The sequence below is a fragment of the Manis pentadactyla genome, chromosome 5, assembly GCF_030020395.1.
Source record: "Manis pentadactyla isolate mManPen7 chromosome 5, mManPen7.hap1, whole genome shotgun sequence".
Lineage (NCBI taxonomy): Eukaryota > Metazoa > Chordata > Mammalia > Pholidota > Manidae > Manis > Manis pentadactyla.
The window spans coordinates 83,183,488-83,327,666 of record NC_080023.1 but is presented as its reverse complement, the minus strand read 5'-3'; the positions used below and the strand labels follow the sequence as shown (position 1 = coordinate 83,327,666).

The 144,179-nt window shown below is 36.6% G+C and overlaps 1 protein-coding gene across 2 annotated transcripts; it reads left to right on the top strand.

Annotated features, from left to right (window-relative positions):
* Positions 1-33,146: 33,146 nt before the first annotated feature.
* Positions 33,147-71,389, top strand: EIF4E (eukaryotic translation initiation factor 4E). Of its 2 annotated transcripts, XM_036914062.2 has the most exons (7): positions 33,147-33,284; positions 49,516-49,622; positions 62,877-62,972; positions 65,747-65,810; positions 66,482-66,595; positions 67,860-67,999; positions 70,135-71,225. In XM_036914062.2, exons 1-7 carry the CDS (start codon positions 33,267-33,269, stop codon positions 70,247-70,249), a joined length of 654 nt encoding a protein of 217 aa, XP_036769957.1. In that variant the 5' UTR covers positions 33,147-33,266; the 3' UTR covers positions 70,250-71,225. The 2 variants fall into 2 exon arrangements, with proteins under 2 accessions (XP_036769957.1, XP_036769958.1); XM_036914063.2 differs by lacking the exon at positions 62,877-62,972 and having other exon boundaries at positions 70,135-71,389.
* Positions 71,390-144,179: the final 72,790 nt, after the last annotated feature.

The window sequence follows — 144,179 nt, the reverse complement described above, 5'->3', positions numbered from 1 at the left end:
AAATAATCTTTCTAACTAACACTGTTAGTGATATTCAAAGATTGAAATGCAATCAGAAGCTTGGTGGAATATTCCTGACTTAACTGAAGAGTTGGATTACCTTTCTCACCTTGGAAAATAAAGGAACAGCTTCTAGTAGACAGGGATTTGATAGAATGCTAGCAGAGAGCTGTTGTCTGTGGAATTAGTAAAATAAAAAACATTTGTGTACACAACATTTAGAGATTGGCTCATGTACAAAGAATCCTGCCCACAATATGCAAGATTATACCTGTGATGATTTAGGAGATTTGAAGAAGCAGAATGTTGATTCTGAAGGAAAAAGGGCCTTTTGAGAGGTACTACTTTGTTAGGCTGCCGTAACAAAATACCACAGACTTGGTGGCTTAAACAACATAATATATTTTCTCACAGTTCTGGAAGCTAGAAGTCCAAGATCAATGTTCTTGTATGTGGCCACCTTCTTGTGTCCATACATGATCATCCCTTGGTCTGTGCTGTGTTCTAATCTGTTATTAGGACACTAGTCATGTTGGATTAGGGCCCATCCACATGATCATACTCTACCTTAATTATCCTCAAATACAAAAACATTCTGAGATATTAGGGGTTAAGATGTCAAAATATGAATCTGGGATGGATACAGTTCAGCCCATAACATTGGGAAATACGCTAGCCCAGATTTTTCAGAATCTAGATCCAGGAAATATGGAAGCTGGTCATAGTAGTTCCTGATGGGTGTTCTTGATTATTAGCATGATAATTCTAAGGTCCAGGGAAAGATGTTCCAGCATGTAGCAATATTTGTAGATGTGACCACACATGCAGAGAAGAAGAGTCAAGTACTGCTGTAATGTATCATCTTTAGTAAAGATCAGTAAAGAGTTATAACAATTTCTTCCCAGAGCCTTTGTCAAAAGTGCTGAGGTCCACCATCAATAGAACAAAAAGGCATCCTACAGTATGGGAGAATATATTCATAAATGACAGATCCGATAAAGGGTTGACATCCAAAATATATAAAGAGCTCATACACCTCAACAAACAAAAAGCAAATAATCCAATTAAAAAATGGACAGAGGAGCTGAACAGACAGTTCTCCAAAGAAGAAATTCAGATGGCCAACAGACACAGGAAAAGATGCTCCACATCACTTTTCATCAGAGAAATGCAAATTAAAACCACAATGAGATACCACCTCACACCAGTAAGGATCACCACCATCCAAAAGACAAACAACAACAAATGTTGGCAAGGTTGTGGAGAAAGGGGAACCTTCCTACACTGTTGGTGGGAATGTAAATTAGTTTAACCATTGTGGAAAGCAATATGGAGGTTCCTCAAAAAGCTCAAAATAGAAATACCACTTGACCCAGGAATTCCACTTCTAGGAATTTACCCTAAGAATGCAGCAGCCCAGTTTGAAAAAGACAGATGCACCCCTATGTTTATCGCAGCACTATTTACAATAGCCAAGATATGGAAGCAACCCAAGTGTCCATCAGTAGATGAATGGATAAAGAAGATGTGGTACATATACACAATGGAATATTATTCAGCCATAAGAAGAAAACAAATCCTACCACTTGCAACAACATGGATGGAGCTAGAGGGTATTATGCTCAGTGAAATAAGCCAGCTGGAGAAAGACAAGTACCAAATGATTTCACTCATAGGTGGAGTATAAGAACAAAGAAAAACTGAAGGAACAAAACAGCAGCAGAATCACAGAACCCAAGAATGGACTAACAGTTACCAAAGGGAAAGGGACTGAGGAGGATGGATGGGAAGGGAGGGATAAGGGCGGGGAAAAAGAAAGGGGGCATTATGATTAGCATGTATAATGTTGGGAGGTGGGGCATGGGGAGGGCTGGGCAACACTGAGAAGACAAGCAGTGATTCTACAGCATCTTACTACTCTGATGGACAATGACTGTAATGGGGTTTGTAGGGGGGACTTGGTGAAGGGGGGAGCCTAGTAAACATAATGTTCTTCATGTAATTGTAGACTAATGGTAGCAAAAAAAAAAAAAAAAGAGTTGAGGTCTTCTTACTTAATATCAGTGTCCAAAACATTTATATGGTTAGAACATTTCAACTACATATTTATCAACAAATTTACAAGTTTTATTCAAGAAATGAGAGTATATAAAAATTTTTTAAATGGGTGCTTATGTGGTGTATTTGTAAGAATAGACTAACTGCCATAACAAACAACCCCCAAATCTCAATATGTTAAAGTTTATATTTCCCTCATACTAAAATTGTAGATATTCCTCCTAGCCAGTACTTCTCCAAGTGGCCTCTCAGACAACCAGGCACTTTCCATTTTGTGCCACTACCGTCTTACGTAGGTGGGCTCCAGGGTTTCCATGGAAGCAGAACAGAGCATGGGGAAGACACACCAGGTACTTAGCTCCTTGACCTGAATGTGAAGCATGTCACTTCTGTTCACATTGGCTAGAAACAGTCATATGCTCCTACTAAGATACAAAGGGACTGGAAAACAGTCCTTGGCTGGGCAGCCGATTCCTAATAACTCTCTCTAATAATAGTTATTAATAGTTCAATAACTATGAACACAGGATTTGAATCTTTGGTAGTCAGCTAGCTCCCTCTGCTTTGCACAGCAACTTCAATGTGGCTTCCTTTAAATTCAGCTGAATTAAAATATCCTGACGGGCCATCTAGAAACCTGGCTCTGCTATGCTCTGCTGCTTACTGGTTGTGTGACCTTGGAAATATTGCTTAGCTCTAATGACCTTAGCTTCTTCATCTTAAAGTGGATATTTTATTCAGAGATTTGAGCAGATTAACTATAAAGCCCTTGGAACAATGTCTGGCCCATAGTTAGCACTCCGTAAATGTTAGATACTATTATTGTTATTCTCATAGAATCCATCTCTACCACACTTCTTTTAAGACAGGCTCAGAAAGGTTGAAGAACCATAGCCCTGGCTGTGGCAGAGAAGCCCTAAGTGTGGGAGTTCTGCCCCAAAAGGGGGCCATAACTGAATGACTGGACTAATAACCTCTCTTGCAAAGGTTGAGTACATAACACACAAAGTAAGGTAGCAGTTTATTTGGGGGGGGCAGAATTCAAAAAATGAAAAGAACAAAACCAGACAGACACCCAGAGAAAAAGGCAATGAGACAATAAAAGTCAACAGTAATCAGAAACTGTGAATGGCAAAAGCTAAGAAAGACAATGAAAAGAATAGAGTAGCAGGAATCGCAGTTACAAAGAGTAGCTGAGTCACCAGAATGGTATAGGACTGCAATAGGAATCCATGGCAGCCTGCGAACACCATGGCAGGAGCTGCTGATATCCCAAATGGCCTTCCAGATTTATTCCAGTGGGGAGGACGGGTCTGACTGTAAGACAGATATTTGTCTTTCTTACTTTAAAGACCCATCACTTAAGATTCCCTAGCATGATATTTTGTCTTGTGATTTGAAAGAGCATAGCTGTCATCATAGCCACTGTGATTCATTTGAAACTTAGAAATGATCTTGGTATTTTTCTCTCTTTTGATAATGCAAGTATAGTGACCGTGAATCTCAGTTCACAGATACAGTTGTACAAAAAATGTTCTACATCAAGGAATTTCCTGATCTTCAGCCTCTATCAGGCATGTGGAAATTTAACCTTACTCATTCTTGGAGCTTGACCCCAAACTACCTAGAGTTGTTCATGGTTCCAGAATCTTATGCAGTGCCAAGGCATCAGACAAGTGGAAGAAAAGCCCCCTGGTTACTGGTCATCTCTCACAGCCTTGACTATGCTCTGTTTGCATCGTCCCTTCAGGTCCAGCAGCTTTCAGCTGCTTCTGCACCAGGCTTGAAGCACAGATATTTTTATCAAGGTTGAGGATTCCATGCTTGGGGTCTCTTGCACCCTGCAGACATTCCTTTCTGGAGTCCGTCTTGCTCCCTCCCTAACAATACTACCCAAAAGTATGATCCAGGCACCCAAACCAAAGTCCAACCAGATTTCCCAAAGTGAAGTCTTCTGGGCCCCATTAAGCCTGTAGAATCTTCTTTTCTAAACTGAGAGTTCTTTTACTTCCGTTTTCTTCAAGCTATTTTTTCTTTACCTGCAATTTCTCTCATCTACTGATGCTTACTTAGCCTTTTGAAATAAAAGGCAGAAAGTTTCCCAGGCAACTTCAGTATCAACCCTTACTGCACACTTCCATCTTGATGAAGAAAAGCACAGACCTCCCCACCCATTTATGTGCAAGTAAGGGAGAAGGAAACCTAGAGATGGAAGCTAAATATTTCAAAGTATTTTGTGTTCCTTTTTTTTTCCTTTGGCCTTAGATACCTGGAAACTCAGGTTCAGATGTTATGTTCAGTGCATATAACAATTATAGACCCTTGGAATGAGGATATTTACTAGCTTATTTTTCTTAAGTTCTGATTTCAGATTGACATTCTTATTTATTAACTTTATTAGGTAACCTTTTAAACAAATACACTTTCCCACCTATTCAATACAGTATTTGTTTTTATAACTGATAAAATTCATTGCAGCAGGTATAGGTAGGGTGTAGGGAGGGTCTAGTAGGTTACAGGAAGAGAGATATATTCAAGCTACCAGGACTCAAGGAGGTGAAATATGGCTTGGGAACTGGAAGTCTGTCATGATATCCAGCAGGTCTAGTAACTCAGCTTCCAATGCCTTACATTGTATGATGAACCAAACTGTGACTCAATTGCTGTGTCTAATTGTCCTGCTCCAGATACCAATAATAAACTGACCATCTTATTTCTTTTTCTCAACGCAATGGCATCTGCTTATTTTAGCTTCTCCTGTGTATAGGCGTCTGCAGATAACTTTTTCTCAATCTTTGTCTTTCAGTTTTTGGCTTTGCTACCATTTGAACATCTCTCAAAGAAGGATGATATTCCCAATTGAGTTTTCATGACAGGTCGACTCTAGGTTATTGACTAAATGGTTATTTACCTTCCTTGGATCATATAGCTATCCTTGTTCATATCAATTGCAGCTAAGGTGATAGTCATTTTAAACAAGAAGAGGATTCTGTTTAGAAGTAAAACCGTAGAACTATAGAGAAGAAACTCTTAGAAGGGGCTGTGGGCAGTTATCCTAAAGTGTAGCTATTTAATATTACTGTTAGAGGTAGGATAAATAAGCCAAATATTGCTCTCAGAATATAAGTACATCCTTTCCCAATGGTGAGAAAAATCCTATCCTGACCCCACACAGACACGGTTTTGGCTCCATGACCTCTATGAGGCAATGACCAGAGTACATTTCCCAAAGTTTAATTTATTTAGTCTTAAATAAGACCTTATACAACATGTAGCCACTGACTACAAAATGCAATTACACTTTCTATTTTCTCTAAATTACTAGGACACAGGTCCCCAAGTTGTTCCTTCAAATATCCACAACAGCTCTGATGATGACTTCTGATCTCTAGAAATTCTTTTTACATATACATTTGCCCAGCTTCCGCTAGCTTGTAGATGCAAGTAAGTCCATGTTAAGAGAAATAACCATGCTAAAGGACTAATCAGCTCATGTCACTACCTGCATAATGCAAGACTTCAATCCCCTTTTGAAATCTCACTTTTTTGAGCTGTTTTAGGCATCTTCAGTGGGTGTCTCACATACGGTGACAACACACCCTGATTCAGTAACTGCCTACCAGGTATCACGTTCACTCACTGGAACCTGGAGCTCTTCCACAAGCACTGTATTTCCCCAGCAGGAGCTGGTCCTGATCTGCTGGCATGGTCATTTCTTCTGGGTTCTGCTTATGTTCAGGGAAGCCTCTGGATCACTTACTGGGTACTCAAGCACCAAAGCTCCTTGCAGACATTGCTCCTACTTCACAGGGCATCTCAGCTTCTGCTCTGCTCCAACAGGTATGGCAGTTCTTTCTGGTCTCAGCCACTGCTGAGCCAGCCAGTGTCTCTCACCAAGCAGTTACACAAAGGCACCAAAGGCAGATGTTTCTCCCCTCTCAGTTCAGACAGGCGGAATCCAAACAAGTGGTGTCAGGGGGTTACAGCCTTCAGTGAAACAGCACTTTAGATTTTGACTTACAGCCTTCTCTCTCCCTAGATCTCAGACACCCACTCCGGGAACTTGTAAATGAGAATGAGCTAAATAATAGCCATCAGGCTGCTCACAGAGAGGTACTCTCTTTCTACTAAGGCTCTCTTACAAACTCAAGTCCATTGTTCTGACTTGGTCTTTCTTCTAGGTGATTTTTCCCAAGGGGCAACTTTGTTCCCACACAAATGGTTCCTGGGGGTCCCCGCCCTACCAGCTTGCCAGACATCTATCATGCCTGAAATTTACCTAATTTCAAACTGGGACTTCCTGCTATGCTTCAGTACTGTTTGGTACATGGTCTTTCCCAGTTTTAGCTGCCAGATTAAAAGATCTTCACATATTGTGCAGAAACACATACGCTCTTTCCACCACTTAAACAGAACCAAGGCATCCCTCCAGACATTAGTAAGTGATAATAACATAGTGACAAAAAATACTAGAGATGAGAAAAACAAAACCAACTTTATGTCAGAGCCAGCTGCTTAGTCTAACGTGTAATTAATTTAGACTTGACAGGTTTCAGCAACTTTGCAGAAATTATTGCACAAATAATAAATCATTGAAATCCAGAATCTTAGAATAATTTATAAGGCTGTAATTCATAGGACTGAACCACAAAGAAAACGCTGACTCTATCATGATAACTCACAGAAAGTGACTAGATTTGCATAGAGCAAATTTTTAATCCAAATTAAACAGAATAAATAAATCAAATGAATTTTTCAGCTAGTTTTATTCAGAAATGTCAAAAACATTTATTAGGAATTCAAATACAATTTACCAAGAACTAGATTAAAAAAAACAACCCTGCAAATCTGATTATAATAAATCACTAATAGAGTTGATTAAACTGTTTTATCTCATACCGAGTTGACATCTTTCTTCGGTTTCTGCAGTACTTGTTGGTTATTTGTTTGTTTGCTTTTTAATGTCTGCACCATTCCCAGAAGGGCACTTTTTTTCATAGTATGCGCGCCATAGAGTATAAGTGAGGGAACAAATGAATGGTCAGCCTGTGTAAAGGAAGGAATATTTCCTTTAAATGTTTTGGCTTGCAATCTTGGGGCAGCAGAGTAAAGCATCTGGGAGCACAATTTAGAGCCAAATAGTCTGTTTCACACTCTGAGTCTGCACCTGTTAGCAGTATGAGCCTGTACCGATACACTTAGTATCTCTATGCCTCAGTTTCCTCATCAGAACATGGGGATAAGATAACAATACCGTCTATCTCATAGGGTTGTGGGGAGAGTTAGAGGAGACTGCACATGTAAAGACTGAACATTGCCCGACACATGGTAAAGCATAAGTGATTTCTTTTATTATTCCTTTAACTTATGTATGGATACTCTTCATCTTAAGCAAAAAATATAAAATTAAAGAATTTTGACCTTTCAATAATCTATAACTAATTTGTTTTACATAAGCTGAAAACTAAACCTTAAGAAGTTTTTAGGATAGAAATTGTCATGAATGCTAAAGAGAAAAAGATATCCAGAAAGTGTGACTATGAAATAAGAGAACTCTGAGTTTGGGGGAAATCCTGGTGGCAGGAAATAGTACTAATGGGCAAGGCAAAGTCATAGGTGAAAAAATCCCAACTCACAAAGAGATTTAAGAAAACCCAAACCAAATATTACCTCATGACACACCACAGGTCTGGTCACCCATGGACTTGATCTTAATACAAGATTTCAACTCAATGTTTTGGGGAATGTTTTCCCTAAGGAAAGATTTCTTCCATTTCATAAACGGACAGCATGAACAGACACTTACGGGGCCCCTTGTCACACCCCTGAAGCCTACCTCTCATTTGGAGCACAGATGTGGTTCACAATCACGTGGAAATGAAGACTCAGACTAACAGTCGCACCTCACGTTAACCTTGTGTGTGCGTTTCAGGGTTGTGCCTGCAGATGCAGCTACTTCCTCTGACTGGAAGCGCGCACTTGCTTTTGCCCTCTAGACGTTCCCTATGTTCGTTTGGCTCTCAATCGACATTTATTACTATGTTCTTCTCTCGGTAAAGTTCAGAGGAAAATGAAACTTTCTTATGTCCATGTGTTACATGTTTCTTGAAAAAAGGAGATAGACTTCTTTTTTAGGGAAAAAAGTACCTTATTATGCTCTGGCTGTGTCATGTGTTTATGCAACGTGCCTTGCAGGTATTTGAATTCCTGGGCTATACTCAGAAACTTCACTGAAGTGCAACTATGTAGAAAGTCATATCAACTATAATCTTGGTAAAGAGTTCAAAATGAATGAAAACGTCAAGGACTGCCTTCAAATGAAAGCCTGTAAGATTTCACTGTTAAAAATGACATTGGCAATTTGTTTCCGATAAGTAATTATTATCATAATGAAGGAGTAGGCTGCAATTCTAGTTTGAATCTTAGATGGGCACTGAATTTTTATTTAACATATTTTCAGTATTTATCTGTATGAATTTGTGAATTTTTTCCCTTTAACTGTGTAATGTTATTAATTTTATATGTAATACATACATGTGATAGGCTTTTAATAAATGCATTATTTTGCATTGCTGAAACAAATCTCACTTTATTGATCTTACTTTAAAATGATTCATTTTAAGACACCATTAGTATGTTTTTCTAATATTTTGTTTGGAATTCTTTTTGTTCAATTTTTTTATTACGGTATAATTGACATAACATTCTATTAGTTTCAGATATACACCATACTGGTTTGATATTTGTATATATTGCAAGATGATCACTGCCGGGAGCCACGCTACTCAAGCTGTGTAGCAAAGCTCAGACTGGAGGAAGATGCCCGCAAAGCAGGGGCCTTCGCAGCTGACTCTCCCTATTACCCACCTTGATTTTGTTTTTCTATTATACTATTGGCTTTGCTTTTACCTGTACTTTTTGCTGAGGGTTAACTAACCTTTGCTGAGCAGTGTGGAAAGGATGAAGACATAAGTTTCCCAGGAGCTTTTCAGGACAGTGCTCCTGAAGAATGGAACACGCAAGGGCCAAATGGCGATCTTGGCATAAAGTACCAAAACCTACTGTTAGTTAGTCAAACATTGACCACCCCATTTCCACTGAGATTACCCCCCTTTTTTATTATTACAATGCTAGTGAAACTAGTGATGGAAAGTTTTCTAGAAATAGAGTTATGAGAGAATGTTGAATGGAATAACCCTGTCTGACAATTAATCATCTCATGTTTTCTTCCCTCTGCTACTTCTATAGTTTTTTTCTTCTTTCCTAATTACAGCCATTTACTAAACTTTGTGCCTTATATGTGAGATTACCAAATACCATAGTTTTCCAGGAAGTAAAGATACCTCAAAACAAGTGCTGGGCATAGAAGCCACGGAGCATAAATCTGCAAAGAAGTGAAAAACTAACCTTTTCAAAGAATATTACTTCTCTCTCACTTACCAGCTTTACATCTCCCTGTAAGGCCCCAGAAGACAGCTGGTTAGCCAGAGACGGGTAAGATTCCTCAAGGGAGGAACAACCTCAGACAGGCAGTCACAGGGGGGCCATCAGGGGAGAAAGTGGGGGCCAACTGAGGTGAGACTTAGAACCTCACCCCCCCCAGTTTTGAGAGAAATTGTCTACACCCGTGGATGTTTTGTTGCCCGTGTTCGGCTTGGATTAATACCTAGTCTATAGGCACAGACCTGATCATCTACACTTGCCTTCTTACAGCACTAAATCATGCTTTCTATCTATATCTTGCATCTACCTAACACTTCAGCATTTTATTAGAAATGTAAAGGAGAAAATATGAGATTCATATATAAAGTATAAAAATCAAATGAATAATCATACATCATATTTAACTTGATTGTTTATAGTTTAAGGTTTGTAGTTAAAACAGAAACAGTTTCTATGATATGAATGCCCTTGCATTGTTCACCATGTAAGAACTTGTTTAGTCCCCGCAGTAGTGGAGTTATAGAGGCCTGTGTAGCGTATGTCAGGGAGATTTTGGTATCCACACAAATGAAAGAGAAATGTAGATAAGAAGGGGAAATGTAGTTTGCTGACTACTGTGCCCTGTAAAGGGGTCTGTAATGAAGATACAAGTTTATGATTTTAGATTGATTATAAATTTATTAAAGCTGCTAAGAATATTTTTGTGGGAAAGAATCCTAGCTAACTGTGGCACTAGGTGACCTGTTTTTCACCCTGAGCTGATAGACTCCATAGTCGCTGCTACATACTGCACGCTCCTACGGTCACATGCACTACTTAGAAACTGCATTGCATAGAAACCTAAAACACAATAGAGTCCATGTTGATAGGAAAAGTTCGGTCAAGGAACAGAAAAACAATCACCTGTCTAACACTTGACCAACCATGAATAGATTAGAAAGAAAAAGAAAAGAAAAAAGCTTGCCTGTACTTATTAATCAACTGCCTATACTGATTAATCATCAGAATAATAAAAAATAATCATATCCTTGTGCAAAATGGTATAAATAAAGCTGTCATCGGCACTTTGTCGAGAGACCACCTCCATCTGACTCTGTGCCTTGTCTCCATGCGCTGACTCCGTCTCATCCTTTTGGGCTTCACCCCCCCCACCCCCCCTGCTGGAGCTGGACTTTGGCAGATCACCACAATAAATCTAGGTAACATCCATGACCATACATAGTTATTATATTTTTTTTCTGGTGATGAGAACTTTAAAGATCTACTCTCTTAACAACTTTCAAATACGCAATACAGTATTATTAGCTAAAGTCATGAGTTATTTTATTTTATAAGTGCACTTATTTTTTTTATCCCTATTACTTATTTTATTTTACAAGTGGAGGTTTATACCTTTTGTCCTTTCCACTCTCCTTTTTCCTTTAATTTTAAGAGATCATTTCTATATATTTAATTTCAGTTTTTGTTCTTTGATTTTAATATCAGGATCATGTTAACCTCAACATAAATTAATAAGTTTTCCATCCTTTTATATTTGCTTCAAAATGTCTAATATCTGTTATCTGAAATCTGATGTAACTTATCAGTTAAATCATTTGGGTCTTTTGTTTTGGGGAGAGTCCAACTCTATGGAAACAGACTACTTCTCTCCACCCCTTGGAAACACCTATTGATATGGAGATGCACTAAGGCCAGGCGGGAGATTCTGGAAATACTACAATTTTACCCACACTCATGTAAGTTTTAAAAATTTCTTCCAGATTTTTGGTTACATTCCCTTTCTCATTTCTAACATGGCATGTTTGGTTTTCCTCTCTCTTTTATCATTTAATGCCATCAGACTGAAAGTGCAGGAGACACTCACCCACACAATAGAAACGGTCTTGTCCACGACACCTCTCCACTGGCCATGACTCTCCCTCTCTTGGACAGTGTTTGAATGGGTACTGCCTAAGTTTGTTTCTCTGGCTCTTCTCATTCAGCAGTTCAATGGTAGACCAGTCCCCTGCTCTCTGACACATTCACATTTTCTTTCTGTAGATATGTTAATATTTTCTATCTTTTACAAGCCAGTCAGATTTGTCTAGAAACTGTCCTATTTAAGGTGAATTTACCCATTATTGGTTTTTTGCTTTCAACATGAAAATAACATTATTTTCTGATTTGAAAAACAATACACAGATTATACAATATTTAAATATTCCAGAATACCATAAAGAATGAAAAATTGACCAGAGATCCACTATGCAGTTAAAGCCACTGTTAACATTTTGGCAAACATCCTTCCAAATCACCCTCAATTTTTAAAAAAGTATTATATGTGCCATTTTATAATCTACTTTAACTCAATAGTATACAGTAGACATTTTTCCATGTCAATAGCTACAGATGTATGTCATCATTTTAATAAATATGTTATTACATGTATGAATGTTCCATCATTTATTTGTGTTTAGTTGTAATGTTAAGTATCATAGTGAGACAGGGACCATAGATGTAGTCAGAGTAGGGTGAGGGCCTCTGGAGGGGGCAGGGAGGGATATTTGCAGTCAGAGCAATGGAACTACATGCAAGGAAACCCCCCTGCTAAAACTCTATGTTAAACATTGAGCTCTAGGATCATTCTTCAGTGAGATCAGTTAATGTTCCCCAGATAAAGAAGAGTAGCACATGTTTTATTATGCTAATCATTTGTAACCATGTGTAAGATTCACTTTAGCATACTAAAAGGCACAGGCCTATGTGCTGTCTTTCCTCCTTCATATCTGATGAGGTGATTTTGCAAACTGAGCAACTAACTTAGCATGCAGACCCAGCTGTAGACGGCATGGTAAAAGGCAGGAAGAATTCCATCTTAAAGATAAGATTGCATTTTAACACCCAGGAAGTTCAAGAGGCAAGATTCTTTAGCAAGTAGACAATACCTCAGCCCACCTTGGGAGCTGGGCAGGCAGCCTTTTGATATGCTCCCAGGCCAAGGCGCTGGTGTCCCAGAGAGAAATCAAGGCAGGAAATTCCTTACAGTTAAGTTAATTTTTAATATTCAGGAGCCACTTAACAAGTCCCCATCCCTAAGTTTCTTCATGTTCTCGAAAAATCCTCAACTGCCTATAAAACCCCCTAGACAACGCACCACTACGGACTCTCTTGTCCCCTCCTGGCGTGATCCGGGAGCTCTGTCCTTTCACTTTATCTCTAAATGAAAGCCTGTACCTCGCTCTCCTACCTTGACTGTGAAGCTCATTCTTCGGCTCCGCAAACAAGAACCCTGGCATCAATAGGAAAGTCTTATATCCTTTATTTCAAAATTCTTGGACATTATCTCACTGTAATCCCCTTGAGTAAATAGCCATTTTTGTTTACCTTATTTCATTCTTCTAATAAGGGCAGCAAGACCTCAGTAAAAACCAGAATCATAGATCTGATTTAGGTGACAGGGCACTGTGGATTTTCCACAAGAAGGTAATTTTTTTCCCACTTGTTTTCAAAGTACTCTTGAAGATATTGTTGACCTTTTTGGCTGAATCTTCACTTTCACTTCGACTAGCATTTATCGGGCTCTTACCAACACTGATTTGAGGCCCAGTTTCTTCACCTGTAAAATGTGATAGTTGGATTAGGTGCTTCTAGAACTTTTTTCAACTCTGAAATATTTTTTTCTAGGTAGAAGACACTGTGACAGGTGAGTCTGTGTGTTTTCGGGGAAGGGGAGAGACAAAAAGATTGTAAAATGTCCCTTAACATCAAAGAGTTTATGATATATCAGAGAAGACAATTAATAAGGAAAGCTCTTAATAAACTGTAAAATTTAAACCCTTAATGTGGAATTTTTTGGGAACACATTGGAGGAGAAATTGACTAAAGAAGTCAGAAAGGCTTCATGGAAAAGGTGTTAATTAAGCTGGGCTTGAAGGCTAGATAAACAGCAAAAATGCAAATCTACAGACAATGAAGATTTAATGTGTGACTTAAGAGGGAGAATAATGAAATGGAAGGTGTGCCAGACATCTCCCATTTGCGCCTTCGGCTCCCCTCCGCACTGTGCTGCCCTCTGCTTCATCATGCTCTGGGCTGTGGGAAGTTTACCTGCATTGGTAGGCTTGCTTTTCCTCTACTTCAGTCGGGTTCAGCTAACTTGGAGATAGAGGAGTGTGGGGGAAGAGTGAAATAGGGATATTTATTCCCTGGGCGCCTCCCTGCCATGTTTTCCTCACTTATTCCCTCTACTGAAGGCCGCAGGTCTTGTTTAGAATCCTACTCTATAATAATTTCGCTCTCTAAGTGCTGGTAATGGCCCTTCCCTCAACCCCTTCTGATCTAGGGGTTATAGTAGTCCCCATCATATCCCAGAGTGAGCCTCAATGATAATGCACCATTTTAAGCGTTGTTACAGGCTTGAGCTCATTTATTCCTCAAAATAGCCTCATTTTGTAAGGTAAGTAAGCCATAGAGACATAAGCAGCCCAAGGGCACACAGTTAGGAAGCAATAGACAGAACTCAACCTTCTGGCTCCAAAAGCTGGGTTCATATATTTTACTTTTCACAGTAAAGTATAGTGGTTGTCATAACAAAGAGAATGTACTCATCCCTAATATTAGGAGAAAGTTGAGCAGTTCCCAGGTAAAAAGGGAGTGATAAATCAAGGAAAATCTATCAACAATATTTTTGAGGCAAAAGACAGACTTGGATAGAACTGCTCATAGATGAAACTATTTAAAAAATTGCAATAGTGAATAAATATATAAACTAAAAAAAAGAAAAGAACATATGGTACAACTGGATAAATGTTTTAAAAAAATGAAGTTGGATTCTTTATATAACTGTGGGTAAAATTGCAGTATTTCCAGAATCCCTCGCCTGGCCTTAGTGCATCTCCCAATCAATAGGTGTTTCCAAGGGGTGAAGAGAAGTAGTCCATCTCCATGTCAATAGGTAATTACAGGGGCAAGGGAGGGCTTATCTGGACTGGAGAGGTTGGGTGGGGTCTCTTCTTCTATAGCGGAACATGAGAGATGCAGGACGACTGCTTGCAAGAAATAAATGGGATTCTCCCACTTGATTTCTCCGTTTGACTGATTTTGATTTTAAAGGTATTTTGCCCTGGGATTTTCCTCCAAGAGTTACAATAACACATTCCTCTAAAGAAAACTGTAAAGATTAAGACTTAAGATAAAAAAACATAAAACTACATAAAAGAGAGACTTAATAAAATACTCTTAGAGTAGTATAGAGCTTCTTAAGTATGAAACAAACCTGAAAGCCATAAAAGATAAGACTGATAACATAAGTCACATAAAAAAATTTTAATTATTGAATAGGAAAAGCCACAAGTTAAGAAAAATGACAAACTATAAACTGAGAAAAAAATTGCAATTCATATCACGAAAATTTCCTTAATACAGAAAGAGCTTCAGAAGTCAATAATAAAATGACCTAAAAACCCAACAGAAAAATGGGTAAAGATAAGACCAGGCATTTCATAAATTTTAAAATTACACATGGTTTTCAAATATAGGAAGAAACACTCAACTTCATTAGAAGAGACATAGAAAGTAAAATGACATTACAATAACATTTAATGAAATGACTGAAGCACAAGAAATTTGATAACTTTATTTATGAAGGTCTGAGGCAGTAAGCATTGTCTTATGTTGCTAATGAATATTAGGTAGTTATCATCTGTCCAGGACATCTTATAGTGTACATCAAATTCACATGTGCATGTACACTTTCACCTAACAACTCCTCTTCTGAATTCTATTCCATACACATACTCACATGTGAAATGCATGTATATGGAAATTTACTGAACCATTCTTTGCATTAGAAAAATGTGTTTAAAAAAACATGTAAGCTTCCAAGATACTGGTTAAATAAATTACGCTTCATCTCTGAAATAGAATAATTTGGAGTCAATGAAAAGAATGAAGTAGTTTTATATTATATACTCATATGGAGGCATCTCTTACAACTATTATGTGAAAAAACTGTTATATATATATATATTTATATAACTGTTTATATATATATATATATGTATATATATAGTATAGACTTACTCACTCAATATATATACACACCCGAACAGGAATATACTATTTTATACTGTTGTTTATTGCCTATATATATATATATATATATATATATCCTAAATGAGTACATGAGCATGCAAACACACACACACACACACATGCTCAAAAAATACCTGGTATTCCGAGATAAGAATGTTATAGGTGTTTTCAGGAAAATCAGTTAAGAATGCAAGTTTCTTGAATTTCTCTACATTCCTACATTTCTACATTTCTCCCTCCATATTGGCTTCGTTCTACAGCTTGTTCCTTCATAGTCATGAGATGGCTGCCGCAGTTTCAGTACTTAGGTGCAGACACAACTTCTGGCAGGAAAAAGTCTTTTTATCAGGTTCACTTTCCGTGGTGTGAAGCTATCTTCTGAGAAGCCCTCTAGTGGACAACTCCTTAATGCCACATTGGCCAGGTTCAGGAGACTCACCCAGTCGTAATACTATCACTGGGAAAAGCAATAGATTTACCATAGATAACATAGACCTGTGGTTCTCAACCGGGAGTGATTTTGCCTTTCCAGGGAGCATTTGGAAATACCTGGAGGTCACCACTTGGGGGAAGAGAGCTACTGGAATCTACTAGGTAGAAGCCAGGGATACTGCTACGCACCCTTGCAATGCATGGAACAGCCTCCACAACCAAGAGGTATCTGCCCCATGTGAACAGCGTGGAGACTTACTGACTTAGGCTGATCATCTGGGGAGGCACCAGTCTGGGGAGTCATCTACCATGGCCATGACTTGCAGAAGGTTAAGTTTCTGAGCACATACTTCAGATGCCTCCCCTTTTAACTTCCTACCTGGGTCATGTGCCTCTACTTGTGGCTGGAGTAAGGGGATCCATGAGAGGGACCCCAAAGGGTTGCATGGTTAGAGTGGGAGAGGAGTAGGTCACCCGAAGAAGAGAATTGCTATCACCAGAAAGAGAAAACTGAGCTATAGAGCTAAATATGTCCACTACATGAAGATAGTGAGAATGAGGAAAAGGAATATTTGAAAATATGAAAAGAATTGTTAATTTCTCATGACTTTGTAGATGTGGAGGATGAAAGAGTCATTGGAGAGATGATGACTAGACTGGGAGAAAAAACAGTGACTGGAAGATGGTTTTATCAATAACCAGCATAGAGAATTCAGGAAAAGAAACATGTTTGGTGAGGTGTAAGAGAGAGTAGTACTGTTTCAGACTCCACTTACCTTCATCAGTATTCATCCAGAAGGAAATTTTCAGGACTAGTTTTACGGGGCTGTCTCAGACTTTCATAACCTATGTAATAATGACAAGTATCACCAGCTTTTTAAATTCTGATATAGGAAGGTTCTTGGACCACAGGTGAACTACCATATTTGTATTCCAAGTCCCTGAATAGGCAGGCAACAAACACACAGCCAAATTTATCCTTCTGAACTTGGCTTTTAAACATGACAGGTAGACCACCACCAACCCCCTCTCCCTGAAGTACAATTGTTATTCAGACAGAAAATATTGCAACCCCTTTTAAGTTCCTTGGTTAAAATTACAATCCAGTTGTGCGTCCCTAAATTTACACTTAGATTATCTTTATTGAATTTTGGGAGTTTCATATTGGAGTAGTATGTTCTGCTTAGGCATTAACCTCTGAATTATTAAATAGCCTAGAAACTTACTCTGTCCGAGGAGGCCTGTTCTAATTCCAAACTGCTTAGCTTCCGAAGAGAAAATTAGAAAAGTAGACCAGTTCACTAACAGCCCTATTTGGGGTTATGATTTTGTCTACTAATATAATGATAGTCTTGCTCATCCAATTAGGGCACAGATCACTCTAGGTCTGGAGCCCCAAAGCTATAGCATTTTAACTTATATTTGGGAATACACTCTTTAAGACAAGTTAGATGTGAAACAGGAAGGGGAAAGCTTCCTTGTGAGGCACACGCTAAGCCACATAGGACTTTATCCCTACCCCCAGAGGCTCCCTTCCTTCCTGGTTAATTCCTAGTACCCTTGGTGTTCTTTACTGCCAGAGGGCATTATTTGTGACCATCTCAATGTACTAAGTAAATTGTAATAAATTAGAATATCAAAAGAGGTCAAGGTCTCTGTTCCTTTCCACCCAGGAGGCTACCTGTTCTCTATGAAAATTTGCATATCAAGAGGTATTAGGCAGGGCAACCTTTGTTAAGCCACAAAATAAAGGCTAAGGAGGTGCCTATCTTTTTACATTTATATAAGTAGAAGAAGCCACTCCAATGATGCTTTTCAGAAAAAAAGATCTGCTGTAAAGCGAAATACTGTCTCTGTTTAGAGTAGCAGCTGGTAATTTTTAAATTTGTTAAAACAAATGTCAAGTTCTGCCTAACCAGGCAACACACTACACTTCCCCACTCCCTTCTCACTGGGAAAGTGTACTCATCACTTTGTATCATACCTTGCATTTAGCTCCTTGAACTACTTAAATTTACCCACCACCCCATTTTTTGCTGTTATTTTTTAAATTACCGGTTAGAGGTCTATTTTAAGAACCTAGGCCATAGAAGTAGTTCAACAATGGCTAACCAGCTTTCCCTTGCCTCAGAATCCTCTAATAACTTAGTATTTGTTTTCTGTCTGGAGTTCAATGCACTTGGTGGCCTCATAGCAGTACTGTACCAGGCTCATCACTTGGAGGCTAATTTTGTTCTTCCAGAAGTAGAACAGCTACTCTCTCTCCATTTCAAACTAGCAGAATCAGTAATTATTACATTCTATAGGTTCTGGCATGTCTTTTTAATCACACATGGTACCTATAATAATTCGCAGTATATAATATTCCCCTATTACTGATGCTTAACTTGAATTGTAAGAAGTCTTGAGTCTTCTTTGTTTGCTATTTCATCACAAGCTTTGGGTTGCTACAAGTGTAGATATATCCATAAATATTTCAAACACTATAGTAGTGTAAAAAGTGGAAGTCTCCCCATGGCCCCTTCCCCCTGCATGTTCCCCAGAGGTAAGCATTGTAATACATCGATATGTATCCCTTTGTTCTTTAAAAATGTGCTTTATTTTTTACTCTGTTGTTGTTAGAGCTTATTCATTTTACAATGTCTAGGGTGGTAGATCTGGGTAAATACTCATCTGTGTATGATCTTAGCTCTTACCTTGGGTTTTCTTCTATACTAAACACTGCTTTCATGACAGCACATCACTCTTTCCCCCTTTCTGTAACCTGCTCTTCCCTTTTCTCCAACTCTCTGAATTACACAGAAGTTGATATGTTGTTGCAAATGCTACTTTGTCCCCAGGCAGAGTTGACTGGCCCAAGGAGTGTGTAACCCAAGTTAGACCCCAACCCTGCTGGACTTTGTTGACTGGTCCAAGTGTGGACACCTGACTTAGAACTCTTCCTTCCCTGGGATTACTTTAATATATGACCATCAGAGTCAGTACCATTATAGGTATAATGTGTCAGTGAAGTTTAGAGTTTTGCAGCCGTATTTCCTACAATTTAGAGAAAAACAAATGAGAGAGAATGAAGCAGACATGCAGAGCACAAATAAGAGACAGAAGTTTTGAAGTCATTCAAGTTCTTTGTTCCTGACACCTAGTTGCATTCTTGTTTTTTCCAAGTTCTTCCAATTAAAAGAGATTCATTTGTCATTCCCCTCTTTTTGTTTATGCGAGATCCCTGAATAACATATTTTATTTAGTTTAAGGAGGCTCCCATTTCATTTCTACCACTTCTGAAACACGACTTTTTTAGGTATGTCATTCAGGTTACATAGGCTGTTCTGAACTTCATTTTCACTAATGGGATAGTCACAAGTTGTAAATATAAGATTTTTAAATATAAATATTTCTTCAGGGAATATCCACATACTAGACTACCAATACTTTTTCTTTGTTACCAGTGCATGGATGACAACCCACAGTAAGCAGATACACAATCAAGATCATATCATATACTTTGGGCTAGAAATCACCAAGACTGATTTAAGTAAGAGTCATACAAGCACATTCCCTCTTCTTCTACAATCATAATTTTCATAGTTTAAAGCACATTTCATCAATTCCATTCACAATCTCTCGATGAATTGCACATCATATTAATTACTAGCATTCAAACTAGTAATTCCATTAGCAAGTTCTGACAAAGTATCATTAATTTCTTGAAAGTTTTCTTGGAGCTAGCAAACAGTAATAATTTTTTAGATTGAATTATCATTTATACACAATCTTATGTTGGTTTCAAATGTACAACACAGTGGCTCAACAGTTACCCACATTATCAAATTCTCACCCCCTCTAGTGTGGTTACTATCTATCAACATAGAAAGATGTTACAGAATCATTGACTATATTCTCCATGCCATACTACTGTCCCCATGACCAACTTATATTGTGATTGCAAATTATAGTGCCCCTATATCTCCCTCTCCCTCCCCTGCCAAGGACCCCAACTCCTCCCTCATGGTAACCACTAGTCCCTTCTCAGTCTCTATGAGTCTACTGCTATTTTGTTCCTTTTGTTTTGCTTTGTTTTTATATTCCATAAATAAGTGAAATCATATGGTATTTGTCTTTGTCCATTTGGCTTATTGCACTGAGAAGAACACCCTGTAGATCCATCCATGTTGTTGCAAATGGCAGGATTCCTTTTCTTTTTATGGCTGAATAATATTCTGTCATGTATATTTACCATATCTTTTTTATCCATTCATCTATTGATGGATACCATGGTTGCTTCCATATTTTGGCTATTGCCAATAGTGCATTGATAAACATAACGGTAACAGCAATCATTTTAAATCAGAAAAAATTACTAATCCTTGTAAGTTACATGTGGCCAGCAGTATATAAAAAGATTTTTAAAGATTCAGCATTTAGGAGGGATGCTTTAGAACTGTGGGGGAGGATTGGAAGGAAGCACAGACCTGGTAGACAAAAGGGTTTGTAAGAATGTCTGCAACACTTTAGTTTTTAAAAAATAAAATATCTGGTTAACACTGGAGGAGGCTTTGTGAATAACAGTCCAACACCTTAAGCTGGTAAATTCCAGATATAATTTTTAGATAGCTATTCTAATGTCACTGGGAAAGTTAATTTTATGTGTCAACTTGGTTGGACTAAGGGATGCCCAGATAGCTGGTAAAACATTATTTCTGCATGTGTCTGTGAGGGTGTTTCTGGAAGATATTAACATTTGACTGACAGATTGAGTAAGGTCACCCTCACCAATATGGGTGGGCATTATTCAAGGATCTAAATAGAACAAAAAGGCAGAGGAAGGGTGAATTTGCTCTCCGTTTGAGCTAGGACATCCATCCTAGCATGTCCTTGGGCATCAGTGCTTTTGGTTCTTCAGCCTTTGGACTAGGACTGGAACTTAAACCACCAGCTTCCCAATTCTTGAGACTTTGGACTTGGACTAAGACACCATTGGCTCCCCTGGTTATCAGGTCTTCACACTCAGACTGAATCACATCACGGGCTTTCCTGGTTCTCCAGCTTGCAGATAACAGACTGTGGATCTTTTGGGCCCCCATAAAATTGTGTGAGCAAATTCCTTTACATCATAAATATACCTTATTGGTTGTATAGGTCATGTTTCTTGGGGAACCCTCAATAGGACAGTCACATAATGTCACTTAGTGGGAAGATCTAGTCCTACCATCCGGGGGCTAGAATTTGGTGGTGGGCATTGGAGGTTACAGGGTCAGTTTGTCTGAATGCTGAATTTTTACCTGTTTTCAACCCAGGCAAAAATAGCAGGGATGTTATAAGTAATATAAAGCACAATTTCAGGATTTTAGCATTCCAAATATAGAAATGAATAAGCTTTCCATCTAAGTATAACAACATTCATCCACATTCTTGAACTGTATTATCCTAAAAAACAATAATAATCCTTTAGGTCAGGATATAAGAATTCTTTATAGCAAGTTAGAAAAATATAAAGAAATCACAGGTTAGATGTGTCATTCCACAACTTAGTATTTTTTGCTCTTTGATTTAAATATTCAGCTTCATATATATACTCAGGATTTTATGACAAATCGTGCCATTACATTTTTCCCAATTTATTCATAAATCATAATTTAATCACAAACTGCTTATGTTGGATCCCAGATGTACCACTTTCATGTCATAATAAATCATTGAATAACAATTCAAATGCTGGTGCATATATTTAAAAAATTTTTAATGCACTATATATCTGTGTTCTTCTACACCTATATATTAAATTATAACTATTAAAAAAGATTAACTATTATTTCTGTGTATTGATTGTTGCTGGTTGGGTTTCCTGGGAAGGAGACTCTGACGCAGAGTTGGGGTGACAAGCTGTGCATTAAAGGTGAATTCTGGCATCCAGCCATGGTGTTGACAGTTTACTGCTTGTGCTGCTCAGATTCACTTCTTCACATATATTCTGGAGTGCCTCGTCCAGGATCCCAATAGATTTGTTTTCCAGGGCAAATTTAGAAGTGGAAGAGGAGTGGGAGGACTTACAGCCATCACCACAGCAGCATCACACAGTCCTGAGACTGAGGCTGAGTTTCATCTCCCTCCTCCATTGTTCATTCCCTTAACCCTCAGAGGGCACCTTTGCTGGTCTCACTGTTTTGCCCATGGTTTGACCCATATCCTTATCCTAGGTGTCTGATTCCTAGGGTGCCATGCCCACCTTTGGCCAGAGTTTACATACTTGTTCATACTTGCCATCAAAATTGGGCAAGGAAGTACCAAAAGGCACCCAAGTGGACCTCCTGAGCACCAAGCATATTCTCCTTGCTCACAGCAATCCTGCTCTTTCTGAGCATCAGGGTCAATTACTTCTGACAGAATGATGACTTCTCTTTTGTCTGCTAAGTTGGAGTTTTTGCCAGTGGCATTATCTAAATCAGCCTTGGCGGGTAAGCTCATCTTTTGGGGCCCAACCCTAGCCCCTGTTGACTGCCACCGTACATATTGTTTGTGCACCCATTGTGTTAGCACTGAGGTAAGCTGATGACAGAGGCTGGCTAACATCAAGTGGTCAAGTCATTTTGTTTTCTTTGTTGTTTAGTGCCTCTGCCATGGTTCATGCTCTCCAGTGGACATTAACATGATACAAAGATCTTTACACCTGTGTTCATGCTCATATTTATCCACATGCTGTGCCCTACTTAACTCTAATCTTACAATATTTCTTCTTTCAAGTGCCTGTCCAGCTGGCCAAGTCATTCAGCACTAACATGAGTTTCTATATGTTCTAACTCTGGGCCACTTACCTTTCCACACAGTAGAATACCCAGTGCAAAGTGTACCCACTGGGAGGAATTTCACTCACCGGTGCTTTTCAAGGCCACACCCAAGTGAGGCTTTAGCGACCCTTTTATTTTCAGCTTGTGCCCAAATACTGAGTTGATCCAGCCATGATTCAAGCTTGAGCAATTCCTCCTCCATCAGCTGGTCATGAGGAATTCTCCGTATGACCACATTGCAAATTGAAGGGGAAGTTCTGATACACCCTGCTTGTGCCCTCTGCTCCTGCTTATGTTGGATCCCAGATGTATCACTTTCATGTCATAATAAATCATTGTTAGGCTGCTCAACCTTGTGACTTGGTGGAATAAGTCTGACAGAACCCAGCTCCTTATGGGTAGTTGCAGCCATGGGGTCACTTGGTGTCCCGTGGTCAAGTACTCCCTTCTACCAGGGTCTAGCACAAATTGTTTTTCAAAAGGAGTGAACTTCTCTGCTGAAAGTGGCATGGCCTTGCTTTAGAACCCCAGAGGCCTGCACTGTGATTATCCCACTAGGGTTTGCCAAGAATTCCACATGTCATCTTTTACCAACACCAATACCTCTAACAACTTAAGTCTTCCAGGTCATGTGGTCGAAGGGGTAGGGCTGTTTCAAATCCCATCCTGCTTCAAAGCCCTTTCTCCTGTGGGCTATACTCAAAGCTAGCAGCCTTTCTTATCCCTTGATCTCAGAAGTAGAATATGCTGCCTCCAGAATCTGAAGAGGCATATCTGATGTACTTCCTTTTGTGGGAAGTGTGAAACGAAATAACTGGTCTTTTAATTTGGATGGGATATCCTGGCATGCCCCTGACCATTGGACCCCTAAAACCTGTACTGATGTGGCAGGCACCTGAATCTTCATAGAGTTTATCTTACATCGTCTGGTGCACATATATGTCTGACCGAAGTCTCCAATGTGTTAGCTCATGTTTGTTCACCTAGGCTCATTAGAATGATGTCATTGGTATAGTGGGTCAATGTGATATTTTGTAGCATGTCCAGTTGTTTAAAACCTCACTGGATCATATTATGACAAAAGCATACAATATACTGTATTATATAACATAGCCCAAAGGCAAGATTATAATGTGTACTGCCCTATCCATATAAATGCAGTTTTTCTAATTTCCATTTTAGATAGGGATGGAAAAGAAATTTCACCAAATTAATGGATATATACCATGTACTGAAGCTATGTTAATTTCTATAACAAAGATACTGTGTCTGCTACAGCAATAGCAATTGGGGTTTCCACTTGGTTGAATTTTAATAGTCTAATGTCATTCTTAAGGGATCTATCCAGTTTTTGCATGGGCAAGACTTGCAGATTAAGTTAAGATATGATGGAAACCACCATCCCTGAATCCTTTTGAGTTTTTGGAGTGGTACTAATTATTAACATCCTACCCAGAGATATGGGAACAGTTTCAGAGGTTTTCACTTGACCTTCTCCACTATGATACACCTCCTTTCCCAAGGGCCAAGGTTCCAACTACCGGTTGTCTTCTGCAGTGATACATTTGCAGAATAGCACAATAAGCACCAGGTGGGTTTGTGGATATACTGCACCCACTGTGAGCTAGACCCTGACCAGGATTCCATTTATTACCTGAACCCCATAGACCCTCACTCTAGGAGGGGAGCCAGGAGGGTGCTTCAGGACTCTGGGTATCAATATAAAGTCAGCCTGAGTCCAACAATATTAGAAATATACAGTTATTCCTTTTCTAAAGTTCCCAAATAAATGGCCATAGGTCCATTTGGGGAAGGACTGGGAAAATCTTTTTCTCATTACTGGACTTGGTTCCTTTCTCCAAGGTACCCATCTCCTTCAGTTAATGGATTTTGGGTCTGAAAACTGGCTCAGGTGCAGGAGTTGAACAAAAGACTGTGAGGTTTTATTGGTAAAACTCCCTTTGGCCTTCTTGTCATCCATCACTGATTGTTCTGATGGTACAAATCAAATACTACCCTTCTTGGCTGCCCACATATTTTGCACCTGGAGATTCCATGTCTTAATAACCATTTCCATAATTCTGAGGGCCATGCCCCATTGGCTGCTATGCACTTTTCAAATAACAAATATTCTTATCAATCTTACTGATTCAAAGACTAAAAAGTAGAGAATCTAGATAAAGGGTTTACAGGTATTTATTGTACTATTTCAACATTTTGTAGATTAAAACATTTCCAAAATAAAAAGTAGGGATACAATTGTAAAGGCTATGAATAAATAAATATGGAAACCAGTGATAAATATCATTAGCAATATATTCTTTTAATACTTCTTAACACCCAATGCTGCTAAGTTTGTTGTGACCTGATGTTGTGACCTAAGTATGTTGACACAACATTTCTGAAGAGCAATGAGAATTTCAAAATGTGTAAGAAGTAAAAATTTTGTTTGTATCCTATAAAGCATTTAATTCCATTGCTTCAAAATTTATCCTGAAAGAGTCATCTAAAATATGAAATATGCATATATGCACTGGAGCATTATTCATATATATATGAGAAAACTGGAAGTAACCTGAGTATGTAATTGGGAGAATTGGGTAGGGGATTGTAATATATTTACTCAGTGGATGTTCTGGAGCCACTAGTGTTACCATTGTTGATCTGATACTCTAGGGAGGATCCCATATTACTTAGCAGTATTTCTGCCCAAAATGCCCAAATCCAGAAGTGTTATCATCAACATAACAAGGGCTCAATAATCTTGTCATCCAGTGTTAAACTGTCATAAGGAAACAATCAGAACAACCAAAAAAGAGATATTCTTCAGAACAATGCTCCTTAATTATCAGAGTGTCAGTGTTTCAAAAGACAAACTGAAGAACTGTTCCATTAAAGGAAACTGAAGAGACATGACAAATAATGCAATGAATGCATGATTGTGGATTGAAAAAAACAATCAGTAAAAGTGATTATTGAAACAGTTGGCTAAATTGGAATATCAGATGATTTATGTTTTAAATAAAAGTATGAATCAGTATTACATATTCTGATTTCATTAATTGTATTATGACTGTAAGAAAATGTCTTTGTACTTAGGGGGAACATGTTGAAGTATTTAGAGATCATTATGTCTGCAACTTGCTCTCAAATGGCTCAGAAATAATGAGACAAGGCAACATGTTAACAACTGGTGAATTTAGAAGGGTTTGTTGGAGTTTACATTGCAACTGTTCAATAATTTTTCAAAGTAAAATGTTTAAAATTGTTATCCAGTCTGTAACCAATGTCCAAAATATTTGCAATAAGATATTGTTTAAAAAAATGCGGAGTCCAAAATTGTATTGCTCTATAATTGTAAAAGTATAAAGTACTGGCATATGGATATATTAGGGTAATAGAAGAGATTTTCCTTTTATAAAAAAGCTTTTTCTCTAATGTTGTATTGTGTTTAAAATGAAACCACTGAATATGATTCAATACATTTAAAAAATTAAGGGAAAGAATAAAAAATAACAATAAAAGTACTAAAATAATTTCTTAAATTCCAAATTCTGCTCCAAGTTTCCTTAACCATTTTGAAAAACAAAAGTTTAGTTTGTAGATTCAAACCAATTTAGCTGTTTTTCCATCCCCAAAGTGAATAACAAAGTCTATCTCCAAGTTAAAAAGCAAACATAATAAAGCTAATTCACCTCTGGATTTGGGTGTGATTTTCTTTTAACAGAGCTAAGCACTAGGCTTTTAATCTTATCTTTTATCAGATATCTGATTTAATTTTCCAAACAACAATATAATTCCAAGTCTATCAGTATTTTAAATACTTTTACCCACTAGGCAATTTCAGAAAGTAGCAACTCCCTATATTTAACATTCCATTTTTTAGCTTAAAAACAAAACAAAACAGCTTTATGGTAGAACAGTTGACATACAATGTAACTAACATTCCTTTTTAAGACAAAAAATAAAATAAGCTAAAATATTTAAATGCTTTCAATATTTTTAGTCAAGTACTGTTGATTGCTCTGCCTTTCAAGCATTACATGTAGCTAATCGTTTTTGTAATTATAAAACAGTAATTTCCCCAAACACCAATAATTGGTTTTCAATTTTAATAATAATGCTGATATTTTCCTATATATTTCCAAATATCTCCTTCCAAATGTAAATATTAATCTCTCATACAGAGATAAGATCATATGTACTCATCTTGCCATCTTATTTCATTGTAAAATTTAACTCTCGTCTGAGTAAATTCTCATGCAGTGGTTGGGAAAGCAGATAAGGATATAAGGAAGAAATTTTAAGCATGATCAGATTATTTTTTTAAGGTGCCATTCCCATAAATTGCCTGGCAATTAAACTAACAAGTTTGTTCCATAAATCAGCCCAGCATGGTATTTTGTTGCTTCCCAGAAGTCAGTTTTTACAAGCTAAATACATCCAGTCTGCTAATACACACATCAGGACCAAACTGTTTCCCTTCTTAAAATTTGATAATCTCAGGTACTGATAATGATACATACTCTTATTTCCTAACTTTGCATTTCAGAGCTCTGAATGCTTTTGGTCACTTTGCAGTAAATGCATCCGTAGAACTGACAAAAGTTCCCCCACAAATAGAAAGCCTTTAAAAATAGTACCAGCTGTGCTAAAGGATGTATTGATTATCTTATCTGTGGTCATTGTTTTACAATCTTTGTGTAAGTATATATATATAATTCATATGTATATCTCTATATAAGTTGTACACATTAAACATGTATATTTTATTTGCCAATAAAAAGAAAAAAAATAGAAAGCCTTTACTAGTGATTTCTCATTTTTTTCAAGAGATATAAATGACTCTCTTGGATTATTATCACTATTATTTTTTACTTTTATAAACAATAATCATGTTTTCCTATTAGCTACTTGAAACAGAGTCATATCCGAGAATCTGCAATGCATCCCATGTTTTTAAGCAATGTTCTGAATAAGGATTGGTACCTCTCAAAACTCTGAAATTAGAATAATAGTTTGGAGGCAGGTGAATCAAAAATTCCTGATTCACAAGTGTTGAAGGATGCAGTTGGAGTAGAACGGCACATGGCCAAGCCCTGGGCAAGGCTGATTAGTCATCCAGACAGTTCCTATAGATGGGCATTTCCTCAGAGAATTGTCACAATCTGAGGACACAGAGAAAATCTAGGCCACAGGGGTAACTTTCCCTTAGGCAAGCTCATAGAGCATAATTATAACAAACTAAAATATTTGGTATCATTTAAAAAAAGGACTGTGAGCAATATCTCTATTGTGGTCTGGATATTTATGTTTCCATATCAGTCCTACATTCGTACAAACTAATCAGTATGGGAAGATATATTTATCTTATGGTTGTTTGGTGAACCTGGAATCAAAACAAGGCAAATTAGGTGAGTGGTAGATGTCCTCAAAAAACCATTTCCAATGAGGGTCAATGATCCATATTTTTGTGCCAGGGGACCCTGTCCCCAAAACAATGCTAGAGATAAACCATCAAATACTGTCATTCTAGATTCTTGTTTTATAGATGGCAAGCAGGCCAACTACCACCCATAGTTTTCTTTCCTTAGACAAATTTAGTGCAGACACTTATTTATGCATGTAGCAATGAAAATCCAGTCATGCTTCCCTGAAGTTCCACCCAAATATCTGAATTTTGGGTGTTTACAGTTTTGTGGGTTATTCTATATCTATTACTCTCATTCCACATATTTTTTCCTAATTTCAATTTTAAAAGGTAAATTAAGTTTATTTGGGGAAGTACCTTATTGTTGGCCCAACATACAACTTACATGAATATTTCATGTACTCTCTGCAGAATATTTTTCTCATTGATTTCATACTATGATCTTTCTTAGTAAGCCATCCAATTACAATCTAGTCAATAACTGTCAGTATAGTGTTAACAGCCCTGAAGACAGAACTGTATTTTTGTAAAGTTTTTTAACTTCAGTTTCCTTATCTATCTGAGAATGTTGTTTTGAAGATATAATTAGGTTATTATCAGTGTATGTAAACTGCTTAACATGGTGCCTGGCATATAGTAATTTTCCTAGTTGCTACATTATTATTCCTGAGGCTAGACTTTTGTGTAGTTCTTAAAATTAGATTTGGGTTTATCCTAAGTATTTATTAGTGATCTACCTTAAAAATCATCAAAAAAGCTGATATTTTATTAGTGAAGACAACCAATGCTTAATTAAACAATGTTTAATATAATATCATGTTTAGAGCTAGAGTCATGAAGTGGTCTGAGGAAGAATAAAGCAGGGTAAGGGAATAAAGAGTAATGGGCATGCTAATGTAGATAAGGTGGTTATGGCAGTCTTCTCTAAGGAGATGGCATTGGAACAGAGATCTGAATGAAATGAGGGAAGAAACTATGTGACTGCCTCATTCATTAGGTGAATGAAAGCTTGTTTTTGTGCTCGTTAGCAGTACCCTTTTGGTTCTTAGTCACACTTTATGGTATGGATACTGAAATATTTATATTCTATGACTTAGGATGCCTAGCAGGTTTTACAGTTCAGGAAGGAAGTGCCTAGCCTTCCCATGTCCTTTAAATATCTGTCAGTGATTATACATATCCCATTACTTACTAACTTAGTACTTCCTGAATGAATGAACTTAGTATTAGAAGTCCTTTGAAGAGAAACAGGCATTTGAGAGAAACTATCAGAGAAAAGTAGCTGTGGTGTGGAGGAAGAAATCTTGGAGTCAAGAGAACTGAGTTGAAATTCCAGGTCATCACTAGCTATGTGAACTTGCATGTGTACCATAACTTTACTGAGTCTGTTTCTTTATCTATAAAACGGGCATGATAACATTTAATCCACATAATTGTTGTAAAGGTCAAATGAAGTAATTGATATGAAAAATACTTGGTATGTTATAGGAATTAGTAAATATTAGTGGACTTTGGAAGCTTGGAATATCCTTAAAGATCATAGGCTGGGGTTTTTTCTCTGCATAAAAGAATTCTTAAGTATATTACACTATAGTAAAAAGTAAAAATAAGAAATTAATGTTAATATAATATTACATCATGGTAATTATAGCTTACTATGTAAAAATAAGAAATTTATGTTAATATAATATTACATCATGGTAATTATAGCTTACTATGTTCTAAGAACTATTCTAAGTATGTTACATGGATTGACTCATTTATTTCTCATACTAACCATATAAAATAAGGACTATTATTATGCCCATCTAATCATGACAAAAATGAGGCATGACAAATCTGCCTGTCCTCACACAGTAAGCAGGAGAATTGGGATTATGAACCTGGATAATTACACACCAGAGCTCATGCTCTTAAATACTTAACAATACAATTGTAATTCAAAAGATTATTTATCCTGTTAGAAGCCATCATTTTAGGTCTTTCCTAAACTAGTATCTCTGCAGAAAGTGACAACAATAATTTTTTAAAAAGGGAGTATAAAGTCTAACCAATTTTAAAAAGATCATAGATAAGATTACTTAAAAAGTTAGTGTTTTTAGAGGTTGGTTTGGATGATATCTAAAATGATACCCAACACTGCAATATTAAGGGTCATTTATTACCCAATTTCATATCTTCTTTCTCAGAACCTTACTCATTTGAAGCAAAATGGTTGCTTAATATTGATCAGAGACTAAGAAAGTCATCTAATATAAACAGAATGTTTAAAATTCCAAGGATTTCCCCCCCCCCCACAAGGTTTAAAAAAAATCCTAGACCATGCAGCAGTAATACTTTTGGGGGGTCGATCATAGCAGATGTGATCAGTTTGAACAGTAGCTGAACAATGCCCACCAGCACAATTACTTTGGTTATCTAGAAAACCTAAATAAAATTCCAATGGCAAAGAGTTACATACATGATAAAAACAACTGATATGTTCTATCAAATTATTTAAAGCCTTTTACTATGTGTTAAATCGATAAAGACATGTAGTAACATACCAGCTTGAGGAATACATTATATAGTGAAAAGCTCATACTATTTACAGAGTCTAAGTGATAATCAGTCATTCCAGGCTTATAAATAATCATTAATATGACACTATGCTGGGCCATTAGTTAGGTATTAACTAGGTGAGTTGATTAAGTAAAATAGTATTTCAATACCATATCCCATTTCATATGTCTTTTTACTACTTTCTTTTCTTGAAGTATAAGCATGAAAATGGTAGTAACAAATGTAATTTTCTCTAGATTAATAAAGAAAATAAAGTATAAAACTTCTCCTCTGTATATTTCAGATTGACAAAAACAAAGCCCACCACTTACATAAATAAAAACTTAATCACTAAATCTTTGACATGGTAGAATCTAATGGTGATACTAGGCAAAGGCATATCAATATGCCATAAAACACACACAACAAAGTATACAAAAATGCATATAAATTAAGCTATAAAGAATAGGAGCATATACGAATATTGTAGAAGTACTAGGATGATTGACAAAAGTTGGGAGTTTTTGATCAAGAAAAAGTTAATAGAAGCTATCATTTAAAAAAGTTTTAAGAACATCACTGGCCTTTAAGTTCCAAATAGGGACTGAAATCTCAATTCTTTGTTCCATTACTTATCAGCATCACAAAAAATAGTACATTTATGCTATCTCCTCAAAGTTGATAACCAGATACTAACTTGACCAACAGAAAATACCACTGAGATCGACTTAATTCCTTTGGATAATTTAAGTAACAGTTGACAGTCTCTCAAAGTAGAAATCCATTTATCCATTCTCTTTTTAAGAATTCCATCTTCTTTAAATCTAGTAGCGTAAGCTGACTGTACAAAAGCTGTACAAAAGCTTTTGTTAATCACCTCTGCCAGGTAAACCAAACCATATGAACAGGCAATGCTTTTGAATTCTTATACAGCCTCAATTATGTGTTAGTCAACTCAAGCAACCATTATGTACTCAGTAATAGGTCTGACACACCCCTGGACATCAGCAGCACTATATAAGCACACAGGCACAGGTAATCTGTTTATACCGATTTTTCCGGAATTTTTCTGAAAGTTAACATTCAGAAGTAGGGAAAATTGTAATGATATGTCTTTCTCCTTAGAGCCTTATAGTAGTAGCACTCTACTAGATTTCTTTAGTTCTATTTGTTGTATTAATAACCAGACTGCACAGAATATCACTGTAGAGAACTGAAAGTACAGTATCTTAGAAAGGAAATGTAGGATGTGTGGGGATAAATTTCTAATTGCCAGTGATTGTTGTATTTTCCTCAAAATTAAAACCTCTACCAAGGGTAGCTACAGTTATAAAGAAAAAGATTGTCTCGAAACTTTAAACTTTCATTGGTGTACATGATAATGTAACAAAATAAACAAAAACATCTAAAACATTGTTTAAAAAAAACAGCAGGAGAAGCAGCTGATCCTTAGGAAGGCACAAAGTTGCTTATTATAAAGAGTCCCATGCATTTTCAAAGCTGGTTACAATCACGACCACAGCACACCCTTGTGAGGTAGGTGTAGTATCTGTTGCTCATAAATGAAAAAGCTGAGGCACTGAATGTTTAAGTCACTCGCCTAAGGAGAATGAGTCAACGTTGAGTCATCGTTGACCCGGCCTAACGACTCCTGACGGTCAGTCCAGGGCTTAGTCAGCGGAGCCCGGAGTGGCTTCCCTGGCTGGCACCTGGACTTAGGCTACTTCCGTTTACATTAAAGCAGAATAGTGGACAGAACTTCCACGCCAGATTTAGCTAGCTCTGAGGTGTTAATCTCAGGATTTGGGATAGGAAAAGCTGAGGCGTGCGCTTCCCGTCCCCCAACCTGTGGCAGGTGGTTAGAAGTGCTGTGGGCGATTCGCCGCCTCTTCGCAGTGATGGCAAGGAGTGACCACCAGAGTTAGCGGAGCCGGGGCACGGGGGCGGGTCGATCGCTTAACCAACGACGCGCCATCGCCTCCCTTTTCTGAAACTAAGAAAATGGTGGGAAGTCAAAGGAAAATTAAATAAACATATTGGCAACTTGTCCTAGAAGCTCAACTAAGCAAATGAAGCCTTATTGTGCGTGCTGAGCCTGCAGTTCCCAACTTGCCAGCGAAGATGGGAGGACAGGGCGACAAGAGGCACAGCGAGCGTGCCTGGCAGTAAATGCGACAAGCAGCTATCCAGGCGGAAGAGTGGGGACTGAAAACCAACCTCCAGCACGCGACCGTCGGCGGCGCGAAAGGCCCACCCTGCCCGTCAACCACGTGACTATTTTTTTTTAAACTTCTTTGCACTTAAAAAAAAAAAAGACAGAGACAGACAGAAAGACTTCACTTCCCAGAAGCCTCTGGAAACTCACGCAGCCCTAGTTTTGCGCAGACGCCTCCAGGGCCAAACGGACAAGCTCATCACGTGGACGGTAGCCAGCCAATCCAGTTTGAACCTCATTTTTTTCCTCTCACCCCCCTTCAGGAGCGGTTGTGCGATCAGATCGATCTAAGATGGCGACTGTGGAACCGGTGAGTATTGCCTTTGGCCCCTACCCCCACCGGCCCCTGCGCTCCGTCTCCCTTCGGACACGGGCACCTCGCGGGACGGCGTTCCCAGCGCGCACGCTACCCCTCGCCGGCCCTCCCCCTCTTCTTGGGCCTGACTTCCCCGCGGGCAGCAGGGGGTGCCTGGCAGCCTGGCCGCCGCGGCGTGTAGCGCACACGTTCCGGTGGGGGCCGGGGAGCTGGGGGAGAGGCGCGGCGCCCGCGTAGCTGAGAGGTGGTCTGGGGTGGAGGGTGATCGGGGCCCTGGGCAAGGGGTTTGGGGCCTGGGTCTCGGAATAGGAGGGCGCGGGGCTGACTCCGAGCGGGCGCCACGCTCCGCAGGGAGGGTGGGCGGCGAGCCGGCCTGGAAGGAGATGCAAAGGGAGCCCCGGGGCAGCCTTTCCCTCGCTCCCTCCGGTGCTCCAGCCCAGGGGCTCGTGTGCGGGGCGCGCGCAGGCCTTCTTTAGCTCGGTAAGCGGGGGAGCCCGTGGGCGCGCGCTGCCGGAGGGTGGGCTGGCGGGAGGGGTGTCGCAGCACGCGCGGAGAAGCTGCGACCTCGCCGAGGGGAGCCGAGAGGGGCGAGCGCGTGGTGCTCCAGCGCGCCCGAGAGTTGCCGGGATTGGCGGCCGGGGAGGCGAGAAAGGTTTGCGTGGTGGAGGAGAACCCCAGGTTGCGCGGGGAAGCTCTTAGAGTAGGATGAAGGGTGGTCGTGGTGCGAAGGGGGATCACATTGTCCTCGCCCCTCCATGCTTGAGACTGGGCTGTCATGGAGGACCGAAGGGGGAGGAGCGAGGCCTACGGATCGCTGCTGCCCGTCTGGTTGCCGGCTGGACCTGCTGCATTTCACACGCGCCTGTCTTCCATTCATTCATCCGTTCCGCGCAGTGCGCACGCCTCTGAGAATGTGATTGGTCTTGATCCATCAATTCCAACGAGCCTTTATCGTCTGGAAGATTTATAAGACACAGTATTTTGGAAATAGGAACTTAACTTTTAAAATTAATTTTCCATTTGATTATTTTATCTTTATGCCTTCTACCGGTTTTCTTCTCAATTTAGGCACCATCTTAAACTTGGTTGAAGCAAGCCGATCCCAGAGCAGAAAGTTGGTAGTTACCGCCGCAAGAAGAGCGCAGGGTAACTGTCATATTTTGGGTTTGACGGCACTGGCTCACTGAAACTTCTAGGCCTGTGTTGCCGTTTTAGGAACGTCACATTTCTAAGTGATACTGTTTTAGAGGCATACTGGAGTATATAAAAAATCAGAAAACCTTTGACACTCTAGAACCAGTTCTAGACCGTGGTTGCTAGATATTTTTATGTATCTTTAATGGTAGTTTGTGATTTTGATAATCGCTCACCAATTTGCTTTGACTTTTTAAAGACTTTTCTAACGATCAAAAAGTAGTCATGGATGTATGTACAGCATACAGAAAGACTTACGTTTCACTACATTGGTGTAAACTATCCTTAGCTTGTTGCCAGAATTTAAGTCTGATTACTGTTCTTGTATTAATACCAGTTTCATTTATGTTCTTGGAAATTAGGTTGACAGCAGAACTCTTTTTTAAGTTGCTAATACAAGTAGAATACATGTCTAAAATTTTACCTTAAAATGCTTTTAACAGGTTCTGATGTTCACTTTTTGACTGTATCTGTTCTTCCCACTGTACCAGCATCATTAAAAACATTACAGCTGGTAATAGGGGCAAGGCTAAAACGTCTAAACAATAAAACAATCGTGTGTTCTGTGACGTTTCAGTAACATAGGTCCTTTGGATTTTGTGAAGCTATGCAGTTTTATTTCAGCAGCAAGGAACAAAACTAAAGTGTTGAAGGGCTATTTTTTTTGAGTAAATAATACGTTCCTGATATGTTTAGGATGTTGTGCCAGGTGTTCTTTAGAATACAAAATTATGTAAGATATAATTCCATACCTTGTTGGTTGTAAACTTAAGTAGCTTAATTCCCAGCGATGTGGTCAGTGATATGGTATATTCTTCATTCTAGTGCTGACCCGGGGAAATCTGGATACTGCATTTAAACTTGGGGAGGAGGGAAACCTAAAAACCTAAAGTTTATGAAAGTGGAAAGCCAGATTGAAAGAAACTATTGTAATTTGAGGATGTATGTAAAGTAGTACCAAAGTGTTCATTTTTAGTGAAAATGCAAATTTTTAGTACTTTCAGTGCTCCCTTGACCACAGGTTTGTCATTTAGAATTCTCTTTGACAGTTTCAAATAGTGGGATTTTTTTTCCAACAGCTGAATAGTATTGGGTGTAATTAAAGTATTCCTACTGAAGCCTACAAAAAGCAAATTTGTTCATTGCCATTTCAACTAGCTTGTGAGTTTCCTTATTGCTTTTTCTGCTGGGCATAGTAAGCATTTAAATAGCCATGAGTTTTTTTCTGCTTGTCCCACTTTTCATCGGCATTTGGGGAATTTTTATCTATGGAATTTATATAAAATATCAATCGTTTTCAATTTGATATGTGATTTTCCTCAAGTGTGTGTTTGTATGAGTTCAGTTACATTAAAATGTGACCTAACAAATACTGAATTGGTTGAGATCTTGATAAGGCAAATTAAAGAAAGCATTTTACCTCTTTATAGGTAATATGGCAAAATTTTGGGCATTGGGATAAACAGTACTTTCCTTTTGGCATTTGAATTGTAGCTAGATCAAAACTAGACCGTGTGGCTAGATTAAAATTAGACTTGATGTTGGTGAGTGATACAGATGGCAAGGCAGTTTTCCCAGGCCATCCTGCCTCTAGTGGGCCGTACAGCTTTATCTTCATTATGCATTTTTCGTTATTGGCGTGTTTTTTTTTTGACTTGTAGTTCTTTTCAAGGTAAGAAGTTTTGGTTTCTTTACACTAAAGGTGTATGATTTACTTGTTTTACATTGTATTTCTTGAGTTTTTAAAACTATACAGTAATTTCATAAGTGGAATCAACTTGGATGGTCAACTGATCCAATGTTTCCATTTTTATCCTTTAGAACATGCTTTGTATTGCAAAGTGTTTATAAAATTAAGGCTTAAATACATATTGACAAATAATGTTGTTACATAATTCAGTGGTTTTTATTAACCAAAGACTGTTGATTGACAAACAGAACTTGCAAATTAATACATGTTTTAACTTTAATGCTAGAACCCAGAACATATGTCGAAGTTCATTCGTAAACCAGATACATTTGGTTCTGGTGTTATATTCCAAATTTCACTTCATTTTATACTTTGTACTAGTATTATGCATAATTATTTGACTTAGAGAAATCCAGTTTAGAAACACAAAGTTTACACACTGAGGTTGCAGGGAATAAAATGTTAAATGAATTAATGTAAGCTTAATCCAATTTGGACAGAAAATTCGAGGTGAAATTAGAAAAAATTCTTGTTTAATTTTTATGACGTTAAGAATCTGTAGAAGTCCCAGCAGTTCTGGACATACAAGGAGCGTGTGAAATAATTGTGCAGCAGTGGTAATTTCTACTTTTCCTTCCCTGCTTCTACTGGAAATTTCCTTGCTCTTCTGATACCTGTGAGTTAATCTTTGTCATAGACTTTTTGAGAAGTGGAAAGCATGGATTATAGTCTAATTTTAATATCTCTGACTTTGAAGACTGAAATTTCTAAGTCTAGCTGAAAAGTGGGACTAAGATACCTTGCAGTGATTTTGATTTTCAAAGGCAGTATCTAAAGTGACAATTTGTCAGTTGCAAAGAGTTAGGTAAAGTTAATACTCCAGGAATTTGTTGCATGCAGGTGTACCCACGTGCATGTATACAGTTGACCCTTGAACAATTTAGGGGTTGGGGTGATGACCCCCCATGAAATAAAAATCTTCATGTAACTTCTGATTCCTCAAAAAACAACTACTGATAGCCTACTATTTACTGGAAGCCCAACAGATAACATAGTCAATTAACACATGTTTTGTATGTTATGTGTAATATATACTGTATTCTTAAAGTAAAATAGAGAAAAAATGTTTTTTCAAATTGTTGCAAATCTCTGAAAAAAATCTCCAATGTATCTATTGAAAAAAATCTGCATATGAGTGGACCTGCTTAGTTCAAACCTACATTGTTCAAGGATCAGCTGTACTCATCTCTTCCTGTCTTTGCTAGGAATTTCACACTGTGGGCTTTTGATGACCAATCCTTGGCTTTTAGCAAGAAATGCAAAGCTTATGATCTGCAACCCTCAGAATCTCTTCCTACTCCTATCCCTACCCTAAAAATCACTAGTGTTCCTTCAAAAGTCCTTTTTCCTGTCTGGAGAAAATAAAAGGGCATCACTTCTAGAACCTAACAGTGTGGTCAGAAAAATAAGGGTTTGTTTTGTTTTCCCAGTTGGAACTTTTCTCCTGTAGGAAGAGTGGGAAGCTGTAGTTTAGTCCACTGGGTTCAGTTACGTTTCTGTGGGATTATGACAAATCTAAACAGCATTGAATTTCCAAGTATATGCAGTTAGAGTTCTAAGCAACTGACTAAAAATAAAAATGACCTTTTAAACACAATCTCTAACACTGATAATAAATAATATGCAGGCAGATCTTTATTCCTTATCAACATAAAGCACTTATTATGTCAGGCACCACACTAAGTGCTTTACATGTATTATCGTTTAATCTTTACAGCAGCCCTGTGAGGTAGGTGTTATTTCTTAGATGAGGAAACCAAGGCACAGAAATTAAGTAACTGTGTGTGACTAACTAGCCCAAGATAACACAGCTAATAAGTGGTGGGGTGGAGTTCAAACTAAAGCAGCCAAGTTGCACAGTATGTGTTCTTCACCATGACAGTATTTTCAGTAGGCATGTAATGTGCTTTCCTTGTATGACTTGGAATGATTAATTTGTTAAACTTACTAGATATTTTGATACTGCTCTACAGAAAGTGTGTGGACATTTGTTTTTCGGCTTTGTTGTACTGCAGTGTTTGATAACCGATAACTAAAGCACAGAACCATAGGAAAAGAGCACCTTCCAGAGTGTATCTGAGGTCTGTGAATTTGATAACAAAACAAGTAGTTATATTTTAAACTGGTCCAGAAATTTGAGGTAGGATTCTGAAGAAAGTGAACGGCCATGTCCCTTCTCCCCTTTCTCATTTGATTTCTGGACTTTATCAATTTACCAGTTAAAATATTTTGCAAGTGAAACCAGTGTAGTAAGTCTTAAAAAATCTGAAAATTTGAATTTGCTTTTGGCTATCTTTGTACTTGTGCTAATTTTGGTGAAATGTCTATTAAAGAACTAAGCAGTTTTGAAAAAGTTTCAGTTGTAATATGTTGCTAGTATTAAAAGCTAAATTGTTTGCAGAAGGTAGTAATAAGACTGTAAGATTTCTCTAAAACTCATGGCTTTGCATGTAATTATCTTTAAGACTATACTGTACATTTGCATGTTTTGGTTGTATATTTTGAACTTAATATTACAAAATGCTGTATAGAAATTAATTTTTCCGTGCTCTGTTCATTACATTGACAGCCAATAAGATTTTAACATGTAAATTAATATTAATATTGCTATAAAAAATTCTTACAGAGTTTTATACGGTCATCTTAGGTCAGTATGTAATCACAGGTCTGATAACTTCAAGTATTAACTAAAGCAAGAAAATTTAATATTTTAATGGAAAGATAAAATCTAAGTCCTTTCTTTTTCTTTTTTTTCCCTGATCCTTTTAATATCTTCAGATAAAACATTTTATAGGTGAGAAATTCATATTTCAAGCATTCTGATTTCTTTTTTTCTATGAAGGTCGTATAGTTCCTGAAAGAACTAGAACTCAAACCCAGGTCCTGACCCCAAGCTTTGTTGCTATTCTGTTCAGAAAAGGAACTCAAATTCAGCCAAAACTAAAAAGCCCAACTCTTCATCTTCAGTAAAACTCCTGTCTTAAGGATAAAATTGATACATAGGTCATCATTATACACATCGATTACAAATTTTAAATTAATTATAAGTTAAATATAAAATCATTTCTCTGAAATGATGTACCAGATAGATAGTTTATGTGCAGTGGCATGGTGGGTGAGGAGTGATGTTTTTTTCTCCACCCCAATTTGGACATGTATACTTTATTTTTTGATATTTAGGATTGTAAAATCTCTTGGATTTTGATTTATAGATAATTTTTTATAGTTTTTTTCTTGAATTAGTAATAACATGTTCATGGTTCAAAATCAAATGGATACCTTTAGCAATCTCGTGAAGCTTTCAGCCCCATTCTCAGAATAATGTTTTTTAAATGCATTAAATAAAATATTTAGGATTATAGAGGAAACATTGAATTACAATATTCAATATATTATGTTGAAATACATTACATTATATTGAAGTACAGTTGGATTGAGTTAACATGAAACATTAAGAATGTTGCCTGGCACAAGCCAAACTCATTTTTTATTAGTGTGAAAAACGTACCTTTTCCCTGTATTCTCCAGCCACCTATTTCTGCTCTCCAAAGCATCCATTGTGAACCAGTTTTTTGAGGATTCTTCTAGAGGGCTGTCAAGAGAACTTTCTGTGACGATGGAGGTGTTCTATATATGTGCTGTCCAATGTGGTAGCCACGAGCCACACATGGCTATTGAACACTTGAAATGTAACTAATCCAGCCAAGGAAATGAATTTTAAACTTTAACTTCAATTAAGTGTATTTTTAATTACTTGAAATTTAATTTCATATGTAGCTAATGTCTACCACACTGGACAATACAGCTTTAGAATCCAGACATTCTGGTGTATACAAATATGCATCTTGCATTTGGCTCAACTTTGTAAGTTACCATTGGATGTGACCAGTTTATTTGGATAAATTATTTAATTTTATCCTAGAAAAACTACTCACTGTATTAAAAATTTTCAAAAACTATCATTTGTGTCGACAATCAAAATTGTCCTAAAATTACAATTGTTCGGTGGCCTTTATGTTGTTAAAAAAAAAATGTGTGAATAAACAGTACTTTGCATTGTGAGAGTATACAGTGAAGTCTCCTCAAGCTGATCCCATCCAGACAGATCACTATTAGAGGGTATTAGCACTGTCAGTTCATATTTTTCCATGCAGAGATGTGTGTGAATATATGATATATATATATATGTACATATGTATGCACAGGCAGATACATATATCGTTTTAAAAAAATTAATGGTAACCAACTACATATGCTATTCTGGCACATTATGTCTTTAATATGTCTTTTAGAGCACTGCAGGTCAACACATAAAGCTTTCACTTTTCTGATGGTATTTGTATTACATGGTTTGGTATTAAAGCAATTATTTCTATATTCATTGACATTTAGGTTATTTCCAACCACTTGCTATTTCAGTGCTATGGTCAATAACCTTTTACCAATATGATTTCATACATGAGGTAGTATATCTGTAAGGTAAATGTCTTGGTAATAAATTAAAATGTAAAAAACTCTACTAGTTAAATAATGTACTTCTGCTACTGTATTGGGTATCAGGCTACAATTTTTTTTAGAGCCTCCCCACCTTTCATCCATGTTTCTTAAGGGTCTCCCCTGTGCATTTCCAGACTTTGTTAATCATTCCCTTGGTTTTCACAGTCTCATTATTTTTAGAGGTTTCTTCAGTGTGTGTATCGTATCTTACAGCTTTGTATTTTAAGTCTGGAAAAGAAAATCTTAGGTGATGTGTAAGGAAATGACAATATTGCTACTGTTAGTTGAAGTTCCTAAGAGAAAATTTGCTGAACACCTTTGCTGGGTTATAGTTTGGCGTCAGCTTCCTGAAATTTCTACCACAGCCCCTTTTGGGGAAACTAGTGGGCAAAATCATGAATGTGTTCTGGGAGGAGGACTCTACAGTTGTTAACTGGTGCGGCTATGATGTGGGCCAGTCAAGGAATTTTCAGTTAGGAGACTGGTCTTTGGGAGTCAGCTGCACTCTATCTTGTTTTAAAAGTAGTTTTAAGCTGAACTTTTCTGGTGTGAATTTCTTAGCTATTCCATAGTAGGGCGCAAAGGAGAGAAAAGGAGCTTTGTTAACACATGATTAAGCTGAGTTTAAATATAGATAAAAGTCTGAGCCAGACACACGATGGTAATCAGTGTTCCCTTTTGTTTGTTTGTTTGTTTTTTTAAGGGCAGAATAATAAGCCTCTTGCATCATAATCAGCCATCAAATGAATGTACTCTGAATCACATTGCTCCAGTCTGGACTGTTGCTCTCTATATCTGGTGCACACCTGTCTTTCTTGGATCTCTGTTGACTGCGCCTGATTCCTTTCCGGCTCATCTGATTTCTGTATTGCACCCTTCTTTTGTGTCCCTTGTCTCCCTCTGGTTTTTTGTTTGATTTTAGATCACATCTCCAGTAGTTTTCTGAGAAAAGGTACATGAAGGTTAAAAATTTTTGAGACCTTGCAAACTAAACAATATCATATCTGTAGTTTGGCTGGAGGTAAAATTCTTTCAAGAATTTTGAAGTCATTGCTTCACAGCCATCATAAGCTGTTGACAGTCAGAAATTATTCTAATGGATAGTTTTTTTTTTTAACGTGACCAGTTCCTGTCCCACTCCCCGGGAATTTGTAGACTGTTTCCTTGTCCACACTTTACAATGACATGCTTTAGTATGGACGTTTTCATACATTGTACTGGGCACTCATTGGACTTTTTTTAAATATGGCAACTCATATCCTTCACTTCTGAGAAATTTATTCTTGATTTTTCTTGTTCTCATAATCTATTTTTGCTTTATTTTCTAGGAAATTTTATTTACTTTCCGCTTGTTTTTATCTCATAATTTTAATTACCAGAGGTTTTCTCTCTCTCTCTCTGGTCTTCTGAATGTTCACTTTTATAGCTTCCTATAATTCATGCAAACTCTAAACATCCTTTTGAGGATATATATATATATCCATACACATACATATACATACACACATACATACATACATTCATATTTTTAAAGGCATTTTCTTTTCCCTGCCTGTTTCCTCTAAGTTGCTTATTTTCCTTTTCTTTTTCTTTTTGAACTCAGTGTGGCAGTAATCTTAGTGACTTGAAATAGGGGGAAGGGATTGAGGGATCTAGTTACTTCCCAAATAGCTTTTAAAGAGTTCTTTTTTTTTAAAATTGAAGTGTCGTTGATATACAATTTTATATTGGTTTCATATATACAACACAGAGGTTTAGTGTAGTTACCCATATTATTAAATCCTTACCCCCAGTGGTGCAGTTACTATCTTACAGAATTCTCTTTAATTTACTTATTTTATTCACTCATATTTCTAAAGGTGCTGCCAGTTCCTGACACTGTAAGGATCTAGGTTTGTACATCATCTAGTTAACCACTTTTCCAGCTACATTCCAGCTCTTTTCTTTTTTGAGAAGGAACAAAATTAGAATCATTCATTTATTCAAACACTTGAGTACCTATCATGTGCCAGGAACACTTGAGTGCTCATCCAGCTTTTCCTTACCTTAAATTTACCAAATTTCTAAACAGAAAGAAAGAAGTAACACTTAACCATGAAAATTTAGAAACAACTTATTGTTGCATTCTGCTTGTAGAATACAGTGTTATAGCTTTTCTATAACTAAGCAAAAAGTGCCAGGAATAATAAGCCTAGTGATAATTTGCAGCATTTATGTACCAAAGTGCCAGTGCCTTCAAGTGCCCAGGAATGAATAGAACTAACAGCTAATTTACAGGATTCATAAATAAAAGCTGTACAACTCTACTGAGGAATATAGTTGAGGACTTAATAAATGAAGAACCATAATTTATTTTTGAAAAAGATTTAATACTGGACAGATGTTAATTTTTCCTGAATTTAATATCTTAATTCCATATAAACTGAGTCAAAGTGCCAAAATCTTTGCAGTGGAATAGGGAGCTGTCCTGTGTGCTGGGCCTTAGGCAGCTTTTGTGTGCTTGCTAGCTTAGAATACTCTTTATGCATCAAAGGGTTGTGAAACAAAGACTTAAGTGATGGAAAGATCACCAACCTAAAATATTTACTCTGACTCTATAGAAAAGTTTGTAAGCTTCTGCCTTATAAAATGATTGTGAAGTTTATTTGAAAGAGTAAACACATGAGAATTGGCAGACCATTTTTGAAAAGAGAAAAAGGGAATGGGGAGCTGGCCTTATCTATAACAAAAAAACATTGAACTTTCAAAAATGTGATATTGGAGTGAGCTGGTAGTGACAGATCACTGGAACAACTGATCAGCCAGATTGTAGACTCAGGTGTATGTTTGGGCTTCAATGTAGTTTTGCTATAATGAATTTGGAACATTTAGATCTGTTAGAAGAAAATAAAAATAAATCTGTAGTCTGAGCAACTAGGTGTTCTCTGGTAATATTTTGGTTTACTTGTTTGTGGATTCTTTTTTCTTATATCCCTCATTGTGCCTTTTCTTTTGTTTTTAAATCATTTTTTAAAAGCATTTTTAGGTTCACTACAAAACAGAAGAGAATTTATATATTTTAACTTCAATAAGTGGATATAACTACTCTATAAACCTGAGGACATTTGAAACTAACTATATCTGGTTCTTTAATTTTTAAGTGAAATATAAATTGATTTCTTTTGAAAGGTAGTTTAAATACTTGCAGTATAAAAGGACATACCTAATTTTCTTATTAAAACTTGACTTACATCAAAATTTTAGCCTTAAACTTTTAGTTTACAGAACTTTAAAAGACAGGATTTAGAAAGAATTCCATTAATTCCACTGTTTAACTGTGACATGTAAAGATTGATTTTTTTTAAACCAACATTTAATTAGTGTCATTAAATTTAGTTACACTTTTTGAAATTTTAAAAGGATACTTAAAAAGAAGTAGTAGTTAAATTATTTAAAATGTTTTCCTTTCAAATTATAATTATAAAGCTTTAAAGATAACTGAAATAGGAATTACCGTGTTAGTGGAACCAGTATAATTTTGTGTGGTGTAAATGCTTGTGCTGATGTCATTTTAGTGTTACTGATATATTTTGAAGCACTTTTTTCTATTACATAGTGTTTAACAATGTTTAGCCTATAAATCTTTTCATAGTTTTTAAAAAAATGAATCTTCTTGTGGCCTTTGTCTTTAAGTAGCATTGAAATTAAAATTTTATCATTAGCCTTGGTATTCTAGATCCCATGCTTATTTTGTATATCTCTATGATCATAATTTCCTTTCTGAATTTTCAGTCTTGTCCTGAGCTGCATAAGACATGCAGAGTAATTCAGTTGCTAAATATTAGTGCTACTTTAAGAAGTAGTTTATTTTAAATGTACAAGGTGCTTATGGGGCTTTCTAGTAGTTAAAAGTATGCATCTAAGTTATAAAATTTTACTCTATATATAATGAGAAATTCAAGTGTGGCCTGTAGGGATTTTTTTATATTAGCAAATTGTGGTTAAATACAACTTGCTGTCTATCCAGAAACATTAATTTTCAGTTGTTGCACAACAAATGTCAACTTTGTTCACTTAAGGGTTCAGTGCTGGTTGTTAATTTTGGTCAGGTAATTAGGTTATTTTTACTTAGATTGAACAGCTATTGAATTTTGCAGCATTAAAAAAATTTTTTTTATTAAGGTATCATTGTTACACACTCTTACGAAGGTTTCACAAGAAAAACAATGTGGATACTACATTCACCCTTACTGTTGAGTCCCCCCACCACACCCATTGCAGTCTCTGTCCTGCAGCATTTTTAGATACAATGTAATTTGTACAAATCATCACAGCTCTTCCCCTTTCTACTTCAGCTTCCGGTATTTGTTGTTGTTCAGGTGTCATTTTACATTAGTTGAAAAGAATATTAAAAAGTACATCTTTTGAACTAAAATTAGTATATGGGATCTCACAGGCTTTTACATGAAAAAAATTTCTCCATTCAACCAATGGTTTAAACTTAAAAGGTTTGTATTTTGTTAAATTTCTATGTTGTTTTTCTACTTCAACTTTTAGTTTAGGGCAGAAAGGACGCCATCCTGATCCTTTATTACAGGTGAGGAAGACCACAAAATTCACAATTGCACTTTCCTGATGAGTGATGTCAGATAAGCTAGTATTACTTTACCATAGGTATATATTTGAAAACTAACAGCCAAATCAATTGATTTAATTATTTGTAGTCATTTTCAGTGTTTATACCGTATTTTTCATTTCTTAAAAGGCAGATGGTGAGACTCTACTTGTTCTTATGTATTAATTATATAATTTATGTATGGGAAGTTACTGGGGGAACTGCCTAGCTTTCTAAAAAGAGCTGGGGACTGTGGATACTAAAAGGAGTAAAGTAATGAAGTCTGTTTACATATCTGACTTGTATTAAATACTTTTCTCCTTAAGAGTTAGTTATTTCTATCCATAAAAGGGAGGCTTTTATTTATATGTACCTTTATTTCTGAGGTTCTTCACCACACAGGCATTTAATATACTGTCTTGCATAATAATATAAACTCACTATTATTAATAGTTGGCATTTACTTGCCTTTTTTTCCTAGTGGGATTTTGTGTGCATTTTGAGGGTGGGTGAGGTGTTCCAATCATGCCTTTTTTTTTTAGTTTATTGGCAGTGATGTTCATTTGAAGCAAGGTGCTGAGCCCAAGCCTGTGGTGCAAAGCATAGTACATAATGTAGGATTATGCTGCCTGGAGAGAGTACCTTGGTAGTATTTATGACTTTTCCAACTGTGGGCACTTTTGAGAATGAACAAGAGTTCTAGTAGTAATTATTCTGAAACAACAAACAAGTAACAGTAGGACATAGAGTGTCCTTACCCATGAATCTTGACAGTCTCGGATTTAAAGGTAGAGTACAACAGTTAGGACATGGTAACTCCCCAGTGCTTGTATTTGACAAGGAGAGAGAATAGTGTTTCACAGTGCTGTGAAGATGGAAAATAGTGAGAAAATATATAACATACTGGGATTATGTATATAAAAATATGTATTACATTGCTTGATAGTAGCTGCTTTAGTAAATGTTACCTGTGGAGTAAAAACTCACAGTTTGGCTGAAAAGTAAGGGTTGCTGTTAACCACTTTAGAAATCATAAAGCACAGTGCTTTTGTGATCTTGCTTTGCTTACTTTTCTGCTTGTTATTTCATTTAATTGATGTATGCAGTGCCTTCAGTTTACAGAAATGTTGGGGTAGAAACTTGGACGGGTAATTGGAGCTGTCTTTGCCTTAATAGCATTTACATTTCTATTGAGGCCACAATTGGTCTTTGCAATTCAACTAAAAAAATAGTGAAGCAGGAAGGGGGAATACAAGGAAGTGCTACTGGAGATGGATTGTCAATAATATTGTTACCATTATTTGGTGCTGTGGTGTTGAACTTGTCCAGAATTACACAAATGTGAATGGTAGAGCTGGGGTTCCAACCTGGAACCAGAGTGTGTGATCCAAACCAGTGCAGCTCATACTCTGGTAGAAAACTATTTTGTTTTCATTTTGTTTTGTTTTTGAATAATTTCTAACCTAAATGTTTTTGTAAAATGATAAAATAGGATAGATTTCATATTTTGGCTATTATAAATAATGCTGCCATAAATACTATTGCTCCTTTAAGCTACCAGTAGTCTTTTACTTAGTTATCCATGAATTTGCCCTTTTCAGTGCTTTTCATTCTATTTTGCAATTCCGTCCTCCTATCTGGGATGTTTTTCTTCTAGCCTGAAGTCTTTCCTTTGGTGGTCTTCTTACTTTGGACCTCCTCCTGGTATGTGAGCATGTATTGTGTATCATGTCTGTCTGAGTTTGTCTTTACTTCTCCTATTCTGAAGGATATTTTTCGTAGGTACTGAATTTTAGGTTGATGTTTTCTTTCAGAACTGTCTGTTGTCTTACGACTTCCATAGTTTCTGTTAAAGTTAGCTGTTATTATTTTTCCTGAAAAGTGTCCTTTGTCTAGCTTCTTGACTGCTTTTAACATAATCTCTTCATCTTTAGTTTTTACTGGTTGAGTCACATGTATCCTGGTGTAGTTTTGTTTATTTTTATACTACTTGGAGTTCTCTGAGTTTTTGAATATATGACTCGAGTTTTTGTGAGATTAGTAAATTTTGGTCATTATATCTATATTGCTTCTATCTCATTCTCTCTTCTCTTGTCCTTGAACTTTTTAACCATCTTCCATGTGTATCTTACTATTTTTCCTTCTCTCTGTGATTGTCTGAATATTTTCTATTAACCCGTCTTTGAGTTCACCGGCCCTACAATTCTGCTGCATTCTGTATGTTGTAACTCATTCAGTGAGCTCTTAATTTCAGTCATTGTGGTTGGCAGTTTCATGTCTGAGTCTTAAAAATGGATTTCAGTTCCCTTTTCAAATACTCCCATTGTTTTAATTCCTTCCCCCATCTTCTGTTTTGCCATAGTAATTGTAGCTATTAAGTATTTGTTAACTCTATTATCTTGGTATGTCTGGATGTCTTTATGTGGACAAGTTAATCTCTTGATAATTCATTTTAAAAAAGTTCTTTGCATGTAATTCAAAGTAAGTTCTAGTAATGTTTGCTAGGTATTGTAAGTAATATTTAAAAAGGCTCAAAATTATGTTACCTATTCATGTAGTTTGGTTCTTGGAGGCAGTTGATTTATAGATCGATTACCTTTATCCTGTCATGGATTGTATTAGGATTTGTTAGGCAGATCTGGTTTTGCACCTAATTCCTAGGGCATGGCCTTTCTAGGATTTAATCTGAAAGCTGAGAATTTTCACCATCCGTTCTGACTGGTTCTGAATTCAGTCTTCCTGATCGTGTTCATCTGAAGACATGGCTCCACTAGCCACCCTGCCGAGTTGTACATTGAACATGTAGGGGTCATCTAAGGACCTCTGAAGGATTTTTAGAGAAGATTTTTGAGGCTCCGTCCTCTGCAGCCCACTTTTCTCTGGTTCTCTCTCCCCCAAAGCCCACCTGCTTTGTCAGTCCCTAACTGATCCTTACTTTCTCTATCCATTGTGACTCCCTCTGTCCAGAGACCATCATTAATTTTAACATAGTGGGGTAAGGAATATTAATTATCATCTAAACACTTAGATTGACTGTGCTGAGAATATGCCGGTAAAAATGGCGATTTTTAAGGTGTTGACTACTGTATATAAATTTAATGCCTTAACTACTTTGTGTAAATATTTAAATTGATTCAGTCAAGTCACCTAGCCACCAAGTTCCTATTTGATATACTACTGTGATCATTGGCATTATATGGTGAGCAAAGTCAAGACATAGTCCCTGCTATGAGTGATTTTGTAGGTGAGTAAAAAGTAGTTTCTGAACATGTAATTGTTAAGAAAAATGAGTACTTGCCACCTATTTGCTCTGATCTTTTGGATCATACATTTCTGATTTATATAATCTTGTTAACGCAGTCTCTTGTTTGGCTGGTTCAGTCTAAATCTGATACCCAAACAATTGTTGCAGTGCACTTTGTTTTCTTTTCCTTTTTTAAAAAAATTATTTGAACTTTTGTTTCAACTTAGGGTGCCTTTCCTTAGCATTCTGTTTTGTTGTCACCAGTTCATAATAGGGTGAAAAACTACGTGGAGTAGTAATGTGGAGAACACCTGTCATCCCCAGGATCGTTCGTTCTCTGACATTTTTAGATGACAGTGTTAATTATGTCTAACCTAGAAGAAGATTTAAGTTCAGGCCAATGTCCAGCTTTTTGCTTAGGCCAACTGAAAATGACAGAAGTTGCTGAACTTTTACGATATGTCATAACAGTATGACATGCAGGCAGGGATCAACCTATATAGTATTGGCTTGATAATTTTATAAAGCTTTTTTTGTCATTATAATATAGTTACTATACTCTGCAAACTTTAGTTGGAACTCCTCCCTCCCTAGTACCATACATAGTATTTAATAAAATGTTTAACACAGCTGATTTTCCCAACTTTATTGCACTGTCTAGTATTCTTTCTGTTATTAAAATGTGTAAGTAGAAGATAATTATATGTAGTATTATCATTACTTTATTTTTAAATTTGGGAAATTCTTATCTCTTAGTGAAGAGATGCTTAAATGGAAAGTCTGGTGCTTTTCTTAGAGGTTGGTCTATGGTCTGTTTTATGAGATGTGTCTGCTGTAATTCCTTCTTAAAAAGATAATATTGGCAATATTCAAGTTTATTTAGGGTATTGCTGTCATAGATGTGTTAAGAAATTTAAAGTAATGTTTTATTATTATTTTCCACTAGGAAACCACCCCTACTCCTAATCCCCCGTCTACAGAAGAAGAGAAAACAGAATCTAATCAGGAGGTTGCTAACCCACAACACTATATTAAACATCCTTTACAAAACAGGTAAGCTTTCTGACACTTAGATTTTTCTGACTTAGGCAATAAGGTAAATGGTGGTGAATAGGACAGGTTTGGAGGGAAATGTTAGATGAGACTAGTTTTAGATAAATTAGGTTGAGGATTCCATTTTCACTTGGATTACCCATGTCTAGCAGGTAGTTTAACTTACCTTAAGCTTACAAAGAAGTACCAGTTGAGAGATTGGTTTGAAATTCATTGGTAATTGGTGATTGGTGGTAATTGAAACCACAGTAGTAAATGAGTTCTCTTGAGAAGTGAACTTGACTAAAGACAGAGGTTTTATTTTTAAAAATGCAGCACATAGGGGATTTTTTTGAGGAAGAAGCGTAGGAAGAGCCTCGACATACAACTGTGTATAAACTAGGACAGAGTGGTGGTTATGGAAACCAAGAAAATTGTTTGTTTTAATTAAGGACAGATAGATCAATAGCATATGTGCCACAAAAAGGGCAAATACCCATTGTATTGAACAATAAAAATGTCTCAAATGACCATTGGATTGAACAATTTAAAAAAGTTCTTGCTAACATAGGAGAAAGTTTAGAGTATAGATGATAGAAAAGACTGGAGTAGTTGGAAGAGTGAATAGAAAGTATACAAATGTTAGAGCAAGAATAGGCAACTTGAAATTGAACTATGAAGTAGAAAAGAGTGAACTAGGGGATGTGGAGTCTGGAGGTTGGTTGGGTTATATTAAGTTAGAAGAGGAAAAGAGAGGTTAAGATGAATTAAGTTTTCACAGTTAACAATAGGGTAGTTAAGTAGTAGCTCATTACATGGCTTTTCTTCTTCCTAGTATGCTTATGTTTTTAATTGTCTTTCTGGTTCATGTCATGAAAATTAACATGAATTCCTTGAGAGCTGATGTTAGAAAGAAAATGTCAGGAGGAAAGTAATTGGAACTAATTTCTGGGAATATTTAAGAATTTCAGTTCCTGTAATTTCCTGTTCTGCCAAGACCTTTTTACTATTCACTTTATTTATTATAAAAATTTTTTTAAGGTATTATTGATATAGACTCTTATGAAGGTTTCACATTAAAAAAAACCAATGTGGTTACTACATGTACCCAGATTATCAAGTCCCCCTCCATACCCCAATGCAGTCACTGTCCATCAGCGTAGTAAGATGACACAGATTTACTATTTGCCTTCTCTGTGCTACACTGTTTACCCTCTGACCTTGGAGTCTGTGAGTCTGCTGCTGTTTTGTTCCTTCAGTTTTGCTTCGTTGTTATACTCCACAAATGGGGGAAATCATTTGGCACTTGTCTTTCTCTGCCTGGCTTATTTCACTGAGCGTAATATCCTCCAGATCCATCCATGTTGTTGCAAATGATAGGATTTGTTTCTTTCTTATGGCTGAATAGTATTCCATTGTGTAATGTACTACATCTTTATCCATTCATCTACTGATGGACACTTAGGTTGCTTCCATATTTTGGCTATTGTAAATAGTGCTGCAATAAACATAGGGGTGCATATGTCTTTTTGAATCTGAGAACTTGTATTTGGGTAAATTCCAAGGAGTGGGATTCCCGAGTCAAATTTTTTTCTATTTTGAGTTTTTGAGGAACCTCCATATTGCTTTCCACAGTGGTTGAACTAGCTAACATTCCCACCAGCAGTGTAGGAGGGTTCCCCTTTCTCTGCACCCTCGCCAGCATTTGTTGTTGTTAGTCTTTTCGATGCTGGCCATCCTTACTGGTTGAGGTGATATCTCATTGTGGTTTTAATTTGCATTTCCCTGGTAACTAGTGATGTGGAGCATCTTTTCATGTGTCTGTTGGCTATCTGAATTTTTTCTTTGGAGAAGTGTCTGTTCATATCCTCCACCCATTTTTTAATCGGATTCTTTGCTTTTTGGGTGTTGAGGCCTGTGATTTCTCTGTGTATTTTGAATGTTAACCCCTTGTCGGATGTGTCATTTACAAATATATTCTCCCATATTATAGGATGCCTTTTTGTTCTGTTGATGGTGTCCTTTGCCGTACAGAAGCCTTTTAGTTTGATGTAGTCCCATGTGTTCATTTTTGCTTTTGTTTCCCTTGCTCGAGAAGATGGGTTCAGGAAAAAGTTGCTCATGTTTATATTCAGGAGATTTTTACCTATGTTGTCTTAGAGTTTTATGGTTTCATGACTTACATTCAGGTCTTTGATCCATTTCGAGTTTACTTTTGTGTATGGGGTTAAAACAATAACCCAGTTTCATTCTCTTGCATGTAGCTGTCCAGTTTTGCCAATACCAGCTGTTGAAGAAACTGTAATTTCCCTGTTGTATGTCCGTGGCTCCTTTATTGTATATTAATTGACCATATATGCTTGGGTTTATATCTGGGCTCTCGAGTCTGTTCCATTAGTCTATGGTTCTGTTCATAATTCCAGTACCAAATTGTCTTGATTACTGTGGCTTTGTAGTAGAGTTTGAAGTCAGGGAGCATAATCCCCCCAGCTTTATTCTTCCTTCTCAGGATTACTTTGGCTATTCGGGCTCTTTTGTGGTTCCATATGAATTTTAGAATTATTTTTTCTAGTTCATTGAAGAATGCTGTTGATATTTTGATAAGGATTGCATTGAATCTGTAGATTGCTTTAGGCAGGATGGCCATTTTGACAATATTAATTCTTCCCATCCATGAGCATGGGATGTATTTCCATGTATTGGTATCTTCTTTAATTTCTCTCATAAGTGTCTTATAGTTTTCAGAGTATAGGTCTTTGACTTCCTTGGTTAGTTATTCCTAGGTATTTTATTATTTTTGATGCAGTTGTGATTGGAATTGTTTTCCTCATTTCTCTTTCTGCTAGTTCATTTGTGTATAGGAATGCAACTTTTATTAATTTTGTATCCTGCAACTTTGCTGAATTCAGATATTAGATCTAGTATATTTGGAGTGGATTCTTTAGGGTTTTTTAATTTACAATATCATGTCAGTCTGCAAACGGGTTCAGTTTAACTTCTTCCTTACCAATCTGGATGCCTTTTATTTCTTTGCGTTGTCCGATTGCCATGGCTAGGACCTCCAGTACTGTGTTGAATAAAAGTGGGGTGAGTGGGCATCCTTGTCTTGTTCCCTATCTTAGAGGAAAAGCTTTCAGCTTCTTGTTATATATAATGTTGGCTGTGAGTTTGTCATGTATGGCCTTTATTATGTTGAGGTACTTGCCCTCTATACCCATTTCGTTGAGAGAGTTTTTATCGTGAATGGATGTTGAATTTTGTCATGCTTTTTCAGCATCTGTGGAGATGATCATGTTTTTGTCCTTCTTTTTGTTGATGTGGTGGATGATGTTGATGGACTTTCAAATGTTGTACCATCCTTGCATCCCTGGAATAAATCCTACTTGATCATGATGGATGATCTTTTTGATGTATTTTTGAATTCTGTTTGCTAGTATTTTGTTGAGTATTTTTGCATCTATGTTCATCAGGGATATTGGTCTGAAATTTTCTTTTTTTTTGGTGTCTTTGCCTGGTTTTGGTAACTGTTTACTTTAGCGATCTCACCTATTTATGACCCATAGCATACCTCCTTTTGTTGTACTTTCCACACACTGTATTTTTTACAAATTGAAAGTTTGTGGCAATCCAGCAAGTTTAGTGGAGCCATTTTTCCAATAGCGTTTGCTCATTAGTGTTTTATGAGCAATGAACTAATTCATTTTGCTAATTCTCACAACATTTCAAACTTCTTTGATATTGTTATATGTTTACGGTTATCTGTGGTCAGTGATTGTTGATGATTTGGGGCACCACAAATCATGCCCATATAAGATGTTGAACTTGATAAATGTTGTGTGTGTTCTAACTGCTCTGCCGTCTGGCTGTTCTCCCATCTCTCTTCTTCTCCTTGGGCCTGCCTGTTTCCTGACACAACAATATTGAAATTAGGCCAAGTAATAACCCAAAATGGCTTCTAAGAATTCAAGTGGAAGGAAGAGTTGCACATCTCTCACTTTAAGTTAAAAGCTGAGATACACCTAAATCTAGGCCTCTTGTGCCAGTGAGCCAAGTTATGCATATAAAGAGAAAGTTCTTGAAGGAAATTAAAAGCGCTTCTCCTGTGAACACATGAATGATAAAATGAAACAGCCTTATGGTTGATGTGGTGGAAGTTTTAGTGGTCTGGATAGAGAGTCAAAGCAGCCATGACATTTCCTTATTTCTAGCCTAATGCAATGCAAGTCTGTAACTAATTCCATGAAGGCTGAGCGAGGTGAAGAAGCTGCAGAAGAAAAGTTTGAAGCTAATTCCATAACATAAAAGTGCAAGGTGAAGCAGCAAATGCTGATGTAGAAGCTACAGCAAGTTACCTGGAAGATCTAGCGAAGATCATTAATGAAGGTGACTACTACAAACACCAGATTTTCAGTGTAGATGAAACAGTGTTCTGTTCAAAGAAGATGCCATCTTGGACTATCATAGCCAAAGAGGAGAACTCAGTGCTTGTCTTCAAAGCATCAAAGGACAGGCTGACTCTCTGGTTAGGAGCTAATGCAGTTGGGGACTTGAAGTTGAAACCTCTGCTCATTTGCCATTCAGAAAATCCTAGGGCCTTTAAGAATTTTGCTTAATCTGCCCTACTTGTGCTTTATAAGTGGGACAACAAAGCCTGAATACAGTACATCTGTTTACAACATGGTTTACTGAATATTTTAAGCCTGCTGTTGAGACCTGGTCAGAAAAAGATTCCTTTCAAAATGTGACTGCTCACTGACAACACACAACTGGTCACCCAAGAGGTCTGATGGAGATGGACAATGAGATTGTTGTTTTCATGCCTAATAACATCCATTCTGCAGCCTATGGATGAATGAGTCTTTTTGACTTTTAAGTCTTATTATTTAAGAAATACATTTTGTGAGGCTCTAGCTGTCATGGATAGTGATTCCTCTGATGGATGTGGGTAGAGTCAATCGAAAACCTTTGGGAAAGAATTTACCATTCTAGATGCCATTAATGACATTTTTGATTCATGGGAAGAGTTCAAGATACCAATATTCACAGGAGTTTTGGAGAAGTTGATTCCATCCCTCATGGATGACTTTGATGGGTTCAAACTTGAGTGGAGAAAGTAACTGCAGATGTGATAGAAACAGCAAGAGAACTAGAATTAGAACTGGAGTGTGAAGATGTTACTGAATGGCTGCATCTCATGGCAAAACTTGAACAGATGAGGAGTTGCTTCTTATGGATGAGCAAAGAAGGTGGTTCTTTGGGATGGCATCTACTTCTGGTGAAGATTGTTGAAATGACAACAAAGGGTGTAGAATATGACAAACTTAGTTGATAAAGCAGTGGCAGCATTTGAGAGGGTTGACTCCAGCATTAAATGAAGTTCTACTGTGGGTAAAATGTTATTAAATGGTATCATATACTATAGAGAAAACAGTCGTAAAAGGAAGAGATGACCGATGCAGCAAACTTCAATGATGTCTTATTTTAAGGAATTGCCACAGCCACCCTTACATTTAGCAGCCATTATCCTAATCAATCAACAGACATCAACATGGCGGCAAGGCCCTCCACCAGTTAAAAGATTATTAGTTACCTCCTGAAAGCTCCACTGAAGTTAGCATATTAAGCAATAAAGTATTTTTTATTAGTTAATTAACTTATTTATTAAGGTTCATTGATACACACTCTTAATGAAGGTTTCACATGGAAAACAATGTGGTTACTACATTCACCCATGTTATCAAGTCCCTCCTCATGCCCCATTGAAGTCACTGTCCATCAGCATAGTAAGATGCCACAGAGTCACTACTTGTCTTCTCTCTGCTTCACTGTCTTTCCTGTGAACCCCCCCAACACCATGTGTACCAATCATAATAACCCTCCATCCCCTTTTTCCACCCCAACTACCCTTCCCTACCCCTTTCTTTTCCCTCCCCTTTAGTAACCGCTAGTCCCTTCTTGTAGTCTGTGAGTCTTCTGCTGTTTTGTTCCTTCAGTTTTTCTTTGTTGTTACACTCCACAAATGGGGGAAATCATTTGGTACTTGTCTTTCTCCGCCTGGCTTATTTCACTGAGCATAATATCCTCTAGCTCCATCCATGTTGTTGTAAATGGTAGGATTTGTTTTCTTTTTATGGCTGAATAATATTCCATTGTGTATATGTACCACATCTTTTTATCTTTTCATCTGTTGATGGGCACATAAGTTGCTTCCATATCTTGGCTATTGTAAATAGTGCTGCAATAAACATAGGCATGCATATGTCTTTTTGAATCTGAGATCTTGTTTCCTTTGGGTAAATTTCTAGAAGTGAAATTCCTGGGTCAAATGGTATTTTCTATTTTGAGTTTTTTAAGGAACCTCCATATTGCTTTCCATAATGGTTGAACTAATTTATATTCCCACCAGCAGTGTAGGAGGGTTCCCCTTTCTCCACATCCTTGCCAGCATTTGTTGTTCCTTGTCTTTTGGATGTTGGCCATCCTAACTGGTGTAAGGTGATATCTGATTGTGGTTTTAATTTGCATTTCCCTGATGATTAGCGATGTGGAGCATCTTTTCATGTGCCTGTTGGCCATCTGAATTTCTTCTTTGGAAACGTGTCTGTTCATGTCCTCTGCCCATTTTTTAATCGGATTATTTGCTTTTTGGGTGTTGAGGCATGTGAGTTCTTTATATTTTGGATGTTAACCCTTTGTCAGATATGTCATTTACAAATGTATTCTCCCATACTGTAGGATGCCTTTTCTACTGATGGTGTCCTTTGCCGTACAGAAGCTTTTTAGTTTGATGTAGTCCCATGTGTTCATTTTGCTTTTGTTTCCCTTGCCTGAAGAGATGCATTCAGGAAAAAGTTGCTCATGTTTATATTCAAGAGATTTTTGCCTATGTGTTCTTCTAAAAGTTTTATGGTTTCATGACTTATATTGAGGTCTTTGATCCATTTCAAGTATACTTTTGTGTATGGGTTAGACAATAGACCAGTTTCATTCTCTTATGTGTAGCTGTCCAGTTTTGCCAACACCAGTTGTTGAAGAGACTGTGATTTCCCCATTGTATATCCATGGCTTCTTTATCATATATTAATTGACCATATATACTTGGGTTTATATCTGAGCTCTCTAGTCTGTTCCATTGATCTGTTTTTGTGCCAGTACCAAACTGTCTTGATTACTGTGGCTTTGTAGTAGAGCTTGGAAGTCAGGGAGCGTAATGCTCCCAGCCTTATTCTTCCTTCTCAGGGTTACTTTGGCTATTCAGGCTCTTTTGTGGTTCCATATGAATTTTAGAACTATTTGTTCCAGTTCATTGAAGAATGCTGTTGGTATTTTGATAGGGATTGCATTGAATCTGTAGATTCCTTTAGGTAGAATGGCCATTTTGACAATATTGATTCTTCCCATCCATGAGCATGGGATGTATTTCCATTTATTGGTATCTTTAATTTCTGTCATGAGTGTCTTGTAGTTTTCAGGGTATAGGTCTTTAACCTCATTGATTAGGTTTATTCCTAGGTATTTTATTCTTTTTGGTTCAATTTTGAATGGAATTGTTTTCCTGATTTCTCTTTTTGGTAGTCACATTGCTAGTATATAGGAATGCAACAGATACCTGTGTATTGATTTTGTATCCTGCAACTTTGCTGAGTTCAGTTATTCTAGTAGTTCTGGGGTGGATTCTGCATTGCTTTTTATGTGTAATATCATGTCATCTGCAAACAGTGACAGTTTAACTTCTTCCTTACCAATCTGGATGTGTTTTATTTCTTTGTGTTGTTTGAACAATAAAATATTTTAAAATTACAGTATATACCTTGTTTTTTTAGGCATATTGTTATTACACACTCAGTAGACTACAATATATTGTAAAAATTTACATGTAGTGGGAAACCAAAAAATTAATTTGACTTGCTTTATTACGATACTTGTTTTATTGCGGTGGTCTGGAACTGAATCCAAAGTATCTCCATGGTAGCCTGTAGTTTCTTTTATCTAAAAAACATATATTCCCTTTATGGCGTGAATATTTTTTATGATTTCTTCATTATCATTGTAGGCCAGGCATGGTAGTCCAAAGATGTTTAATGTAGTTTTTTCATAGAGGAGACCCTGTGGTTCAGCATATCCTCTACTGGAACAAATCACTTCTCTAGATAGCAGGGATTGTCAGTTAGTGAGTGAGATATGAAAGGTCAAATAGTACATGAAGGGTAAGATCCTCTGGAAAACATTACACCCAAAGGTATTAAGTTAAACAGTTGACTGATGGCTATTTCATGTAGTTCAGCTAACAGTGCCAAAGCCCTTAAAGTTTATTTTTTTAATCTTTTTAGTGGTATCTTATTAAAAGCTACCTCTCCCTGTATGCTTTCTGCTGTGCACATAGTTCTTAGTGTTGCTGTTATTGTGGGGAGAATTAAGGCATTTATCTCTCACAGCTTCAGTGAAATATGAGAAGAGATTCCTGTAAAGTGTTATCATTAAACAAACTGATTAAATCCTAAAATGAAATCTCTGAGGATTTCAGTTTCTCTAAGTTCTTTTTCTTGTGTAAAATGGTAAAATCATTTGGAGAAATACTAAAATGCTTTACAGTTCAGATTTTAATAGTTCCGTCATTTAGTTTTCATAAATGTCATGGAATTCATTATGCTTTCTTAAAAAAGAATCTGTAGTAATTATAAGAAAGATTAAGTCGGTCAGGTACAAATATATAAAGGAAGTTCTCTCTTTCCTCAGATTTTACTTGTATTATATATACTTTTATCTTATATATATAATATACATATTATATATCTCTTACTCTTCCTCATTTTACTTTTCTCCACTGCCTCAAGTAGTTAATATTAAATTTGGTTTGCATTAAAAACTTTATTGTGCAAATATATCCTATTTTCATTATCCTATTAACTTTTTGTATGTGCAGATTTTGCCTACTCATTTTAAACTACTGCCTTATATTAAATATATAGTCATGAGACTGTATATATTTGGACTACTTTACATTAATAGGTTTATAGATTTTTGTTTTCTATTTACAGTGTTATAGTATATACATCCCTATATGTTTTTATATACTTGTATGAATATATTTATAGGGTAAAATTTCAGATTTCCTACATTGAAGACTGTCCTTTAACAGGCTTTGTACGTACTGTCAATTTATACTTCTTTGTTAGCTTAGACTCTTAAATAATTCTGAGTTTCTGGTTTCTACATTTTGCCAGCTGGTATCATCAGTCTGTTTAATTATTGCCAACTGGATTGGTCCTAGTCTGATTTCCATAAACAATGTCTTTGAATTTGCATTTTTTTAAATTGAATTTCCAAAACAGTTTCCTTACTGTGTTGATCGTTCATGTTTTTAATCTGTGGGTAGTCTGTTTGGTATTTTTGCCCATTTTTTTTCCTTTTCAGGTTTATCCACACATTTTATACTAGGGATGCTAACCCATCCAAGAGGGGTTTGCAAAAGACAAATCATCTGTCTTTTAACATTGTCAATGGAATGTTAGGTTTTTTAAGAAGTTTTGATTTTTCATGTAGTCAGCTATCACCTTTCCTCCATTGCTTCTGAATTTCATATCTTAGGAAACTTTGTGCATATTGTTATTCTATTTAATAGCTGCAGTTAGTCTCTTCTATGGATGTATATTTTATTTAAATAAGCAGTTTTCAAACTTTTTGGTGTCACGACCCCCTTATACTCTTAAAAATTGAGGACTCCATGGAGCTTTGCTTATGTATGTACATTTTTATCTATTTCCATTTACTATATTAGAAAATAAACCTGAGAATGTAAAATTATATATTACTTTAAAAAAACTCATTGAATGTTGATATGCATATTTTTATGAAAAATATTAAAAATAAATACATGTGTGAAGAATAGGATTTTTGCATTTTTTAAGTCTTAAGTGCTTGACTTAATAGAAAGCAGCTGTATTTTCATAGCTGCTTCTGCATTAGTCTGGAGATAAGTTGTTTCAGAGAAAGTGTAAGAAGAAAATATGACTTCATACTGGTATGTGGTCAGAAAAAGAATTTTTAATAACCTTTTGAAATAATTATATTCTCCTTTGATAGTAGGTTTTTCTTTTTTGCAGTGTGTAATCTGAAACCATATCCCAGAACTTTTCCTAGTATGTTCCACTAAAATCCATTGATCTCTCTTGCTTTTGGAGTGGACCTTTTATGCATGCTTGTGCAGCATCACTGGTCATTTGGAAAATATACTGGTTCAGTGAGTTGTTCAGAGCTTGGAGATACTGACATTTTTTATATAGTATCAAAACAAGGACATTCATTAATATCATTGTTAAGCTCGTAAGAATTGTCTTTATTAGTAAGTTGTCAAGCTCACAGAAGGAGAAATTGTAGAAAAAATTCTGATATTTCTCCTGAAAGCTCAAATTTTAATCAAAGGTTCATTCTGCTTATTTTTTAAGAACTAACCATGCCTTTTCAGCCATGGTTAAAGGTGGTGTTCCATGAAAAATGGGCATAGTTCACATCATAGTTTAATTGCCCAAGTATTGTAATTCACAGAAGTGTTTTTGTGTGTGTGTGTGCAGTATAAGAAAGGCATGTATGTAGATTTGAAATTTAATAAAACCAATCATTTTTGCTGCTTCATCAATGACATTCTTAAAATGACATTATACCGTGAGTGTTAGTGATAGTAAAGAATGTAGTGACTACTAGTATAATTTGGTGCCAATGTATGATTCTTGCCAGGCACCAGCAGATTTACTCACCATTGCTTTTGCACCATTAGTACAAATGTCATTGCAGTAAAAAATAAAATGTCTTAGCATTATTATGAAAATAGTTTCTAGCCATCAGAGCTCTGAAAGTATCTAGGGGTCTACAACCACACTTTGATAACTTCAATTTAAATAATCTGTTGTTGATAGGCACTTCTGATGTTTCCATGTTTTCCAAAATTAAGAACATACCTGTACAGGCATTTTTGCTTGCTCATCTAGCTATTTTCATAGATTAAATCTTTGTATGTTTAATGACTGAATGAATTAAAAAGAAAAAAAGGCTGATTTTATTATTCTTATTTCTAAGTTGAGGTATAACTGATGTTAACATACTAGTTACAGGTGTACAATGTAATGATATGACATTTGTATGTATTGTGAAATGATAACCACAATAAGTCTAAGTAACATGTATCACCATACATAGTTAGAAATTTTTTTTCTTGTGGTGAGAATTTTTATTGCTGTCTTAGCAACTTTTAAATATAAAATACAGTATTATTAGTTATAGTCACTGTGTTGTACATTACATCCCCATGACTAGCTTATTTTACAGCTGGGAGTTTGCACCTTTTGACCCCCCTAAATGCAATTTGCCCACCCCCAAATTGTGGCAAACACCAATCTGTTCTCTGTGTCTGTGAGCTTGAGGTTTTCTGTTTTTTTTTTAATATTCTACATACAAGAGATAATACAGTATTTGTCTTTCTCTGACTTGAGCATCATGCACTCAAAGTCCATCCTTATTGTTGCAAATAGCAAGATTTCCTTCATTTTTGTGGCTGAATAATATTACATTGTGTATATAATATCACCCTTTCTTACCCTTTCATCCACTGATGACCTTTAGGTTGTTTCCATATCTTGGCTATTGTATATAGTATTGCAGTGAGCATGGAATGCATGTCTTTATGAGATGGTATTTTTGTTTTCTTTGGTTAAATACCCAGAAATGGAATTGCTGGATCACATGGTAGTTCTGTTTGTAATATTCTGAGGAAATAAATTTATATATATATATGTATTTTTTTTTATTAAGGTATCATTGACAAACACTTTTATGAAGGTTCCACAAGAAAAACAATGTGGTTATTACCTTCACCCTTATTACCAAGTCCCCCCAATACCCCATTGCAGTCACTGTCCATCAGTGTAGTAAGATGTCAGAGTCCCTAATTGTCTTCTCTGAAGAAATAATTTTAGAAGTCCCGAGTACAGTACTTGACCATATGTGTGTGTTCAGTAGTTTTTATGCCTTTGCTTTTTTGTGTTTTTTTCTCTTGGGTGTGAGTTAGGCAATACAAATTATCAAATAGATGTAATGCATCTCATTTTAATGTCTGAGACTATCAAGTATTAATCATAGTTATGGAGTACATGTCAATTTGGAAACCTGTTTTCAGACAACATTTTTATTAATCAGGAAACGAAATTTCCTTTGAGTTACCTTAGGCATAGTAATTCAGACAATATAATGATACTAAAGATGAATCATCTTGGGATAATATTTAAATGTAACTTTCATGTAACCTTTTGTTTACTTTGAAGGTAGTAGAGTAAAACTTTTTTTGACAGAGGTGTGTATATATATATATATATATAGACAGATATATAAACATATGCATCATTTCTGAACATATCTATTGTAGCATTGTACAGTTAATCTCTTTATTTTCTCATTTCTGTGTTTATACAGAATTTCATTTAATAATTTCCCACTTCCTACTACTCCCATTTTCCCTCTTGGCTAATGCCTTTTTGTTTCTCTGAAATTTCAGCTTTCTTGTTCCCTACTTTCCTTTGTAAGTGCTTTTGCTCTGTTTTCCTAAGGTAAACTGCTTGATTATCTCTGTCATAGCCCTTAGCACACTGCAGTTGTCCTTATGACATTTCTGTGAATTCCTCTGCGGGATGAGCCTCCGTCTCAAAGTACAGCAGAGGATTTGTTATGTTGTAGTAGGCACAAAATACATTCTTCTATTTGTGACTGTAATAACATCTACCATTAAATTTTTTTACTTTTATTGGAAAATACACATAACATAAAATTTACTGTATTCCTTTTTTAATATAGTACAGTTCAGTAGTGTAAGTACATTCACATTGTTGTGCAACAAATCCCCAGAATTCTTTTTATCTTGCAGAACTAAAAGTCTACCTATTAAACAGTTTGCTGTTCTCCCTCCCTCTAGCAGCCACCATTGTACTTTGTGTCTCTGTTATTTGGTTACTCTAGTTACCTCACACAAGTGGAATCATATGGTATTTGTCTTTTCTGACTGTCACTTCACATAATGTTTTCAGGGTTCATCCATGTTGAAGCAGCTGTCAGAATTTCCTTCCTTTTAAAGTCTGATTAATATTTCATTGTATGTGTATACCACATTCTGTTGATCCATTCATCTGTCAGTGGACACATGGGTTTCCTCTCCCTTTTGGCTATTGTGAGTAATGCTAAGACCATGGATGCAAAACTACCATTTTTTTGATACGTACTTTTTACTTTTAGATGGGCACTCTGGTTTTTTAAAAATGATAAAAGCAAAACTTGGCAAGCAAACCTTCGGCTGATCTCTAAGTTTGACACTGTTGAAGACTTTTGGGCGTAAGTAACCATTTTAGGATGTTTGTTTTATTAATTGTGGAATTTTCATTTTAAGTCACATTCACAAAATGAAGGATAAACTGAACAGTTAAAAAAACATCTACAGAACTACCTTTTCATTTGTCCCATCTCACAACTGTTTGAGTTGGTGGTTGGTTATTCCTCACCAGTACTGGAAAGCTTCAGTCTTGTTACCCTTTAACCCTGCATATTCTCTATTCCTTTGTCTTGCAAGATTCTTTGCTTGTGAGCCCTTTATTGTTCCTGGAACTTTTGGCAACTTGTTGGAACTTGTCCCCTTTCTTGGTTGCCTAGATACATTTGCGCCATACTTGGGTATTCCAGAGTTTTGTTAGGTCTCCATTTCTGCTCTTTTAAGTGTAATGCCTGGGAGTTCCTGTCATAAGAATTCTGAGATTTCAAAGACTGAAGTGCTTAACATTCAGGGTTTGTCCAAGAATGACAGTACCTTCAATGGTAGTTTATTAATTTCATTATATTTTGTGTTATACTTCAAAAGAGTAGTTGAAATGACTTTGAGATTTTGTTTCAGATTTAGCAAAAAGTTAAGATCTAGGGGGCATAAACCTTTTCATGACCTAGAAATAAAATTTAAAATTAAAATTGTAAATTGTCAAGAAGTTTTGAAATACTGATTCTCTGAAAACAAAATTAATTTACTCTCAAATAGTTTAACTTGGAAAATGTTTATGTAGAAACTATTTGAGAACATGAAAGATAAAAGTTACATAGCATTTAAGTAAATAATCTTATTTGTACATACATACCTCTGTATTTTTGTATCTGTGTGTATTGAATCAGTGATACAACTCTTGTGCTTTAGTGTAACCCCCATTATTCTGCCCACACTAAAGAACACATTGTAGTAAAAAATTCCTATGTGCACACTTCCTCCAGGACAAAAACAATATGCTATATATTTCCAGTAATTTGCTCATAATAGGAGTTTAGTATGCATTTAAATCACTAAATAAAACAGAACATAGAATCATTAGAGAAAATAAATTGTTAACTAACCACTTCAGGAGCAGTAACTTTTTATTGAAATATTTATTGACCTTTTTTTGTTTAAGTAACAGAACTATATGTAAGTTCCACTAATCATAGGTCTAGTTGTCTAGTTAAACTTGCATTTTTCTGTTTTCCCCTTCATCCATACATGAAGTGTTTTTCTTCTCTAATTGTATTTATTCAAGAAGTCTCTAAAATGTAGTCTCCAATCTTCGATGGAGGAGCAGGAACAAGAGTCTTAAAACACTTCCCTCACTGAATCAGATTTGCATTTATCTAGTTTGTTTGGCTCTAACCAGTTTACGTAGTTGTGTTTCTAAGAAGGTGTCTAGAACATGACTCCATCCTTTAGTTGTACATAAGCAGTGTCATTGCATAGTGGCTTTTTACATCATAATTTAGAGATAAGGAATTCAGCTTTCTATCCGTATCTAAGTCACTTTTTAATTTCTCACTTTTTGATGGTTTAATGGTAAACAACTATTGAGTCCTTCTGGATTTATCCAATTTGCGTGTAGCATCTGTTTAAATGTGTCATTACAAATTCTTAATACTATAAACAACTACTAAGAGACCTCAGAGCACCATGAAGGGAAAAGGAGACAATGAAAAACAAATATTGGTCTTTTCTACCTCAAATGCCATTAAAGAAGGTCACTTCCACTGTATCCATTAATTTTATGAAAGTGGTGGTACTAATTCTATAGTTACTGTTTATATCTAGGTCTCCTTTGTTGCCTAGTAGAAGCTGTCCATTTGGGAAGAGTGACCATAAGGTAGAGTAATTCAACAAGCCTTATTTGGCCTTAGGCTGTCATACCCAAATTGGATTTGTATGTAATCAAAGGATGCCAGATTCTTTTTTCTTAAAATTCTGCTTGAAATATTCCTATATTGGGTTAAAATAGCACCAAGAGATTCTGACTAAGGATAATAGCATCTTCCATGGTCTGTAGACATGAAACTAAGATACAATTTCTGCATCTAATACTGGAGATAGGCAAAGCATTCTTATTCTGTTGCCAATTTTATAACAATTTTGCTCAAAGAGACTTCAGGAGATCAAATTATTTAGTCTTTTCACTTCAGGCTAGTGAATGTCTAAGTCATCCACAGTGTTACTTTATTTAATTGATATGTGAGAAATAGTTTAAAAATACAGATTCTAGGGTTCTATCCCACATTTAAGGCATTAAAATCCCAAGGAGTAGGGCCTGGAACTATTTTAAAAGCTTCTCAAGTTATTATGAAGACTAGTAGCAGTGTGTAGTGTTTAGAAACCATTTGGTGGTTCTACTCTTGGATTCCTTCAGGGATAATAATGTTGGCTTATTTTTCAGTCATGCATTCCTGATGGTCAGGAAGTTTGTGTTGCTTTCCATTGTTTTTGTGTGTTTAAAACTGCTCATTAGCCTCAGATTCTTTGGTCTACTTAAGCCAACCTCATACCTATCATTTTTTTCTTATATATACACCTATGTAAGCATTGAATGAACTCATACATCAAGATATATTTTTGTGAGAATGAAATCATCACAAATGTTTTCTTGAATATCAACATGTTGATTCTTCAACTGACCATTATTAAGATTTATCTGGTCCATTTCAGAAATTGACTCCATAGAAAAATAAGGAAACATGAACTTTTATCTTGTTTATTTTTATATTTTCTAAATGTATATGTGAACACTAAACTCTGCATTACATATTCTATGTTTATAATTGCCTTTTCTTTTACCTAGTCTGTACAACCATATCCAATTGTCTAGTAATTTAATGCCTGGCTGTGACTACTCACTTTTTAAGGTATGCTTAATTGGTGATTTCATGTATTTATTACATAACTGGATCATTCAGATATTCATTTAGAAACCTTGCCACAAACTTAGGAGTAATTAATACTCTGATGCTTGGAGAATAATTAAATTAGCTTTAGCATAAATATGTTTTGCTCTGATTTAGTATAAATACTGAAATTGAGTGAGAGTTTTACTCTGGGCACATACTGTGATTGATTTTGAAGAGAGCTTTGATCACCCAATCCAATCTTTTTATGCATTTGAGTAGACTGAAGTCCAGAGTTTGTCAAGAATTTTTAACCTGGGGTTTGGGTCTTGGCAGGTAATAGGAGGTGGGGCATTTATTTACTCCCTGAAACTGCAAAATTTTTGCATGTATTTTCTAGGCTGAACAGAAGTATATGTAGCTTCTCAAGGGCGTCTGTTGCTCAGAATGTTTAAGAACCTCCAAATGAAATGAAACCCAAGGTTTAAGTGCAAAATAGTGCCTAAGTCAGGACTCTAATCTGCAATCTCATGCTTCTGGCTGTAAGTCCTGTGTACTTTTTCCCCGCTACATCAGTAACAGTTTTATAGGGAATAAAGTAAAAAGTTGACAGGTTGTTTCTTGCTGTTTCTGTTGATGATCTCTTAAGTTAAAGTAACAATACTGTCTAATATTGTTTTCTAACCCTGTAGGATGGTATTGAGCCGATGTGGGAAGATGAGAAAAATAAACGAGGAGGACGATGGCTAATTACATTGAATAAACAGCAGAGACGAAGTGACCTGGATCGCTTTTGGCTAGAGACAGTAAGATTTTAAAATAATAAAGCACTTCTGGAATACTAAAACTTAATTTACATTATCTTATATTTGTTACTTAATTGAAGAGAAGGTAAAGATGCTCACTCTAGAAAATCTAAGCCGGCAGTTAATTTTGTTCTATTATTTGAGTCCTGTGTATTTTACATACTCTTGCAATGAAACCCCCTACAACAATTATAAATCAGATACAAAGTGACTGGCAGTTGACTCCCACCTTCTACTATAATCTCATCTTTGTTATTTCATTAACTTCAAACTTACAGAACCTTACATTTTGTATGAAACAAATTTTTACAACCCTCTTAGATTATTGCTTTGTATATTAAACTTTCTAGATGAGTGAAGCAAACAAATTATAGCTTGATAATCATTGAGCTTGTATGTTGTGATGTAACCTGGAACTTATGGCTTCATAAGATATATGTTAAATATGAGATTATTGACATTTTCTATAGTGACAAGTTCTAAACCCTAAGCAAATTTTAGGAGCAGGGATCATAATCTTTTTTGTATCCCTAGCAATTGGCACAGTGATTTATAGCACTTACTAAGTTAGGTAATTAATAAGTATTGGAATGAGTGACTTTTTTTTGTAACAAAGAGACTTAATTTTGCTTTTGGGCAAGATTATCAGTAAACAGCTTTTTAGATTTCCATATTAAAAAGCTGTTTCAGTTTTTGCAAGATGCAGAACATTAGGGAGATGGATGGTGCTGATGGTTGCACAACGTTGTGAATATACTTAATGCCACTGAACTTCACATTTAAAAATGGTTAAAATGGTAAATTTTATGTTAAGTGTATTTACCAAAATTTTAAAAAAATTAGAAAGCTTTCATGAAAAACAGCAACAACTAGAGGCAGTCTACCCAGGAACAACTATTTCAGTTATTCCATTAATATTTGTTTGCTGGCAATATAAGCAGCAGCAGGGAAAAATGAATATTAATAAAGTAATTCACCTAACATCAATTGCCTGATTGCTAAGCAAGTTAAAACAACTGTTAAGGTTTTTGATATTAAAGAAATAAATGATTTTTTAAAAAGTCAGGACAAAGAACTGTGTGCATAAAATGCAATTTAGACATTCAGAAAGTCATTTCTTGATTTAAAAACTTCCAGTTTTGTGTGTGTGTGTGTGTGTGTGTACACACACACACACACACACACACACACAAATACATGAGCATTTGCTGTTTAATAAACTGTAATCTGTTGAATATGATTTGGGATTGGATTTCTTTTAAAGCTGCTGTGCCTTATTGGAGAATCTTTTGATGACTACAGTGATGATGTATGTGGAGCTGTTGTTAATGTTAGAGCTAAAGGTGATAAGATAGCAATATGGACTACTGAATGTGAAAACAGAGAGGCTGTTACACATATAGGGTAAGTTTTGCTGTTTGTGTACTTCTTTTAAAATACTAAGATAACTAAAAGCAGAAGTACCCTTATGTACAGCTTTTGAAATAATTGGATTTATAGATCATTATTTTCCTTATATTGTTTTCATGAACACTTTTATAATCATGAACTGCTGTCTTGGTATTCAGTTCATGTTTTTTTCATTCCTGTAAAATTTCTTTTTCCTAGCAATAGAGTATATCATCACTAGAGCAACTCTATTTTGGCATGTAGCATTTTACTTATTTGTCAAATAAGAATATATGTCTTTTATCCAACTTTAAAACTGTAGCCCTAATATATAATACTCATAGTATTCAGTGAGTATTGGCAAGTAGTATATATGTATTTCGTGCATGTGTGTACACTGTATGTAAAATCTTCATGACATTTAAGTGATAATATCTTAGTTCTGTCCATATTTAAAACCCACATGTATCAGTTTTTAACTTGTTGAGGGTAAATACTATTATTTGCAAAAATTGCCTGTTGATTTTTTTCCCTCCTAACATCAGTGTTAACTAGGATTTTCTTTACTACATTGAAATTAGTGAAATTTGTCTTTAAATTTTGTGTTAAAAGTAAGTATTGACCATAGGTCACAAAACGGTTTGCCCCTTTGTGTGTGATTTTTTTACAAACATTATGACTTACCTTACAAGCATAATTAATTTTGAATTAAAAGGTATGGCGATTTTCTGTCTCTTCCTTCTACAGAAGGGAAAGGAGTTGACTGTTGATGTATCATATTCTTAACCTTTCTGTCAGTGTCAAAACTTATGGGGGCGGTTCAGATTTCATAAAAAAAAAAACTATGAATTTCTGTACTCTGAAAAGTTTGTATTTATGTCAATATTAAAAGTTTTTGACATCTGTAAAACACTTCCTTTTTCAAGAAGAGGGTTTTTTGTACTCTTTTAAGTTGCTTGACTCAGTTTGCTCTTGCTTTCTGGCATTTTAATGATTATGTGTAATTGAAGGGAATAACTGTAAGTCTAATAATAGTTACAATTTTAGTTACCATAGATTTTTTTAAAGATAACTTATATAAGTAAAGGTACTGTAATCTTCTGGAGGGTGTGGAGTATGAATAAAACTGTCCTAGTATAATTAGAGAAATTTAGCTCCAGGAAAATATATATCGCTTTCTTTTAGTTTGATTTTGGTGCTAATGTTTGAAATGTTGCTGTTTTTGTGCTAATGTTTGAATTTTTGCTATTTTTTCTTTAAGATCCAAATTCTTGACTTTTGATGTTGTCTTGTGATCTGTCTCCAATTTACCTTATTAGTGTTATTTCCCATATTCACTTTCCTTATGAGCTGTAATCATATAGCCTTACTTTTGTTACCCAGCCTTAAGATGTCCTTCATTTTCTTAGCATTATACTTTTGATCTTGTGACTTTTAAAAGAGGAAGGGGTTTCTAATTTCACAGACAAGATTAGGTCCTCCTTGTTACACTGTATCACAGTCCCTTTACTTACCTTCTTTGGCACTCATCACATTTTGTTCTTAAAATAGAGTCACATCTTATTTGGAAATTAGACTGTACAGTTAGTATATAAAGCAGGAATCATATATGTTCTAAATTACCCTGAAAATGTAGTAAATCTCCTTCTTGATGGTTAATTTTTGAGTGTGCAGTCTTGTCAGTAATAAGTATGATAAATGTAATTGTATAGTAACATGCAATATTTATTATGGCTTATATGTATAATATGGTAGCATTTTAGATCAAAGGTTAAAATAGACACATGGATGTATTTTCGTGTAAATTAATTATATATATGATACAGCTCCACTCTCTCTATACTTTTGTGATTATTTGTAAATACCCAAATAATATAAACCATAAATATGAGCCCAGGGATTGTCTCTGCTTTGCTTATTACTGATTTATTAATAATTATCATAGTACCTGATACATTGTAGACTCTCAGATTTTGGTTAAGTGATTAATCAAGATTGTTGTGAAAATGAAAAGTAAATTTTGCTGAAAGGAAAGGTGTGCAATTTCCTAATCAACTCTCTAGAAATGTTTTTATATAAAGAATTAATAATACCAAATTTAGGATGTGTATGTGAACAAAAATTAATGACTACTTTTTTTCTTCTTCTAGGAGGGTATACAAGGAAAGGTTAGGACTTCCTCCAAAGATAGTGATTGGTTATCAGTCCCATGCAGACACAGCTACTAAGAGCGGCTCCACCACTAAAAATAGGTTTGTTGTTTAAGAAGACACCTTCTGAGTATTCTCATAGGAGACTGCGTCAAGCAATCGAGATTTGGGAGCTGAACCAAAGCCTCTTCAAAAGCAGAGTGGACTGCATTTAAATTTGATTTCCATCTAAATGTTGCTAAGATATAAGAGAAGTCTCATTTGCCTTTGTCTTGTACTTCTGTGTTCATATATATATATATTTTTTGAATTTTGGCTAGAGTGTCCACTATCCTAATCAAAGAATACAGTACATCATCCCCAGAATCCATAAAAGTGTTCCTGGCCCATTCTGTAATAGCTTAGTACAATTACCATTGCAAACACTTTTCCCATCCACAACATTAAAAAAAAGAAGTTACATTTCGATACCTTACTGGGAAAAAATGTTGTTTATGTTCCATGTATACAGGAGCTCATTTTGCTGGTTTGAAAGAGTATGATGCATACAGTTTTCTAGCAATTGTCTTTGTTTCTATTTACAGCATTATCTTTGCTGTACTCTTGCTGATGGCTGCTAGATTTTAATTTATTTGTTTCCCTACTTGATAACATTAGTGATTCTGATTTCAGTTTTTCACCTGTTTTGCTTTTTTTTTTTTTTTCCCTCATGTAACATTGGTGAAGGATCCAGGAATATGACACAAAGGTGGAATAAACATTAATTTTGTGCATTCTTTGGTAATTTTTTTTGTTTTTTTGTAACTACAGAGCTTTGCTACAGAGTTATGCAATTCATTCAAATCAGTGATTTATGTGTGATTTCCTAAACATAATTGTGGATTATAAAAAATGTAACATCATAATTACATTCCTAATTAAAGTTAGTATGTCTGTTTTTGTATCTTTATGCTGTATTTTAACACTTTGTATTACTTAGGTTATTTTGCTTTGGTTAAATGGCTCAAGTAGAAAAGCGGTCCCATTCATATTAAGACAGTGTACAAAACTGTAAATAAAATGTGTACAGTGAATTGTCTTTTAGACAACTAGATTTGTCCTTTTATTTCTCCATCTTCATAGAAGGAATTTGTATACTCCTTATTGCAAGGCAGTCTCTATTGTGTCTTCTATGTGAACAGCCTAAGTTTGGAGCACTAGTTTGATTATTATGTTTACTACAATTTTTAATAAATTGAATAGGTATAGCATCATATATATGGAATTAAACTGATGTGGCTATCTTTGTTTTTTTAAACTAAGGCACAGTCCTTCAGGTAAATAATGTATTCTCAAATATGTTAAAACTCACGAGAATTGTATCTTAGTGCATCACCATTTGATGGTAGGAATAGCAGTTGTTAAAACAGTTGCTGAATTGAGATGTCCTTTGTCAAAAATGATAGCATAGGATCAGAGTGCAGATGGTGGGGGCATATGCATAAAGAATTTTGTTAGTGTTGCCAAGTAGAATGGAATAAACAGGTATGAAGACATATTCATATTGGTAAATTGGTGTAGTATGGTTTTATGCAAACTTGAAAACGTGGTCTACTCATTGTAGGCATCATTTGTAAGCAAATTTGAAAACATTTTGCCTGTAAAATATAATTGTATATTTCAGATCTGGTGAAATGAAATAGGGCTGTCATAGAAAGGTAAGCTGAACTATAGGTAGAATGAAAATCATTAGGTCAGAGAAAAATTTGACTAAATGGTGATTATGAATTAATCATTTAAAAACTGATAAGCTTGACAAAGAAACTATATAAAATGAATATGAAATTAATGCTATTTATTTCATTCAAGAATTTTAAAACAGCTTTAAGGATATCACTGGTTACTATCTGAGTACTCAACACTAAACACCTCATGTTCAGTATTCTAGAAATACTGAATCTTTTGTTTATAATCTCAGTATATTGTACCTAATATCTGCTGTTTAAGCATGGCTGATTAGTTATGGTGATTTGTTGTTTGTGTTGGTATGTGTAGTTGTGAGCACTTTAACAGCTTGCTTAAGTGATCATAGTGGTGTGTTGATAGTGGGTGGGATTGGCATAGTATATGCCAAATTAGTGCTCTGTTTCCTTAGTTCTGACATGTGGCCCATTTTAAGAACCATCAGCTTTTGGGTGGAGGAGGAATAATGCATTAAATGTACACAGTTCTAAATTTTTAAGAAACCAAATTTATAACATTTGATTATCCTTAACCACTATCATTGTAGAATCATAATCTGTTTTATTTTCATTTTATTTTTTCCATTGGGTGAGGAGGAATGATAATTTACTGAGTCAGTTTTGGCAAGTGCCACTTAAGTATTACAGTGACATACACTTCATAACTTCATTATCATTTTTTTCTAAGATTAAGCTGTACATGATTTTCTAACCTTTCCCTCCCTGTTCAACATGGTATTACAAATAAATATATTTTCATAGTAGAGAATAAAAATAATCTTTAACAGATGAATAGTAGTTCATTGTAGGGATGTGACATACATTATTTAACCAATGTAACTGTTAGTAATCCCAATACTGTAGAAGGATTTCTAATACAATATGTAAGATTTTAAAAATTACAATACTTAACATAGCACTTACTGTGTGTGCCTACTGTGAGGCAGTGTTCTAAGCACTTTACATGCACTTTAGTTGGCACAATAATCCCTTGACATAGGTGCTGTTATCCCCATCTTATAGATGAAGAAATAGGTTGTGAGGGTGTAAAAAACTTTACAGCTTGTAAGTTGCAAAGTGTGCATTTGAATCCTTGTAGTTTGGTTCCAGAGACCCTGTAAATCATATCAGACTCTAGTAAAATATTTTATAGGCCAGGCATGTAACATTTCATTTTACTTTCTTTGGTACTGAAACTTGAAAGATAGTTGGAGAGTCCACTGGGCCTGCTCTGTTTAGCAATTAATCATTTGGGGAGAGATTTGAGAATGTGGAGACAAAGGTTCAGGAGTTTACAGTCATGTAAGTTAAGTGAATATTTTGGTATACAATTTTAAGTGTATCCTGTAATCTAAGATAAATGGCAAAATAAAACAAAATTTTCAAATTGATAGGAGTTCAAGATTCTTGCTGAAAGTTTGCATTTAAAAATTTTAATTTCTAAAGCAGTGTGATAATGTGACATTTTACATTTTAAAATTAAGACAAGTTAATGACAAGCTATTTTTTATCTGTTAAGGATTGTCTTCATTATTGAGTAGGGGAATAAAACAACTGAATTTCTTACTCAGAGTCAGAATTTCTAGACAAATTCAAGATATTAGATCATATTGACAATAAAAAACAAAACTAGATCAGTGCTATCCAGGGTCTCTCTCTGGGTCAGTATAGAAATTTGAGAATGTCTAGAAACTTCTACAGCAATTTGATAGTGCTGTGACATTAAAGTATGTGATCACTTTTCTAGTAATTTTTAAAAATAAAGTTTACAAAAGTGTGTTTTTGATGGTGCAATTTGGAATTAAAACTGGTGGTTCATTACATACAGTTTGAGAAACACTACTTAATACTAACCTGTTTTCCTTTGTATCCAAAGGCAGCGTATTTGCCCACCAGCTCCTAAAGCGTCTAGGTTTGTATCTGTCCACTCCTTACAGCTAATGGACTTGGTGTGAAAATTTCAACGCTGATCTGTGGTATTCTGCTTATTATGAATTCCGAAGTAGACATTAGGTAGCCTTCCAAGTACCTTGGGTAGTTTAGACTTTAATACTCTTGTCAGAATTTCACTGCTAGAAGCAAAAAATGGAATTGTAGGCATGTGATCACATAAGGTGCTTTATGCTTTTTGTAATTAAGAGAACCAATTTTCACATTTTAATCTTGCCCCATTTTCTTTAATTTAGAACTTTGTAATTCTTAGCACAGAAGTTATTTGTCCCTACCTTCCCTCCAAAATACAGATACTGAGTACCTACCTCTATTTACTGTGCTCTAGGCGGTGGGCTTACAGTAGATAACAAAGTACACTTGGTCCTGCTGTAAACTTCAAAAAGAAGACATAGATTCAAAGTAAATCTCTCCATAAGGTTGTACAAATAGTTTTTGTTACTTAAAGAGAATTCCTAGGGTTTCTATTACAGGGGATTAGTAGTCTAGAGGTAAATCTAAAATGAGGTGGTTTGCTCTGAAGACCCAGCTGTAACATTGACTCTAAACAAATCACACTATAGAGTCAACCAAACCTTCACATGTAAATTACAGTTTTGCAAGACTTAAATTTTACTTTATATTACTGAACTCTGTATAATTGTCCAAGGAAAGTTTTGTGGTTCTTTTTTGGTTATGTGATTGTACTTAAGAAATTTTCACCATTCATTTAACCATTGAGTATGTAAAGGATTTTAAATGTGATTGTGTCTGCATTAGTGTGGTTTTGTAAATAGCAATACTCTTAAGATAACAAAATACTGGTTGTGTTTCTTTTTCTTTAATGTTTGACCAAACATAACACATGCTTGTTTTATTTTCACCACAGAAGGGTAGAAGTTGAAAATTTCCTGTATCCTTCAATTCCACTCCTCTTTCCCAAGGTACACTCAAAATTTCTTGTAACCGTCTATAAATTTTCTGTGCACGCACCAGATATATGTGTGTGTGCAAATGTTAAACTTTTTTCTTTGTACACAATTTTGCTAGCATTGTTTTCTCATTTAATAATCTTGGACATTTTTACATGTCATACTGCATGTAGAGACATTATTTTTGTTAATCGTCTAGTAATCCATTATATGAATATATGCCTTATTGGAGCACTTGTCTTGCCTTATAATTCTTGCCTTTCCAGTCTTCCGGTGTAAATTGTCACCTTCGTACACTATAGGGCTTTTTATTTTGATAAGTATGTGTAAACAGTTTGCTTTTATTTAGTACTAAGTGGCACTTATTTTCTCCCCCTTCCACTCCCAGATCATTCTAACTCACATACCTGAATCATCAATTTTGTAATTGTGTTCTATGGTGCTGCTTTGCGAATTGTACGGTTTGGGTCCTCTTTTTCTGATTAGTTTTTTAATTGCTTTATTCTAGTAAACCCAATATTGTTAAAAATACAAGTTTATTTTCTAGATTATACTTTTTCCCAAAAACAGTAAGCTAGTAGTACTGTTTTACATCCATAAGCATTGAAGAAGCTTGATTCAAAAGATTGATATTAGAGCTAGTTTTCTTTTTAAGCTTTGTAATAAATTTAACTTCATACATGTTTTTTGAAATGAGAACATTTCCCAAGGAGCTTTACATAGTCATAACCAGTTTCCCTTGGTCAAAACAATATTGTTTTTAAGTATGTTTTTGTTTTGCTTTATTTTTGTCTTCAGCCTTCGACTCAGTATTGTGCATGGTGCCTGGCACTTTGTTTTGATGTAGGATACTCTGAGATATGGGAGGCATAAGGTTTGTCCCAGCTTGACCCTGCTTTGACGTTATTATGTTAAAGTGTTAATTAAGTGTGTTACATAAGAACTTGGGACTTTTTCTATCCTAGCACTGCTTCCTAGGTGTAACCATGATTAAATATGCAAAGTCCTGTACTTCTCCAAGCATAAGGAATTTGTAATTGAGCCAGAATGATACTTAAGGGAATCATAAGTTTCCATTTCACATGCTTTTTGCTTTCAGGAAACCACAAATTAACCTCCTCTTCATGCTTTTTTTGAAGTGCTGCTATTTACAAGATTTCTATCTTTAAGTGTTCATATCTTCCATTTCTGCTTATCCTTAGGTTATCTATCCTATCACTTTATTTGTGACAGTGACTTCCAAATCTCTGTCCTTAGCCATGACCTTCCTCATGGTGCTTCAGATTTATGTTTCTTCCTGCCTATTGGAACTCTTATGTCGGGTCAGTGAACTATAACTCATAGGACATAATTGGCCTGCGTTCTGTTTTGTAAATAAAGTTTTATTAAAACATGGCCTCATCCATTTGTTTACATATGTCTGTGGCTATTGTTCTACAATGGCAGAGTTAGCTAGTTGTGGTAGAGACCGTCTGGTTTGCAAAGCCAAAGGTAATTCACTGGTCTTTTATAGAAAAAGTTTGTTGACCCTTACTCTAAATGTTTTGTAATGACGATGTTGGCAAAGACCAATTAATGTTACCTCTGTCCATTTCGTTTTTACTTAAGCAACTCCTAATGCCAATTACACTCAGTACAGTCAACTGTGATTTGCATTACTTAATTTCTACCTTCCAGTCACAGTGTCTCTGAGTACACTGCAATTGAATTCTTATGCTGAAAAACATCCTGATTTCCCTATGTTTTGCCCATGCCCTCAAATACTCGTGTGCATGGTAAGACTTTTACTCCTCTTTAAAAGTGGCCAAGGTAACCAGAGTTCTGTCAAACTGGACATTACTGGAACTTACATACTTGTTATCAAAGTGGTAGTTGGTATTTTTAATTATGAAAATGACTGCAAAGCAGTTTCTGAATCATCCAACAAAGCACTGTAGGATTGTTTTACTAATACATTTCCTAATATATTTTCTATATTACCTAAAGCAGCATGTGGTATTCATGTACTTGTTCCTTGTTTTATATTGGGAAGTAAGCAAATGAGAAAAAGAGAAGAGAAAAGATGAAGCCAGAAGTAAGGTTAGCAAGCCGAATACATCCCATAAAGCCAATCTAGTGACCAACAAAAGGGAGAAGCAAGTCAGAGATGCTAGTATGCCTGGGGAACTGCCATTTGTGGACTGTGGATTTTGCTTTAAGTTACCTAGCAGGCTATGCCAAACAAAGGAAGACAGGATCCAGGAGACTCTCTACAGTAAGATTAAAGAAAAAACCACCACCTGCTCCAGAAAAGCAGATGGAATGGGACAGCCTGAGTTCACATTCTAGTTCTGCCATCTATTAGATGTATGAACGTAGTCAAGTTAGTTGAGCTCCCTCAGCAGTTTTTCACCCCTGCATCAGAGGGCAATTGTGAGACACTAAATGAGGTCGTGTGTACAGAGTACAAATGTGTAATGAATGTTATTCTTTTTCCCATGGGTCTTCATGGTGCTTCAAATTAATGTGAACATTTAGGATATTTGAATGCCATTTGAGAGGATACCAGAATTCAGGTGTGTAGATCTGTGTATTGCTCATACCCAGTATCGTCAGAAGTACTGCACCTGTATTTATAACCAAAGTAGCCCATAAATTTCCACTGGTATGGTATGCTTAGTGGTACTATGCTCATTGAGAACCAGTCCTGTAGACTGTTGCTTTTCAAATTTTATTGTGTGCCTGAATCAGCTGGTCATTTTGATTGTGCTTGGCATCAAGCCTGTGATTCTGCATATCTAAGAAGCTCCCAAGTGATTTAAATGATTATTGTAATACATGGGCCACACTTAAAGGCATAATGTTCTGAATCTGCATAGTCTAAGTGGTAGCTCAGATATGGACATTTCTATAATTGTATAAAGTTCTATTGGGCAGCTATATAGTGTATATATACATAAATTCTCAAGTGAACATTTAATTCTCAAATAGTTTTACTTTTGGACATGTATCTGAAGAACTAGTTAAGTGTATAATTATGCTTTAGGAGCAGTTTAGGATGAGATTACCCTCCTTTTTGTCAAAGTTGAGCTTGATAAAGACATGCATCTGAACGGAATGTCACCAAAATCTGCAGAGATGGGTCTAGGTTCTACTGAAAGAGTTTTAAAGCATAAAACAGCATTTTTCGTAGTATTTCTTACTGTAACCTACAATAAGAAATACGTGGTTCAGTTTATGTATATATGTGTATACCAAACATTTCACTCAACTTTAGCATGCATGGGGTATGCATTCTGAGATTTTTCTGTGCTACTCTATTCCTTTTATACTGGTTCTTGATCCTCTTTCATCTCGTTAGTCACAGTCTGCACTTTGAAAACGTATAAAAATTATCATTACATTATCCTTAGTAATGTGAGTCTTAATAAACATTTTAAAGCAGTTTGTGAGTTGGCCACATTGGTCATAAAAAATTATCTCTAAAGCCTTCATTGTTTAGTTACTGGTTCATTTAACTTTTTAAAAAATATTGAGGTAATATTGGTATGTAACATTAGTTTCAGGTGTATAACATAATTATTCAATATATGTATATGCTACAAAGTGATCACAAATCTGGTTTCTATCCATCACCATACAGTTGACTCTGTCACCCATTTTGCCCACCCCCAGCTCCCTTCCCCTCTGATAACCACCAGTCTTTCTCTGTTGTCTATAAGTTTTGTTGTGTTTGTTCATTTGTTTTGTATTTTAGATTCCACATATAAGTGAAACCAGTGTTTTTTTCTGATTTATTTCACTTAATATAGCCTCAAGGCCCATCCATATCACAAACGTCAAGATTTCCCTTTTTTAAAGTAACTGAGTAGTATTGTATTTGTGTGTGTGTGTGTGTGTACACACACAAATATATACATGCACACATCACATCTTCATCAATGGACATCTAGGTTCTGTTGTAAATAATGCTGTAGTGAACATGGGTTTGCATTTTATTTTTAAGCTAGTGTTTTTTATCTTCAGAGAAATACAAGTGTAATGGCTGAATCATTTAATGAGTTTTATTTTTAATTTTTGAGGAACTTCCATATTGTTTTCGATAGTGGCTATACTAATTTACATTCCCACTAACAGTCCACAAAGGGTTCCCTTTTCTCCTTTCTCCACATCCTCTCTAACACTTCTTGTTTTTTGTTTTTTTTTTTAAATAGCTGTTCTGATATCTTGTGGTTTTGATTTGCTTTTCTCTGATAGTGATGAACATCTGTTCTTGTGTTTGTTGGCCATCTGTGTCTTTGAAAAAATGTCTTCAGTTCCTCTGCACGTTTTTTAAATTGGATTATTTGTTTTGCTTTGTTTTTTATTGAGTTGAGCACTTTTAACTTAATTAGATGCTAACGTAAGTACCAAATATATTCCTAGGTAACTGAAAATTATTTTGCCACATGGCACTGTTAACTCTTAAATCAGTTTAATAGTTAAGACATTGCTACAAGTTCTAATGCTGGATTTAGGTAGGTACTATGTGGAATACTTTTTTTGTGGAGGGGGAGGGGCTGGGGGGGCGCAGTAATTACATTGCAAGACTTTTTGATGATGAAGTCTTTGAATGACTTCAAAGCTGCCTATTTGAGGTTACACAATTCATGACAGTAAACCTGTATCATCTGCAAACGAATACATTGTATAGCAGAAGAGCCTATATTCATATGGTATCAACTAAGTTACAAATTAGAAGGTGGAGGAAATAATGCATGTTAATTTTTTATCCCATTGGAATTCTGGTGTTTCTTAGTATTCAATCTCACACAAGTATTAAAAGAGCAGACTCAGTATTTAGCCATTCAACAAATATTTATTGAGCACCTATTAAATGCCAGTCATTGCTAAGTGTTGAATAGACAGTAGAGAATAATATAGACAAGGTTTCACTGTCATGATTATAATTTTGTAAGTTTATATAATTTAAATGTATGAAAACATTTATTAAATGACTATTGTATGCCAGGCTAGTTTATACTAACAACAAAGCAGAACAAAAATCTCTCACCTAATAAAGCTTTTGTTCTAATAGATTTGTAAATGTTTATTTTTTCCCATGTATTTCTAAGAGTTTGCGTTTTCTAATTCAATACAAAGTTATTTGTTGCTAAAAGATGACACTTCATTGTTGCTTGTATGCTTTATCATGCAGAGAAATAGCTAGTATTTCTCCACTGAAAGATAACCACTGGTGTTACTTGACCCGAATCCCTCCCCTTTAGGAACTATTGCTTCTCCCTACTCCCTATAATCCATATTGCTTTAGTATAGGATAAAGTTTTAAATAGGGAGGTTTCACTTCAGACTAATAGAATTAATCTATGTGTGAACTCCAGAGAAATACTGTTTTAACTTTTAGTTTTACATAATATCAAAGTTACAGAAAAGTCAGAATAATAAAAAGAATTTCCATATACCCTTCACCTAGATTCATCAAATGTTAGCATTTTACCACATTTACTTTATTCTCATTTTCTTCCTGAACCATTTGAGAATGAGCTGACATCTTTCTTTGCCCTAAATACTTCAGTGTGGGTTTCCTAAAATATTTAATGTATATTTCCTAAAAGGTAGAACATTTTCTTAGATAACCAAAATACAAAGATCAAAATTAAGAAATTAGCATTAATGCAAAAGCACAACCTGTGAATCTTACTCAGATTTTATCATCTATCCCAATTGTTCCCTTGAATGCAAATAAAAACCTTGTTTATACATTGCATTCTGTTGTCAGATTCCTTTATTCTTTCATCTGAAGCAGGTATTACATATTTTTTGCTTAGTGATGTTAACTTTTTGAAGAGTACATGCCAGTTATTTGTAGACCTTTTAAATTTGGGTTTGAATGTTTCCTCATGATTAGAATCAGTTTATGAAATTTGGTGATGAGTATACAAGAGAAGTTATGTTCTCAGGGCGTCATACCAGGGAGCACATGACATTTTGTTCCAGTACTGGTGTTAACTTTGATAACTTGATTAAGGTGATGTCTGTGGGTTTCCCAATGATAAATTTACGAATTTTCCCTTTGGAGTTAATGTCTTGTAGCAGAACTTCCTGTTTCTCCACCGATTTTACCCACAGTGTTTTAGTGCCCATTGATGGTTTTGCCTTCAGTTATGATTACCAAATGGTGATTTTTGTACTTCCATTACCCTTCTCTAACTGTTGGCTTCTTATTGTAGAAAGAACTTCTTACTTAAATTATTTCAGTGCAGATCATGGGCTCTATTTTATTCCACTGATAATCATTTACTCTCATTTTGATACTCATACTATCCTAGATCTGGTGAGTGGGAGTCTAGTCTGTTCAAGCTGGCTCCTTGTCCTTTTCATGTGTTCATTCTTCATTCTTCATTCATTCATATTCTTTTGAGTGGAATTTACTTTGGGGTACTAAAGGATGTCCTAGGATTATCATCTGTTCTTTCTCTACATCAGCCCTGAAATAGGTGATTTTTCCTTGGAGCCCTGATTTCTTTAGTGGAGAATGGAGCTTATAACAAAGATTTGGGCAGTGGTATACTCATTGCTACCACGATGTCATTGCTTGTAAGTTCTCAAAGCAGACAGAGTTAGGAAATAGAAGTATGTAGGTGTACATACACACATACATCTCTGTATCTGTAATCCTTTATATACGTGTGTTCTAAGTCCATGAGTTCATGCTGATATCTCTAATTCCAATCCAACATCTCGGGTCTTTCTATTCCCTTTCCATGTGTAATTCTTTTATGTGTTTAGTGAGAAAGGATATCATCCCCAATATATTTATTCAGTCATAAAGTACACAAAATAGTTTCATAATTGCTATGCTATGCCTTTGCAAAAAAGAAACCTAGGAATTCAAGATATATTTAGAGTTCATTGTATCTTTAGATTTAGAGCATTTAGTACAAATGCTGTGTTCCAACCTTTAGTTCTCCCTCCTACCCACCCCTTAGGTGTAGCTATGTTATCATTTGAAATATTTCATTCATTTGTTTCTGTTTTTATTCCATTTTAGTAACACCCTGCAGTCATTTCACGTTTTTCTCCTCTCCCTTCCCCCTTTTCTTTTCCCTTTCCTTTCATTTTTTTCTTTCCCCTCCCTCCCTTTCACCCTTCCCTTCCCTCCTTTTCCTTTTCTTTTTTTTCCCTCCCTCCTTTTTCCCATCCTCCTTCCCTTTCTTCCTTGCATGTATACAACATGGTTTATGAAGTTCTACTCAGGAAAATGATAGCCTCCCTCAGTCCTTTATAAACCATTCCAACCCGCCTGGTTGGAATGTGTAGGTAACCAAATACATATCTCTGAATTATCTTTATTTCTTTTTGCACAAAGGAGTAGATACATGTCTTAGTTTACTTTCTCTTCTTAATTACACAAAGGTTAACATACACAGATGTTTTTGCCCTTTGGTTTTTTCAACTGGCAATGTGGGAATTATTAACAGCTACAGTACTCCATTGTCCCATGGTTTATTCAAACACTGCTATGTATGACTATATTCCAATAAAGTTGGCCCTTGAACAAGGTGGAATTTAGGGTATCTGACCTCCTGTGCAGTTGAAAATCCATGTATAACTCTTTGACTCCCCCAAAACTTAACTGATAGCTTTTTTTAATTGAAGTATTGTTGATACACAATCTTACAGTAGTTTCAAGTGTACAATACAGTGGTTCATCGGTTACCTGCATTATTAAATCCTCATCCCCACTCGTACAGCTACTATCTGTGAGAATAGAAAGATATTGCAGAACCATTGGCTATATTCTCCATGCTATCCTGCTGTCCCCAATGACCAACATATACTATTGAGAATTTTTGTGCCCTTTTATCCCCTTCTTCTGCATCCACCCACCCTAACCCCTTCCCCCATGGTAACCACCAGTCACTTCTCAGTGCCTATGAGTCTACTGCTCTTGTTCATTTTGTTTTATTTTAGATTCCACAAATAAGTGAAATCAATGGTATTTGTTTTCTCCGCCTGGCTTATTTCACTGACCATAGTACCCTCTAGGTCCATCCATGTTGCAAATGGCAGGATTTTTTTTTTATAGCTGAATAATAGTCCACTGTGTATATGTGCAACATCTTTATTCATCTATTGATAGGCACTTAGGTTGCTTCCATATTTTGGATATTGTAAATAATGTGGCAATAAATAATAGGGGTGCATATATCTTTTCAAATGAGGGATTTTATTTTCTTCAGGTAAATTTTTAGGAGTAGAATTCCTGAGTGAAATGGTGTTTCTATTTTTAGTTTTTTGAGGAACCTCCATACTGCTTCCCAGAGTGATTGCACCAATTTAAATTCCCACTGACAGTGTAGGAGGGTTCCCTTTTCTCCATATCCTCAACAGCACTTATTTCTTGTCTTTTAGATAATATCCATTTTGACTGGTGTGAGGTGATCTCTCACTGAGGATTTTTGTAACTATGTTCATCAGGGATATTGATCTAAAATTTTTTGGTGTTATTGTCTGGGTGTGGTATTAGAGTGATGCTGGCCTCACAGAGAAGTGTAGAAGTATTCCCTTCTCTACTTTTTGGAATACTTAAACAAAGATGGGTATTAGCTCTTCTTTAAATGTTTGGTAGAATTCAGCTGTTAAGCCATTTGGTCCTGAAATTTTGTTTGTTGGGAGTTTTTTGATTATCAGTTAAATTTTATTGCTGGTGATTGGTCTGTTCATATTTTCTGTTTCTTCCTGGGTCAGTCTTGGAAAGTTGTATTTTTGTAGGAATTTGTCCATTTCTTATAGGTTGTCCAATTTTTGGCATATAATTTTTAATAGTATTCTCTAATAATTCATTGTATTTCTGTGGTATCCATTGTAACTATTCCTTTTTTGTTTCTGATTTTGTTTGTGGTCTCTTTTTTTTCTTGATAAGTCTGGCTAGGGGTTTGTCTTGTTTATTTTCTCAAAGAATGAGCTCTTGGTTTTGTTGATTTTTTCTATTTTATTTCTTCTCTTTTATTTCTTTTCTGATCTTTAGTATGTCCCTCCTTCAACTAACTTTGTGTTTCATTTGTTCTTTGTTTTCTAATTTCTTTAATTGTGAGCTCAGACTTTTTTATTTGGGTTTGTTCTTGTTTCTTGAGGTAGGACTGTGTTGCTATGTATTTCCCTCTTACAGCTGCTTTTGCGGCATCCCACAATCATTGGACTGTTGTATTTTTGTTTTCATTTATCTCCATGTATTGTTTGATTTCTGTTTTGATTTGTTCATCGATCCATTCATTACTTAGAAGCATAGTTTTTAGTCTCCATGTGTCTGTGAGCTTTTTTGTTTTCTTTGTGTAATTTATTTCTAGTTTCATACAACTGTAGTGTGAAAAGTGCTTGATACAATTTCAATATTTTTCAAATTTATTGAGGCTATTTTTGTTGCTTAGTGTGTGATCTGTTCTGGAGAACATACTATGTACACTTAAGAAGAATGTCTATCCTGCTGCTTTTGGGTGGAATGTTCTATAGATACCTGTTAAATCCATCTGATCTAATGTGTTGTTTGGTGCCTCTGTTTCTTATTTATTTTCTGTCTGGTTGATCTGTCTACTGATGTGACTGGTATTTAAAGTCTCCTAAGATGAATGAGTTACAGTCTGTTTCCCCCTTTAATTCTGTTAGTATTTGTTTTACATATGTAGGTGCTCCTGTGTTGGGTGCATAGATATTTATAATGGTTAAATCCTCTTGTTGGACTGATCCCTTTATCATTATGTAATGTCCTCCTTTGTCTCTTGCTACTTTCTTTGTTTTGAAGTCTATTTTGTCTGATGTAAGTAGTGCTAAGTCCTGCTATTTTCTCCCTGTTATTTACATGAAATACCTTTTTCCATCCCTTCACTTTCAGTCTGTATGTCTTCGGGTCTGAAATGTGTCTATTATAGGCAGCATATAGATGGGTCTTGCTTCTTTATCCATTCTGCCACCCTGTGTCTTATAATTGGTGCATTCAGTCCATTTACATTTAAAGTAATTATTTATAGGTATGTATTTATTGCTATTTTATTAATTGTTTTCTGGTTTTTATAGTTCCTCTCCATTCCTTTCTTCCTCTATTATACTCTTCTTTTGTCATTTGATGGTTTTCTTTAATGTTATGATTGGATTTCTCTTTTTAAATTTTTTATGTATCTGTTATAAGCATTAGGTGTATGGTTTCCATAAGGTTTATGGATAGCTTCTTAACTATATAGCAGTCTGTATTAATTTGATGATTGCTGTATTTCAAGCCCAATCTAAAAGTACTTCTTTTTTATACTTTCTCTACACTTTATGTATTAGATGTCATAATCTGCATTTCTTGATGTCATAATCTGCATTTCTTATGTCATAATCTGCATAATCTTTATGTCAAAATCTTGCATCCACTGATTTTGTGGATAGCAGGTTTTGGTCCTTTTTTAATTTTGTACTTGCTTCGTAAGTGCAGTAAGCTACTAGCTTTACTGTGGGTTAATTTTCACTGCTGAAAACTATTTTGATTTAAGACCATTTCCATCAACAGAAGTCCCTTTAAGATACCTTGTAATGCTGGTTTAGTGGTTATAAATTCCTTTAGCCTTCATTTATCTGGGAAATGCTTAAACTCTCTTTCAAATTTGATAATTTTCTGGGTAGAGGATTCTTGGTTGAAAGTTTTTCTATTTCAATACATTAAATATTTCATGCCACTCCCTTCTTGCCTGTAAAGTTTCTGCTGAGAAGCCTGCTGATAGCCTGATGATGTTTCCCTTATAAGTAATCTTTTTTCTCTCTGGCTGCTTTCAATACTTCTCCTTATCCTTAATCTTTGTCATTTTAATTATTATTTGTCTTTTGTCTTCCTGAGATTCCTTTTGTTAGGGGCTGTCTGGGCCTCCATGAGCTGGAGGACATGAGTGTCTGTTTCCTTCCCCAGTTTGGGAAAGTTTTCAACAATTATATCCTCAAATAGACTTTCTATCCCTTTGTTTCCCTCTTCTTCTGGTACCCCTGTTTGGTGAGTATTGTTTCATTTGGGGTTGTCACACATGTCTCTTAGCATTCTTTCACTCCTTGAGAGTTTAAACATTTTCTCTTTGTTCCTCAGCTTCATTGTTTTCCTGTTTCCTAATTTCCATCTCATTGATTGTCTCCACTACTTGCAACAGTCTGTTATTCCCTCCATTGTATATTTCATTTGTTACTGTATCATTCAGCTCTTAGTAGCTCTTTTTCAACTCTTCTATCTCTTTGTTGAAGTCCTCCCTGAGATCTTTAGTACTTTTTTGCAGATCACTAAGCATATTTATGACTGTTACTTTGAAATCCTTATCAAGAAGATTGGTGATCTGTGTTTCATTTACCCCTCTTTCTGGTGTCTTACCCTTAGTTTTGTTTGGAACATAATCCTCTGCCTCCTCATTTTGTCAGGGTGCTTCTTCCTTTGTATTAGATGGATCTGCTGTGCTTCCTGGGCTAGAGAGTAATGGCTTTAGGCATCCTATGGTACCCAGAAGGTCAAGACTCTCTACTCATCAGGGTTCTCCTTTCCAGGGGGGCCCCAGTTGCTGTTGGTGGGCTATGGGTTGGGCCACCTTTCTCTCTGTTTGCCCACAGTTTAGTCTGTCTCATCTTGGACTTTCTTGAAGTTTGCTTCAGCCAGACCTCTGTGAGCAGAGTAGTAGTGTCTGTTGGGATTGTTCTGGGTGGGGTTGCCTTAAGCCTGCCCTGCAGCAAAGGCAGCGCTGTTGGGCTAACAGGGTGGGCAGGGCAGTCATTTGGCTCTGGAGCAGCACAACTCAGCAGTGAGTTGTGTAGTGGGGGAAGGGTGTGGCTGGGCTGGGCTGCCCATGAGGAGGAACACTGGGAGGTAACTCCTGCAGGCACCTGTCTCGTTGGGCTGAGACAGGGCCACCAAGAAAGCTGGCAGAACCTCCCTCTCCTGTCTGTCAGGCAGCAAAGTCAGGCACTGCTGGTCCAAGTGGACAGGCTCACTAGTGGTGTGCAGGGAAGTGCCTCGGGGCTGAGCTGCCAGCGAGGGAGATGGAGCATTTTGGGTTCCTGTGAGTGCCCAACCTGTTGGGCTGAAGGATGGCTGGGGAAGTGCCATCCACCTGCCCTATCTCCTGTGGAGAGAGCTCTATTCAGCCCTTGCCCCTCTGACTCCCTTCCTGCTGCTGTAAAATCTTTCAAACTACTGTCTTTGCTTTGGGTCTCAGCAGGACCGGTGCAGTGTGCCTGTCTTCCACAAGTGGCTGAAGTCTCAGCCTCCTAGAGTGCTCCATCTCTCCCTGGTGTCCAGCCCCACTAACCAGCATAACCCAATGCAATGTGGACTTGCGTGCTCAGAGTGGACCTCCAGGGCCAACTGTGCAGAGTTCCTGAACACCTATCCCCTCTCTGCTCCATTCCTTTTCTCCTGCCTGTGGGCTGGTATTGAGAAAGGTCTGGGGTCCTAATCGATCGTGACTCTGCCACTTTATCCTCTGTATGGTCTTCTTCACCAGGTGTAGGTGGTCTGTTCTGAAGTCCTCAGGTTGTTTTCAGGGTTAGTTGTATTTGCTGTTGTTGCTTCTTTGGTGTGTGTGTGGGGGAGGCAGTTTCCACCTTGCCTTCCTACTCTGTTCATCTTTTCCCCCCTAATAGCCTACTCTTGAGCAGAAGCCTTACCAAAAATGTTAAAACAAATTTTGAATGTCATATGTATTATATGTTGTATTCTTACAGTAAAGTAAGATAGAGGAAAAAATATTTATCAAGAAAATCATAAGGAAGAAAATTAATTTTTGCAGTTATACTGTATTGGTACTGTTAAGCTTACACTGTCTATGTGATGAATTGTCTGTGTTAGGATGTACATCAATATTGTCAATGATCCAAAACACTGTAGATGTCATACGCATTACTAATACTAGACATCATAAGTGAAAATATTTTAAAAATTCATATTTATTTATAGGTACTGTATATTTATTTATTTATTTATTTATTTATTTAAAATAATTATTTTTTATTGAAGGGTAGTTGACGCACAGTATTACATTACATTAGTTTCAAGTGTACAACACAGTGGTAGAACATTTATATACATAATTCTAGGTTCCAGATATCACCCTACCAAGCTGTTACAATATCTTGACTACATTCCTTATGCTATACATTACATCCCGGTTACTTATTTATTTTACCATTGGAAGTCTGTCCTTTTTTTTTTTTTTTTTTTGTGAGGGCATCTCTCATATTTATTGATCAAATGGTTGTTAACGACAATAAAATTCTGTATAGGGGAGTCAATGCTCAATGCACAATCATTAATCCACCCCAAGCCTAATTTTCGTCAGTCTCCAATCTTCTGAGGCATAACAAACAAGTTCTTACATGTAGAACAAATTCTTACATAATGAATAAGTTACATAGTGAACAGTACAAGGGGAGTCATCACAGAAACTTTTGGTTTTGCTCATGCATTATGAACTCTAAACAGTTCAAATATGAATACTCATTTGGTTTTTATACTTGATTTATATGTGGATACCACATTTCTCTCTTTATTATTATTATTTTTAATAAAATGCTGAAGTGGTAGGTAGATACAAGATAAAGGTAGAAAACATAGTTTAGTGTTGTAAGAGAGCAAATGTAGATGATCAGGTGTGTGCCTGTAGACTATGTGTTAATCCAAGCTAGACCAGGGCAATAAAACATCCACGTATGCAGAAGATTTCTCTCAGAACAGGGGGGGTGAGGTTCTAAGCCTCACCTCTGTTGATCCCCAGTTTCTCACCTGATGGCCCCCCTGCGACTGTGCCTGTCTTAGGTTGTTCCTCCCTTGAGGAATCTTACCCGTCTCTGGCTAACCAGTCATCTTCCGGGGCCATACAGGGAAATGTGAAGTTGGTAAGTGAGAGGGAAGCCTTATTGTTTGAAAAGGTTAGCTTTTTACTTCTTTGCATATTTATGCCCTGTGGCTTCTATGCCCAGCATTTGTCTTGAGGTATCTTTACCACTTGGAAGAATTATGATACTCAGTAATTTCAATATGAGGTACGAATTCTACTTAAGGGTTGTAATTTGGAAGGAAGAAGAAAAGCTATAGAAGTAGCAGACGGAAGAAAACATGGGAAGATTGATTATTTCTTTGACATAACTTCTTGTAGAGTAACATAAGCATGTATAGGTTTTAAACTACTAATTAAATTGCATACACACATTAACATAATAGGAATATAGCTACATGACCAAAGCAGACCTACCATTACCAGCCATCTCCAGTGAAACCAAGAAAACCAGTTAGGCACCTTAGGCATTTGTGAAAACTTATCTATGATATGATGGATATTGTCCAACAGAACTTGAACAGTCTGAGAGAAATCAGACAAAACAACCCATTCCTGGGAACTGTTCACATCCCATATGTTCTTTTTTTTTTTTTTTTTAAATAATTATTTTTTATTGAAGGGTAGTTGACGCACAGTATCACATTACATTAGTTTCAAGTGTACAACACAGTGGTAGAACATTTATATACATAATTCTAGGTTCCAGCTATCACCCTACCAAGCTGTTACAATATCTTGACTATATTCCTTATGCTATATATTACATCCCGGTTACTTATTTATTTTACCATTGGAAGTCTGTCCTTTTTTTTTTTTTTTTTTTTTTTTTGTGAGGGCATCTCTCACATTTATTGATCAAATGGTTGTTAACGACAATAAAATTCTGTATAGGGGAGTCAATGCTCAATGCACAATCATTAATCCACCCCAAGCCTAATTTTCGTCAGTCTCCAATCTTCTGAGGCATAACAAACAAGTTCTTACATGTAGAACAAATTCTTACATAATGAATAAGTTACATAGTGAACAGTACAAGGGGAGTCATCACAGAAACTTTTGGTTTTGCTCATGCATTATGAACTCTAAACAGTCAGTTCAAATATGAATACTCATTTGGTTTTTATACTTGATTTATATGTGGATACCACATTTCTCTCTTTATTATTATTATTTTTAATAAAATGCTGAAGTGGTAGGTAGATACAAGATAAAGGTAGAAAACATAGTTTAGTGTTGTAAGAGAGCAAATGTAGATGATCAGGTGTGTGCCTGTAGACTATGTGTTAATCCAAGCTAGACCAGGGCAATAAAACATCCACGTATGCAGAAGATTTCTCTCAGAACAGGGGGGGTGAGGTTCTAAGCCTCACCTCTGTTGATCCCCAGTTTCTCACCTGATGGCCCCCCTGCGACTGTGCCTGTCTTAGGTTGTTCCTCCCTTGAGGAATCTTACCCGTCTCTGGCTAACCAGTCATCTTCCGGGGCCATACAGGGAAATGTGAAGTTGGTAAGTGAGAGGGAAGCCTTATTGTTTGAAAAGGTTAGCTTTTTACTTCTTTGCATATTTATGCCCTGTGGCTTCTATGCCCAGCATTTGTCTTGAGGTATCTTTACCACTTGGAAGAATTATGATACTCGGTAAATTTGATATGAGGCACGAATTCTATTTAAGGGTTGTAATTAGGAAGGAAGAAGAAAAGCTATAGAAGTAGCAGGCGGAAGAAAACATGGGAAGATTGATTATTTCTTTGACATATCTTCTTGTAGAGTAACTTCAGCATATATAGGTTTTAAGCTACTACTTAAATTGCACACACACATTAACATAATAGGAGTATAGTTACATAACCAAAGCATATCTGTAATTACCAGCCATCTCCAGTGAAACCAAGAAAACCAGTTAGGCACCTTAGGCATTTGTGAAAACTTATCTATGATATGGTGGATATTGTCCAACTGAACTTGAACAGTCTGAGAGAAATCAGACAAATTAAAACAACCCATTCCTGGGGACTCTTCACATGCCATATGTTCTTTTAACAGTAAATAGTCTGTAGTTGTAAGACATTGGAGCGCTACAATTTGCACTTCTCCAAATTCTTGGTTGAGTTCCAACAGTATAGATCCAGTCAAATTTGTTGTTTTACTGTATGCACAGGCCAGCTTAGATATCTCCTTCCTCATTCCCATGGCAAGTCCAGGAACTGGTGGGATGAGTGCATCTACAGCTGTAGCAGTGCGTGGATCTTTGTTGGGGTTTTTTGATGATCATCTTCTGGCATGAGTCTTCCAGAGAGTGCAGATGTTGGAAGTTCTTTTTCATATCGTATCTTAGTTCATTTTCGGGGTAGCCCAATTAGGCTTTGATCCTCTGTATAAACACAAACAGACCCTTTGCCTACACTTTTATATGCCCTTTATACCCTTGTGTAGAACTCGTTGGAGGTTACCTCACAGGAACTGCCCTTTTTTTTTTTTTTTTGCTTTGTTTTTGGTATCACTAATCTACACTTACATGACGAATATTATGTTTACTAGGCTCTCCCCTATACCAGGTCTCCCCTATAAACCCCTTTACAGTCACTGTCCATCAGCATAGCAAAATGTTGTAGAATCACTACTTGCCTTCTCTGTGTTGTACAGCCCTCCCTTTTCTCCTGCCCCCCCATGCATGTTAATCTTAATACCCCCCTACTTCTCCTCCCCTTATCCCTCCCTACCCACCCATCCTCCCCAGTCCCTTTCCCTTTGGTACCTGTTAGTCCATTCTTGAGTTCAGTGATTCTGCTGCTGTTTTGTTCCTTCAGTTTTTCCTTTGTTCTTATATTCCACAGATAAGTGAAATCATTTGGTATTTCTCTTTCTCCGCTTGGCTTGTTTCACTGAGCATAATACCCTCCAGCTCCATCCATGTTGCTGCAAATGGTTGGATTTGCCCTTTTCTTATGGCTGAGTAGTATTCCATTGTGTATATGTACCACATCTTCTTTATCCATTCATCTATCGATGGACATTTAGGTTGCTTCCAATTCTTGGCTATTGTAAATAGTGCTGCAATAAACATAGGGGTGCATCTGTCTTTCTCAAACTTGATTGCTGCGTTCTTAGGGTAAATTCCTAGGAATGGAATTCCTGGGTCAAATGGTAAGTCTGTTTTGAGCATTTTGATGTACCTCCATACTGCTTTCCACAATGGTTGAACTAACTTACATTCCCACCAGCAGTGTAGGAGGGTTCCCCTTTCTCCACAGCCTCGCCAACATTTGTTGTTGTTTGTCTTTTGGATGGCAGCCATCCTTACTGGTGTGAGGTGATACGTCATTGTAGTTTTAATTTGCATTTCTCTGATAATTAGCGATGTGGAGCATCTTTTCATGTGTCTGTTGGCCATCTGTATTTCTTTTTTGGAGAACTGTCTGTTCAGTTCCTCTGCCCATTTTTAAATTGGGTTATTTGTTTTTTGTTTATTGAGGCGTGTGAGCTCCTTATATATTCTGGACGTCAAGCCTTTATCGGATGTGTCATTTTCAAATATATTCTCCCATACTGTAGAGATCCTTCTTGTTCTATTGATGGTGTCTTTTGCTGTACAGAAGCTTTTCAGCTTAATATAGTCCCACTTACTCATTTTTGCTGTTGTTTTCCTTGCCCGGGAGATATGTTCAAGAAGAGGTCACTCATGTTTATGTCTAAGAGGTTTTTGCCTATGTTTTCTTCCAAGAGTTTAATGGTTTCATGGCTTACATTCAGGTCTTTGATCCATTTTGAGTTTACTTTTGTATATGGGGTTAGACAATGGTCCAGTTTCATTCTCCTACATGTAGCTGTCCAGTTTTGCCAGCACCACCTGTTGAAGAGACTGTCATTTCGCCATTGTATGTCCATGGCTCCTTTATCAAATATTAATTGACCATATATGTCTGGGTTAATGTCTGGATTCTCTAGTCTGTTCCATTGGTCTGTGGCTCTGCTCTTGTGCCAGTACCAAGTTGTCTTGATTACTATGGCTTTATAGTAGAGCTTGAAGTTGGGGAGTGAGATCCCCCCTACTTTATTCTTCTTTCTCAGGATTGCTTTGGCTATTCGGGGTCTTTGGTGTTTCCATATGAATTTTTGAATTATTTGTTCCAGTTCATTGAAGAATGTTGCTGGTAGTTTCATAGGGATCGCATCAAATCTGTATATTGCTTTGGGCAGGATGGCCATTTTAACGATATTAATTCTTCCTAGCCACGAGCATGGGATGAGTTTCCATCTGTTAGTGTCCCCTTTAATTTCTCTTAAGAGTGACTTGTAGTTTTCAGAGTATAAGTCTTTCTCTTCTTTGGTTAGGTTTATTCCTAGGTATTTTAATTTTTTGGATGCAATTGTGAATGGAGTTGTTTTCCTGATTTCTCTTTCTGTTGGTTCATTGTTAGTATATAGGAAAGCCACAGATTGCTGTGTGTTGATTTTGTATCCTGCAACTTTGCTGTATTCCGATATCAGTTCTAGTAGTTTTGGGGTGGAGTCTTTAGGGTTTTTTATGTACAGTATCATGTCATCTGCAAATAGTGACAGTTTAACTTCTTCTTTACCAATCTGGATTCCTTGTATTTCTTTATTTTGTCTGATTGCCGTGGCTAGGACCTCCAGTACTATGTTAAATAAAAGTGGGGAGAGTGGGCATCCCTGTCTAGTTCCCGATCTCAGCGGAAATGCTTTCAGCTTCTCGCTATTCAATATAATGTTGGCTGTGGGTTTTTCATAGATGGCCTTTATTATGTTGAGGTACTTGCCCTCTATTCCCATTTTGCTGAGAGTTTTTATCATGAATGGATGTTGAACTTTGTCAAATGCTTTTCCAGCATCTATGGAGATGATCATGTGGTTTTTGTCTTTCTTTTTGTTGATGTGGTGGATGATATTGATGGACTTTCGAATGTTGTGCCATCCTTGCATCCCTGGGATGAATCCCACTTGGTCATGGTGTACGATCCTTTTGATGTATTTTTGAATTCGGTTTGCTAAAATTTTGTTGAGTATTTTTGCGTCTACGTTCATCAGGGATATTGGTCTGTAGTTTTCTTTTTTGGTGGGGTCTTTGACTGGTTTTGGTATTAGGGTGATGTTAGCTTCATGAGTTTGGGAGTATCCCCTCCTCCTCTATTTTTTGGAAAACTTTAAGGAGAATGGGTATTATGTCTTCCCTGTATGTCTGATAAAATTCGGAGGTAAATCCATCTGGCCCGGGGGTTTTGTTCTTTGGTAGTTTTTTGATTACCTCTTCAATTTCGTTGCTGGTAATTGGTCTGTTTAGATTTTCTGTTTCTTCGTGGGTCAATCTTGGAAGGTTGTATTTTTCTAGGAAGTTGTCCATTTCTCCTAGGTTTCCCAGCTTGTTAGCATATAGGTTTTCATAGTATTCTCCAATAATTCTTTGCATTTCCGTGGGGTCCGTCGTGATTTTTCCTTTCTCGTTTCTGATACTGTTGATTTGTGTTGACTCTCTTTTCTTCTTAATAAGTCTGGCTAGAGGCTTATCTATTTTGTTTATTTTCTCGAAGAACCAGCTCTTGGTTTCATTGATTTTTGCTACTGTTTTATTCTTCTCAATTTTATTTATTTCTTCTCTGATCTTTATTATGTCCCTCCTTCTGCTGACCTTAGGCCTCATCTGTTCTTCTTTTTCCAATTTCGATAATTGTGACATTAGACCATTCATTTGGGATTGCTCTTCCTTTTTTAAATATGCTTGGATTGCTATATACTTTCCTCTTAAGACTGCTTTTGCTGTGTCCCACAGAAGTTGGGGCTTAGTGTTGTTGTTGTCATTTGTTTCCATATATTGCTGGATCTCCATTTTAATTTGGTCATTGATCCATTGATTATTTAGGAGCGTGTTGTTAAGCCTCCATGTGTTTGTGAGCCTCTTTGCTTTCTTTGTACAGTTTATTTCTAGTTTTATGCCTTTTTGGTCTGAAAAGTTGGTTGGAAGGATTTCAATCTTTTGGAATTTTCTGAGGCTCTTTTTGTGGCCTAGTATGTGGTCTATTCTGGAGAATGATCCATGTGCACTTGAGAAGAATGTATATCCTGCTGCTTTTGGATGTAGAGTTCTATAGATGTCTATTAGGTCCATCTGCTCTACTGTGTTGTTCAGTGCTTCCGTGTCCTTACTTATTTTCTGCCCAGTGGATCTATCCTTTGGGGTGAGTGGTGTGTTGACGTCCCCTAGAATGAATGCACTGCAGTCTATATCCCCCTTTAGTTCTGTTAGTATTTGTTTCACATATGCTGGTGCTCCTGTGTTGGGTGCATATATATTTAGAATGGTTATATCCTCTTGTTTGACTGAGCCCTTTATCATTATGTAGTGTCCTTCTTTATCTCTTGTTACTTTCTTTGTTTTGAAGTCTATTTTGTCTGATATTAGTACTGCAACCCCTGCTTTCTTCTCACTGTTGTTTGCTTGAAATATGTTTTTCCATCCCTTGACTTTTAGTCTGTACATGTCTTTGGGTTTGAGGTGAGTTTCTTGTAAGCAGCATATAGATGGGTCTTGCTTTTTTATCCATTCTGTTACTCTGTGTCTTTTGATTGGTGCATTCAGTCCTTTAATATTTAAGGTGACTATTGAAAGATATGTACTTATTGCCATTGCAGGCTTTAAATTCGTGGTTACCAAAGGTTCAAGGTTAGCCTCTTTAGTATCTTACTGCCTAACTTAGCTCACTTATTGAGCTTTTATATACACTGTCTGGAGATTCTTTTCTTCTCTCCCTTCTTGTTCCTCCTCCTCGATTCTTCATATGTTGGGTGTTTTGTGCTGTGCTCTTTCTAGGAGTGCTCCCATCTAGAGCAGTCCCTGTAAGATGTTCTGTAGAGGTGGTTTGTGGAAAGCAAATTCCCTCAGCTTTTGTTTGTCTGGGAATTGTTTAATCCCACCGTCATATTTGAATGATTGTCGTGCTGGATACAGTATCCTTGGTTCAAGGCCCTTCTGTTTCATTGTATTAAATATATCATGCCATTCTCTTCTGGCCTGTAGGGTTTCTGTTGAGAGAAATCTGACGTTAGCCTGATGGGTTTCCCTTTAGAGGTGACCTTTTTCTCTCTAGCTGCCTTTAACACTCTTTCCTTGTCCTTGATCTTTGCCATTTTAATTATTATGTGTCTTGGTGTTGCCCTTCTTGGATCCTTTCTGTTGGGGGTTCTGTGTATTTCCGTGGTCTGTTCGATTACTTCCTCCCCCAGTGTGGGGAAGTTTTCAGCAATTATTTCTTCTAAGATACTTTCCATCTCTTTTCCTCTCTCTTCTTCTTCTGGGACCCCTATAATACGGATATTGTTCCTTTTGGATTGGTCACACAGTTCTCTTAATATTGTTTCATTCCTGGAGATCCTTTTGTCTCTCTCTATGTCAGCTTCTATGCGTTCCTGTTCTCTGATTTCAATTCCATCAATGGCCTCATGCATTCTATCCATTCTGCTTATAAACCCTTCCAGAGTTTGTTTCATTTCTGCGATCTCCTTTCTGGCATCTGTGATCTCCTTCCGGACTTCATCCCATTTCTCTTGCGTATTTCTCTGCATCTCTGTCAGCATGTTTATGATTCTTATTTTGAATTCTTTTTCAGGGAGACTGGTTAGGTCTGTCTCCTTCTCTGGTGTTGTTTCTGTGATCTTTGTCTGCCTGTAGCTTTGCCTTTTCATGGTGATAGGAATAGTCTGCAGAACTGGGACGAGTGACGGCTGGAAGGACTTCTTTTCTTGTTGGTTTGTGGCCCTCCTCTCCTGGGAGAACAGCGACCTCTAGTGGCTTGTGCTGCGCAGCTGCGCGCAGACAGGGTTTCTGCTTCCTGCCCGGCTGCTATGGAGTTAATCTCCGCTGTTGCTGTGGGCGTGGCCTGGCTCGGGCAGCTACTCCAAAATGGTGGAGTCGCGTTGGAGCAGGAGCTCCTGGGAGGCTATTTATCTCTGTAAGGGGCCTCACTGCTCCCTGCAGTCCAGGGGTTAGGGTGCCCAGAGATCCCGGATTCCCTACCTCTGGATTAAGTGACCCGCCCTGCCCCTTTAAGACTTCCAAAAAGCACCCGCCAAAACAAAACAACGCCCTCCAAAAAAAAAAAGAAAAAAAAATTTTTTAATTAAAAAAAAAAACAAGTTTTTAATTAAAAAAAAAAAAAAAGGTAGTCGTTCGTTTTAATTTATTCTCCGGTGCCAGCCTCAGGCCTCTGCTCACCGGTCTTTCTGCCCTGTTTCCCTAGTATTGGGGTCCCTATCCCTTTAAGACTTCCAAAAAGCGCTCGCCAAAACAAAACAGCAAAAAAGCAAAAAAAAATGGTCACGCGCTTTTCTTATGTCCTCTGTCGCCCAGCCTCCAGTGCCTGCTCACTGTTCTTGCTGCCTGTTTTCCTAGTATCGAGCGCCCTGCACTCTGGCCCGGATGGCTGGGGCTGGGTGTTCGGCAGTCCTGGGCTCCGTCTCCCTCCCGCTCTGCCTGCTCTTCTCCCGCCGGGAGCTGGGGGGAGGGGCGCTCGGCTCCCGCGGGGCCGGGGCTTGTATCTTACCCCCTTCGTGAGGCGCTGGGTTCTCTCAGGTGCGGATGTGGTCTGGATATTGTCCTGTGTCCTCTGGTCTTTATTCTAGGAAGGGTTGTCTTTGTTATATTTTCATAGATATATGTTGTTTTGGGAGGAGATTTCCGCTGCTCTACTCATGCCGCCATCTTCCACCCCTCCCCGGTACTGTATATTTATTGAAAAAAATCCATGGGTAAGTGGACCTTTTCAGTTCACATCTGTGTTCAAAAGGTCAATTCTATATTCAATTACAAACAATGAAGTAATGAATAATCATGCAGTTAAATTTTCATGTATCTGCAGGTTAAACTCTTAGAAATGGGGTTGTTCAAAGGTAAGTACGTGTAGTTAGTCCCTTGGTTAAATTAAGGTTTACATCAATTGTAGTACCACCTGCAGTGTTACAAAAGTGCTGGTTTCCCACAGCTTCCCCAACAGAGTATGTGATAATTTAATATTGCCAACGGAAAGAGGAGAAAAGGTATTTTGGTATTGCTTTAATATTTTCAGTTAATGTTTTTGAGTTATGTTTTAATGCTGTATTTGTATGTACTTTTTGTTTTGTTTTTACTAAGGTATCATTGATATGCACTCTTATGTGTATGTGTGTTTTTAAAAGTTGTCCATGTGTTTTTTCCATTTTATTATTAAGTTTTCCATTCTGATATTTCTGAAAGCTCCTCAGGTAGTCACCAGGTTATCAAATGTGCAGCCAGGATTGAAAATTGCTGTTGTGTTCTTATAAAACTTCTCCACTTTGCTACAGTTACAGTCCTTTCCCAAGATGTGTGTGTGTGTGCCCACATGTACCATAGAATCAATAAGGAGGGAGTAAGAACTGGTGAATCTGGGTTCCTGGTTGCAGTTGTTCCTGAAGTTCCTTTATTTCCTTATTCCTACTTTTTGTGGAGTAATTTCTGCATTCTGTGAACAAACCAACCCCCCCCTTTTTTTTTCACTTAAATTAGTTGGATTTCTGTTGCTGTGAGAATAGCCTAAAGGAAATCAACACTTTATTCTTTTTTACTATAACTTTTCATATTCTCTGGAGGAGTATTCTTCATCTCTTGGTCAGTTTTGCTGTTTTTCATTTTATTTCTGTTAGTATCTTTGATGTGCTCATTTTTTTTTTAAGTGCCCAGAAATATTTTTTTTTTTGAGAGGGCATCTCTCATATTTATTGTTCAAATGGTTGTTCACAACAATAAAATTCTGTATAGGGAACTCAATGCTCAATGCACAATCATTAATCCACCCCAAGCCTAATTCTCTTCAGTCTCCAATCTTCTGAAGCCTAATGAACAAGTTCTTACATGGTGAACAAATTCTTACATAGTGAATAAGTTCTTACTTACATGGTGAACAGTACAAGGGCAGTCATCACAGAAACTTTCGGTTTTGATCACGCATTATGAACTATAAACAATCAGGTCAAATATGAATATTCGTTTGATTTTTATACTTGATGTATATGTGGATCCCACATTTATCCCTTTATTATTATTATTATTATTTTTAATAAAATGCTGAAGTGGTAGGTAAATGCAAGATAAAGGTAGAAAACATAGTTTAGTGTTGTAAGAGAGCAAATGTAGATGATCAGGTGTGTGCCTGTAGACTATGTGTTAATCCAAGCTAGACAAGGGCAATAAAACATCCACGGATTGATGTGCTCATTTAAAAAAATTAATGAGTTACAATTTAGTGTACTTTCCTGATATTTCTCACATTTTCTGTTGCTGGGCCTTCTTGATACCATTTAACTTTCCAGTCTTCTTGCCTGTGACAGCCTTCACTGTAGTTCTTGCACAAGTTGTAAAGGAGGACATGCACTTTAGTGAGCATGTGTCCTTTTGCTAGTGCTTTCTGAGACCTGCCACCACTGGGCCTTCTCTACTTATTTCTTCTGCACAGTCTCAGGTGCTGGGGTAGTACTTCCCCATGTTTGGGTGCCTGTGGGTTATACTTTACCTGTGTTTCATTGAGAAAAGTCACAAGGTTTCCTTCCTCACTATATTGTTTTTGGTCCAGTATTCAGGAGGAGAAAGTGGAAGATGCTGATGGCCCAGCTATTTCACAACACAGCTCCTGATTTCTTTTCATTGTTGTTATGATTATGGCTAGGAAGAGAGGCAAATTTATCCTCAGTCTGTTATTTTTAATTGGAAAAACAGATTTTGGATACTTTTAATCCTTTCTGAGATCACTTGTCTTTAATTCAGAAGATTAATTTATTGATGTAATTTGTATGTTTGGTGATAGTCTTCCTTTTCGTTTTTTTAAGTGCTTGATTGCTGCTACTTTTTCCATTGTTTTTGGCTTTAAACTATTTGCTTTTGTCTTTCTGAAATGTGTATTTTTTATTTTTCATTTTTGTAATGGATATCCTAAGTTTTCAAAGTATTGTTTGTGTTCTTTGTTGGTGTCAACCATTCTGTGACATGTAATATTTTTAGCCCCTCTTGTTTAAGAAAATGCCTTAACTCTTATTATAATTCTGTCTTTTTAAGAGGCTAGATTATTTTTAGTACTTTTTTTAAAGTCTGTTTTCTCATTGACTATAATTTTGACAATTTGTACTGTGTTTTATATTCACATTTACAACATTTAAATATATGTTTGTATTTTTTTATTTACTCCCGGACCCTAAAGTTATCATTTTTAAAAAGGAAATCAGCTTTTTTATTTTGATCTGATTATATAAATGATATGATTAAACTTTGAAACAATTCATAACAGTATGAGGAGGACTCTTAATATTTTGGTGGTCAAATTTTCAGCCATTCATTAATAGCCACATAAACACAGGTCCAGTTAAGATGTTAGGCTGCATGCAAACCACGCCCTTGCCCTAGGCCATCTAGAAGGCTGCCCTGCCCACGGCAGCTAAGGGGATTAACCCAGAGGCTGTTCCCTGTGTGTGGTTAATTGGCATAGACAGGAGAGACGGGCAAGGTGACCAGCTAGCAGGAAGAGACTTTGTTCTCCCATCTGACATATGCACCACTTGCCGGTGACCACTCCCTTTGCCATGAAAAGGCAGAAGAACCTTGTTCAGTCCAAAATTCCTCAAACACCAGAGAGAGGTCTTGGTGAGATTGAAATCAATCTTCCTGAAAAATAATTCAAAATAAAAGTCATAAGCATGCAGATGGAGCTACAGAGAAATATTCAGGAGCTAAGGGATGAATTCAGGAAGGAGATAACAGAAATGAAACAAACAATGGGAGGATTTAAGAGCAGACTGGATGAGGTGGAAGAGACTGTTATGGAATAGAAATAAGAACTGGAATACAGGGAAGCTGAGGCAGAGAGAGATAAAAGGATCTCTAAGAATGAAAGAATATTAAGAGAACTGTATGAACAATCCAGACAGAATGATGTTTGCATTATAGAGGTACCAGAAGAAGAAGAGAGAGAAAAAGGGATAGAAAGTGTCTTTGAAGAAATAATTGCTGAAAACTTGCCCAAACTGGGGGAGGAAATAATCGATCAGACCACGGAAGTACACAGAACTTCCAAGAGAAGGGACTGAAGGAGGACAACACCAAGATACATAATAATTAAAATGGCAAAGATCAAGGACAAGGACAGAGTTTTAAAGGCAGCTAGAGAGAGGAAAAAGGTCACCTACAAAGGAAAACCCACCAGGCTATCATCAGACTTCTCAACAGAAAGCTTACAGGCCAGAAGAGAACGGCATGATGTATTTAATGCAGTGAAACAGGAGGGCCTTGAACCAAGAATACAGTATCCAGCATGATTATCATTTAAATATGAAGGAGGGATTAAACAATTCCCAGACAAGCAAAAGTTGAGGGAATTTGCCTCCAACAAACCACCTCTACAGGGTATTTTAGAGGGACTGCCCTAGATGGGAGCACTCCTAAGACTAAATAGATGTCACCAGAGAAAATAAAATCACAGCAAAGAAAGCAGACCAACCAAATACTAGCTAAAGGCAAAAAATTAAATCAACTACCCACAAAAGCAGTTAAAAGAAACATAAAAGAGCACAGAATAAAAAAACCAACATATAAAGAATGGAGGAGGAGGAGTAAGAAGGGAGTGAAATAAAGATTCACCAGATAGTGCTAATAACAGCTCAATAAGTGAGTTAAGTTAGGCAGTAAGATATTAAGAAGCTAACCTTGAACCTTTGGCAACCATGAATCTAAAGCCTGCAATGGCAATAAGTACATATCTTTCAATAATCACCCAAAATGTAAATGGACTGAATGCACCAATCAAAAGACACAGAGTAATAGAATGGATAAAAAAGCAAGACCCATCAAATGATGCTTACAAGACATCTCAAACCCAAAGGCATATACAGACTAAAAGTCAAGGGATAGGAAAAGATATATCATGCAAACAACAGGGAGAAAAAAGCAGGTGTTGCAGTACTGGACCAAATAGATTTCAAAACAAAGTAACAAGAGATAATGAGGGACATTACATAATGATAAAGGGCTCAGTCCAACAAGAGAATATAACCATTATAAATATATATGCACCCAACACAGGAGCACCAGCATATGTGAAACAAATACTAACAGAACTGAAGGATGAATTAGAATGCAATGCATTCATTTTAGGAGACTTCAACACACCACTCACTCCAAAGGATAGATCCACCGGACAGAAAATAAGTAAGGACATGGAGGCACTGAGCAACACACTAGAACAGATGGACCTAATAGACCTAATAGACATCTATAGAACTCTACATCCAAAAGCAACAGGATACACATTCTTCTCAGGTGCACATGGAATATTCTACAGAATAGACCATATACTAGGCCACAAAAATAGCCTCAGTAAATTGCCAAAGATTGAAATTCTACCAACCAACTTTTCAGAACACAAAGGTATAAAACTGGAAATAAATTGTACAAAGAAAACAAAAAGGCTCACAAACACATGGAGGCTTAACAACATGCTCCTAAATAATCTATGGATCAATGAACAAGTTAAAATAGAGATCAAGGAATATATGGAAAAAAATGACAACAAAAACACAAAGCCCCAACTTCTGTGGGACGCAGTGAAAGCAGTCTTAAGAGGAAAGTATATAGCAATCCAGGCATACTTAAATAAGGAAGAACAATCCCAAATGAATAGTCTAACGTCACAATTATCAAAATTGGAAAAAGAAGAACAAATGAGGCCTAAAGTCAGCAGGAGGGACATAATAAAGATCAGAGAAGAAATAAACAAAATTGAGAAGAATAAAACAATAGAAAAATTTAATGAAACCAAGAGCTGTTTCTTTGAGAAAATAAACAAAATAGATAAGCCTCTAGCCAAACTTATTAAGAGAAAAAGAGAATCAACACACATCAACACAATCAAAAAGGAGAAAGGAAAAATTATGACAGACTCCACAGAAATACAAAGAATTATTAGAGAGTACTATGAAAACCTATATGCTAACAAGCTGGAAAACCTAGAAGAAATGCACAACTTCCTAGAAAAATACAAGCTTCCAAGACTGACCAAGGAAGAAACACAAAATCTAAACAAACCAATTACCAGCAAAGAAATTGAAGCAGTAATCAAAAAACTACCCAAGAAAAAAACCCCTGGGCCAGATGGATTTACCTCGGAATTTTATCAGACATACAGAGAAGACATAATACCCATTCTCATTAAAGTTTTCCAAAAAATAGAAGAGGAGGGAATACTCCCAAACTCATTTTATGAAGCCAACATCACCCTAATACCAAAACCAGGCAAAGACCCCACCAAAAAAGAAAATTACAGACCAATATCCCTGATGAATGTAGATGCAAAAATACTCAACAAAATATTAGCAAACCGAATTCAAAAATACATCAAAAGGATTGTACACCATGACCAAGTGGGATTCATCCCAGGAATGCAAGGATGGTACAACATTTGTAAATCCATCAACATCATCCACCACATCAACAAAAAGAAGGACAAAAACCACATGATTATCTCCATACATGCTGAAAAAGCATTTGACAAAATTTAACATCCATTAATGATAAAAACTCTCAACAAAATGGGTATCAAGGGCAAGTACCTCAACATAATAAAGGCCATATATGATAAACCCACAGCCAACATCATACTGAACAGTGAGAAGCTGAAAGCTTTTCCTCAGATCGGGAACAAGACAGGGATGCCCACTCTCTCCACTGTTATTCAACATAGTACTGGTGGTCCTAGTCACGGCAATTAGACAAAACAAAGAAATACAAGGAATTCAAATTGGTAAAGAAGAAGTTAAACTGTCACTATTTGCAGATGACATGATATTGTACATAAAAAACCCTAAAGAGTCCACTCCAAAACTACTAGAACTGGTAACGGAATTCAGCAAAGTTGCAGGTACAAAATTAACACACAGAAATCTGTGGCTTTACTATACAGTATCAATGAACCAATAGAAAGAGAAATCAGGAAAACAATTCTATTCACAATTGCATCAAAAAGAATAAAATACCTAGGAATAAACTTAACCAAAGAAGTGAAAGACCTATACCCTGACAACTACAAGACACTCTTAAGAGAAATTAAAGAGGATACTAACAAATGGAAACTCATCCCATGCTAGGAAGAATTAATATCGTCAAAATGGCCATCCTGCCCAAAGCAATATACAGATTCGATGCAATCCCTATCAAATTACCAACAACATTCTTCAATGAACTGGAACGAATAGTTCAAAAATTCATATGGAAACACCAAAGACCCCGAATAGCTGAACCAATCCTGAGAAGGAAGAATAAAGTTGGGGGGAGGAGGGATCTCACTCCCCAACTTCAAGCTCTACTACAAAGCCACAGTAATCAAGGCAGTTTGGTACTGGCACAAGAACAGAGCCACAGACCAGTGGAACAGAATAGAGACTCCAGACATTAACCCAAACATATATGGTCAATTAATATATGATAAAGGAGCCATGGACATACAATGGGAAAATGGCAGTCTCTTCAACAGATGGTGCTGGCAAAACTGGACAGCTGCATGTTAAGAGAATGAAACTGGATCACTGTCTAACCCCATACACAAAAATAAATTCGAAATGGATTAAAAACCTGAATGTAAGTCATGAAATTATAAAACTCTTAGGAAAAAACACAGGCAAAAATCTCTTGGACATAAACATGAGCGACTTCTTCATGAACATATCTCCCCGGGCAAGGGAAACAAAAACAAAAATGAACAAGTGAGACTATATCAAGCTGAAAACCTTCTGTACAGCAAAGGACACCATGAATAGAACAAAAGGCTACCCTGCAGTATGGGAGAATGTATTCGTAAGTGACAGATCCGATAATGGCTTGACATCCAAAATATATAATGAGCTCATGCACCTCAACAACAAAAAGCAAATAATCCAATTAAAAAATGGGCAGAGGAGCTGAGCAGACATTTCTCCAAAGAAGAAATTCAGATGGCCAAAAGATGCTCCACATCACTAGTTATCAGAGAAATGCAAATTGAAACCACAATGAGATATCACCTCACACCAGTAATGATGGCTACCATCCAAAAGACAAACAACAACAAATGTTGGCAAGGTTGTGAAGAAATGGGAACCCTTCTACACTGCTGGTGGGAATGTAAATTAGTTCATTGTGGAAAGCAGTATGGAGGTTCCTCAAAATGCTCAAAATAGAAATACCATTTGACCCAGGAATTCCACTTCTAGGAATTTACCCTAAGAATGCAGCTGCCCAGTTTGAAGAAGACAGTTGCACCCCTATGTTTATCGCAGCACTATTTACAATAGCCAAGAAATGGAAGCAACCTAAGTGTCCATCAGTAGATGAATGGATAAAGAAGAGGTGGTACATGTACACAATGGAATATTATTCAGCCATAGGAAGAAAACAAATCCTACCATTTGCAACAACATGAAATGAGCTAGAGGGTAGGTATTATGCTCAGTGAAATAAGCCAAGTGGAGAAAGACAAATACCAAATGATTTCACTCATATGTGAAGCATAAGAACAAAGAAAAACTGAAAGAACAAAACAGCAGCAGAATCACAGAACCCAAGAATGGACTAACAGTTACCAAAGGGAAAGGGACTGGGGAGAATGGGAAGGAAGGGATGGATAAGGGTGGGGAAGAAGAAAGGGGTTATTACGATTAGCATGTATAATGTGTGTGGGGGGGAGTGGGGAGGGCTGTGTAACACATAGAAGACACGTAATGATTCTAAATCATCTTACTACGCTGATGGACAGTGACTGTAGTGGGGTTTGTTTGGGGGGGACTTGGTGAAGGGGGGACTCTAGTAAAGATAATGTTCTTCATGTAATTCTATATGAATGATAACAAAAATAAATAAATAAATAAATAAATAAAAACGCATAGATTCTTAACAACATGCTATGTAATCAATGGATCAATGACCAAATTAAAACAGATCAAGCAATATATGGAGACATGAAAATAACAGCATAATGCCCGAACTTCTGTGGGATGCAGCAATGGCAGTTCTAAAAAGAAAGTATATAGCCATCCAGACCTATTTGAAGAAGGAAAAAAAATCCCAAATGAATAGTCTAAAGTCACAATTATTGAAACTGGGAAAAGAAGAATAAATGAGGCCCAAAGGCAGCAGAAGGAGCGACATAATAAAAATCAGAGAAGAAATAATTAAAATTGAGAAGAATAAAACAATAGAAAAAATTAATGAAACCAACAGCTAGTTCTTTGAGAAAGTAAAAAATATAGATAAAACCCTAGCCAGATTTATTAAGAAAAAAGAGAATCTACAGACATAAACAGAATCAAAAATGAGAAAGGAAAAATCACAGATGCCACAGAAATACAAAGAATTATTAGAGAATACTATGAGAATCTATATGATAACAAGCTGGAAAACCTAGAAGAAGTGGACAACTATCTAGAAAAATACAACCTTCCAAGACTGACCAAGGAAGAAACAGAAAATCTAAACAGATCAATTATGAGCAATGAAATTGAAGTGGTAATCAAAAAACTACGGAAGAACAAAACTCCCAGACCAGATGGATTCACTGCTGATTTTTATCAAACATTTAGAGAAGACATAATACCTATTGTCCTTAAAGTTTTCCAAAAAGTAGAAGAGAAGGGAATACTTCCGAACCTATTCTATGAAGCCAGCATCACTGTAATACCAAAAGCAGGCAAAGACACCACAAAAAAAGAAAACTACAGACCAATATCCCTGATGAACATAGATGTAAAAATACTCAACAAAATATTAGCAAGCCAAATTCAAAAACACATCAAAAAGATCATCCATCATGATCAAGTAGGATTTATTATAGGGATGCAAGGATGGTGTGACATTCGAAAGTCCATCAACATCATCCACCACATCAACAAAAAGAAGGACAAAAACCACATGATCATCTCCATAGATGCTGAAAAAGCATTTGACAAAATTCAACATCCATTCATGATAAAAACTCTCAACAAAACAGGAATAGAGGGCAAGTATCTCAACATAATAAAGGCCATATATGACAAACCCACTGCCAAAATCATACTTAACAGCAAGAAGCTAAAAGCTTTTCCTCTAAGATAGGGAACAAGACAAGGATGCCTACTCTCCCCACTTTTATTCAGCATAGTACTGGAGGTCCTAGCCACAGCAATCAGGCAACACAAAGAAATAAAAGGCATCCAGATTGGTAAGGAAGAAGTTAAAGTGTCACTGTTTTCAGATGACATGATATTGTAAATAAAAAAAAAACCAAAGAATCCACTCTGAAACTACTAGATCTAATATCTGGATTCAGCAAAGTTGCAGGATACAAAAGGAATACACAGAAATCTATTGCATTCCTATACACTAACGATAAACTAGCAGAAAGAGAAATCACAAAAACATTTCCATTCACAGTTGCACCAAAAGAATGAAATACATAGGAATAAACCTAACCAAGGAAGTGAAAGACCTATACTCTGAAAACTACAAGACACTCATGAGAGAAATTAAAGAAGATACCAATAAATGGAAACATCCTGTGCTCATGGATAGGAGGAATTAATATTGTCAAAATGGCCATCCTGCCTAAAGCAATCTATAGATTCAATGCAATCCCTATCAAAATACCAACAGCATTCTTTAATGACCTAGAGCAAATAGTTCTAAAATTCATATGGAACCATAAAAGACCCCAAATATCCAAAGCAATCCTGAAAAGGAAGAAGAAGGGGGGGTGATTATGCTCCCCAACTTCAAGCTCTGCTACAAAGCCACAGTAATCAAGACAATTTGGTACTGGCACAGGAGCAGACTCATAGACCAGTGGAACAGAATAGAGAGTCCAGATATTAACCTAAGAATATATGGTCAATTAATTTTTGATAAAAGAGCCATGGATATACAATGGGGAAATGACAGCCTCTTCAACAGCTGGTGTTTGAAAAACTGGACAGCTACATCTAAGAGAGTGAAACTGGATTATTGTCTAACTCCATTCAGAGAAGTAAACTCGAAATGAATCAAAGACTTGAATGTAAGTCATGAAATCATAAAACTCTTAGAAAAAGCATAGGCAAAACTCTCTTGAATATAAACATGAACTTCTCCAAAACACATCTCCATGGGCAAGGTAAACAAAAGCAAAAGTGAACAAGTGGGACTATACCAAACTAAGAAGCTTCTGTACAGCAAATGACACCATCAGTAGAACAAAAAGGCATCCTACAGTAAAGGAGAATATATTTATAAATGACATATTTGATAAGGGGTTGACATCCAAAATATACAAAGATCTCATGTGCCGCAACAAACAAAAAGCAAATAATCCAATTAAAAAGTGGGCAGAGGATCTGAACTGACACTTCACCAAAGAAGAAATTCAGATGGCCAATAGACACACGAAAAGATGTTCCACATAGCTGATCATCAGAGAAATGCTAATTAAAACCACAATGAGATATCACCTCCCATCAGTTAGGATGACTACCATCAAGACTAACAACAGCAAATGGTGAGTATGTGGAGAAAGGGGAACCCTCTTAACACTGCTGATGGGAATGTAAATTAGTTCAAACATTGTGGAAAGCAGTACGGAGGTTCCTCAAAATGCTCAAAATGAACTTACCACTTGACCCAGGAATTCCACTCCTAGGAATTTACCCTAAGAATGCAGCAGTCCAGTTTGAAAAAGACAGATGCACCCCTATGTTTATCGCAGCACTATTTACAATAGCCAAGAAATGGAAGCAACCTAAGAGTCCATCAGTAGATGAATGAATAAAGAAGATGTGGTACATATACACAATGGAATATTATTGAGCGATAAGAAGAAAACAAATCCTACCATTTGCAACAACATGGAATGAGCTAGAGGGTGTTATGCTCAGTGAAATAAGCCAGGTTGAGAAAGACAAATCTCAAATTATTTCACTCATCTGTGGAACATAAGAAGAAAGCAAAAACTGAAGGAACAGAACAGCATCAGACTCACAGAACTGAAGAATGGACTAACAGTTACCAAAAGGAAAGAGACTGGGGAGGATGGGTGGGAAGGGAGGGATCAAGGGAGGAAGGGGCATTACCATTAGCGCACATAATGTGGCAGCGGGGGTTAGCATGGGGAAGGCAGTGTAGCACAGAGAAGACAAGTAGTGATTCTATAGCATCTTAACGCTGATCAACATTGACTGCAATGGTGTATGTGGTGGGGACTTGATAATGGGGTGAATCTAGTAACCGCAGTGTTGTTCATGTAAGTGCATATTAATGTTACCAAAATAAAAAACGAAAGAAAAAAGATATTAGGCTGCAGTTGACCCAAATATTTGACTAAGAGAAATACCATCAACAGAGGTTTTTAATTAGAAATAGCATGTATATAAGGAGGTGAGAGGTTGACACTTCCAGGATTTACAGCAGCTTAATGAATTCAGGGGTTTGGATTGGCTTCTTTTAATTTTCTTGGCTTTCTTCCCATAGTCACAAGATAGCTCTCACAGTTTCAGCTATAACTTCAGATAACTATGTTCAGAAATAGGAAGGAAGGAAATAAGCTGCTGCTGCTTTTGTCTCTCTTTTCAGGGAGAAAAAAAACATTTTCTAGGAGATCTTAGCAGATTATTATTTTCCATTGGTCAAGTTATGGTCATGCTGTAAGTGAGGCTGGTAAAGAGTTCTTCTGGCATTTTCTGCTATATTGAGAGGTAGAATTTGATAGCAGGTGGACTGATGGGGAATGGCTGTCAGATAGTCAACAGTCTAGTGTATGTCACATGTAAAATTTTACACAAGTGACTATGTCTTGTGTTTATTTTGGTGTGGGCATTTTTCAAAGGAGAATTCTTTTTTTTCTTTATGCTATCTGAGGTCCAGAAAGCCGTTACTAAAATCCGGTAGCTCTCCTTTCACTATGCTCATATGTGCACAACACATATATAAGTGAATGTTTAATCACTATTTTTTTAAATGGGCTTACATTATATACATTTATCTGAGTCTTGCTTTTCTTGCTTACTACATAGTACAAATCATCCTAAGTCAATAGGCACAGATCTAATTTCAGTTATTTTTAAAGCCTGCAAAATATATACTGTGTATGTACATTTTATTCAACCCTATCCTACTGATATACATTCATTCTTGTTGCTGGTTTTTCCTCTACAAGGATTGCCATTGTTGGTGTCTGTCTTGTGCATATGTCCTTATGATTTGGAACTTTATTTAGATTATGGCAAAGGCGACCTGTTGCTGGGTTGAAGGGAATTTTGTCACACAATAAAATACATGCGTAATTTTATATAAATTTAAAAATGCTGTTATAAATTCACATATCTCTCACAAGAGTAGAAGCGTTGCATATTATTAGTACTTTTACTAGTGGGAGGTGTTTGCTCTTTGTATGTTTGCTCATTCAGCCAACCAATACTTGCTGAGTATCTCTGCTATGTGACTGACACTGTTCCAGGAGTTTTAGAGTTTACTGAGGAAGATAGGCAATAAACAACAATACATGAAAAATAATACAGTCTAATAAAATAGATAACCAAATACACTAAATGAGTTACATTAGGTACTGATAAGTGTTGTAAAGGGAAATAGAGTAGAATAAGCAGATGGAACATTATGGGAAGGAAATTCTACATTAGATTGGGTGATCGTGGCAAATTTCTGAGTGGTAGGTAGGCTGTGGGCAAAGAACTGATTTAAGTGAAGGAGCAAATCATGAAGGTAATATCTGAAGAGAGAATGTTTCAGGCAGAGAGAACAGTGTTTTTTGTGTTTGAAGATTATTAGCCAGACTGTGGCTGGGGTAGACTGACAGGACAAGAGTAGAAAGAAATGAGGTTCAGAAGGGGTGGTTTAGGGCTAGACAAAAATATCCCTTATCAGCCATATAGTAAGAACTTTGGTAAACTGTTAACTGAGGGTCTTAATTCTTGATAAGCTGATGGATAAAAGTGATGTCATTTAATTTTTTTTTCTGTATGGTAATGTTTTGCAAGTACTTTCACATGTGGATTTGGATTTATTCTGCCTATTAATATTTGCTCTTCTGTATATGTATATCCTTAGTCCATTTTTATGTCAAGTCACATTTACTATTGTTTTCTTAGAGTTATTTAACTATTTGTTTTACATTATCCTTTCACAAGTATATCATTTAATGACTTGAGTTAATGTTTTTTCTTATCCATAAGTTTTTTGAAATAAGGTCCATCATGTATGTTATTAGTGCTTACAGATTTATGACCATTGTATCTATACGAATTGCTCCTTTTTATATAATGTCTCTCTTTATTCTGCTGTGGCTGTTCACATTATATTGCACATTGGCTGATATTAGCAGAGAAAAATGATTTTGCCACTTAACTAGCTTGTGAATTTGGACAAGTTTTTAAACCTCTCTGTACTTCCTTATCCATAAAATAGGGATTGTAATAGCATTTATCTCATGAAGTTGTTAGGAGGATAAAAGAGATTCTAAAGATCTTAGAACAGTATCTGGCACACTATGTATTATACAAGTGTGTTATCCAGCCAAGATGCACTTTACTTGCTGAGCGGAAAAAAGTATTCCCAGATAGAGAAATATTCAGAGAATATACCAGCCACCTATACCATCTTAGCAAAATACTCAAAGAATGCAAATTTAGGAAGAAGCTAAACTTATTTTAACTTGTATCATTAGAGATTAGAAAAAATCCAATACTGATCTTTTTGGGGGATGAGTTGGAAAGATGATTCTTTTTCTCTTTTTTCTTTCAGTCTAGAAGTTTGTATAATTTTATCCTTGAAATAGAGTTTTATGAAGCTAATCTAGGTGTGTTTATTTCCTCAAACAATCCTAACTAGGACTTCTAATCCCTCAATCTGCAAACTTAAATTTTCTTGTATTAGGTTGTTTAATTATTACCTTTCCTTCATCTATATTTCATTAACCTTCTGGCAATCCCATTATTTTTTTTATGAAAGATGGCCTTGGATCTGTCCAGATCAGCTGTCATCTTTTCTTCCAAGTCCCATTTTTTTATGCTTTCTGAATGTTATTGGATAGGCCTCTGTCTTGGCTTTTAATTAATCAAGGTCTAAATAGTGACCTTTCTCTGCTTTATCTAGTTAATTAAAAATTTTAAATCCATGGTTGATGATTTGTAATCAAATTTCCTTAAGCATTTTCATTGTGTCCATTTAAGGTGGCTGCTTTGCCCATCAGAAGTTCTGTTTCAGGAGTTAATCTTGTTCTGGGTGTTCTGTGTGTTCTTCCTCAGTCTGGCTGCTCACATTAGGGGCCTTGTTATCTACCTTTGTCTCCATGGGCCTCCACCCTGCTCAGGGCTCAAGTTCTGCTGGTGGTGTCCATCCAGTGTAGTTCCACTAGTCCTGAGAGACACTGGTGGTTTCTGTCTGGCAGCCTGCTGACACTCAAACCAGAGGTGGTTTCTCCCGACCAGGAACTCTCGGCTCCCTCTATCCCGCAGATTTCAGGGCAGGAAGGATTCAGTCTACCAGTTTCCCAATTATTCTCAAGGGCCAGAGATGTGAAAAAGGTATACTCATGAGATCTAGGATGATCCTATATCAGTAACTTCTCAACCCTCTTCCCAGGGCTCTTGCTCTTTCTCGGACCCCAAAGTTTCATCTGGCCAGTAAGGGAAGATCCTCTTGAGTTCACTTTCTGGAGAGATCTAAGCAGACCTGAGCTTAGCTCATACACTCTACGGGCTTACGTGGGGGAAGTAGTTAGTATTTAGGATGGAGCTGAGAGTTGAGCCGTAGGAATGCATTAACACTGCTGTCTTTCCAGAAATCTCCCAATCTTGAGCTCTTAATTTTGGGTCATTTTATAGACACGTTTATGTAACTTTTTGAGAAGGATTCATGGATGGTATATTTTTTCAGCCTTTGTATATATGAAATGACAACCTTTTTGTTTCTTCTTACATGTTAAAGGAAACTTGAGTAGGTATAAGTGGCTTAGCCTTCTAGGGTTGCAGGATCTTTCTGAAAACTTTATAGATCTTGCTTAGTTATTCTTGGTATCTAAAACTGCAGTCAGACCCACCCCTGATGTTTACAGGGCCCAAGATAGGTGTGCAAATGGAGATCCACATACAATATATCTAAATATTTTATGTTTGAATCAAGCTAACAAACAAATATATTAAATTCTCTTACTTTGACAAATAAATTTTCATGACAGTAAAATTAAAAAAGGTGTGTAACATGGGTTTCATATGGCAAAGTGCAAAATATCAAAGATGACTGAATTTAATTCTTGCACATACCTGGTTTTCAATGTTTGGGTGAGTGATAAAGACATATGTCTTTGATTAAGCCTCTGTTTTTTTTGTTCAGTCTTTTCAGGAACACTGCTTATTTTGATTCTGTTCTCTATTGTCTATTTGATTCTATTCTCTTTGACTATTTCATTGTTTATCTTTTCTAGTCTTTTAAAATATGTTTTGAGGAAACTTTCTCATTTGTCTTGCCTTCATTTTGGCAAAATCATTAATTATATTTCTTTTTTTTTTTATTGAAGGGTAGTTGACGCACAGTATTACATTACATTAGTTTCAAGTGTACAACACAGTGGTAGAACATTTATATACATAATTCTAGGTTCCAGATATCACCCTACCAAGCTGTTACAATATCTTGACTATATTCCTTATGCTATACATTACATCCCGGTTACTTATTTATTTTACCATTGGAAGTTTGTCCTTTTTTTTTTTTTTTTTTTTTTTTGTGAGGGCATCTCTCATATTTATTGATCAAATGGTTGTTAACGACAATAAAATTCTGTATAGGGGAGTCAATGCTCAATGCACAATCATTAATCCACCCCAAGCCTAATTTTCATCAGTCTCCAATCTTCTGAGGCATAACAAACAAGTTCTTACATGGAGAACAAATTCTTACATAATGAATAAGTTACATAGTGAACAGTACAAGGGCAGTCATCACAGAAACTTTCGGTTTTGCTCATGCATTATGAACTATAAACAGTCAGTTCAAATATGAATACTCATTTGGTTTTTATACTTGATTTATATGTGGATACCACATTTCTCTCTTTATTATTATTATTATTTTAATAAAATGCTGAAGTGGTAGGTAGATACAAGATAAAGGTAGAAAACATAGTTTAGTGTTGTAATAGAGCAAATGTAGATGATCAGGTGTGTGCCTGTAGACTATGTGTTAATCCAAGCTAGACAAGGGCAATAGAACATCCACGTATGCAGAAGATTTCTCTCAGAATGGGGGGGTGAGGTTCTAAGCCTCACCTCTGTTGATCCCCAATTTCTCACCTGATGACCCCCCTGCGACTGTGCCTGTCTTAGGTTGTTCCTCCCTTGAGGAATCTTACCCATCTCTGGCTAACCAGTCATCTTCCAGGGCCATACAGGGAAATGTGAAGTTGGTAAGTGAGAGAGAAGCCTTATTGTTTGAAAAGGTTAGCTTTTTACTTCTTTGCATATTTATGCCCTATAGCTTCTATGCCCAGCATTTGTCTTGAGGTATCTTTACCACTTGGAAGAATTATGATACTCGGTAAATTTGATATGAGGCACGAATTCTATCTAAGGGTTGTAATTAGGAAGGAAGAAGAAAAGCTATAGAAGTAGCAGGCGGAAGAAAACATGGGAAGATTGATTATTTCTTTGACATATCTTCTTGTAGAGTAACTTCAGCATGTATAGGTTTTAAGCTACTACTTAATTGCACACACACGTTAACATAATAGGAGTACAGTTACATAACCAAAGCAGACCTATAATTACCAGCCATCTCCAGTGAAATAATTATATTTCTATAATGAGAATTTTCTCAATTTCTGTTGCCTGTAATATAAAATATGAAAAATGTATTCCAAGTGTATACTTAAGTATATTTAATCAAAAATTAAAATTATATTAAAATAATTTTTGTTTTTAAAAAATGTCTTAAAATATTCAAAATTATTAAAACTAAATGGCAAAATATGAATTAATGTCACAATTTTAAATAAGAATTAATACAATTATTTTTTTGAAACTTCAGTGAAATGTTATTAAATGGTTTATAGAAATAAAATTCTTTGCAGTTTTAATGTCCAGTGCCCATCTTGGTGCTAATGTAAAGAATCAGTAACACATTTCACAGATGTTTCCTCTATAATTATTTGTACACAAATGTAAGAGTAAAAGTAAGTTGCTTAATATCACAAAGTTAGTTTACCTGGGGTGAATACCTTGGTATTTGTGAGTCATTATATCTTTTTAAAACCTAGTCTCATTTAGTTTCTGGTACCTTAGAATACCCCTGTCACTTTTCCCCTTTGACATTGCCTATTAAGAAGAAACCAGATCAGTTGTCTTATTAGATGGCCCACACTGGATTTGTCTGATTGTTTAAACTTGTTCTTTCACCTCCAATATTTCTATTAACTGGAAGTTTAGCCCAAAGTTTTGCCAGAATAATGTTAAACTTTTTGGCGAGAGTGCTTCATGGTTGATGCTGCGTATTTCGTATTGCATCCCATCAGTGAGCACAGAATGTCAAGGCTGATCCTTTGACTGAGATAATAATGCCAGAGCTCCCCATTGTAAGATACGTTTTTCCTTTGCAATAAGCAAATAATCTGTGGGGTGAGCTTTTGGTTCTGTGCCAATATCATCATTTTCAACAATCTTTTCCAATAGTTTTAGCACCCGTGTCTGAGTTAATCATTTCATTAAGACTTGCAGAAAGATTTTCCAATTAAATATTTCCTTCTACATTTATTAGCTGACATTTTTCTATAAAGAAGAATTTTTCCTCATCAACAAGAGATAAATTATAGTTCTTCCCCAAAGGCAAGATGAATGTTTCTTTCCTTTACAAAGTAAAGAAATAGTTACCTATAAGGGATGAAAAGGGTGTGAGTAAAGAAGGATTGAAGGAAGACTGAGTGTGACCTTTTATATAGTTCTGCTTTTCTTTTACTAATTTTACATATTAAAAAAATAAATTTAAAAGAAGTGTAATGCATAAACATCCAAATTTAACTCCAATAATTAAGAAGCCTATTTTTATTTCATATTGGCAGGATCCATTTCAGAGAAAATAATTATTTCAAGTGAATGTTGAATGTTATACTCCAGCTGTATATCCTTAATGAGATATAGTCTAAGAACAAAAAAACTGCAAGAAAACTTAAAACTTTACTAGGTAATTTTATCACTGACAGTACTATTGGTATTAGAACCATCAGGACTGAGGATTTTCATGGCCAGAGAAAAGAGATACAAATATAAAACCAAAAGTTCAGAAAGATAACTGTGATATTAGATATGAATGAGAAATATTAATATGAAATCATTAAAAAATATTGAAGAACATCTCCTAGTTTTGCCATGGAAGGAGCCTAGAGTTAATGATACCTCAACCAGTAAGATTCCAGGGATATATGATCTCATTCACAAAATTGATACTCTGTGGTCAAATGGCAAAGCAGGTTAAACCCAATGCTCCCCCACTCCGATGTCTGCACCTGCGCAGGTGGATGTACCTAGAGAACAAAACAACCACACTAACCCAGTTCACCATAACCCTAAGTGGCACTCGGTGCTGCACTTTTGTTGGAGCATAGATCTCTGGCCCTCTCACTGTGCTAGTCTTGATTATTTCACACTTCTCTTTTCTCACACTTCCAAGTCACTCCTTCTATTCTCACTCTGATGATTTTGCTGTCTAATTCTCTGAGCAAATGGAAACAGTCAGAAAAGAACTTCCTAGGCTTCCATCACTGCATGCATCTGCTCACCTATGCAGTTACATGTTTTCTGGCCTACCTCCTCCTAGAGAACCTCCCTTCTTTCCTCCACATAGGCAGTACATAGCCCCTCCCACCCTGCCCAGGGATATCGCTCCAGCCATTCTCTCTCTCCATCCTTATCAGGTATTCCTCACTACTTCATTATTCTTCCCAGTTTATAAATATGCTATTTACCCATTATCTAGGAAACTTCTAACCCCATTTTCTCTGCCAGCTTCTGCCCTGATTCTCTGCTTTGCAGCAAAACTCCTCAAAAGGGTTATCTGTATTTTCTATAGGACCCATGAAACCACCATCCATATAAATTTATAGAACATTCTGTCTCTCCAGAAGTTTTCCTTATGTGCTTTCCTAGTAATACCAGCTTCCAAAAATAATCACTAATCTGACTTATATCATCATTTGTTTTGTCTGATCTTAAACTTATCATCAGTATGTACTGTTGTGACCACTTTCACTTAATACAATTCTGTAGTATTCATCTGTTTTGTTGCAAGTATTAGTAGGTTTTTGTTATGTTTGGCTTCTTTATTACTGCATAGTATTCCATTGTGAGATTATACCGTACTGATTAACTCCTCTGCTGATGGGTACTTGGATGGTTTCTAGTTTTTGACTATTATGAATAATGCTGCTGTGAACATTCTTCAAACATATATTTTGGTGGACATGTGCTCTTGTTTCTCTGGGGTATGTACCTTGGAGTAGAATTGTCAGGTCATAGGCTAGTGAATGTGTGTTTCATTTTTGGTTTTCCTATCGCCAGTTTTCCAAAGTGGTTGAACTAATTTACTTTCCCATCAGTAATGTATGAGATATCCAACTTTGGCCTCATTTCCTTGTTAATAGTTGATATTGACAATCTTTTTCATTTTAACCATTCTGGCTGAATATCTCATATTTTAATTATTACTTCTGTGACAAATAATTATATTAAACACCTGTTCATATGCTTCTTGGCACTTGAATAGCCTCTTTTGTGATAGACCTCTTCGGGTCTTTAGCCATTTAAAAAATTTTGATTATTTGTAATTTTCTTACTGATTTAGATATGAGTCTTTTGACAGTATTTGTTTATGAAAATCATCTCTCAACCTGCAATTTACCTTTTTAACTGCTTAATTGTGTTATCTGATGAGTATAGTTTTTAATTTTAAGAAGTCCATCTTTTATGGTGCTTTTCATGTTCTATTTAAGACCATCTTAAAGAAATTTTCTTGTTTTATCCTAATAGTTTTATTGTTTTACATGTTTTGAACTATCCTATCTCTCAAATTAAAATTTGTATGCCATGTTTGGGTGAGGTCAAGTTTTATTTTGTTCTCCAAAATATCCAAATGTACCAATACCAGCTACTGAAACACCATCCATTCCCTTATAGACTTGCACTGATAGCTGTCATAAGCTAGGTCTTTTTCTGACTATTCTGTTCCATTGGTCTATTTGTACATCCTTGTACCAATCCCACACTGTCTTACCTACTGTAACTTTGCACTAAGTCTTAATTCAGACATGTTCTCTTTCAAGCTTGATTGAGCCCTTCTGGTCCTGTTTTTTGATACCTCAAAGTCAAAGTTATATGTATTTATGGGCCCAATGCAGATAAGACAAATTTTAGATTATCAACAATCAGTTGATAGAAGAAAACATCTCTGTATCATGCTTGAGGCAAATATTTTTAGAAGAGAGCAAATATTTTGCTCAGATGGCAAAATCTCACCAATAGTATTTTAACTCTCCAGAATCCACCTATTCTTACTCCTTCCCAGTCCAGTCATGTGAAGAAAGGTACCAGTTTTTAAAATGAAGGTGAAGTTGTTGCTATATACTAGATCTGTAATGTTCATTTTGAGAATAGTGGTGAGAAGTGGAGGGTTAACAATGGTATGTATCTATGACAAAAGCATAGAATAAAGATAGAGGTACTAAATCTCCAGCTTTATTCCATGTATTATTGACACCACCAGGACCTATTAATACTGTATTGAGAAATTTTACATCATTATTAGTGATTCTCAACTAGGGGCAATTTTTACTCACTGTGGAATATGACAATGTCTGTTGGCATTCTTTTTGGTCACACTGGGGCAGAAGGTCAGGGGAAGAAGAAGGTGCCTGACTTTCAGTGGGTAAAGGCCAGGCTTGTCGCTGAACACCCTAGGGTGCATGAGCAGCACTGACCACAGCTGACAAGGATTGTCAGCCCAAAATGTCATACTGCCGAGGTTAAGAAACTCTCATCCAGTGATCACATCTTTCTCTAACAGAAAGATCGCCAGGCAAATAATCCACCCATTTAATTCTACATGGCATTGCAAGAGAGAGAGTGGCCAGCATGTGCCTTGCTGAGTGAGTATGGTGTGAGGGGTGGAGAGGTAGGGTATAAACATGAAGATAAACCATGTCCAGTTTACTGGAATACAATCAAGATGTAAAGAGGAAACAGTGGTGATGGGAACTAAGGGCTCAACAGCACTTTCTGTATGGAGAGTAGAGACACAAACTATCTTCTGTAGGAAAACATTCTCTCCTGACATTTAAATGTAGCATTTATTATGTGGAAGGGGATGGAGGTAATGCCACTCTACTCTCAAACTTCCTGCAGGGAAATGGTTTTTTGGTTGCTAAGGTTTGAAGCTAGTGTCTCCATAGGAGTCTTCTTGGTGACTTGCTCTTCGGTAGCCCTTACATCTCTCCTGGTCTGCCCCTGCCTCTTTTTCCTGGGTTCCTTGCTCTCCTAGAGTCTGGAATCCAAGGTTTTGGTCTCCTTGATATTTCTAGGATATTCCAGGCTTAAGGCCTTTGCACTGCCTTCTCCTCTGCCTGGAACCCTCTTCACCCAGATATCCTTATGGCACATTCCTTCACCTCCTCAAGTCATTGCTCAGTGAAGGCTTCCTTATTCTATCTCTTTAAGTTGTAAATGCCCCATGCTCTATTCCTAGTCTTCCTCACCAGTACTATTTATTTCCATAGCACTCATCAACTTCTAAAATTATTTACTTACTGAACATTTATTGATCACCTAGTGTGTGCCAGGCGTGATACTGATTGCTAGACATATATCAGTGAACAAGATAGATGGAAGTGTCTGCCTTCATGGACTTTATATTCCAGAGGAAGTATAATATAAACATAGGAAAGCATATGCTTTTAGTAGAAAGAACAAATTAAAGTGGATGGTCATCAGAATAATTTAAGAAATATTTTAAAAAACCACTCATTCATGAGCCTCACTTCAGACGCTCTGAATCAGAACCATCAGAGTGAGGTGAAGGCCTAGGGTTTGTATTTTATAAAACTCTAGTTATTCTGAAATAACCAGATTGGGACAACTGCTTTATAGAATAATTATGCATCAGAACCAAGGATAATAAATGTGTTTTGCTCCTTTCTCTAGCAATTTATTCAAATTTTACTTGTATCCTGACAGAGGAGAAAGAAGAGATGATCATAGGGTGATAAGTATTCTGATTTAGGTTCCTGGATGGTCTTTTTTTTCCTGTGCCAGGCTTTTCCTACTGAGTGGGCATCATTTGGGAAACTACTCAACAGGAAAATAGTGAGAACAGACCCTCATTTAGGAAGAGAAACTCTCAGTTTCTGAGTGAGAGGCAATAATGTTATGGTTAAAGTAATAAGGAAAGATCCATTATGGAGAGAGAAGATCTTGGAAAGTTACATCTCAGCAATTTTGTTGGGATAAAAAGTATACGAAACTTTGGATCTTAGTTATCTACTGAGTAAAGAATGACTCCAAACTTCATGACTTAAAAAACATTTATTATTGTATAGTTTCTGTGGGTCAGGAATAAAGGACTGGCTTAGCTGGATGGCTAACCTCTCAGGGGTTGCAGGAAAAATACTGGCTGGGTCTGTGGTCATTTTGAAAATATCACTGGGATTGGAGGAGCCATTGCCAGGAAGGATCATGCACATGGCTGTTCGCAGTAGGCCTTAGTTCCTAACCCTGTTAGACTCTTCCAAGGGCTGCTCGCATGACCTCACAATATGGCAGCTGACTTCCCTCAGAGCAAGTAATCCAAGAGAAAAGATGGAAACTGCAACATCTTTTATGACTTAGGCTAAGAAGTCATGCTCTATTATTTTTGCAATATCCTACAGCTACCCAGTGTGGGAAGGACTACACAGGGTCATGAATGCCAGGAGGCAGGAATCACTGGGGGCCTTCTTGGAGGCTGGCTACTGTATTTGGAATATTGTCATTTTTGCTTGCCTCTGCTGATTGATTAGGTAACTCTTCCACATCTGAAATCAACTCAGCATTATAACTTATTCCACAGTAGAAAAACACAGAAGATAGACAAAATAACTTTAGCTTGTCTGGAACCCAATCTGGAACCCAAAGAGATTGCCTACAGGAGACTGAAGTGAAATTAGCCTTCTCTTCTCCCTCCCTAGGTTAGTTGTCCTATATGGGGGTCCAGAAAAATTAAGAGATTATTCAAACAGAATCATAGCTGATTCTTTAAAACTAAACAAAGCTCATATTCTGGCTACTGTTTTCTTGATGCTTGAAATAAAGGAAGATAATTAGAGTGAACCACACACAGAAAATTCAACTATGACCTTCTGAGAAAGGAAGTCTATAAACTGCAAATAGGTATATTAGAGGTGGACTTCAGCATGAATGGTTCCAGAAGCCAGGCCATGAGCTACCTGCTGTTTTCTCCCACAAGTATCCATCCCTTCTTACTCACTATGGGAAAATGTAGAGGTAAACTTCTCTACTGTGACCCCTATCTGAGAATCTCTCCAATGTATGACATTGTACATATATGGAATGTAGTTCCATTGTACATAAAACCAACACCATGAATTTTCAAGCACTGTTTTCTCTGTCTACTGAAGATAGTTCTCCTTTTCTTCCTTAGTAACAAAACTTCAAATTCATTCCAAACAGCAAATGCTGAGCTTAAAGAGTAGAATTTGTAACCCACTTTCATCAGTGGGATCATGTAACTAAGTTCTAGCTGGTGAGATGTAAGTGGAAGTTGTTAGGTGGAAACTTCCAGAAAAGTCTTTTTTAAATAATTGAAGTATAGTTGACATAGTATTGTCAATTTCAGGTGTACAATGTAATGACACAACATTTATTTACTTAAAAAGTTTTTATTAAGGTATTATTGATACACACTCTTATGAAGGTTTCACATGAAAAAACAATGTGGTTAGTACATTTACCCATATTATGAAGTCCCCACCCATACTCTAATGCAGTCACTGTCCATCAGTGTAGTAAGATGCCACATATTCACTGTTTGCCTTCTCTGTACTACACTGTTTTCCCCGTGACCCCCCACACCATGTGTACTAAACATAGTACCCCTCAATCACCTTCTCCCGCCCTCCTGACCCACCCTCCCCCACCCCTCCCCTTTAGTGACTACTAGTCCCTTCTTGGAGTCTGTGAGTCGGCTGCTATTTTGTTCCTTCAGTTTTGCTCCGTTGTTCTACTCCACAAATGAGGGAAATAATTTGGCACTTGTCTTTCTTTGCCTGTCTTATTTCACTGAGCATAATATCCTCCAGCTCCATCCATGTTGTTGCAAATGGTAGGATTTGTTTCTTATGGCTGAATAATATTCCATTGTGTATATGTACCACCTCTTCTTTATCCATTCATCTACTGATGGACACTTAGGTTGCTTCCATATCTTGGCTATTGTAAATAGTGCTGCAATAAACATAAGGGTGCATATGTCTTTCTGAGTCTGAGAAGTTGTATTCTATGGGTAAATTCCAAGAAGTGGGATTCCCAGGTCAAATGGTATTTCTATTTTTGGTTTTTTGAGGAACCTCCTTATTGCTTTCCACAATCATTGAACTATCTTACATTCCCACCAGCAGTGTAGGAGGGTTCCCCTTTCTCTGTATCCTTTCCAACAATTGTTGTTGTTTGTCTTTTGGATGGAGGCCATTCTTACTGGTGTGAGGTGATATCTCATTGTGGTTTAATTTGCATTTCTCTGATGATTAGTGATGTGGAGCATCTTTTCATGTGCCTGTTGGCCATCTGAATTTCTTCTTTGGAGAATTGTTTCTTCATATCCTCTGCCCATTTTTTTTAATTTAAAAGCTTTATTTGTCAAAAACATCATAAATAACCCAAATGTTCTAGGATAGAGGACAGGCTGAAACAGTCTAAGTACATGTGCTGTGTAGGTGGGAATTTGATGAGACAGGAGGTCTTCGGCTGAGCATCAGCTCAAGGTCACCCAGCCGGGCTGCAAGCTGACATCTCCTTGCTCCAAAGCACATGCTCTTGCCATCATTCCTTTTTCTTCTTTAGATTTCCCTGGGATGTATCTACTTCATTCTCTTTTAAAGCTCGTTTCCTTGATTATTTTAATAAATTTTGGGTTTTTAAAATATTTACTATATTGTTCAATTATTCTTCAATTGTTCAGCGATTTTCTTGGTATCCTATTAAGAGTGTTTACTGAATAATTAATGGACATTCTGATTATTTTTTTGTACATAGACTTTTTGTGTGTGTAGTCCAATGCTACATTACATTCTCCCTTTAATTATCAGTTTTTCAGTATATTCTCTAGGATTTTCATGGGATGGAATAATAGTTTCTGAAAATAATTATAATTGTGTTTCCTTCTTTCCAACAGTGAAGCTTCTTTCTCATATCCCATGTTTTAATGTCTGCACCAGAACTTCAGAACTGTGTGAAATGATACAGGAGATTTCTCATATCCTTGTTGAGCCCATTAATAAGAATGCTGTGAATGTTTTTCTGTTAAAAAGGCTGCTAATGTTTTATGTTAGTTTTTTTTTCTGTTTAAAAATGCTGCTTTAAAGTGGCCATTCTTTATCATTTTGAGACTGCATCCTTCTCTTGGTTTTATGATTCTTTTAAACAGGAATAGGTATTCAACTTTGCTAACTGACTTTTTTTTCTATACTGTTCATACTCTTTTTTATTTTTTTAAATTAATTTTCAATTTTGATATTGTTAATGTACAATTACTTGAACAACATTATGGTTACTAGACTCCCCCTATTATCAAGTCCCCCCGACGTACCCCATTACAGTCACTATCAGCGTAGTAAGATGCCATAGAATCATTACTTGTCTTCTCTGTATATACTGCCTTCCCCATGTCCCCAACCCCCTACATTATGTGTGCTAATCATAAAGCCCCGTTTTCCTCCTTATCCTTTCCTTCCCACCCATCCTCCCCAGTCCCTTTCCCTTTGGTAACTATTAGTCCATTCTTGGGTTCTGTGAGTGGGCTGCTGTTTTGTTCCTTTAGTTTATTCTTTGTTGTTATACTCCACAGATGAGTGAAATCATTTGATACTTGTCTTTCTCTGCCTGGCTTATTTCACTGAGCATAATACCCTCTAGCTCCATCCATGTTGTTGCAAATGGTAGGATCTGTTTTCTTCTTATGGCTGAATAATATTCCATTGTGTATATGTACCACCTCTTCTTAATCCATTCATCTACTGATGGACACTTAGGTTGCTTCCATTTCTTGGCTATTGTAAATAGTGCTGCAATAAACATAGGGGTGCATCTGTCTTTTTCAAACTGGGCTGCTGCATTCTTAGGGTAAATTCCTAAGAGTGGAATTCCTGGATCAAATGGTATTTCTATTTTGAATTTTTTGAGGAACCTCCATAATACTTTCCACAATGGTTGAACTAGTTTGCATTCCCACCAGCAGTGTAGGAGGGTTCCCCTTTCTCCACATTCTCGCCAACATTTGTTGTTGTTTGTCTTTTGGATGTTGGCCATCCTAACTGTTGTGAGGTGATATCTCATTGTGGTTTTAATTTTCATTTCCCTGATGATTAGCAATGTCGAGCATCTTTTCGTGTCTGTTGGCCATCTGAGTTTCTTCTTTGGAGAAGTGTCTGTTCAGATCCTATGCCCATTTTTTAATTGGATTATTTGCTTTTTGTTTGTTGAGGTGTGTGAGCTCTTTATATATTTTGGATGTCAACCCTTTATTGGATCTGTCATTTATGAATATATTCTCACATACTGTAGGATTGCTTTTTGTTCTACTAATGGTATCTTTTGCTGTACAGAAGCTTTTTAGTTTGATATAGTCCCACTTGATCGTTTTTGTTTTTGTTTCCCTTGCCTGGGGAGACATGTTCATGAAGAAGTTGCTCATGTTTATGTCCAAGAGATTTTTGCCTATATTTCTTTGTAAGAGTTTTATGGTTTCATGACTTACATTCAGGTCTTTGATCCATTCTGAGTTAACTTTTGTGTATGGGGATAGACAATAATCCAGTTTCATTCTCTTATATGTAGCTGTCCAGTTTTGCCAACACCAGGTGTGGAAGAGGCTGTCATTTCCTCATTGTATATCCATGGCTCCTTTATCATATATTAATTTACCATATATGCTTGGGTTTATATCTGGACTCTCTAGTCTGTTCCACTGGTCTATGGGTCTGTTCTTGTGCCAGCACCAAATTGTCTTGATTACTGTGGCTTTGTAGTAGAGCTTGAAGTCAGGGAGCATAATTCCCCCTGCTTTATTCTTCCTTCTCAGGATTGCTTTGGCTATTCAGGGTCTTTTGTGGTTCCATATGAATTTTTGAACTATTTGCTCTAGTTCATTGAAGAATGCTGTAGGTTTTTACATAGGGATTGCATTGAATCTGTAGATTGCTTTAGGCAGGATGGCCATTTTGACAATATTAATTCTTCCTAGCCAAGAGCATGGGATGAATTTCCATTTATTAGTATCCTCTTTAATTTCTTTTAAGAGTGTCCCATAGTTTTCAAGGTATAGGTCTTTTCACTTCCTTGGTTAGGTTTATTCCTAGGTATTTTATTCTTTTTGATGCAGTTGTGAATGTAATTGTTTTCCTGATTTCTCTTTCTGCTAGTTCATCGTTGGTGTATAGGAAAGCAACAGATTTCTGTGTGTTAATTTTGAATCCCACAACTTTTCTGAATTCAGGTATTAGACCTAGTAGTTTTGGAGTGGATTCTTTAGAGTTTTTTTAATGTAATATCATGTCATCTGCACACAGGGACAGTTTGAGTTCTTCCTTGCCAATCTGACTGCCTTTTATTTCTTTGCGTTGTCTGATTGCCATGGCTAGGACCTCCAGAACTATGTTGAATAAAAGTGGGGAGAATGGGCATCCTTGTCTTCTTCCCAATCTTAAAGGAAAAACTTTCAGCTTCTTGGTGTTAAGTATAATGTTGGCCATGGGTTTGTCATATATGGCCTTTATTATGTTGAGGTACTTGCCCTCTATACCCAATTTGTTGAGAGTTTTTATCATGAATGGATGTTGAATTTTGTCAAATGCTTTTTCAGCATCTATAGAGATGATCATGTGGTTTTTGTCCTTTTTGTTGATGTGGTGGATAATGTTGATGGATTTTCGAATGTTGTACCATCCTTGCATCCCTGAGATGAATATCCCACTTGATCATGATGGATGATTTTTTTATGTGTTTTTGAATTCCATTTGCTAATATTTTGTTGAGTATTTTTGCATCTATGTTCATCAGGGATATTTTTATGTAATTTTTTTTTCATGTGGTCTTTGTCTGGTTTTGGTATTAGTGTGATGTTGGCCTTGTAAAATGAGTTTGGGAGTATTCCCTCCTCTTCTACCTTTGGAAATCTTTAAGGAGTATGGGTATTAGGTCCTCACTAAATGTTTGATAAAATTCAGGAGTAAAACCATCTGGTCTAGGAGTTTTGTTCTTAGGTAGGTTTTTTGATTACCAATTCAACTTCGTTGCCAGTAATTGGTCTATTCAGATTTTCTGTTTCTTCCTGGGTCAGCTTTGGAAGGCTGTATTTTTCTAAAAAGTTGTCCATTTCTTCTAGGTTATCCAGTTTGTTAACATATAATTTTTCATAGTATTCTCTCATAATTCTTTGTATTTCTGTGATGTCCGTGATGATACTTCCTTTCTCATTTCTGCTTCTGTTTATGTGTGTAGACACTCTTTTTTTCTTGATTAGTCTGGCTAGGGGTTTATCTGTTTATTTTCTCAAAGAAGCAGCTCTTGCTTTCATTGATTCTTTCTATTGTTTTATTATTCTTAATTTTATTTATTTCTGCTTTAAACTTTATTATGTCCCTCCTTCTACTGACTTTGGGCCTCATTTATTCTTCCTTTTTTAGTTTCATTAATTTTGAGTTTAGGCTGTTCATTTGGGATTGTTCTTCTTTCCTGAGGTATGCCTGTATTGCAGTATATTTCCCTCTTAGCACGGCCTTCTCTATGTCCCACAGATTTTTATGTTGTTGAATTATTATTGTCATTTGTCTCCATATATTGCTTGATCTCTGTTATTATTTGGTGATTGATCCATAGATTATTTAGGAGCCTGTTATTAAGCCTCCATGTGTTTGTGGGCTTTTTGTTATCTTTGTGTAGTTTATTTCTAGTTTCATACCTTTGTGATCTGAGAAGCTGGTTGGTACAATTTCAATCTTTTTCAATTTACTGATGCTCTTTTTGTGGCCTAGTATATGATCTATTCTTGAAAATGTTCCATGTGTACTTGAGAAGAATGTGTATCCTATTGCTTTTGGATGGAGTGTTCTGTAGATGTACATTAGGTCTATCTGTTCAAATACGTTGTTCAGTGCCTCTCTCTTTACTTATTTTCTGTCTGGTTGATCTGTCCTTTGGAGTGAGTGGTGTGTTGAAGTCTCCTAAAATGAATGCATTGCATTCTACTTCCCCCTTTAATTCTGTTAGTATTTGTTTCACATATGTAAGTGATCCTGTGTTGGGTGTATAGATATTTATAATACTTATATCCTCTTGTTGGACTTGTCCATTTATCATTATGTAATGTCCTTCTTTGTCTCTTACTACTTTCTTTGTTTTGAAGTCTATTTTATCTGATACAAGTACTGCAACTCCTGCTTTTTTCTCCCTATTAGTTGCATGAAATACCTTTTTCCATCCCTTTACTTTCAGTCTGTGTATGTCTTTGGGTTTGAAGTGAGTCTCTTGTAGGCAGCATATAGATGGGTCTTGTTTTTTAATCCATTCATTGACTCTATGTCTTTTGATTGGTACATTCAGACCATTTACATTTAGGGTGGTTATCCACAGGTATTTACTTATTGCCATTGCAGGCTTTAGATTTGTGGTTACCAAAGGTTCAAGGGTAATTCCCTTACTATCTAACAGTCTAATTTAACTCACTTCATGTGCTATTACAAACATAACGTAAACGTTCTTTTTTTCTTTTTTTCCCTCCTTTTCTTCCTCCTCCATTCTTTGTATGTTATGAATCATATTCTGTGCTCTTTGTCTCTTCCTTGGGTGACATTTACTTAGCCTTAGGAATACTTCCATCTATAGGAGTCCCTCCAAAATGTACTGTAGAGGTGGTTTGTGGGAGGTAAATTCTCTCAACTTTTTCTTATCTGAAAATTGTTTAATCCCTCCTTCAAATTAAAATGAAAATCTTGCCGGATAGAGTAATCTTGGTTCCAGGCCCTTCTGCTTCATTGTATTAAATATATCATGCCACTCCCTTCTGGCCTGTAAGGTTTCTGTTGAGAAGTCTGATGATAGACTGATGGGTTTTCCTTTGTATGTGATCTTTTTTCTCTCTCTAGCTGCTTTGAAAAAGTCTGTCTTTATCCTTGATCTTTGCCATTTTAATTATTGTATGTCTTGATGATGTCTTCCTTGGGCCCCTTGTGTTGGGAGATCTGTGCACCTCCATGGCCTGAGAGACTATCTCCTTCCCCAGATTGGGGAAGTTTTCAGTAATTACCTCCTCAATGACACTTTCTACCCCTTTCTCTCTCTCTTCTTCTTCTAGTACCCCTCTAAGACGAATATTGTTCCGTTTGGATTGGTCACACGGTTCTCTCAATATTCTTTCATTCTTAGAGATTCTTTTTTCTCTTTGTGCCTCAGCTTCTTTATATTCCTCTTCTATTATTTCTATTTCATTTACCATCTCTTCTACTACATCTAATCTGCTTTTAAGTCCCTCCATTGTATGTTTCATTTCAGATATGGAATTTCTTAATGATTGAATCTCCGACTTAAATTTGTTCCTGAGTTCTTGAATATTTTTCTATACCTCTATAAGCATGCTTATGATTTTTATTTTGAACTCTCTTTCATGCAGATTGGTGAGTTCAGTCTCATTAGGCCCTTTTGCTGGGCTTTGTGAAATTTTGGTCTGAACGATGATCTTTTGACGTTTCATATTTCTGTGTGTTGCCTGCTTGCGCCCAGAAGCTCCAGTCTCTGGAGCTGCTCAGCCCCTAGAGTGAGGCTGGGGGTCGTAGGGGAGTGGAGCTGGTACCTTGGGGTAGGAAAGATCTGTTTCCTGATTCCTGTCTGTGGTGCCTGTCTCAAGTGTCAGAGCCAGTGGGCCAAGCACACAGGTGTAAGCCTCTGTGCTTTGTGTCCATAGCTTTTGTAGTCTGAGCCTCCTTCTGGCTGGCCTAACGCCAGTGCAGTGATTGCCAGTTTGCAGACCAGTGCTGGCATGGGTAGGAGAAAGGTGCAGCAGGCTGCGTGTCACATTGGGGGCCTCTTAGCTGAGTAGGCAGCCAGGGCGATGGGGTGTCTGAAGCTCCTCAAAGTTCCCAATCTGCTGGCCACAGTGGGCCCAGACAACCTTGTCCAGCTCTCCCCTCCACCGCATAGCAATCTCCCTTTGAACCCCCCTCCTTCAACAGCCCTCTCGCTTCTAGAAAGCCTCTCAAACCGCCTGCCTTTCCTTTGTCCCAGAGTGGCCGTGTGTGCATCCCCTTCTCTACAAATGGCCACAATCTGTCTCTCAAGCACTCCACCTGTCTGACCTCCCCAACGTCCAGAGCACCATAACCATACAGTGTAAGTTTCTGCTCCCAAAGCAGACCTCTAGGGCTTGGTGTTCAGCAGTTCTAGGCTTCCACCCCCCCCCCACCCCGCTTCATTTCTCTTCCTCCCGCTGTTGAGCTGGGGTGGGGGAAGGGCTTGGGTCCTCTCGATAAAGGCTTTTGTATGTTACCCTGTGTTCGTGAGGTCTGCTCTGTTTGTGAGGTCTGCATGTAGTCTGGTTCAGCCTTCTTTCTTGTTGCTGTTTTAGCATTAGTTGTAGCAATTAACTATAGTTTCATACTATTTGTAGTTTTGGGAGGAATTCTCCGTCTCACCTCTCACGCCACCGTCCTGAATCTCTCCTCTGCCCATTTTTTTATTTTTTATTTTTTATTGAAGGGTAGTTGACACACAATATTACATTAGTTTCAGGTGTACAACACAAGTGATTCAACATTTATATACATGATAATTATAGGTACCAGCTATCACCATACCAAGTTGTTACAATATTTTGACTATATTCCTTATGCTGTACATTACATCCCGGTTACTTATTTATTTTACAATTGGAAGTGTGTACTTTTGTTGTTGTTGTTGTTGTGTGAGGGCATCTCTCATATTTATTGATCAAATGGTTGTTAACAACAATAAAATTCTGTATAGGGGAGTCAATGCTCAATACACAATCATTAATCCACCCCAAGCCTAATTTTTGTCAGTCTCCCATCTTCTGAAGCATAATGAACAAGTTCTTGCATGGAGAACAAATTCTTACATAGTGAATAAGTTACATGGTGAACAGTACAAGTCCTCTGCCCATTTTTTAATTGGGTTGTTTGCTTTCTGGGTTGAGGCATGTGAGTTCTTTATATATTTTGGATGTTAACCTCTTGTCAGATGTGAATGACTCAACATTTATATACATTACTAAATGCTCAGCACAATAAAGTATAGTTGCCATCTGTTACCATGAAGTTATTACAGTATTATTGACTATATTCCCTATGCTGTATATATATTTTTTATCTCTGGCTTATTATTTTTTTAAATCTATGGCTTATTCATTTTAAAACTGGAAGTTTGTACCTCTTGTTCCCCTTCACCTATTTTGCTCATCCTCCACCTCCCTCCCCTCTGATAACTGCCAGTTTGTTCTATTTATGAGTATGTTTCTGGTTTTCTTTGTTTGTTTTACTTTTTAGATTCCACATATAAATGAAATATATGGTATTTGTCTTTCTTTGTCTGAATTATTTCACTTAGCATAATACCCTCTAGGCTTGTGCATATTGTTACCAAAGGCAAGATTTCATTCTTTTTATGGCTGAATAATGTTCTGTTGTGTATATGTCTATGTATACCACATCTTTATCCATTCACTGTCGATGGACACTTAAGTTGCTTCCATAACTTGGCTATTGTAAAGAATACTGTGATGAATATAGCAGTGTATATGTCTTTATAAATTGGTGTTTTTGTTTTCTTCAGATAAATTCCTAGAAGTGGAATTGGTGGAACATATGGTAGTTCTATTTTTTATTTTTTTGATGAAATTCCATACTGTTTTCCACAGTGGCTGCACCAATTTACCTTTTCTTAACATATATCTTAAGAACTCATGTATAGGCTGGACTGGGCTCCTACCTAGAGGTTCTAGGGAAGAATCTTCCAAGGTCCTTCAAGTTGTTGGCAGCATTCAGTTCCTTGTGGCTGTAGGATTGTTATTCTCCTTTCCTTGCTGGATGTAAGCTGGGGCCAGCTCTCAGCTCTTAGAGGATGTTCATATTCTTCACCACATGGACTACTCTATCTTCAAGGCTGGAATATTTTTGACTCCCACTTCTCTACCAGCTGGAGAAAACTCTGTGGTTTTTGTATGGCTCATGTGATTAGGTTAGATTCATTAAATACTCTATCTCAAGGCTACTGATTAGTACTCTTAATTACATCTGAAAAATCCTTTTGCCATGTAACTAATATAATCACAGGAGAAACATTAGGGAGCAGAAACTATGGAGATCATTAGAATTTTCCTGTGACAGAAGTTTAGAGGAACAAGGACAGGATTCTGAAGGTGGAGTGTACAAGTAAACAGAGAGGTACCTTGAGGCTATAAAGAAATGTTTACAACATGTAATTCTTCCCCTGTAATTTAAAAGCAGTCTAAGTGGAAAAAAATTGTCCTCATGAAGAAAAAGTTAAAAGAGAAAAAGTGGGGATACTGTACATTACAAATATTAAATTGCACATTTAAAAAAATTGCACATTTTTGAACAAAGTGTCACTAACCACTTCTATCATTAAGTATATGAAGACTATTCTAAAATTCTGTTCTTTAGCCATAAGATTTTTATGTGGGACAATTTGGAGATATATTTCTTAAAAATGTTTGCAGAGCTTTGTAAGTGTCTCTCAGAAGTGTGTTCTACTTAATAAAAAGAACTATCAAACGGGAAGTATATTTTTTCTTATTTATTGGTAGAAAATGGATCACTCAGGCCTTTTTTCAGGAAGCAGTGGAAATCAGTCAGGTACTGTATAATTAACCATCTCACAATATTCCAAACTGACAGAAACTGTGTGACTAATTCTCTTCTGATATGGGGCACTAATGCTACATGATACTCATATTTTTTTAATTTCAAAGTATTTTTAAATAAAAAAATTTAACTTTATTAGGGTTTAGAAATTTCTAAGTGAAAAAAGCCATTTTTAAGGATTAGGGATTACAAAGTAAGCCTGAACATGTTTTGTCGAGAGCTTATATTGTATAGTGTGTTATTGTACATTTTAAAGTTCAATTGTCATACATGCCCAAAATAATCTCTGACACAGAGTGTCCAAGTTCACATTGGTCCAGCCCATTAAAGCTTGATCCTTAGATGCACAGGGCTTCAGGGTGTTACTGAGAAGCCAACATCTTTGTTTCAACCTTTCATGCATACATATAATCTGAATACCAGTAGCCTGAAGAAAAATCTATTTTTCCACACCACCAATTATAAGCCTCCTCCTTCCTTATTTATACACACACCTCTCCATTTTAAAAAATATTCTGATAACATCAGCTAAAAAGGTATGGACATTCGTAAGAACACCTTGTATCCACTTGGGTTTTCTCTGTTTCATTTTCATAACAGGCTTTCCATAATAATTTCCAAAGTTGTTATGAGGTGAAGGAAAGGTGGCATATCATAATAGAAAGTGCCCTGTGTTGGGACCCAGGGGCTGGGTTCTGGTCCTGCCTGCTGCTACCCACTTGGGTAATCTTAAACAAGTCTCTTAGCCTTTCACTGTTTCTAGTTTTTCAACCAACAAAATAGATTGTATTAGATCATTGTTTCCCAAAGTATGTTTCACATGACTGCTAAGTGCTAAAGAAAGTTGGGAAAAATTAGATTAAGCCAAGTTAAGAGATTTCTTTTGTGCAGAATTTCTCAGAACCTTTAATGTGCCAATGTGTGCTGTAGATTTCCAAGGGGAAATACATTATTAAGGATCTTCTAAACTTGCCTGACTATACAACTTCTTTTATTGAAAAGCACTTAATGGAAATGCTGTTGAGGAATGCTGAACCATGAAATATCTGAATTACCATCCAATACTGTGATTCTATAATGGTATCCAGGTCATTGTTCTAATTCTTTAGAGACCACACTCACATCTTGGTATTAGACTTTGGGTCTACTGTCTTAGAAATCTTCCAGGGAGCAAGAGATGAAGGTGAATGGATTTACAAACTTTTAGTAATATAGATACTTCAATCCTAAAATGTGTCTGGAGGGAAGTATAGAAACTTATGCGATTATTGACATTATTACCACTGTGTTTTAGACTTTGCATTAATATTTTGCTCTTTTTGCTGAAGTTGTTGAAATAAAAGTAGATTGCTATTTTGTTTTTTTTAAAAGGGTGATTGTTAAAACTATTAAAGCAAGAAAGTCTTTGCAAAGTCAGCAATCTTTAATAACAAATAGACTTTTCATGAACTATTCCTGTCTGGTTTTTTGAGGAGTGACATATTTGCACATCATTTGCAATTTAAAAGGATTATTTTTGCACCTGCTAAGCTGCTCCAGTGTTATTTTTGATATTCATTTGAAGTACATTTTAACTATAATTATATCTGTTTTGAACGCATTTTACTGACATTGGCCTTAACTTTCTGTGGTACCCCTTTGGCAGGCATTTTGGACCAATGTTTCCCAGGTTATTGTATTTCATAGGTCAGTAAGATATATATTTCTAAAATTGGGGACAGGAGTTTCCCAGCCTTTTAATTTTGCCAACTGGGGCAAAAAAAGGCAAGTAGCAAAATAGTGAATAGAAAAAAATAGTTCACAGAAGAATAGATTTTCTTAAGTGCTTTTCTATAAGAAGTTGTATTGTCAGCCAAGTTCAGAAGATTCTGAATAATGTATTTCCTGATGGAAAATTTAAAAGCAACTAGAAAAACACACACACACCAAAAATCACAACAACAACAAAGTAGCAACTAGCACATATTATCTTCAAGAAGTAAAAACAATAAAACCTCCATTTTAACACAACCAATTTAGAATTGACGGAACATCAGAGTAAAAGATGTTTCAATTATAGCTTCAAAAAAAGTTAACTGTATTGCTTTCTTCTCTTTGGTTTCACATGGACAGGGAAAACTTATGCAAAACTCCTTTGTTCTGAGAACAGCCATGGTTTCCAACGGAGAGGGAGAGGCTTCCCTGCCCAGGACCCTGAGGTCCTGGTAGCTGCATGACCACCTTAGGCAATGCTTTGCCACTTTGCTCCTTCATGAGCCACTTCTCCGCGGCAGGGTTTGAGAGCAGAGGTGGGTTTCGTTTTGTTTTTTAAACATGCCTTTTATTTTCTTTAACGCTTTCTCTTACCACTCCTTTCTTTCTCTTTTTTCCCCCAGTTTATTCATACAGTTTATTCCCGTTTCCTTTATCATAACTGGAAAACTTGGAATCAAAATTACATGACATTCCTTCAAATACAGCAATGATATTCAGATACTGATTCCTCCAGAGGAGGAAGTCAGAAGAGGAGAGGGTGGGCAAGGTGGGATGTTTGCCCTAAATGCTCTTTTTTTAATTTGGTGCATTAACTTCTTTCGTTTCAGCCTTGGCATGCTCAGCAAGGAAGCACTTCGAGTCAATTGTTCTTTGAAACATTATTTTCAGTGCCACTGTGAGTTGGTGACATTTTTCTTGGTTGCTTCTCATGACCTATTTATAGTACTTATTTTTAAAATATGTCTGGTTTGGCACTCCATAGTCTATCAGAAAAATGGAAACATGATTAGAAAAGGGTGTGAAAACTAACCAAAGATACACAAATTCAATGTGTGCTTTTAGCATATAGGACTAGTCTTCAAATCTAGACCTCTCTGGGGAGATGAGGCTCTCTGTGAAATGATCACCTGTTTTTTTGTTTTTGTTTTTTGTTTTAACTATATTAAATTAGGTAAAATTCCATCGCTTTCACCAGTTGTGAAACAAATGAATTCAGTCTTATTTCTTCTATCCCTTCTTCTCAGCTCTCAATTATCTGTACAGAATCACATGGAGATGTTTTTAATTATTTTAGTCCTATTTACACTTGGAGAGTGAATATAATCCCAGTTTAGGTAGGTGAGACAGCTTGCTTCTGGGGTTCAGTTTTGGGAAACCCACTTACTGTTGACACATACTAAGTTGAGGTCTCTGATTGGAGCTTTATCAATAATAAAGATAATATTTTGAATTCCTACTGTCACTCTTTGTTTCCTATCAACCACATCCTTCCAGAGATACAAGCTATATATATAGAGAGAGTATATAGAGATATATAGAATATATTCTTTCCTCCCCTTGTTAAAAAAATAAGTGGTGGTATACTAAATAGACACTGCTTTGTGTTTAGATCATTTCTTACATAGATCAATACATAGACAAGGTCCTCATTTTTCTTCATAGATACATAGAATTCCATTGTGTGGAAGGATCATAACTTACTTAATCAGTCCTCTATTAGTGGACATCTAGGCTATTTCTAGATTTTTGATATTAATAATATGCTGTAATGAATGACCTTATACGTGTGTCATTCTGCATACATGGCAAATATTACCTAGTTGACAAAAATCCTACAATTAGAATCGTTGGGTCAGAAATTTACATGTTTATTTGGATGCGTTTCTGCTCTTTGCTGTTAGTCCATTGAGTGGCCTGTCTACCTGATCACGTACATTACTCAACTGTGGCTTTATAATCATTTAAATACTAGTATATTTAAAAAAGATTTCCTACTAATTTTGCTGTTTGTGTCTTGAGATCACATTAAATTTTTGTACTTAAGGAAAATTGACATCTTAAAGAAGTTATTTCTTCCTATGATACATCTTTCCAGTTTTTAAGACTCCGTTTGTGTCCCTTAGTAGAATTTTAAAGTTTTACATATAAAGGTCATGAACATTTGTCTTATAGCTATTCTCAAATATTTGTTATTTTAAATCTTTAACATTGTTTTTGCCTTTTATCTTGGAAAAAAATTCAAACACACAGAAAAGTTGTAAAAATAGTACAGTTTCCATATTCTCCTTACCCAGATTCACCAATTTTTAACATTTTGCCACATTTGCTTTATTATTCTTTCTCTCTTTAGATGCATTTTTTCCAAACCATTTTAGAGTACAATTATTATATCCCTTAACATATCGTTTATCCCTTCATCCCTCAGTGGGTACTTCCTACAGACAAAGATATTGTCATGTAAAAACAATACAGTAATCAAACTCAGGGAATTCAGCAGATTATTCTTTAGTCTGCAGTCCATATTCCAACTTTGCCAGTTGTCCCAATAATGTCCTTTGTGGCAATTATTTTATTTCCTGGCACAGGACCCAGTCCAGGATCATGTGCTGTGCTAGTTGTCATGAGTCCTCCTCACTCTCCCTCTGTCAGTGTTGCCTCAGTCTTGTCCCTCATGAGAATGACATTTTTGAAGAGTCCAGCTCACTTGTTTTGTAGTTTGGATTTGTCTGGTGTTTTCTCATGGTTAGAGTCAGGATATGAGCCTTTGACTTGGAAAACAACATAAATACTATTGAGTCCTCAGGGTGTCATATCCACTGACTCATTTTTGTTCATTTATGTCTTTTTTTTGTGACATTAATTTGAATCATTAATCCATTTGTTTCTTCAATTGTGTTTTCTAATTAATGTATGTGTGTTCACAGTATGTATGTGTGTATGTATAGTTATCATTGCTTCTGGTATTAATGTTTTTACTCAATCACCATTGGGAGAGGCGTGTGTCTTGAGTTTCTGCACATCTTGCAAGCGGAGACAGTCTCCCTCTGTCTGAACACTCCTCAAGTTGCAGTAAACAGCCTTGGAAGATAGAAATGGTGCCTTCCTCTGGAGCAGAGGAAAACTTCATTTACAGTCCAGTACTGTGGCCCTTGAATGTAACCTATGTTATGTATTTTGCCTTCTGGACCATTTGCAGTCTGATAAAGTATACCTTTTATCACAAAAGTCATTCAAGAATGGGTTAATTTTCAAGAAATTCAGTGGATCTTTCATGTTCCCTACTGTGCACAGGCATCTGGTATTGCTGAGTGTTGGATGATCTCCTAAAAAACTACTCAAAAATATTTCTGATTATATCTCCTTCACCTCTTTCTGGTTCACACGCCCTGATAAGACATATTGGCCACTGAATTCAGCTGTCCCCAGAAAGGGACCATCTCCTGTCTTCCTGGGTGGTGATCAGGGTGGGGGTTATTTGGACTTACTGGGATTCTACCCTAATCATTTCCAGGCATGATGCACCTTTCTTTCCCTTAATAGCAACCCTGGTCCAGCCCGGCTGGTACACTCTCCAAGTGGCAGCCCAGCCAAAGAAGGCATTGAGGATATGAACTTAATTCTGACTCAGGCAATGGATCCTTTTTTTGAACTGACAAGGTCCTAGATTGTAGGTTAATGATCACTTAGTTGAGAACACTGTTCATGAGGAGTCCCTATGTGGGCCAGAGTGGAAGATATAATGGGTCTCTGTAAATTTTATTTTAAGGTACCCTGTCCCTCTTGTACCTGACCTTTCCAGACAAAAGTCTGGGTGCAAATAGGGTATTTTTGGGAACAAGATGAAGTTACAGCTCCTGAACTGGGGTGCGCAGATTTGGAACAATCGAGAGAGAGCGTCAAGCCCAGCACAGAGGAAGGGAGCACTCTGGATCCCAGCGGTGTGGCGGAGGAGGGACATTAATGATTTCTTTCTTTCAGAATCACCTCTGGAGGCTTCCTCAAAAAAGAAAATGCTCAGAATGCTCCAGTGTGGCTCCCTTGAACTGTTGCATGTCCCTGTGGAAAGGATTACTGTGCAAATGCTACTGCCAAACATGAGTAAGATGAGGACTGTAGGGCTGGTCATCGATACGGTGACACGGATGTCGTCAGTCATCTTGTCCCGGGCAGTTTCAGTGACAGAGACATGGCAGTAAGAAAGGAAAGACAAACTAGAGGTGGTTGCCTGTTAAAGTTTTTATTTGTATCAGAGAGGGTGTGGGGGAGAAACAAAGACTAAATTCTCACCTTCCATATTGAGAATTTAATGGATTATACGTAACTCCATAATCTTGGTTAGATCAATATTCAGAATTTACTTTATCATGACTGTGCACCCTATCCAAAGACGATCGGGTGGTGAACTGTGATTGCTTTTCCTGCTGTGTCAGTTTTTGCAAAAGGCAAAAGTACTTGGGCTCTAGCACACAAGGGGAGAATTTGGTCCTAGAATTAGTTTTCTAATGGACTTGCCACTAATTCAACTCTAAGCTTTCCACCATCATCCAAATCTCTTTTCAGAACTTTTACAAGTGTTATATATTCTCTCACACTGATGAGATTGGTTCAGCCATTGAAATCAGAAGGAAGGAAGGCTCTATACATCTAGAGAAAGTCAGTTGGTAGGTTTGTCGGAGGGACATTGAGAAGTTGTTTTCTGAGTGCAGCTGTTTTCTCAGTGAAGTAAAAAGCAAGTTCATTAGTGAGAGTGAGAAAGGTCAACAGGCTGGAAATTTAAGACAGAAGAAAGTGTGGAATAGCTGTAGAGGAAACTGGGAGTGTAAATAAACAAGGGAAATGAAATAGGACTTCCCATGCATGCTGCGGACCCTCTTGATTTGTGATCCACCAACTTAAAGTAAAGCCCCTAGGCATGTTGGATGTTTTCCCCAGCTGTGTTAACTGCTCAGATTTGGGAACAGAGGAGGCAGAGCATTAGGTCAGGGTTGTAACTTTGCCAGGCAAGGACGACACAAGGCAGAGGAGCTGAAAGTGGAAGTTTGCTGTAAGAGAATGATGGTGATGACGATGATGGTGGCAGCTAAGCTGGGTAAGGATGGAAATGAGAATGTGAAGGGGTTGCTCAACAGTAGAAAGGTGGTGCATGGATGGACTGGATCTTCTGGGAAGGGCAGATAATTGTTGGGGCGACAGTAGTTGAGGAAGTGAACTGGAGGAACTAGATGGTTCTACTCTGGCACTATGATAGAACCCTTAAAATAAGAGATTTGAAGGTGATGTGGCTGTTGGTAATGACAGTGTCTAGATATGACCATGAGTGAGGTCAGGATGGAAAAAGTGGCAATCACTGTGGGTGCAACCACTTGATTCGTAAAGAAAAGGACAGTGATGACAAGTCAAGATCACTTTCTTGGTCACACTACCTTTACCTACATTAATGAGGAACTTCATTATGTTTTAGTTGTTTGGAGGCCCAACACGGCACCCAGCTAGGGGAAAAAACAATCCACCTAAATAAATGTCACTGCAGGTACCTGAAACTACTTTTTAAAAAGTCTTTAAATATCCACTAATAGATAAAGGAAAAAATAGAATATGCTACTTCTGTAAAATGGAGTATCATTTGGTAATAAAAAGGAATGAAGTATTGATACATGCTACAACATTGATATATGCCTTGAAAATATTATGCTAAGTGAAAGAAGCCAGTCACAAAAGATCTTATATTGTATGGTTCCGTTTATATGGAATGTCCAGAATAGGCAGATCTATAGATAGAAAATAGATTGGTGATTTTGTAGGGCTCAGGGAGGGAGGACGGGGTGAAATATGTAGTGATTGCTAATGGATAGAGGGTTTCTTTTTAGAGTGATGAAATGTTCTAAAATTATAAAGTCTGTGGCTGTCCCAAAGACCACTAAATTGTACACTTTTAATAGATGAATGATATGGTATGTGAATTATGTCAGTAAAGCTGTTATTTATAGAAATGAGAAATAAATCTTAAAAAAATCAGCAACTGAGTAAGACCTCTGGGAAAACTGAGTTCAAAGAGATTCAATGATTTGCTTAAAGGCCACTTGCTAGAGCCAAAATTTAAAGTGTGGTGGTGAACAAACTCCTAACTTTATGACACACTACTATATATTGACATTGTGAATTAATGCTTCTCTGCTTATTTTCTTTTAGTATATTATGAGTAAATTCTTTCAAGGGTAGGAGGAGGACAAATTTACAAGCTACAATGACTATCCTCAGTAGGAATATGCTGGCAAAAGGTTGAGGGGAATTATGAGTGGGGTGAGGCAGACAGTTCTCTAAAGTTGGACCTGTTTTCTCCAGTGTGTATTTGTACATGAGTGTTCCTGATGTTTGAGGGCATTTGTCTTGGCCATATGGCATTCTTTCCTTTACTAATTCAACAAAAAGTTTTGAGCCTCTACAGTTCACCAGGCACTTTCTTCTATAATTTAAGGGAAATTGCTAGGGCCTATCTACATTTTCCTCCTAAAAATTCCAAGAGAACTGTGCTTGAACCTGTTGGTAACTGTGCACAAACCTGTTGGTCTTGAGCTCATACATTATGACCGATTCTCAAAACCTGTATGGAGTGAATCTTTCTTAAGTACTCATTTAAAAATGTTTCTCATAAAGAGAATATTTAAAACTGTCAGATGGTAATTTTTTTCTTAATTTTTTGGGGTAAGGGTGAATTCGTTATTTTAGCATTTGGGTTGATTCATATGGAAATGCTGTGGGTTTTAGCAGCTATTAGCCTTGTTAAGTATAGTGTAGCCTCCTTGTACATGTGGACAGAAGAGATTTAAATGCAGGAGTCTGTCCCAATCTATCTATTAATCTGCCTATCACTTATCTGTCTATCTCTCGTTTTTCAAAGCTTATGAAGTCTTCTATCTATTGTTGGTAGAATGATAAAACATAGGAACTGATGGTACCTTAGAAATGCTCCAGTCCAGTTCTTCTACATCATAGTTGGGGAAACTGAGTCTCAGAGACACTAGGATTTGCTGTGAGCATGTGCCCTCTGGGGTGTCTGTTGTCTCCACTCACCTTTATTTTTAAAATTGGAACAATATGGTATCATAAAGGTGTTTGCTATGAGTGCTTCCAGATTTTCTGCCAAGAGAAGCTTAGGTGAGGAAACTGGATAGATGTGGGATTTGAAGTTACTTTTTTTTTTTTGGCACCTTACAAGATTTTGAGAAAATATCAGTTGTGAATACCAATAAAAGGAGTGGGGCTAAAGATTCTTAAGCATCCTTCTTGCAAAAGCTATTAGACTTTATTTTTGTTGTAAGTTGTGTTTATTAAGAGTTGTTCTTAGCTGATCTTACTCCCATCTCCTGAATTTATTTTATTGTGTTTTCACATTACAAGAGTAATATACATGCTCATTACAGGAAAATTTAACAAGCAAAAAGAAAATCATATAGGACAAAAAAAATAATATAGGACTTTGATAATCCCACACCAATAGAGGCATTCACTTTTTACCTCTTATTTCATGTATTTTTAGTGTACACATTTTTTTAAACAAAAATGGGATTATATTCTAAATTTTCTTTTTTTTTTCTGCTTAGTTAAGTTTTGAGAATATTTCCATGCTAGGTATATTTTTGTGCCTACTGTTTTTTTTGGTTTGTTTTGTATTAGAAAAATACCTCCAAAAGAGCTATTGAGTGAGCAGTATTGGTGTATTCAACAGATCTTTATTAAGCACCTGCAAGGTGCTATGTCTGGCCCAAGGAGGCTACAATGGTGAACAAGAGAGGCGTAATCCTTATATTCTAGTGGGGAACACAAGCAATATACAAGTTAACATATACACTAATTGTTGGGTGGGTTATGATATATGAAGTCAATAAGAAGGGAGCTGCAATGGAGTGTCAGAAGGCACCACCTTTAGAAAGAGTGATGAGGAGAAGCCTCTGAAGAGGTGGCACTGCAGACATGAGGAGAATGTGAAGTTTTCAGTCATGTGAGCGTTCCAGGCAGAAGCACTCCATTGCCAAGACCCTGAGTGGTGGAAAGAATATAATCCATTAAGCTCAGTTAGGGGAAGAAACACATGAACTGAAAGAATCATTGGAGTGCCATCCCATGCATTCATTTCATGGACTTTGGCAAAATCATTTTGATTATTTCAGCCTTGACAATACAGAGTGGATAGCAGGGAAGTGTCCTCCTAGCACTAAGATGGACAGAACTAGTGCTGTGACTTGGACCTCAGTCCCGGACTCTTCCCACTGCTGATTACAAATGTGGCTCTGTTCAGATGATTCTGCTTCTTGAACCCTTAATCAGTGAAACAGAGCAGAAAAGTCAGTATGACAGAGTCTGGCTTGGGTACAAATCTCAGCTACATAACTAGTGTCATCTTGGACACATTGTTTAGTCCTTTGGAATTTCAGCTTTCTCATTTATAAAGTGGCAACAATGCTTCCTGCCTCCTGTGGCTGTTGTGAAAATTAAAGGAGATATGGGAGGTGGGCACTTAGCCCAGTGCCTGGCATAGCAGCCTCTCCAGTAATTCTTACCAAATTCATCAGCGAGTTACCTTTGATTAAATCTACTAATGATCTAAATCTATTCATAACCTATTAAATAGACTTTATATGCATTTTGTTTCTGAGGTTGTCGAGGTTACAAGAAGAAAGAGACACAGGATGTTATAACTTTAGTGATGTTTTAAAGCTGAGCAGTCACTCCATGTGAGGAGAGGCGTCCCCTGCTCACAGCTTGCCAACAGCTGTGGGTGCATGTTCCTGCTTGGCCCCGGGCATTCATCCCGCTTGGCAGATTTGGTCATTTCTAATTTTCTCTCCTGAATCTAGTCTCTTTTTTCTCAACAGTATACCTTTGAGGTAAGAAAAAATTTTTTTAATGTGACCACATTTGAAAGGGGAGGAGTGCTTTTCATGCAGGTGGCAGGTGCTCAGCGGCCCGGCCCTCTTACCTGTGAGGGCCTTGGCTCGCCAGGGGGACAGAGAAGGCCCAGGGCGGGGGAGCTGCACAGGCGCGCGTAACTCTGGGCATCCGAGTTCATGGTGTCGCCTTTTGAAAAGCATAGGTACTTTTCTTTTTGAAAGTGAGTAAGCACATATAATACATTCGTTTGTTGGTTTTTCTTGTCTTTTGTTTATTCAGAGAGTGAATCTATGAATCTTTAAAAAACATTATCCCTCCCCCCTTAAAATGAATCCAATTGTAAGAAATATACAATAACTAACCACCATTCACAGGGAATAACACTTGAACTAATACTATGGACAAAGGAGATTTTCCTTCTTTAGTACTGAATACTTCAGGAACTCCTTACACATCTTTCCTCATTTACCCAAAATACCTCTGCTTTATTTTAGGGTAGGAAGAAACTAGTGTTTAAGGGACATTTGTAACTTCTGGTGCCCCCAGCCCACCAGAGTCACATAGACTAACACCTACCTCTGCCTTTCTTTACACACACACAACATAAAATACGAACATTTTGAGAGATGAGCAGAGGAACAAGAGCCTCAAGGAGAAGGGGATAGAAATAGGGAGGAGGGGAAGAGACACCGAGGTCTCAGTATTTTTGAGCATGAAAAAGAGTAAAAGAGAGAGGGAATGGTGGGAGAGATAATCATGGCAAAGGAGGAGAAACTGCAGAAATGGAAAGAGAGCAGGAGAGAAGAAAGAAAAGAAATACAGGGAAAGCAAACTAGACAGGCCCTTGGCTTGACTTGGGGTCACTGACAGAGCTCACACTGGGCGGCTCCCGTGCCTGGGGAGCCTCCTCGCCTCAGTGCAGGTTATCTCTGGTCCTGAAATGCTGCTTATGTGGTTAACCATTACACATATTTCTCCAGTTGCTCTAATCCTTAATCCTTTAAAGGCTCAGTTCTGAACAGTTCCCTACAGTGCATAAAGGGGCACAAAATCTGTTATAATATAAGTTGGTCCTGGGGATGGTACTACATGGAGAATATAGCCAGTGATTCTGCAATGTCTTCCTGTGTTGACAAGGTAGTAACTACACTAGTTGCAGTGAGGATTTAATAATGCAGGTAACTGGTGAACCACTGAGTTGTATACTTGAAACTAATATAAGATTGTATATCAGTGATACGTCAATAAAAAAAGGAAAAAGAAAAGAATATGCAGAGTACCAGCACATAAAAATTGGTTCTAAAATGCTGATTTTTAGAATAGTGATTTTTGTTAATGTTAATTTAACAATTACTGAACATTTTATTTACCATCATTATAATTACAGTATAATCTCTGTCATTTGATCAGTTTTAGGAAAGACAGGTAGTTTAAGAGCTTCCTTTTCTTTTTTTTTTGAGAGGGCATCTCTCATATTTATTGATCAAATGGTTGTTAACAGTTAACAACAATAAAATTCTGTACAGGGGACTCAATGCACAATCATTAATCCACCTCAAGCCTAATTCTCATCAGTCTCTGATCTTCTGAAGCACAACGAACAAGTTCTTACATGGTGAACAAATTCTTACATAGTGAGTAAGTTCTTACATTGTGAACAGTACAAGGGCAGTCATCACAGAAACTTTCAGTTTTGATCACGCATTATGAAATATAAACAATCAGGTCAGATATGAATATTCATTTGATTTTTATACTTGATTTATATGTGAATCCCACATTTCTCCCTTATTATTATTATTA

Excerpts from the sequence above, each read along its gene's own strand:
- EIF4E (XM_036914062.2), top strand. Across the intron at positions 65,811-66,481 it reads GTGACTACTCACTTTTTAAG|GATGGTATTGAGCCGATGTG; the intron begins GTATGCTTAATT and ends CTAACCCTGTAG. Across the intron at positions 66,596-67,859 it reads ATCGCTTTTGGCTAGAGACA|CTGCTGTGCCTTATTGGAGA; the intron begins GTAAGATTTTAA and ends TTTCTTTTAAAG.